We start from the raw sequence: 144,179 nt of genomic DNA, 5'->3' as shown, positions 1-144,179 counted from the left end.
GAACCCTCATAATAAGGGTTGAAGGTAACTGTTTTAGGGCTTGTTAACCCTGGGTATGGGAGGGAATGCGTGTTTTTACCACTAACCAACCACTTGCCCTTTCACACTGATCAGTTTTTGATGCCTTCCCCTTGACTTACAACAGAAGGTGCTTTAGAAAAATGACACCAGAGATGCAGCACTTTACGAAGCGCAGCGCAGCTGCAGTGTGAAGAGCTTCATAGGATTTATTTAGATACATTTTTCTTCCACTTTTAACCACTTAGGCCCCTTTCACATGGGGCAGATCCGCTAGCTCAGTGGGGATCGCTCCGTTGTGCGGACCTGTCAGATCCCCACTTTCCTCTATGAGAGAGCGAGCGAACGAGAAACAGGATAAAGTTATCCCAATTTTTTGTATATTGTGAAAGATGAGGTCACTCTGAGTAAATGGATACCCAACATGTTACAGTTTAGAATTGCGCACACTCGTGGAATGGTGACAAACTACAGTACTCAAAAATCTCCATAGGCGACGCTTTATAAAATGTGAACAGTTACCAGTTTAGAGTAAAGCCCCGTACACACGTACCGATTGTTGGCCGTGAATTTTCGGTCGCCGCCCGATCGGCCGATTATCAGCTTGTTAGTATGATGATTCCGACAACCGACTGCGACTTTTCGGCCGAACAAAATATGGTGTGCATGCTATAAAATTTTTGTTGGCCGTCACCAAAACGGCCGATTGTTCGTCAGTCAGATTTCGGCCGACAAAAGTCAGATGAGCAAGACTGGGCATGCTCAGAGAAGAAAAAAAACACACAAAAAGTAGACCAGAACATGACATCACTTCTGCAGTTGGTGGTTGTTGGCCGACAAAATTTGTGTGCAGTCTAGAGCACATTTCAACCAACACAACAACACTGGACAAAAGACGGCCGATCGGTCGGCCAACAATCGGTGCGTGTGTACGGGGCATTACAGAGGAGGTCTTTTGCTAGAATTATTGCTCTCACTCCGACAATCATAGCGATACCTTACATGTGTGATTGAAACAATGTTTACATTTGCGAGTGCGACTTGCGTATGCATTCTCTTTGGAGTGTGAGCATGCCAGGACCAGAGCGCTTTAAATTTTTTTTTTCTTTCTCACTGTCCCTTAAAAAAAAAAAAAAAAGTGATCACTTTTATTGCTGTCACAAGCTATGTGACCATAATAGACAGTGACAGGTACTCTTTATGGAGGATTCTGGGTTAAAAGCCCCAAAACCCCTCATTTAAATCAGCGCCATAGGAAGCTGAGTAAACCGGAAGTGACGTAGTTTCTGGGTTACTGCATAGGAGACCCAATCAAAGCAGAATCTGGCTTCATTCAGGACTCCAGACAGCCAATGGATGTGCTGGTTGGTGGCTTGGGTCTCCCCATAGGACGGCAGACCTGGGCAGAGTGGCGAAGGGAGGGGCCGCATTGGTTTTTATTACTAGAAAGCCAACCGCTGGATCTAAAAAACGGTACCGGGGTGATACCTCTAGCTATAGGCATCACCCCGGTACAACCACTTCTTCAAACCAACATACAGGGGGTTAAACCTCAAAAGCCCGTCAAAAACTGATCAGTCTGAAAGGGCCACACTAGAACGCGGTGTCAGAAAGGTGGATTTCCTGCACTGCCCTTGCTATACGTGTGCAGGTGCCATTAATTGTTAATAGCACTCCAAACACAGCATGTTTGCAGCCAACAAATCCCATGATACCGTAGTGCCATGCGGTTTGGTGTGGTGCAATCTTAAAAAGTACCACCTACAAACAATGGGTGCTACAAAGTGCAATGCACCCATTTGCGGCATGTTGGTTTAGCCTTGTTAGAATTAAAACAGGCAGTGAGGAGGCGATAGATCACCTCCTGATTGCCTGTCATACACTTTTTAAAAAGTGATACACAGCTTTTCAGCAAGTTAGCAAGGAATTAGGGATCGACCGATTATCGGCACCACCGATATATCGAGGGCTGATATGCACTTTCCCGGATATATCGGAATCGGCCCCTGAGGTTATCGATATTGCTGATATTTCGGGAAAGTGCTGTACCGGAGTGATGACTGCAGCTAGAGGCATCACCCAGGTACCGGCGTCCATAGCCGACGGTCGGCTGTCTTGTATTGACAACCAATGCGGCTGAGAAGCCGCTCGGCTGTCATTACAAGGAGCGGAAGGGGACGTCCGTCCCCCCCTTCACCGGGAGACCCGGGCATCCTACCTGCATGGCCGCCGAAGACCCAATCAAAGCCGCATTCAGCTCGGATTAGGTCTCCATGTAAAAAACTCGGGAGTGATGTCATAACATCACTTCCGGGTACTCTGCGCCACATTCAAAAAACTAACAGCATTTAAAACAGCCAAATTTGGCGTTTTGAATGCTTTTCAGTGTGGAGGAGGGGACCCCCAGATCCCTCCACAAAGAGTACCTGGTAAAAAAAAAAAAAAAAAAAAAAAGAAGTTTTACGTGTCCGAAAATACCGTCCGATACCGATATCAGATGACCAAAATATCGGTATTAAAAAAAATATCGGTTGATCACTACAAGGAATGCTGCACATGAGATTGGCCCCTAATTGAGTGTGGGTATTGCCTTTCCTTTTTTCTAAGTTTCTCTTTATTTTGTTTGTTTTTTTGTTATAATATATATAAAACAGTTCTATAAATAACATTTCAAAACTATAATAAACATACAAACGATAACAGTTGCCATAAACAATCTCTCAGCTGATACTTTTATACATACATTTAGAAGTTCTCCATTCATTCATCATTTTGGTGGAGCTGATTAATAATAAATATCCATCCACACTCACCTGGGGGGGGCAGAGCCAATACACTTCATTGATATTTCCATGGGGGGATCAGGACATGGACTCCATCAGAGCACTGCACTGACTGATGGGACAGTTGTAATTTCAGCTTTCTAGGAAGGTCAGTAAATGTGGGGTGTGGGAGGTTTCATTGGTGGTGAAGAGGAGGAGGATCTCTCATTGGGTTCCTGTGAGGGATTTAAATCTCTTAAAGGGCAACTGTCCACTAGGTGCAGGTCTATGGGCAGGAGGAGGTAAATGGACTTCTGTCTGTTTACAGCCGCATACCTCCAAGTCTGTACAGGTCCAGAAAAAATAGCAAAACAGAAAAGGACTATGCCCTGTCCTAGATTTCTGAACCTAAACATGACAGGTCGGAGGTAGCCTGATGTAAACAGACTCATAGATCCATCACAGGTCTGCCAGAGTCCCCTGTCTAAATGTGGACAATAAATGTGACATACACTCACCGGCCACTTTATTAGGTACACCCTGCTAGTACCGGGTTGGACCCCCTTTTTGCCTTCAGAACTGCCTTAATTCTTCGTGGCATAGATTCAACAAGGTGCTGGAAACATTCCTCAGAGATTTTGGTCCATAGTGACATAAATGCATCACACAGTTGCTGCAGATTTGTTGGCTGCACATCCATGATGCGAAACTTCCATCCCACTACATTGCAAAGGTTCACAGATCTGGTGAGTGTGGAGGCCATTGGAGTACAGTGACCTCATTGCCATGTTGAAGAAACCAGTGGTGAGATGATTTGAGCTTTGTGACACGGTGCATTATCCTGCTGGAAGGAGTCATCAGAAGATGGGGACTGGAGGATTTGGCTGCTAAAAGACCAGGGGGTTTTTTGCGATTTTTTACTGCGTGACTTTAACGGACAATTGCGCGGTCGTGCAACGCTGTACCTAAACAAATTTGACGTCCTTTTTTTCCCACAAACAGAGATTTCTTTTGGTGGTATTTGATCACCTGTGCGATTTTTTGATCATGCGCTATAAACAAAAAAAGAGCGTCAATTTTGCAAAAATAACAATATTTTTCACATTTTTTTGTATGAAATTCCACCCCAAAAAAATGTAAAAATCTAAATTTTTTAACATTTTCGGCCAATTTGTTTTATGCTACATATCTTTGGTAAAAAAAAAAAAAAAAAAAAAAAAAATCGCAAAAAGTGTATTTTGATTGGTTTGCACAAAAGTTATCGCGTTTACTAACAAAGGGAAAGATTTTTGTCATTTTTGGTGTTTTTTTTTAACGCGTAATGGCGGCGATCTGCGATTTTTTTTGCGGTACTGCGACATTGCGGCGGACAGATCGGACCCTTGACTGACATTTTTGACACTTTTGGGGTTACCAGTGACATTACTGCAGTAATCAGTGCTATACATATGCACTGTTACTGTAAAAATCACACTGGCAGGGAAGGGGTTAACTGTATTGGAGAGGGAGGGGTTAAGTGTGTCCTAGGGGCGTGTTTCTAACTGTAAAGGGACATGGCTATTGGTGTAAAAACAAAGATCAACGGTCCTACATAGTAGAACCGTCTGATCTTCATTTTTACACAGGGGAGAATGACAGGCGGCTTGTTTACATAAGCCATCCGCCTTTCTCCCTTCACCGGAGCGATCGTGAGTGACCGGTGACTTGTCAGTGAAGGAGCCGGGGCGGGCGCAGCTGATGGGATTGGCACCCACTGTGGTCTTCTGCTGCTGTAGCCCATCTGCTTCAAGGTTTGATGTGTTGTGTGTTCAGAGATGGTATTCTGCATACCTTGGTTGTAAAAAATGGTTATTTGGGTTACTGTTACCTTTTTATCATCTGCCCGTTCCCCTCTGACATCAACAAGGCATTTTCCTCCACACAACTGCCGCTCACTGGATATCTTCTCTAATTCTGACCATTCTCTGTAAACCTGAGAGATGGTTGTGTGTGAAAATCCCAGTAGATCAGCAGTTTTGGAAATACTCAGACCAGCCTGTCTGGCACCAACAACCATGCCACATTCAAAGTCACTTAAATCGTCTTTATTCCCCATTCTGATGCTCAGTTTGAGCTTTAACAAGTTGTCTTCACCACGTCTAGATGCATTGAGTTGCTGCCATGTGATTGGGTGATTAGCAATTTGTGTTACCAAGCAATTAAACAGGTGTACCTAATAAAGTTGCTGCTGAGTGTAAACCATGGGTGGCCAACCTTTTGGCTTCTCTGGGCCACATTGAGTGTAGAGAAATTTTCTCGGGCCGCATATAAAATATATACTATAGTTAAGGTATATAAGTAATAAAACACTGTTGCGCCCTTCCCGCCCTCCCCACCACACTAATTTAACACAACTAGAGGATGATGAAATAAAATGGAATCAGTATACAGAGGTTCTGAGAGATATTAAAGGAACACTCTAACCACCATGACCAGTTCAGTGATTTGAAGTGGTCATGGTGGTAGGAGTCAGAAACACTGCGCATTCTGGGATATTTACAGTTTTATGTGCCGGGGGATAGTTGCACCCCTAGCACATGTGACTAAGGCTGGCCATACACTATACAATTTTCTTATTCAATTTCCTTTAGATTTACCTTAAACTATGTAGTGCAAGGGCCTGCCTGACTGCATACAAATTGAAAGTGTTTAGGTTTGACCCTATATTAAATGGTTTTGGTAAATCTAAAGGAAAGTTGAACAAGAAAATTGTATAGTGTATGGCCAGCCTTAGGCAGCCAGAAAATGTCATGTCCTTATTCATAGATGTATGAACAAGGACATGACATATTATGACAAAACACAACTAGTTATTAAAAAACATATTGCAACAATTTACACACGCTAATGCACAGACCTTTTCTACTTATTTTGCAGACTTCTGGCGGTTACCTCTGGTCGTGCGGGTACTGCTGGTCATGACATTGGGTACTGCTGGAGGAAGCAGTGGCTGCAGTTGAGAGCAGAGCCACTGCTTCCTTTATGGCTCCTGTCACAGGCGGGGGTGGGGTGCATTTCATATCACTCCACCTGTGACAGAGCTGGAACTATACAGAAAGCAGCGGCTCTGTTACTGACTGCAGATGGGAGATCGCACAGCACTTGCAGCCTAGTGCATGCCCATCCAATGCAGCTTCACCAGTGCGTGCCCATCCAATGCAGCCTGATCAGTGCCCATCCAGTGCAGCCTCACCAGTGCATGCCCATCCAATGCAGCCTGATCAGTGCCCATCCAATGCAGCCTCACCAGTGCATGCCCATCCAATGCAGCCTGATCAGTGCCAATCCAATACAGCCCCACCAGTGCATGTCCATACAATGCAGCCTCATTAGTGCCCATCCAATGCAGCCTCACCAGTGCCTATCCAATGCAGCCTCACCAGTGCATGCCTATCCAATGCAGCCTCACTAGTGCATGCCTATCCAATGCAGCCTCACTAGTGCGTGCCTATCCAATGCAGCCTCACTAGTGCGTGCCTATCCAATGCAGCTTTACCAGTGCGTGCCCATCCAATGCAGCCTGATCAGTGCCCATCCAATGCAGCCTCACAGGTGCATGCCCATCCAATACAGCCTGATCAGTGCCCATCCAATGCAGCCTCACAATTGAATGCCCATCCAATGCAGCCTGATCAGTGCCCAACCCATGTAGTCTCACCAGTGCGTGCCCATCCAATCCAGTCTGCAATGAAGAGAGAGGAGAGCCACTGAATTACACAGAGCAGGGATCTCCCGCTTACCTGGCGACCACTGTTATACAAAGTCCTGCCTCCTGGATTGGCTCCTATGATAGATGTCACCAATGTGCTGTCTATCATTGACAGAGGCTCTGAGGCAGCCTCTGCCTACAGTTAGTTGGAAGCCACTGTGGCCATGCCCCCGACTCCGTTTCCTTCCTCCCCAGCAAAAAATAAATAAATTGTCAGGGGGCAGTGGGCCGCATTGCTGGTGGTTCTGGGCCGCATGCGGCCCTCGGGCCGCAGGTTGGACATGCCTGGTGTAGATCCATTGCAGGTCTCCCAGAGTCCCCTGTCAAAATGCGGACAAGAAAAGTGACATAAATCCCATTCTGCTCTGATTCTGCATTGGATCTGTGAGTAGATTCCCTACTGAATAATGGAGCTGGGCACACTGTTATGAAAGGATCATGGGGCATGTGATTATTTGCAGTAATATGTTGTTACAGGGCATTTCTAAATGCACATAAATGCAATGATTTTAAATGGTATAATGTACACTGTGAGGTCAGATTCAGTTTAGCTGCATTTAGAAAAAATAGAAATGTGTGCGTCCAGGGGCGGAGTTTAGATATCCTGAACACAACTAAATGGAAGTACATGTTAAGAAGAAATTGATCTGGGAAGTATAAAGTTTGCTTACACTCCCCACCTTTTGCAAAAAATTACGAAATGCACCCGCAATGATTAAAGTGATTGTAAATCCTCTGTGTGTGTAATACACTCTGTATTCTCCCCTGCATTCTATACATTACATGCTCCTGTTCCCTGCATTCTGTAAATTACACACTCCTGTCCCCTGCATTCTGGCAATCACACACTCCTGTCCCTTGCATTCTGGCAATCACACACTCCTGTCCCCTGCATTCTGTAAATTACACACTCCTGTCCCCTGCATTCTGGCAATCACACACTCCTGTCCCCTGCATTCTGTACATTACACACTCCTGCATTCTGTACATTACACACTCCTGTCCCCTGCATTCTGTAGATTACACACTCATGTCCCCTGCATTCTGGCAATTACACACTCCTGTCCCCTGCATTCTGTACATTACACACTCATGTCCCCTGCATTCCATACATTACACACTCCTGTCCCTCACGTTCTATACATTACACACTCCTGTCCCCTGCATTCTGTACATTACACACTCCTGTCCCCTGCATTCTATACATTACACACTCCTGTCCACTGCATTCTGTACATTACACACTCCTGTCCCCTGCATTCTGTACATTACACACTCCTGTCCCCTGCATTCTATACATTACACACTCCTGTCCCCTGCATTCTGTACATTACACACTCCTGTCCCCTGCATTCTGGCAATTACACACTCCTGTCCCCTGCATTCTGTACATTACACACTCCTGTCCCCTGCATTCTGTACATTACACACTCCTGTCCCCTGCATTCTGTACATTACACACTCCTGTCCCCTGCATTCTGGCATTTACACACTCCTGTCCCCTGCATTCTGTACATTACACACTCCTGTCCCCTGCATTCTATACATTACACACTCCTGTCCACTGCATTCTGTACATTACACACTCCTGTCCCCTGCATTCTGTACATTACACACTCCTGTCCCCTGCATTCTATACATTACACACTCCTGTCCCCTGCATTCTGTACATTACACACTCCTGTCCCCTGCATTCTGGCAATTACACACTCCTGTCCCCTGCATTCTGTACATTACACACTCCTGTCCCCTGCATTCTGTACATTACACACTCCTGTCCCCTGCATTCTGTACATTACACACTCCTGTCCCCTGCATTCTGGCATTTACACACTCCTGTCCCCTGCATTCTGGCATTTACACACTCCTGTCCCCTGCGTTCTGTACATTACATACTCCTGTCCCCTGCATTCTATACATTACACACTCCTGTCCCCTGCGTTCTGTACATTACACACTCCTGTTGTCTGCATTCTATACATTACACACTCCTGTTCCCTGCGTTCTGTACATTACACACTCCTGTCCCCTGCGTTCTGTACATTACATACTCCTGTCCCCTGCATTCTATACATTACACACTCCTGTCCCCTGCGTTCTGTACATTACACACTCCTGTTGTCTGCATTCTATACATTACACACTCCTGTCCCCTGCGTTCTGTACATTACACACTCCTGTCCCCTGCGTTCTGTACATTACATACTCCTGTCCCCTGCATTCTATACATTACACACTCCTGTCCCCTGCGTTCTGTACATTACACACTCCTGTCCCCTGCATTCTATACATTACACACTCCTGTCCCCTGCATTCTGTACATTACACACTCCTGTCCCCTGCATTCTGTACATTACACACTCCTGTCCCCTGCATTCTGTACATTACACACTCCTGTCCCCTGCATTCTGGCATTTACACACTCCTGTCCCCTGCGTTCTGTACATTACACACTCCTGTCCCCTGCATTCTGTACATTACACACTCCTGTCCCCTGCATTCTGGCAATTACACTCCTGTCCCCTGTGTGCTGTTTTTCACGCTGCGTTCAATCACATTACAAGCACAACATAAAGGAGTTACCAGCGAGACTGTAGACAGAGGGGGTGGGAAAAGATTTGTACTGGGAAGGGGGATTTAGCGGAGAGAATTTGTGCTAGATATGGAGAATAGATTTAAACTGGGAGGAAGATCTGTGCTAGAAGAAGGATTGGGGGGGATTTTTTTTTTTTTTTTTTTGCTGAGAGGGATTTATTGTGCTGGTAAGGGGATTGGGGGAAAAGAGGAATTGTGCTAGGGGGATATGGAGAGGGAGTATTGGGTGGGAGAGGATTTATACTGGAATGGGGGGGGGGGGTTGTGCTGGAAGGGAGGATATGGGGGATGGAAAATGATTTATGCTAAGAGGGGTATTGGAAAGGAAAGAGAATTTGTACTGGGAAGGGGAGAGGATTGGTGTCGGGAGGGGGAGTTGAGAAGTGTGGGGATAAGTGCTAGGCTGAGGAATAAGGAGGGGGTTGTGCTGGGACTAGGGATTTGGGGAGGATGGATTTTTTTTTTTTTTTTGGAGGGAAGAGAGTGAGGATTTTTTCTGAAAAGGTGAAGTTGGAGGGGGGGGGGGGTGTAGAATTTTGTACTCTCCTTACCACCACACTCTGTATTACACACTCCTGTCCCTGCATTCTGTACATTACACACTCCTGTCCCCTGCATTATGTACATTACATACTCCTGTTCCCTGCATTCTGTACATTACACACTCCTGTCCCCTGCATTCTGTACATTACATACTCCTGTCCCCTGCATTCTGTACATTACATACTCCTGTTCCCTGCATTCTGTACATTACACACTCCTGTCCCCTGCATTCTGTACATTACATACTCCTGTCCCCTGCATTCTGTACATTACACACTCCTGTCCCCTGCATTCTGTACATTACATACTCCTGTCCCCTGCATTCTGTACATTACATACTCCTGTCCCCTGCATTCTGTACATTACACACTCCTGTCCCCTGCATTCTGTACATTACACACTCCTGTCCCCTGCATTATGTACATTACACACTCCTGTCCCCTGCATTCTGTACATTACACACTCCTGTCCCCTGCATTATGTACATTACACACTCCTGTCCCCTGCATTCTGTACATTACACACTCCTGTCCCCTGCATACTTGCCAACTATCCCCTTTTTCCTGGGACAGTCCCTGCAAATAGGAGCCTGTCTAAGGTAATTTATATTGTCCCTGGAAGCGCCTGTTAATCAGGCTGCCCATAAATGTTACGCAGAAGTAGTGCAGCTGAATGGGAGAATTATTCCAACTCTGCTACTGTGGCCTTAAGTTTAAAATTCCCTTTTTAATTTCCTGTAATTCTCTCTATATTGAGTAGACTCTATAATCTGATAAGTAGAGAGATTAATTATGCGGAGTGGGCGTGGCTTCAGGGAAGTGGGTGTGGTAATTGATAGCTGTGCTGCAAAGTGTCCCTGGAATTTTTTTTTAAATGTTGGCAACTATGCCCCTGCATTCTGTACATTACACACTCCTGTCCCCTGCACTCTGTACATTACACACTCCTGTCCCCTGCACTCTGTACATTACACACTACTGTCCCCTGCATTCTGGCAATTACACACTCCTGTCCCCTGCATTCTGGCAATTACACACTCCTGTCCCCTGCATTCTGTACATTACACACTCCTGTCCCCTGCACTCTGTACATTACACACTCCTGTCCCCTGCATTCTGGCAATTACACACTCCTGTCCGCTGCATTCTGTACATTACACACTCCTGTCCCCTGCACTCTGTACATTACAGTACACACTCCTGTCCCCTGCATTCTGTCCCCTGTGTGCTGTTTTTCACGCTGCGTTCAATCACATTACAATCACAACATAAAGGAGTTACCAGCGAGACTGTAGACAGAGGGGGTGAGGTGGGGGCACCAAAATGCACCTTTGCCTGTGTAGACAAAAATCCATGCACTGGGCCTGGTCACATTGGCACCAGTGGCTATTTTTGTGCAACTGCTGCATCTCAACTGACAGCAATGGGACTGCTTGCACAGAGATGCACAGGACACCTAAGCATTCCTGTGCAGGAAAGCACAGCCCTTACACAGAATTCATACCATGTGAACAAGGCCTAAATGACTGCATCTGTAACGGCCTAGTAATAAAGGTGACTACGGCTCTATTCACACTAATGCAACTCCAAAGTTGCAGGATTTTTAGTGAGACTTTGGAGCATGACTTTGATCCAGCAGTACACTCTCTGGATAAAAGTTGCATCAAAAGTCGCATCAAAGTAGTACAGGCACCTTTTTAAAGTCAATGCGACTTTTAAGTTGCACCGATTTAAATGGGTGTCATTGAAAAGAATGGGCTGCGACTTGTAATGCGACTTTATTGTCGCACAAGTGTGAATGGAGCCTTACAGAACACAGTTAAAATAATTCATGCAGCTTAGTAAAGAGATCTAATTTGTCTCAATATTCTCAGTATTACACAAGCGTAGAGAAAAAGGCTGTTTGGTGGTATTTTTATGAGTCATCAATGGAAATTCAGTTCCTTTCCAAGTTGCTGATGTTTGCTGCTGGTCAGTGATATTTCATGTGATTGAAGTGACTCATGAATTTCTGCTGTAACCAAAATGATTGAAAACCTCAAAACACTCAAATCTCAAAACAATGACTGGATCTGTACAAATACATAAAAATAACAGCTTAGCACTATTAAACTGATGGTTGGTAAAGGCAGCCATACGGAGGGGGTATACACATGACGTAGCTGCAATGCTTTGAAACATAGAATGAAAAAAATTACATCCATTGGGGGGGAGCAACAGAACGCCTCCTCAACACCTATCAAATGCCCTCAGAGTGCCAACACAAGTGCAAATGCGTTCTAAATCATGCTTCTGCTGATTGTAAAACCAATTGCAGCATATCGGACATGTAGGCAGTTGCAGTTTGTTTCCTCCACTGCAGGTGGCACTCAACTGCAGCTGCTCTGCAGCTGGAGAGGAAGTCAGAAGGAACCTGGTTCCTCTATGGTTTCTTGGGTCACTGGGGAAGTCATCCGGTTGGATGCTGTTACCCCATACAGCCATCTTGGGTCAGGCAGAGCCTTTTTAAGGCCCTGGCTCTCAGGTTTGGCATGCTTTATGCAAGTGGGTAGTGCAGAGAAAGGTACCCAGTTAGGGACAGTACTAGAGGTAGGGAAAGGTTCCTGATGAGGAGGGAAAGCATAGGGTTGCATCTATCTCTATCTCTGTACAGACTCTGTCTTTCTGGCTGGAACACGCTCTGTTCACGATGCCATAACTGTGAATGCACCTGGTTGGGCAATGTTCCCACTGGGATTGTTGAGAACTGTTGCTGCATTGCTTCAATATATGTTTATTATTGCACCTGACTGAGGTCCGACTCACGCTGGTGCGACATGCACTCCGACTTTGAGAGCAAATGTCGAATCAAAAGTCACACCCTATTAAGTGCAATGGAACCGTTCTAATAAGAGCAACTTGAGTCGCTCCGACTTAGAAAAAGGTTCCTGCACTACGTTTGGTCCGACTTCTTGCATTGACATCTGTTAAAGAAGTTGCATGCAAGTTGTGCCAAAGTTAGGCTGAGATGTCGGCTTCAACGTTGCATGAAAGTTGCGTGGGTTTAAGGCTATGTTTACATAGCGGATCACGGGCAGAATCATCACGATTCTGTCCGCGATCTGGAATCATTGCAAATCGCAAGATGTCTGTGCAATGCCCGTGATTTGCAATGGCACCCCAAACGCTGTGCGATGTTGCCGCGATTACCACCTCCCAAATCGCGGTAACATTGCGCAAACTGAATCGCGGGACGCATGACGCACAAAAGAAGCTCCTGTACCTTTTTGGGCGTCATGCGTCCCGTGATTCTGTTTGCGCGATATTACCGCGATTCGGCAGGCGGAAATCGCGGCAACATCGCACAGCGTTTGGGGTGCCATTGCAAATCACGGGCATCGCACAGGTGTCCCGCGATTTGCACTGATTCCGGATCGCGGGCAGAATCGCGGTGATTCTGCCCGTGATCCGCTACGCCCACATGTTAACGTAGCCTAAGTTGCGGCAGTGTAAACCGGGCCAGAATTAATTATTGCCACCGCACCACGCTGCACCCCACCTACAGACATCATCAGAAGAGAGCTGAAATTGTGCAACTACACAACATGGATATCGGATATTAATCATGGCCATCATCTATTTATTATTGGTCTCTGACTTATTTGTCCCCTAACCCTGTTATAATGTGCCCCAAACTATGAGAGCAATAGGTCAAATATAAATGTTATTTATTCATCTTTGAGCAGAAGGACCCACACACATCAACCATTCCAGGAGATTAAAGTGATACTAAAGCTTACATTTTCTATTAAAATTAAAAAGATGTTCTACACCCCTGCTCTGTGCAATAATATTGTACAGATTGGTCTCTTAGCTCCTGTTTTTCAGTTCCCCTGCTAGCGCTGTCTGCTCCTCCAGGTGCCTCCTTAGCAAGCTGATTTCTGAGGAAAAAGATAGTAGGAAGTTTTTTACCTTAATGCAGAGAATGCATTGAGGTAAAAAAAAACAATAATAAATTGTGTTTAGAACCTCCTTAAAGTGGAACTGTAACTGGTTCTGATCACCATAAACCAAAAATACTGTTTAATTAATTTGTGTTATTCAAATAAATAATGTGGGTTTAACTATTTCTTTTTTTTTTTTAGGTTAACCACTTTACCACCGGAGGATTTTCCTGCTAAAAGAGGGTTTTTTTGCGATTTTTTACTGCGTGACTTTAACGGACAATTGCGCGGTCGTGCGATGCTGTACCTAAACAAATTTCACGTCCTTTTTTTCCCACAAACAGAGCTTTCTTTTGGTGGTATTTGATCACCTGTGCGATTTTTTGATCACGCGCTATAAACAAAAAAAGAGCGTAATTTTTGCAAAAACAACAATATTTTTCACTTTTTTTTATATGAAATTCCCCCAAAAAAAAATGTAAAAATCAAAATTTTTTAACATTTTCGGCCAATTTGTTTTACGCTACCTATGTTTGGTAAAAAAAATCGCAAAAAGCGTATTTTGATTGGTTTGCGCAAAAGTTATCGCGTTTACTAACAAAGGGAAAGATTTTTGTCATTTTTGGTGTTTTTTTTTTAACGAGTAATGGCGGTACTCGAGTTTTTTGCGGTACTGCAACATTGCGGCGGACAGATCGGACCCTTGACTGAAATTTTCTGACACTTTTGGGGGTACCAGTGACATTACTGCAGTAATCAGTGCTATATATATGCACTGTTACTGCAAAAATGACACTGGCAGGGAAGGGGTTAACAGTATTGGACAGGGAGGGGTTAAGTGTGTCCTAGGGGCGTGATTCTAACTGTGCAGGGACAGGTCTACTAGTGTAAAAACGAAGATCAACAGTTCTACATAGTAGAACTGTCTGATCTTCACTTTTACACAGGGAGAACTGACAGGCGGCTTGTTTACATAAGCCGCTCTGTCTTTCTCCCGCTGTACCGGCGATCGTAGTGTGACCGGCGGACATCGGGTCCGCTAGTCACACTCCCGCACTCCTCCGTGAACGAGCCGAGGCGGGCGCGCGCCCGCCCGCTATTGGCTCTAGAAGGAGTGACAGGCGAGCGACGTAGACCTACGTCACTCTGCCTGGCCGGGGCCGACTGCCGCAGTAAATATACTGTGCGCAGTCGGCAACCGGTTAAAGGGTAACTCTACTTTCGTGGGGGAAAAAAACAGCAAATAAAGAAAAAACAATAAACAATATAGCGTATACCTGGGTTCCTCAATAGGCGGACTCCGGGCCGTGTCCGGACCCACACGCACTTAAATCTGGACCGCCGAAGGTCCCCTTCCCTCTGTCATCAGCAGGGGGCAGAATGAAGAAGATCAAGGTGGCTGTGTCTTACACTGGCAGCGCCGCCTTGATTACAAAAAGCCAAGTTCTTCTGCTTACCCTGCGGAGAGGCTGTCATACAAAGTCCTGCCTCCTGAGCCGGCTCCTACCTATGATAGACAGAACACTGGTGACGGTCCAGCAGGCGGGACTTTGTATGACAGCCTCTCCGCCGGGTAAGCAGAAGAACTTGGCTTTTTGTAATCATGTCATGCTGCCAGTGTAAGACACAGCCACCTCGATCTTCTCCATTCTGCCCCCCGCTGATGACTTGGCTTTTTGTAATCATGCAACGCTCTAATCCGCACTGGTCACTCTGCATTAATGGGGGCACGCACACTGGTCACTCTGCATTAATGGGGCACGCACACTGGTCACTCTGCATTAATGGGGGCACGCACACTGGTCACTCTGCATTAATGGGGGCACGCACACTGGTCACTCTGCATTAATGGGGGCACGCACACTGGTCACTCTGCATTAATGGGGCACGCACACTGGTCACTCTGCATTAATGGGGGCACGCACACTGGTCACTCTGCATTAATGGGGCACGCACACTGGTCACTCTGCATTAATGGGGGCACGCACACTGGTCACTCTGCATTAATGGGGGCACGCACACTGGTCACTCTGCATTAATGGGGGCATGCACACTGGTCACTCTGAATTAATGGGGGCACGCACACTGGTCACTTTGCATTAATGGGGGCACGCACACTGGTCACTCTGCATTAATGGGGGCACGCACACTGGTCACTCTGCATTAATAGGGGCATGCACACTGGTCACTCGGAATTAATGGGGGCACGCACACTGGTCACTTTGCATTAATGGGGGCATGCACACTGGTCACTCTGCATTAATGGGGGCACGCACACTGGTCACTCTGCATTAATGGGGGCACGCACACTGGTCACTCTGCATTAATGGGGGCACGCACACTGGTCACTCTGCATTAATGGGGGCACGCACACTGGTCACTCTGCATTAATGGGGGCACGCACACTGGTCACTCTGCATTAATGGGGGCACGCACACTGGTCGCTCTGCATTAATGGAGGCACACACACTGGTCGCTCTGCATTGGATGGGGGCAAGTTTTAGGGAATGCCTTTTTTTGTTGTTGGCGTTCTGTATTTGGAATTTGACGGTCACTTTTCCGGACCTCGGACTGAATGGAAAATTGGTAAGTGGACCTTTCAAGTTTACATTTGAGTACCCCTGGCGTATACAATTGTGACACAAATTATATTGTAATTGAATGTTATTAAAAATTACCTTTTCAATCTGCAGCTGTTGTAATTTTCTGAAAATGCAATGCAATATGGCTACCTGGAGCTGTTCTGTACACAGAATGTATACTGACCACACCCCAGAAACATAATTTCCTGCTTGTGTGATTGGCTCACCAATATCCCCAGAAGTCTGCCTAAGATACAAGTCAGATTTTTGGCATCCCCCTGCAACAAAAAGGTCATTTTTGGTGAGATACTCCCAAAAGGGATGCAGGCTCAGAAGATTTCCTCATTAGTGCTCTGCAGCTGCCACAGCTGATAGATAGTTATGAAACCACTCCCATTAGACCCACTCAGCACAGAGGCACAGAGGAACAAACAATGATTTCTTTAGAATAACAAAAGGTAGGAATCTGCAACAAAGTTTGTTAACATCCTTGTAATGTACAGAGGTCACCCAGGGGGAATGTTTTTTTTCTCAACAAAAGTGGAGTTATACTTTAATTCCCCTTTAAAGAGGGCATAGCCTGTCCTATGCCTACATACTTTTGCTAGTAGGTGTCCCTCATTCCCATCTCAAAAAGTTGGTAGGTATGCCAAATGAGGCATTGGACTCACTCAGGGGGTGTTGGTTGGGCTTGAGGAATCAAATACAAAACAGGGGCCCCCCTAAATAAGCAATGGCCTCCCAAATTGAGTAAACCAAATTAAATCAACAAGAAGAGTGCCAGAGGTTATTCTTGGGATTCTGTACTTACATATTGCTGGAAACCATATGAAAACAGGAAGATAGAAGACAATCCAATGCCTTTTGGGGGACAGACAGTCCCCCTTCATCTGTACTAGAACAAAGGTAGGAGGGGTGTTCAGGTCAAACTGGGAATTTTGCATTTATAAACTAAAAGAACAGGTTTCAAGTAGTGGAAACTGCATTTATTTGTGGACATACTCCCCTGCTACATTTATACACGTATCCCAGTGTTTAGCTAATGTCTGGAAAGCTTTGGCATAGAAAGATTTGTTAGAACTAGCCTAGGAAAGCCTGCTTCACTTTGTCATCAGTGCATCACTCAGGGGCGTAATTGCAGGGGTTGCAATTGCAACTGGGCCCCATGCTCCAGGGGGCCTGTGGGGCTCCCCTGTACACCTGGATAGGAGGGGCGGGGCGGGGGGGGGGGGGGTCAGCATGCAGAGAAATCACTGTCCTCCTTTTTCCTCCTGTAGCTGCAGGAGGAAAATGGAGGAGATTGGTTCCTCTGTATGCTGCCCCTCGCCACTCCTCCTATCCAGTTCACTTGTGTTCAGCTGTCTCTGGGCCCCTGTGTGCTCCCCTTGTCCCCCCCCCGCACCCCACTGTGCTGGCATTCCACCACTGTGGGGAGGCCCCACGATGGCAGGAAGGAGGCCCACTGAAGAACTTGTGAAAGGGTCCCGTTGCAGGACCGTAATAAAGGGCCCCGAAATGGGAGTAAAGGGCCCCAGGCTTGAAGGGAAGGGCCCCAGCCAGGGGTCTGGGGGGGCCCTTCATGGTTTCTTGCATCGGGGCCCTGAAGGTTCTAGTTACGCCTCTGGCATCACTTCAAATGCAGACGCAATTGTTCGTAATTTTTGTTGGTGGTGTGAGTCCCCATGCTTCCACTACTTTCATGCTTGTTTTGATTCCAGAGTGAAATTATGTGCCCAGGTTTTGTCACATACAGGGCCGATGCAAGGATTCTCCCTCCTCTATTTTAAAAATGATTCAGAAGATTACTTAAAACCCACAAAAAAGCATGATATATTCTATGAAACCTTGTAAAATAGAATGGTAGTTCCAATTTTTTTGTGTTACACAATATTAGCGCAATAGTTTTTGTAACTCCAAATTTCAGCAAAAAATACACTGTTAAGTTTTAGGCACAAAAATGCAATTTATTCCCCAATTTTCTGGTGAGTGAACAAAGATGGGGCTGCGCCAAGTAGATAGATACCCAGCATGTCAAACCTTATGTAGCACTGCCCCCTTAAGGGCTGCTGGATATTACACTTTAGGGATTCCCCTGGGTTACCCGTAGCAGCTGTTTGCAGAAAACTTAACACTTTAAGTTCTTGGCTCAGTCCAAGATCAGTTCAGGGGTTGTTGTTTTTATGGTTTTATTTAAATAGAGATGGGAGAAGGGATGAGTGGGATACTCCAACTGTTAACTATTCACAATGCTGAGGACTTCTAATTTGAGAATGCAGCAAGGCCGCTACTTCATTTTGCCACTTGAATAAAGATGAGGTAAGTATTCCTATAGTATTTCTCTTCAGGGCAGTCCCCTAGTACCCTCTTTCTCTCTGGGCTAGCTGACACCCGGCCACTGACTCTACACTCCGGAGTGGTCCCCTTCCTGGGCAGACCCCTGTGCAAGTTCCTCTGTACTCACAATACAGTTTTTCCAGATTCTCCAATGCCCCAACTCCTGTAGTCAGCACTCCTGGACCTCCAGGTTTAGCCTCACACCACCGGTACAGCAGAGCGACTCCCTGTGACCACTACCAACTGCTGCAGGAGAGATGGCAGCCGCCATCCTCCCTCTGGGACTCTGCTTCCTGCTAAAGACCTCTACCTCCCATGGCTTTTTATACCCTGTCCCATAATGCACCACTCTCTGTGCCACCCCCTGGGACAGTCATTGGTCAGGTTTCCTCCAGCATCCAACGTGCCTCCCCATTGGATCAGCTGGGGACACTACCTGTGACTGAGTAGACCTAACACTAAGTAGATCCAACTACCAATCCTGCTCCCTGATAAGCAGAGTGCACAAACATTTTACCTGCTGCTCTTCTGTTAAGCAGAGAGAGCTAAAACGACACTCTCTTACCTAGTACCTGATTAGGAGGGTGCTACACTTAAAATTCCGTGTGCCCATGAAACTGCAAAAACGTAATTGCCCTATATTTTTTCATAGGAAACACTTTAAAAGCCCTCTACAGGTCATTAGTTTAGAGTTACGCAGGAGCTTTGCTGCTAAAATTATTGCCCTCACTCAAACATGCACGGTGATATTTAATATGTGTAGGGCAATCGCCGTTTTCCTACATACAGTAGGTGACCTAACACTTGTGTCTTTGCATGTGTGTGTGGGAGGGATGGGGGCTCTGCATTTAAAAAAAAAAAAATGATGTGTCTATTTGAAAGTTTAAATCTTTTACTCTATTGGTTTTTTCTTTTTAACATGACTTTATTGCTATCACATACGGGACCAACAGCCCCCTATGTGATAGCATATCAATGACAGGTTCTCTTTATAAGACATCTTGGGTCTATTAAATATATGTTGTTTGTTGGTTGTATGTATGTGAAAAAAGGAAAACATTTTTTTCAATAACAATTATTTGAAACAACCTTTTTCTGTTACACTGTTACTTCCTTTTTTGGAAGTTGGGTAGGAGAGGAATTGGGTAATTATACTAACACTCTCTCTCTTTAACTCTTTCTCTCTCTCTCTCTATCTCTATCTCTATCTCTATCTCTATATATATATATAGTATCTCACAAAAGTGAGTACACCCCTCACATTTTTACATTTTTGTAAATATTATATTATATCTTTTCATGTGACAACACTGAAGAAATGACACTTTGCTACAATGTAAAGTAGTGAGTGTACAGCTTGTATAACAGTGTAAATTTGCTGTCCCCTCAAAATAACTCAACACACAGACATTAATGTCTAAACCACTGGCAACAAAAGTGAGTACACCCCCAAGTGAAAATGTTCAAATTGGGCCCAAAGTGTCAATATTTTGTGTGGCCACCATTATTTTCCAGCACTGCCTTAACCCTCTTGGTCATGGAGTTCACCAGAGCTTCACAGGTTGCCACTGGAGTCCTCTTCCACTCCTCCATGGCGTATCACGGAGCTGGTGGATGTTAGAGACCTTGCGCTCCTCCCCCTCCTGTTTGAGGATGCCCCACAGATGCTCAATAGGGTTTAGGTCTGGAGATACAGTATGCTTGGCCAGTCCATCACCTTTACCCTCAGCTTCTTTAGCAAGGCAGAGGTCATCTTGGAGGTGTGTTTGGGGTCGCTATCATGTTGGAAAACTGCCCTGCGGCCCAGGCTCCGAAGGGAGGGGATCATGCTCTGCTTCAGTATGCCACAGTACATGTTGGCATCCATGGTTCCCTCAATGAACTGTACAGTAGCTCCCCAGTGCTGGCAGCACTCATGCAGCCCCAGACCATGACACTCCCACCACCATGCATGACTGTAGGCAAGAAACACTTGTCTTTGTACTCCTCACCTGGTTGCCGCCACACACACTTGACACCATCTGAACACAATAAATTTATCTTGGTCGAATCAGACCACAGGACATGGTTCCAGTAATCCATGTCCTTAGTCTGCTTGTCTTCAGCTAACTGTTTGCGGGCTTTCTTGTGCATCATCTTTAGAAGAGGCTTCCTTCCGGGACAACAGCCATGCAGACCAATTTGATGCAGTGTACGGCGTATGGTCTGAGCACTGACAGGCTGACCCTCCACCCCTTCAACCTCTGCAGCAATGCTGGCAGCACTCATACGTCTATTTCCCAAAGACAACCTCTGGATATGACGCTGAGCAAGTGCACTCAACTTCCTTGGTCGACCATGGCGAGGCCTGTTCTGAGTGGAACCTGTCCTGTTAAACCGATGTATGGTCTTGGCCACCATGCTGCAGCTCAGTTTCAGGGTCTTCGCAATTTTATTATAGCCTAGGCCATCTTTATATAGAGCACCAATTCTTTTTTTCAGATCCTCAGAGAGTTTTTCTGCCATGAGGTGCCATGTTGAACTTCAAGTGACCAGTACGAGAGAGTGAGAGCGATAACACCAAATTTAACACACCTACTCCCCATTCACACCTGAGACCTTGTAACACTACTGAGTCACATGACACCGGGGAGGGAAAATGGCTAAATGGGCCCAATTTGGACATTTTCACCTAGGGATGTACTCACTTTGTTGCCAGCAAGACAGTCTGAAAAGAACAGAAAGTAAGTCTGCAGTGTCAGATAATGATGATCTGCTCCAGGCTACATCAATATTAGCCCGTTCATGGTTTAGTGCTCTAGATCCAAGTGGAGTATTTTTGTTGTACAGAGATACAGACAACTACAATCCTTTTCCAGAGATCTCAGATTAGATGAGTGGACTCATTAAAGGGATTTACTAAATCTATTGCAGCTGTGCATAGTAACCAATCAGCACCTAACTTTAGCTTGTTAAGTTATGCTTTGACGAAAAAAACTAGAAGCTGATTGGTTACTATGCACAGCTGCACCAGATTCTGCATGCACCAGCATTAGTAAATCTTCTTCTTCTAATTATACAGTATCTTAATGTACATTATATGTCATTATACAGTACCTTGATGTACATGGATGTACAGTGTGACAGGAGTCACTTTGGGTGGGGGGCTCGTGGAACCCAGATTACTTTAGAGAGGTTGGGAAACTCCTTGTCCAGCTTCCCCGGCCTCTCTTATGTGTAAGTCACCCTGTGTCTATTAGGGGCACATGGTGACCAAAAACCCCAGTTGGGTCTGCACTAATCAGACTCGCTGTACAACCATACTGCATTTCGTGTTACCCTGGTTATCCTGGGTTCTATATGTGTGCTTTGTGTTGAAAAAATGAAGGGCCTCTTTTACGTGGGACAATAATATTTCTGAACAATATCCCTCAAAAAAATATATAAAGATAAACAATCTGACATTTCAGATTGCTTGAATATTGTTGGAGTCTCTCATAGACCCTTGCTAGATAGTGAGGGTAGGGTTTGTTTTTGGTAAGTGCCTGTATCTCATTGCTCTATTGTTTCTGTCTGCCTTAAGATCAACCTATTATAGGATGTATATGTGCATGTGGATTGGCTGCTAAGGGGGAGGGGGGGGTTGTCCCACAGTGTATATCTCTTTGTGCCTGTGTTTGAATAAACAGTTCTTATAAGAGAAGGTTCCAAAACTTCTACAAGTTGTCGGCTAGCTTTGTATGGGGGCGGCTGGAAAATCTGATATCTATGTTCACGACTGGGAGGAAGCCGTATACTGACGGAAGTCCACAGGTACAGTGTGGGTTGCGGTTCCATTACATACAGTTCTTCCTGATTTCATACTGCCTGCTCTAGAGGAGTACACATAGAGAAGGTGTGTTAATTTGTGTACAAATGGATACAAAGGGGTGAATGAACCAAGAGTGGTGCAGACTTAAACACTGTGCTACTCTTTCAAACTGAGAAAACAAAGCTGATCCTAACTAACACGGGGGGGGGGGGGGGTGCAAGTCTCTACAGTAAGTAGGAGCACTCTGCACTCTTTTCTATACTGTGTCTGCACTAGGCACAGCACGGAGAGCTTGAGCTGCTTATCCGGGTTACCAACAGAAAGTTCACATCCTGTATGCCAAGTCCAATCTTGGGGGGATGGGGGGGACTATGGTAGTTTTCTATATTGAAAACTGCCTCCATCCCTTTGTTATTAGATGTGGAACCCACACCAGTTTTTGACTCTGAAATGGAAACTGGTGCAGGCAACACAGATCGACCTAAATCGGGCCTGTCTGCTTTGTTAATGTGGCACAGCCCACTCAGGCCATAATTTTGGGAAGCTTTGTTAATTAACCCAGTGACTCCTGACATTTTGCACTGCCTCTTCTGTTTTTTGTTTTTATGTAAAAGGTGAATTTGTATGTTGATGGGGGGGGGGGGGGGGGGGAGAGGACCAAGGAAGGCAAAACGAAGACAGATTAAACTTCACCTTTACAGTGATTGTAAATCCTTACATCCTAAACCCTTACATATACTCAGTGAAGTGACTATCCTCAGGTGATACACAGAGATTAAACAAATCCCCCTACATAAATTGTACCTGTTTATCTGCATTGTTCTGTTTTCTACATCCGTTCAAAGTACAGAATTTATATATAACCTTGTCTGAGCTGTCAGAAAAAAAATAAAGAGGGTGGAGAGCTGAAGTTATGCTCTGCAGAGCTCAGTGAAGAGAGCTGAGAGCTGGTTGGAGGGAAGGGACACACACCCCTTCACTCAGCACACAGGAACAGAGCTGAAGCTGTCAGCCAGCTAGAGATCCCTCCTGTCACCTTTTTATTTCTTGGTGTCAGGAAAAGTTGTCAGAAGTGATTTATTCACATAGCAGAGGAAGGTGGCAGCAGATAGAAATGCCACTTAGGAGTTGATTTAACTGGAGAGTGCAAAATCTGGTGCAGTGGTGCATAGTAGCTAATCATCTTCTAACTTCAGCTTGTTTAATTAAGCTTTGAAAAAAAGAAAAAAAAAAATGAAAGCGGATTGGCTACCATGCACAGCTGCACCAAATTTTGCACTTTTCAGTTTCATGCCTCGTACACACGTTCAGATAATAAGATGACTTATCATTTGCATTTTGTTGCATGATACTAATATCGAATTCAACAATGCATATAAACGTAGGATTTTCTCTTACGTCCTCTGACAGTCGCCGCCCACTCATACAGTCTTCACTACTGGGTATTGGTCTTATCCACAGGAGTAAGCTAGGCAGAAGATTTTGTTAGAAACAAACATTCACAAAAACTTTGCATAGACACACCTATAGGGGGCTGTCCCTCTGGTCCAATACCCCCCTGCTAGCAGCATTCCCAATTCAGTTTTTTTCCCTGGTTATTTTGCTTTCCTGGGTTTGTTCGCTCCTGTTGAGCTTTCCTGTTACCCAGTGTGCAACCTTTCTGGTTCAGATAAGGTTCTTTTCTCTGATTTGGGTGCTGCATTGCCTTTGAGACGGTTACGTTTCCCACCCCTCACATCTACACTGCTTTGGGACATCCCAGTAGTGAAGACTGTATAAGTGGGCGGCGACTGTCAGAGGACGTAAAAGAAAATATAATTTTTTGTAAGAACTTACCATAAAATTCTTTTTTCTGAGTCCTCTGACAGTCGCCGCCCCCGCCCCTCTTTTGAGGTTCATGGACTATCTACTGCTTGCTACCAAACTGAATTGGGAATGCTGCTAGCAGGGGGGTATTGGACCAGAGAGACAGCCCCCTATAGGTGTGTCTATGCAAAGTTTTTGTGAATGTTTCTAACAAAATTTTCTGCCTAGCTTACTCCTGTGAATAAGACCAATACCCAGTAGTGAAGACTGTATGAGTGGGCGGCGACTGTCAGAGGACTCAGGGAAAATAATTTTACGGTAAGTTCTTACAAAAATTCTATTTTTTTCGTACGATTCCAGAAAAGCTTCCTGGTTCCTTAGCTACGTATCAGATGGTGCAAAACAAAAACAATGGCAGCCAGGCTTTTTCCATGCTATTTTAGTGTTTCTGATCATGCGCGGTCTTTGTCGACTGATTTTTAGCGGACCCATACTGTACTGATTAAACGATTGTCGTTCTCTAGGCTATCGTACAACAGAAGTTTTCCTGTTTGTCCCTTTGGATTTTGTTGGACGAACTGTCGTGATCGGCTGTCAAAAGCGGTGTACTAACGATCAGATTATCATGCGATCAGGTCGAAAGCGAGTTTTATCGTACGATTATCTGAACGTGTGTACGAGGCATTAGTGAATCAACGCCTTAGTGTTCTTAACTGAGACAAGTACACACTATAGGAGGATATATCCAAAAAATGCTGCGCAATTAACAAAACAACCAATGAATAAATAAATGCGTATCATACAACTGTGTATAGCCAAAAGTGACAAAATTGTAAGTACCATAAATAGTAAATCATAAAATTTAATAAAATAAATAAACTAAATAAATAAATATATCGAAAATGTGAAAAAAATCCACGGTGTGCAAATAAATCACGATATATATATATATATAATATTCAAAAGTCCGTGCTGTGCAAATAAGTCCCAATATATGAAGTATTGCCAATAGATAGAGATTCTCCAAAAGGGGCTGACAGTGCTGTAAACATGCAAATATGAAGTCACATGAAAGTGACAAAAGTGCTTCCAAGGTGCCACAGTGAATAATCTCTCCTAAAAAGACTGTGCACCCCCTTGTGAGTGGGCGCTCACCTTAATAAATGTGACCTCGCAATTAAGCTCAGTCAAGCAACGCTTAGTGCCTCCCTGGGCTGGAGATAAGATCTGTTCAATCCCCCCAGGTGGGGATCCTCTATGGGATATCTCTCCCTCTGGTGCAACATTGGTATCATATGAAGGATAAAAACTAGATAGTGCTGAAATCTTTTTAAAATGTATTGAATAAAAAACAATGAGCTACTCACATTCATAAGGTGCTTCAGTGCACCAATCTGTGTAGAGCAACGATAAGCAGACAAATATCGTGGTGGTGTGGTGAAAACACACAGCCTGAAGTATGCTGCATATGCCGGCAGACACTCTCTCATTCAATCCCGGTCAGTGCAGCGATTTGTCCGTCCTTGCCCCTCCCCTACGCGCGACGACACGTATTTATTGTCTGTGTCCCCTTTGGGGCAATCTCCCCTTGCTTCCCTCAGCTAGTCACAGAGGTGTCACAAGACAGCAAGCGAAGGGAAAAAAATATCTAATCCTTCCCTGCTGTTTCCAAAAAGTTCTGTCTGGCATTCCATTCGAGGTGTTTTATTCACAGCAGCTTGCACATTAAAAGCATCTATGTTGCATAGCACCATTTTTTCTTTTTTTTTACTTTTTTTGAAGTGACACAAAATGTCATGCCGTGCATTGTGAAAAATTCAGTGTATCTGCATCTTACACAACACACCAGAACCCAACTCAGTGCAGCGTTATGCTGGGAACACGACAAAGAAAACAACTTTTTTATGTGTCCTGGTGCTGAGCTGCATTGAACTCAATTGGTATGGTGTGAACGAGCTGTTACTGACAATCTGGTAGTATTATTATTTGTTCTTATAGATGGATTTCATTCAAAACAAAAACTACTGATAATTTTAAAGGAATTCTGATGTCAGTTTATTTTCAGAATTTTTATTGAAGAACAAAAGACCCAAACATTGGTAACAGGACACATATACATGAGGAAAACAATGGAATGGAAATCATGAAATATAATAGTAGTTTGTGCTTGTCAGCCATGTTTTGTGCATGGGATGTGCTTCTTAGTCTGCAATCTCATAGAATAAGTATCATTGCCTTGCTCCTTACCTACCAACTTTCTGATTTCAAAGGTATTTTTGTGTGTAGTTTATAAACAAATAAAAACCTGGCTAAAAAACCCAATTCCACTTAGTGCCCATTCACACTACCGCGACTTGTCAGGTGACTGGTCAGCCTGACAAGTCGCGGTCCATGCACTGCTACGGGAACCGTTCTATTAGGAGCGACTCAAGTCCCTCCGACTTAGAAAGTAGTTCCTGTACTACTTCGGGGGTGACATCGGAGCGAATTGCATTGACATTCATTATATGAAGCCCGTGCAAGTCGCGGTGCACGCAACTTCACAGGTCGCCCCCGAAGTCGTGCCGTGCTAGTGTGAACCGGCACTTAGAGGTATTGAAGCACTAACCCCCAGGCTGATATTTTGCCTACATATGCTGGCCACAGATGAAGCAAATTTCTTTCCTGCAACCTGTTTTCTCAATTCCCCCATCAACACAGACAGTATTGACAGGGGAATCCCTCCCGCCGAGACATTACATTCTCCCGAAACGGGGGGCGGGGATGCCAGGAGAACACAGTGACTATTGCTAGCAGCAATAACAGCCACTTGCAATAACCTCATGTAAAATAAACTTGGGTACCTTCAGCCTGCCCATACATGGTTCGAATCATGGCAGGTTCCTGCTGAACCAGCCGACCGAGATTCAAACCGTCTATGGCCAGCCTTAGTGTAAGACGCCATTATAATGAACAGGACACTAATCTTTGGGTAGAAAATAATTGGTTGAGCCACCTTCTGGCACTGTATGTTAATTTCCACTACCAACAGCATGAGGTTTGAGTTCCCAGCACTGCCTGCCTGTAATGCCCATTACTTTGTTGGAATTTACATGCATTTTAAAAGATGGGTAACATAGTAGTGAAAGTCCAGGGTAAGCTGGCAACTCCTTCATGGCTGTCTTCTCTTAAACTCCCCTAGAGTGATAGTGGTCAACTGTCATGAATTAATAGGCTTCAAGTATGGCTGCTGATGTAACCAACGGGCAGCGTGTAAGATTCAGTGAGTGTAATGCCACAGAAAACTACCAGACTGTACACATGCAACATGACATGGCCACAGACTATGGGTATAGTACAAGAGATTGTTAGAGACTTCAAACTTGAGTAAGAGTTGTTGGAGACTAGGGACATTCTTTAGACCATGGCCATGTTTCAGAAGACAGTCGTTAATCAAATCACTGCTCCTTTATAAATCAATGCTTTTACATTTGTGCTCCCTTAAAATTGACTTGAGCTACATTTGATATATTTATCAGCAAGTTCTATCATAACGATTCAAGGAAAAATAAATAAAAATAGAAAAGAAATGAACACAGAAAAGGTAAGATTGTGTTAAATATATAAACCAAACCATTTAACTACTAGAAGTCAGTCTAAAGACTATTTTTCCTCCACTGGCCTGAGTAAGCACCGAGGTTTGGAAAGCACAGACTACTGTCTACAGGAGACCCAAGACCACACAATAAGTGCCAACGGACCGCAGGTTGGGCACCGGGGCTCTAGTGATACAAGGAAACAGTTGGCGATTGAACATCTTCACTTAAATTATTTCTGGGTGAACTAAGCCATCATATGATCCATTTAATTTCTTTCTTCTCTACATCTTTGTGCTGTAGATTGACAGTGAAGATTGGAAGGAACAACCATCGGGACTTGAGAGCACAGATCATGGTCAGTACAATCAGTTTTGGATAGGAATCTCCTTTACTAAAATCCATGCCATCCCTCTTTATATCCCATTTACCATATCTGTGCATTGAAGCGGTTATAAGTTCTCCTGTAACAGCTCTGTAGAAAATCCTAGCAGCTAAGAAACTCAGTATAAAAATCTATTTTACTTGCTTTCACTTAAGCTTTTTTGTAACTTCAATACAAAACGAAAAAAAATGTTCAGAAATTACACAGAAAAATAATTGTGCGCTTAGTGCAAAAGGGCGATGCTGTACTTATATTCCGGATACAAGGAAAATCTAAAAACAACTACTTAAAGTAGAAATTCACCTTTGGGAACATGTTCCACCCGTTTTTAGTAAAATGTAACATGTTCCCATTGCTGCAGCCTCTACCCGACCAGCCGTCTCTAGTGACAGCAAGCCGGGGATCTTTACCCTGAACTCGTTATCACAATTTTTTTTTAAAATGCGGCCCTGTGGAGCTCTGCCTACCCAGTTACAGAGTTCTGTGAATGGAAGAACTACAAGTACCGACATCCTTTGCGGCTCTCAGGTTGTAGTTCTCTGTTGAGCACTCTAGGTAGTTCAATGTTTCTTTCTGCCATTGTCTGTACAAGGTACAAGCAGACAGCTTGCAGACAGACAGTTGATCTTTCCTCCATTTATCTCCATTTAGAGGAGTGGTCTTTGGCTACCCAGAGGAGGACCCTGGAGACTCTAGAGTCTGTGGTATTTTGTTTGGTGGCCATTGATTGGATGGTTTCCGCGCTCTTGTTCTCTTATAATTTAGAGATCATTACCATTTGGTAAATGAAATGGCACATTTTAACCACTTGCCACCCTGGAAGATTTACCCCCCTTCATGACCAGGCCACTTTTTGAGATACGGCACTGCGTTACTTTAACTGACAATTGTACGGTTGTGCGACACTGCACCTAAATAAAATATATGTCCTTATTTTCCCACAAATCAAGCATTCTTTTGTGGTATTTGATCACCTCTGTGTTTTTTTTTATTAAACTATAAAACAAAAAACCGACAATTTTAAATAAAAACAATATTTTTTACTTTCTGCTATAAAACACATCCAATAAATCTAGATCCACTGAATCTAGATTATCTAGCCATCGCCCAGTCCAGCAGTTGATTGTCGATATCACAGGAAAAATCCAGGATAAAAAATTTCTATCTAAAAAGAAAAAAATCTGCCAGGACCAGAGATCCCAGCAAGGAACTAGGTCCTTACTCCTCACTAGGCAGGTGTAGCCAGATTATTTTTCTACCTAGTGTCCTACTCCTATAGGGGGCAGCATAACCCAATGGTCATGAAGATCAGGAGCTGTGTCCATCAATGAAAAAAGAGAAATAAAAATTACCTTCAAAAGTCTGATTTCCAGTCTAGCAATCTATAGATGGCAGCTGTGGAAAAATGTAAATAGATGTTGCACAAGAGAAGGAAATAAAAAGCTTACAACAGCCTCTATGCACAAGTACTTTTGGATGGTATAGCAAGGAGGATAATAGCACAGATCACCTTTACTAGTTTTCTACTGAGATTTCTTTCCTATGGTTTGTATAATTTTTACAATCAACACTGAGTTAGGTTACATAGATGATGCAAACAGACAAGGACTGCCCAACACACACAGGTAGTCATGAATGAGATACATTCTAAAATAATTAAAATAACTAAAGAGCCCAGCTCGACCTATAAATCTATGAAAAGCCTGCATATTCAGGCAAGGTCACAAGTCTTTGAACTGGAATGCAGTCTCTTCTAATTTCAAATAATATAGTTTAACAGGCTTTTCACTGCTGGCAGGAATGTGTCTGATCCATTCTAAATCTCCTTGTGATGCAGCTACATCTTTGACTTCAGCTTCATTCTACCTGTGAAAAAAGAAAAAAACTCCCATAAGAACAATATTAACATGTTTGGTCAGAAAGGAAACATTTTCTATAGCCAGGTAAATATAAAATATTACATATGAATATCGGTAAATTCATATTTCCAGTCTTAAGATGGAGCTCTATGTTTCTTTTCACATATTTAACAAGTGAAACTTATAGCTGAACTTCCACTAAACAGAATGGAGATTCAATATTTTCCAACCATCTCTTGAGCCGGCCATAGATGGTTTGAATCTTGGCTGGTTCAGCAGGGACTAGCCAAGATTCAAACCATATATGGGCAGGCTGATTGTACCCAAGTCGAGCCATCGTTTGACTTGGGTACAACCAGCATGTCAGGTTTTTGGCATGCAATTACTGCCAGCAGCTATAGCCAGTAACAATAATCACTGTGTTCTACTGGCAGGGTCAGCTCCCTGTGTATCCCCCGCCAAGGGTCCGTGTTGATGGGGAAACTCAGCAAGTTGCTGTCCCGAATACAGGTTAATGTCTAACTTAGGCGTTTCACTGGAGTGTAATATACAAGGAGAGTCAGTGTCAACTCTATAAAACTTGTATAGTGATATACAATGGGGAAGAAGCAGTAATCAGGCAGGCTTTCTGGCGTGAACCACTTAAAGGATTTGTTAAGTCCAGGACATATTGTCCTCTCCACCTCCCTGAAATAGGATACTGCGAGGCTATCCTTTCCTGCCTGGAGCTACCTGCATACCATAAATAGATTGTAACCACCGTATATATCTAAGAGTATATCAAACGATTACCTCACTGGGCTCGTCTAAAAGAAGAGGAAACTATAGGTGGACATATGAAGTGCAGCTATTAGTGCTGATCACCTATTATTTTATATATATATATATATATATATATATATATATATATATATTTATAATTTGAATATATTGGAGAACCCTGATAATCAAGCTAGAATAAAGTGCGTTTCTAGTATATAAAAAGCGCTGCTCTTGTTGGTGATGGCGAGGCTGGACATTTAGGCTTAGTGAAACAGGCGTTTATAAGTACACATATGGAGGCTGTATATTAATATTGAAGAAGCTATATCTATTATTCTGTGTGTCGCTACAACCTGCCACCTCCTGAGTCATTTAAAAAGGAAATACCGGTCTGTTTTGGTCTCTCAGGCCCTGAGGAAGCCTTGAGCGAAACGCGTCGGCTTGCTGGGGACCTACATTGACCGCATTCTTCCATTCTGAGACCTATTCTCCATCCTACACAGGCTTTTGGTTTTTCCCTAACGGGATATGTTTCTATATTTCCAATGACTCTTATTGATTTTATGAATTCTTTTCATGTTGTACGTGTGAACATGTGCATGTTCGCCCATGTTTTTTATCCTTGACTCAATAAAATGTTATTGTTTTATATAAACTGGTTTTGTGTATGATCCTTCTGCTCCCACTGGCCCGTAAAGCCCCATCTTTTTCTATCCCATTTTTTTGTTAGTGATATACGTTTTTTTTTTTTTTTTAAGTTGAACTCCAGGAAACCTGAAAATACTTCTTTGCAGTGGGGCTGTGCCTGAACTGAAAGATTAAACCTCTTTTTTTTTATCATTGCTGTCTGATGAAGCCATGACTGGGACAGTAAATTAGGGAAAATCTTTCTATAACCAGGTCTCTGATAGCGGTATAACCTGAAAGGGGAACCCTGCCTCTATCCCAAAAAAAAGTTTTGGTAGAACATTCAATTTAACCCTAACCTAACTTGCACCAATATAACCACTGACATAAGATCAAAATGTTACATAAAAAGCTCAATGACCTCCAATATCACTTTGATCAATAATGAAATTACCGTTCACAGCAGCACAGAAGAGATACAGTCATGTCACCTTCTTCCCTGTACCGGCCTGATGTTGGCAAGTCTTTACATTCTGAGATAAAGTTGTGAAGTTCTGACTCTGGAAAACCCTCTTTCTGGCAATTCTGCAAGGGTGGAGTGTAAAATCATATTCTTTTAGTTCTTCATATAATAAACATTGGTCATTGGTCAGGCACAAGAGCCCAACAAAAATATTCCTGTAAACTGAAAGTGGGTTACAGAACATAAACAATAAAGAATTTAATCATAATGCCCTATTTCCTAAATGCAAGTAAATGCTTGATCCCTAAATACTGGAAAGCCACCAAATTATTCCTTTTAGCCAAACAGTGGAAACAGTTTCAGACCTTATTCTCTAATAATTCTCTAATAACCTGATCATTAGTGATATGAACAAAACCCTGGGTTGATAACGCCAGCTTTAATAGAACAAAGACACTATTCCTCCTAGTAGGGATAGTCTTATTTAGTTTTCAAATCCATTTTAGGGAATAAAAAGAATATAAAAGTGCAGCGCAAAATGAGCCAATCACAGTTCAATAATAGCAAAATGCAAAAGTCAATGTATCCAGTTTGGTGAACCACAGAGTCCAGACAGCAGCAGCAGAGACCATCCTGCTGCAGTCTGGGCTCTGTGGTTCCCTAAACTGAATACATTGACTTTTGCATTTTGTTATTATTGAACTGTGATTGGCTCATTTTGCCCTGCACTTTTATAATCTTTTAATTATTATTTTGGTGTTGTGAATACCCTTGATTAGTGTTCAGGTGGCAAATCATTATTTTTTTGTCGACTTCACACTAGCGCGACTTGTCAGGCGCGGTGGGTCGCCTGCCATAGATTAGCACAGGACCCGTTCTAATAGGAGCGACACAAGTCGTTCCGACTTAGAAAAAGGGTCCTGTACTACTTTGGGGCGACCTGGAGGCGACCTGCATTGACTTCAAGTAGCAAGTAGCGGCGCCCCTATGTGAACAGGGTCTTAGGAAATGAAAGCTAAAAGTAAACTGGAAATGTACCCACCTTAATTGTATCATAAGTGTCAGTAATCAGAGCGATGAAAAGGCTGAGAACCATATAGATGAATAGGCTGATGAAGGAGTAGAGGTAGACACGGCTGAACAGCCACACTAAGTAGCTCTTCTGCTGCATGATGGAAAATGTAGTGAACATATCATCGCCATTTATAAGTGAGAACAGACACTCGGACACCATGTCCAGAGACCGGAACTGGGAAAGAAACAAGCATACCAGTCAGTACAACTACACTTGCTCTCAGGGACCATTACTATGGTGCCATGCTGGTACATTACCTTGGTGTGATAGGGTCCCAGAACAATCCAGCCACAGAAGCAGTAGCCTAGGTAGATCATAGCTGCACAGCAGCAAAAGCGCATCACGTTTGGAAGTGCCGCTCTCAGAGTAAGGATCAAGAGCTGTGTAAAGCAAATGCATATAAAAATAACTTTACATAACCTGCCATTCTATCAATATAATCAACATCACTTCCCAAGTTTTGCATAAAAATATACTACTGTATTTTTCGTTCTGGAGTTAATCACTTGGCACCACCCACTCCATGCTGCCTCAACACTAAAGCCGGCAGTACAGTAGCTTCAATTGGTTCTAAAGCCTAAACATGTAATGCATTCCTTGCATTACCCACTTCAGCTCCGGAAGATGTACCCCGCTTCATGACCAGGCCATTTTTTGCAATACGGCACTGCGTTACTTTAACCACTTCTGGACCGGAAGGATTTGCCCCCTTAATGACTAGGCCATTTTTTTGCGATTCTGGACTGCGTTACTTTAATGGACAATTGCGCGGTCGTGCTAAAAAAAAATTGATGTCCTTTTTTTCCCACAAATAGAGCTTTCTTTTGGTGGTATTTGATATTGAGATTTTTATTTTTTGCGCTATAAAAATAAAAGTGACAATTCTGAAATAAAAACAATATTTTTCACATTCTGCTATATAACATTCCCCCCAAAAAAAAATTAAAAATCTAATTTTTTTAACATTGTAGGCCAATTTGATTTCTGCTGCATATTTTTGGTAAAAAATTGCAATAAGCGTATTTTGATTGGTTTCGCGTCTACTAACTACGGGAAAGATTTATGTCATTTTTTTTTTTTTTTTTACTAGTAATGGCGGCGATCTGCAATTTTTAGCGGGATTGCGACATTGTGGCAGACAGATTGGACCCCTAACTGACATTTTTGACACTTTTGGGGGTACCAGTGACATTACTACAGTAATCAGTGCTAAAATTATGCACTATTACTGTAATAATGACACTGGCAGGGGAGGGGTTAACCCAGGGGTGATCAAGGGGTTAAATGTAAGCCTAGGGGAGTGTTTCTAACTGTGGGGGGGTTGGGCTTTTGAAATCATCACAGAGATCTGTGATCCTATATAGAAGGATCACAGGCGCTCTGTGATCATTCCAGAGAGAAGAACGGTCAGCTGTGTTTATAACAGCTGACCGTCCTTCTCTCTCAGCAGGGAGCAATCGCGGGTGGTTGGTGGCAATCGGAGCCCCCGGCCCCGTGCATTGGAGTCCCCGCTGCTGAGTGGGGGGCGGGAGTGCGCCGTCTGCAGCGCGCGCTTGCCCCCTAGCAGCAGGCGCGCGACTAACGTAGGGGTACGTCGGTTCGCACAGGAAGGCCAGCCTGCCGCAGTATATGTGCGGCGGGCGGTCTGGAAGAAGTTAACTGACAATTGCTTGGTCATGCAACGCTGTACCCAAATAAAATTGATTTCCTTTTTTCCCCACAAATAGAGCTTTCAATTGCTGGTATTTGATCACCTCTGCGGTTTTTATATTTTGTGCTATAAACAAGACAGACAATTTTGAAAAAAACTTTCAAGAAGAATGGTACTATCCTGTGCTACCTATTATGGCCTGTATATAAAGATCAAATATAACGGATAGCTGCAAGCAACCAAACTGTGTTCACACAATGTAAACTTAAAATAAACGAATCACTGTTGCTGCGCCTATCCCTTACACGTGTATCAAATAATAATAAATACATCACATTGTTTCAAAAAATCCCCATGATGAAAGTGTATCAATCATAAACATATGATTCATTTGTAGACTTAGTAACCAATTCTAATACAGTGATTCCTACTTTACAAGCGTGTCATTTTAATTACTAGTGCCTTCTCAGTTTTGTCCACAAGATGGTGCAATATGGATTTGAATATAGATATAAGAGCGAAGAAAGTAATCAATATAAGTTTCCAATGTTATATTTTGTTTTTATTTGATTGTTTGCCTGTGAAGTAGGAATCAATGTATTAGAATAGATTACTAAGATGGTGGGAGGATTGGCACATTATTGTGGAGAATATTTGATTTACTTTTTTGAACTGCATCACAACTTGGATTACTTTTGAAGGACACTTAAAAAGTTGCAATTTATTTATGTATTGTATATATATTCACTGTATTCATTATATATATATATATATATATATATATATATTCTTCACTGTGATTTATACACGTTCTATGATTGGAAGCGCCATATAGATTGTCATAGATGGAATATGTAGAGGAGTTTGATTATAATAGAGAAGTTTGATTATATCTGTTCATGATTGATGCACTTCATCATGGGGATTTTTTGATACGATGTGGTGCATTTATTATTATTTGATACAGATAAAAGGGATAAGCACAGCAACAGTTATTGGTTCATTTTGAAAACAAAACAATATTTTTTACTGTCTGCTGTAAAACATATCCAATAAAAAAATGTAAGAAATCAAATTTCTTCATAAATTTAGGCCAATATGTATTCTGCTACATATTTTTGGTAAAAAAAATCCCAATAAGCTTATATAGATTCGTTTGCACAAAAGCTATAGCGTCTACAAACTTTGGGATTTATTTATGGAATTTTTTTTTTTTTTTTTACTAGTAATGGTGGCGATTAGCGACTTGTAGCAGGACTGCAACAATGCGGTGGACAAATCTGACACTAAGTGACACTTTCTTGGAAACCAGTGACACTAATACAGTGATCAGAGCTAAAATTATGCACTATCACTGTACTAATGACACTGGCTGGGAAGGTGTTAACATCAGGGGATATCAAAGGGTTAACTGTGTGCCTAGCCAGTGCTTGATTACTGTGGGGAGGTGCTTGTACTAGGGGAAGGCATTGATTAATGTCCCTGCTTTGCAGAAACACAGAATCAATGCCTTCCCTATTGACAGAACTGCAATTTGCCATGTTTACATAGGCAGACTGCGGTTTTGCTTGTGTCCCGAACGATCGGCGGTTCCAGGCGGAAATCGAGCCCGCCGAACCAGCTGATTGGCTACCGCTGTGTCCAATCACTTTCTGCACAAATAGAGAAATGTGCATTGAATTTTCATTGGAATTATTAGGGAAAGCAACATGAAAGAGGTTGTTGGTGTCTTTTAAAGCAAAGTTTCACCCAAAAGTTGAAGCTCCGCTTATCCCTTTCCTCCACCCCCCCCCCTCCGGTTCACATTTGGCCCCTTTCAGGGGAAAGGAGGGGGGACAGGTACCTTTTTCTGACAGGTACCCGTCCCCACTTCTGTGAGACCCCGCCAAGGCAAGGTCCCTCGGAAGTTCGGCCTCCCTCATTCGCTGCAGGACCAGTTAGAAAGCGCATTGCGAAAGGCTACACTGCCGGTTTACCTTACCACGAATGGCAGCTGCAGCACCCGAGAGCCGATCTGAAAACTGGCTGGGGTGCTGACATCACGAGATCCCTGGACAGGTAAGTGAACTAATATTAAAAGTTCCTGGCTCCCAAACCCCCCCTGGCAGAGTGCTCCCATAGCAAGCCACAAAAGACACTAAAGAAAGGGTCTCAGCTCTGTTCACTGGTCCCTTCTCAATGGCTGTGATTGACCGCAGAAGGAGCCAACAGCTCCCGCTGCTGTGTCTCAGCAAATGAGGAGGCAGAGAGCCGGGACAGCAGTAGCTCTCGTGCACATTGCTGGATCAAGATCGGCTCAGGTATATATTTAGGGGAGCTGCGGAGTAAGCTGCAAACTGAAGGTTTTTTACCTTCCTGCATAGAATGCAAGAAGGTAAAAAGCCATTAGCCTTTACAACCAGGGAGCACAACTGAGAGTTAGTAAAAATTTGCCAGCAGCTAAATCTATTTAGATATAATTACTCCACTCTTCCCGATTTATTAGGATTCCGTAGCTGCAAATAAAAACAGAAATATCCGTACGGTAAATTTACATAAGGAAAACCAAATTAAAATGAAAACAGTCACATGGGGAGTACTTACATTGTATTTCTGAAAGAATCCTAAATAACGGATAACTCCCAGCCATACTAGCATGGTAGATGTCCCCAGGAGAATGCTGCACACATCATAACTTGCCAGGCTCTGCTTGAGAAGAAAACATGTAATTAGTGTACATTGTTTTAATTTTTTTTACCTTTCAGAAGCATTACAATTTCAAATGGTAAAAAGAAAGTCACGTGCTAGGACCATGATAGAAAATAACAGTAGGGGCTTGGGCATGCATTTTGTTTCTGGAAATGTAATCCCCATGATAAAGTGATATTAAACCTTTTTTTTTTTTTGGTACATTTCAGCACATGGTCTCAATACTTACAGAAGATGCCTAGTCTTACTTATGCCTTAGCTGGTCCTTAAACTGCCTCCCCCTCTGCTTTGTTTGTGAGTTTCTCCTTTACTTAATCAGCTGCTAACGAGACACGAGTGCATACGCAGTCCTGGGTGGGACAAAGCCCAGCTCCCTCCTCCCAGAATGACATCTGCAGCAGCCTACCCTCAATGCCTCAGTACTTGCCTCTATAACCCCGAAGTTTGCGGAAGCAGCAGGGACTGTCCCGGAGCCAGCGGTTGTGGCATGGTGCTTTGGCTTTTTTAGGGTTAAAACAGGCGGTATGCCGGTGACATATAATGGTAATTATGCAATCAGGCAAATAACCGCAATGAGCAGATTTGTAACAATTGTTTTGAGGAGGAGATACAGATATTAAAGCTGGGACCAGTTAGTGGAGCAAATCAAATGGCACAGGTATACAGGCACAGGGAGGTGCAGCACAATGTAGCAGCAATAAAAACTTAGAGTCCAGTTGTAGGAAACAGAACTTGTAGTAAAGTTAAAGTTAAGTAATTCACAACAAGCCTGGCGGGAGGACACCTGACTGGGAACACTCACAGGATGTAACAGCAGTGTGTAGCAGAACAGATCTCAGAAGTGCTGACAGTGTCTGTCTTGAGGGACAGAATGTTGCCTGGCTAGTCCATACCCAAGCGGGGAGGCTTCCAGGAAGGATGGCATCTTCCTATCCTTTCCCTATCCATCTGGGACCTCTCACTACCACTGTTTACTGTCCCTGACAGAAGGGTGACCTGTCCCTACACTAACCACGCTCGAAAAGCGCACCAAGCCCAGGAGCCAGGGTCTCAAGATGGCCACCAGAGTCACATGGGGTGGCAGCATCCAACTGGATAGCTTCCCCAGTGACCCAGGAAACCATAGAGGGACCATTTCCTCTTAACTCCCCCTCCAGCTGCAATGCCGATGTGGTCAAGCGCCACTTACAGTGGAGAAAATAGACTGCACCTGCCTACAAGTAGATTGCAGAAAAAAAACAGAGTACAGTGATATGAATGATGTTCAGTTTACAGATCCTATGGTATATACTACAGGTTCAGATTTTTGAACAGTATATATTTGAAGTGAATTGTGGAGAACAGGGCAGTTTAAAGCGGAGTTTCAGCCCCAAAATCGATTTAGGGCCATCCGCTTGCTTCTAGGTCACCTGAAAAGGAAATGGATAGTTAAGATTTTTTTTTTTTTTTTACTTACCTTGTAATTGCAGAAAAGTATACTCACCTCTCTTCCACTTCCTCAGCGGCCGCGGCCCGCGCCGTCACTTCCGCTTTGCAATGATTCCTGGGAGCTGAAATGTGTCAATGTGCCGACACCGGCCCGACGTCAGTTCCGGTGCAGGCGCATCATACCTTGCTAAACAGCTTCTGGGCATGCCCAGAAGCTGTGCAGGGATGACGCTGCAGCCCCGGAAGTGACGGCGGGGCCGGCGCAGTGCATCGTGGGACCGAAGAGGACGGAAGAGGACGCAGAAAGGATCGCACTGGCTTCAGCTGCCCACACCTGAGATGGCAGCGCTGGAGAAGAAATTTTCAAGGTAAGTGTTTCTTCTAAAAGGTAAGTGTGAACCGGGATAGATCAGAGGCTATCCATTGTGGAATGTACTAGCCCTGACTGTCCCGGGGGTATGTTCATTGACATTTTTTTTTGGTGCCCGGAACTCCGCTTTAAAGACCAGGGGGTTCACGGACATTATTGACAGTGCGATAGCCCCAGTTGATTGTGATGGTGTGTATGTACCACCCAGAGTCCTGCCCTTTATTAGGTAGATGGGATTAATATGGAGATACACCCTACCGCAACCTTTAGATAAGAGTGTTGTGGTGAGGAGCTAGAGGGACTTTACTTGCAAAGCTTCTTTTGCCTCTCAGCGAGCTCTTCGATTAAAGCTGAACCTTACAACAGGTAACATCAGTTAATGTCAGGTGAAACAGGGAATGAGGTAGAGCTGTGAGAAGTGATAAATAATAAATGATGGAACTGGAAATTACATACAGCAATCGAGAGCTACAAACAGTTTACTGATCAGCTGGTGCAGGGAATCAGGTGCAGCGATAGACATCTGAATATTCTTCATCTATGAATAGTTTATAGAAAAAGTGGCATACAGAATCAGAATTGTAGAGGAGCTGGTATAGCGATTAGAACTACAAACAGTTTACTGATCAAATCATACTGAGACTCTGGTCTGTTTTAGGAATATTATCAGTTTCTGTATACAAGGAGCTAGTATCTTTAGATCTGGGACCATGTAACAGATCAGCTTGAAGAGGGAATCAAGTGTTGCATAAATAATTAAGGTGTAACAGAATTTAGTGAACCCACAGTTTTTCCAGGGGTGGCAGCTCACTAAGACAGGCCATAGATGATGTGACTTTCTTTCCTGCAAAGAAAATTGCTTGATTCCCACATCAACACAATCAGTTTTGATGGGGGTAATCCCTTCTGTGGAGCTATTGTGTTCTCCTGGGGGGGATGCTGGGAAGAGCACAGTAATTATGGCTAGCGGCTAAAGCCACTGGCAATAATCACATGCTAGAAATCCAACTTGCTAGTGGTACCCAAGTCGACCGATGGATCAACTTGGGTACAATCAGCCTGCCCATACATAGATCAAATCTCAGCCGGTCCCTGCTGAACCAGCCGTGATTCAAACCATCTATAGCTGGCTTAACGGCACAATGAACAGGAGTGACATTCTCAGGAATTTGGTCTGACATGATAGACAAAAGCAGAAACAAGGCAAAGAGTCAGAGCAGCTACAAAACATAGTCCAAATCTCAGGAGTTATCCTGAATAGTGCAGACAGAAGTTAAGAAGAACCTGTTGATCAGGAATAGACATGTCCAGCAGTCTATGTAAGCATTCCTGATGGGGGCAGGTGTTCACTGCGGAGGGACTTAAGCTGCAGCGCTGAGTAATGACCAGCAGTTGGTGAAGGCTCAAGGCCAATCGTTACATACGAACAAAGAAGATGAAGTTAGGTGACTGAAAACAAACAGTAATAGGAAGCAGAAACACTGCAGGAGTGGAAAAGGGTTGTAGATTTTCTAACATGTGTAATGATAAATTTATACATGAAAGGAGTAGGCATATGGCAATGAACCTTATGAACACCCTACAAAGCAGGTCATATGTGGTAATGATAGCTAAGAATAATTATCAAACCAGTAAGTACTAGGAGGCATGTGCTGGAAGTTATGAAAAAGTAATAGCACAGGTGGTGCAGGGAATTGGCTACCATAATGGGAGCTCTAAACTGCTATTAGAACAAGCCATGTAAGGATCGGTAGCGATAATGCAAGTCATTAGCAAGGTATTAGCTTGCTCCATCACACTGCAATATGGCACCACCATGGTACTCGAGTGATACAGATTTTAAATATCAGCTTTTGGTTGAATGACCCCTTACTAAATTAATGGATTGCTTGTTTACATAACCCTTTTACCCTGAGGTCTGTCCATGATAAATATCAATCTGTGTCTGTACTGTCAGTGTGCTATTGACTACAAATGAGTTACAGACAAATATTACTTTCAGTCTCTATGCAAACATTCCAAAATGCTGGAAAATAACATTACATTTTCCAATCGCAGGTATCCTTTTATTTCCTTTTATCCCCTTCTTCTTTACCCCCCTACCTTTTATGTTATTTTTTATTTTTTTATAATTTTATATTTTTTTGTGACTTTATTATTTGATGGCAATACACACTTAGAGACCCCCTAGCGCTTAACATAATCCAAAAATTATGGAAGAATTGATGCATAAACTTGGTCATATATTCTTCAACCCAGCACCCACAAACCTGTATAATAATAATACTATTAATAATAAATAACAGACTAAACTAGAGATATCAGAATGCTATGTCTTGTTAATATATAGTAGATATTGTATTGCAGTGATCTTCAAACTGCCATCCATCCCACAGGACACTGTTCCTCCCACTGATATGAGGCAGTATCCCTCCCACTGACACCAACAATGAGACACCATTCTTTCCACTGACATCACCAGTGGGGAGCTATTCCTCCCACTGACACCAAAGATGTGGTACTATTCCTCCCACTGACACCAAAGATGTGGTACTATTCCTCCCACTGACACTAAAGATGTGGTACTATTCCTACCAATGACACCAACAATGGGGCAATTTCCTTCCACTGCCACCAATGACGTGATACTATTCCTTCCACTGACACCAACTATGGGGCATAATTCCTCTCCCTGATATCAACAATGGAACACTATTGCTGTCACTAATATCAATGATGGGTTACTGTTCCTCCAACGAATACCAATGATGGGGCACTACTTCTCCTCCTACTGACCACAGAAGCTATGTCATTTTACACCTCCCACTAGCCACCAAGTTTCCACTAAGCTTGCACTTGGAAGTGCAGTCACTGAAGATCAGAAGGGGCAAGCAGGGAAAATAAAAACCGCATTTTTGCTTTAACATGATTGGATGATAGAAATTAGCAGAGCTTCCCCTCAGATCTCCAGCAACTGCACTTCCAAGCGCCCTTGCAAAGCACTTGTAGTGCACAGTGGATTTGCCTTTAGTAAATAAACCTCATTGTCTACTTCCACTGACACTGGGGCATTTTCTACTCTCACTGGTCCTAGCCCAGCCCCCCTAATGTCTGAGAAACAGTAAACTGGCCCTGTGTTTAGGAAAGTTTGGAGAACCCTGCTATATTGCATATATACAGCTGTACAGGTTGAAATATAAATATGTCACAATTATGATGACACAACTTGTCAAGTAAACGTCGATGGGAATGCCCTGGGAAATGTTAAAAAGATCTGGGGCTTGTGGCTGGTTCCCCCCTGGCCTTATTTCCCTTGATCTTATTATGGATAGAATATTATTGTAAGGTTATGTGTCCCAAATTCTCCTTATTGTTGGAATGTCCTTTTCAGATTGCCATAGTACTGATGGTGACATTGTTTGTCTTGATTTGTGTAACGGGTCCAGAAGTGCATTATGTACAAGTGCAGGGTCCAGAAGTACATTATGCACAAGTGCAGGGTCCAGAAGTACATTATGCACAAGTGCAGGGTCCAGAAGTACATTATGTACAAGTGCAGGGTCCAGAAGTACATTATGCACAAGTGCAGGGTCCAGAAGTACATTATGCACAAGTGCAGGGTCCAGAAGTACATTATGCACAAGTGCAGGGTCCAGAAGTACATTATGCACAAGTGCAGGGTCCAGAAGTACATTATGTACAAGTGCAGGGTCCAGAAGTACATTATGCACAAGTGCAGGGTCCAGAAGTGCATTATGCAAAGGGTGCAGGATTTCAGAAGTGCATTATCTACAGAGTGCAGAGTTCAGTAGTGTGTTATGTACAAATGTACAAAGTTCAGGAGTGTGCTAGGCACACAGGCCAGTTTACAGCCAAAAAGGGCTTCCCCCAAATTCTCCCCAACCCACACCCCCACTCTTACTACAGAGCTCTCCTCCCACTCCCAAATCCCCCTCTCCCCCACCTAGAAAGTACCAAAGAAAGGGACTGCTGCAGAAGAGTAGCTACAACTTGCATCAGGTGAGTGCAGGCTGGGAGCATCAGGAGGAGCTACTGCTGCGAGACTAGAGAGGCTGTGTACATTCCCTGCCCCCTTCTCTGCGGTCTTAGGGATGTGCAGGGCAGAGAGGATTCTGTGTGAGCTGTCTAGAGAGGTGCACTGTCACTTGTAAATACAGAAGCTGGGCTTCTGTATTTACAAGTTAGTTATGAGCAGTGAACACAGGGCCAGTGCCGGAGGTGACAGAACACGTTCCAAAAAAAAAAAAGTCCTGCTTATGAGTACCTATTTTCATCTGTTAATCAACATCATAGTTTCCCTGCTGGGCTGTGGATGACCAGCAACAGAATATTAGTGAGCAATCTTAATTTTAAATACATGTATGAATAATCTTATTACATTTTTTTCCTTCAAATGAAGTAAAGAAAAATGAAGCCTTTTTTGTTATGCTTAGCAAAAAAATGTAATTGTAACTTTTTACAAGGGCATAATTAATTTTAGGAAGAGTTCACCATTGAGGCCTTGATGTTTCTTGCCTACTAACCTTTGCCTGGATCTCCATCTTCAGAATGGAACCTACGATGGATAAAATATCACTCACAATAATCAGAATGTACCAGCCATTGACAAACTCCATTTGATCTGACCAGGGCACAGCCTTTGACAATCGTTGTTGGACATACATTACATATTCCTGAAAAGTGAATAAATATATGGTTTATTGACCAGGCAAGTATGGGCATTTATAGGTTGGCATAACTCATGTACTTAGAACTTTACCAGAGTAAACAATTTCTATGAACTGAGCTTCCAAGCATACACCCAATGATCATCCACAAAACTTTAGTCCACATTTAAGCCTCTCCATGACTAAGCCAATAAGTATGAAACACGTCTGATAGGGAAGGTCTACTGGCAGGGATGAACATGTTGCTTTATTGCTGAATACAAATTGTCTAAGCTGAATGACGTCATTGATGTGCGACTTTTCCTTTTCCACATTTAAACCTAGTTGTCACTGCCAAACCTGTTTCCAGGTCAGTGAATTCTTTTATGGGTGCATTATTTTAAGTACACCTATGCTCTGCCCCTTTTCGACAATGTCATGAACTGCGTGAGCCCCGATTCGCGAGTATTTATTTTTAAAGGGGAAAAGGCAGAATTTATTTTTAAACGTTTGTTAACCTAAAAAAAAAAAAAAATATTGATCCTGTTCCCTTAAAGCAGTTTATACAGCATAGTGCTTGTGCTGTGTAATTTGGCCCCTTCTATCACCAGAAATACCTGGCTGATCCTGCCTGGCTATGTCCTTCCCTCTGTAAACTGACCACGGAGAGAGCTGGCGGGTCACGTGAGGGGCGATCAGCTCTCTATAAACTGATAAAGAAACGGCTTATTTTTTTTTAAAACGCATACACAGACACAGGGGCACAGGCACACAGGATTAATAAACAGACCAGACAGGCTGGTATAAAGTGGCTTAACAACCACTTTAAAGGGGAAGTTTAGATTCCAGGGGGACGCCTATGAATTATTTTTTTTTCGTGGTTTTACTTCTTGTACATACAACTTAGAGCAGGTACTGGGCAGAGGGCAGTCAATGACCATAGAGAATGGCATCTGCACAATAGTTGTGGGAGAGACAGCCATGATTCTCTATGGATGTTTCCCATCCTGAGCCTTTAGGTTTATCACCAGAAATATCTTATTCACCTGTAACAGGCCTTGCGGGACCATAAAAAGACAGTGCTCACCTTCCCAGTGCTTATCAGCCACTTAAATCACTGCCCTGGGAATTCTATTTCCTTTTGGAAACATGACACCCTCCCTATCTCTTTGCCATTTTGTGCTTGGCACCTGAGCAGCCAGTCATTGAAATTACATTTAAAGCATCAGGGATCATCCATAGCCCAATGTCTATTTAAGCAAGTCACAACTTACTAAGGCATTTTAATCAGTCTGTAGGCAGGAGAGCATGAAGGCGGTAAGTACAATCTACCTATAATCATTCCTATAAAGTGAACCTGGTACTTTGCTCAATATAGACAACATACAGAATCACTGTGTAGAATAGAATGTAGAAACAATGTGCTGTTTTAAAGCTCTTCTAGTATACAGGCATACCCCACTTATAAGTACACAATGGGACCAGAGCATGTATGTAAAATGAAAATGTACTTAAAGTAAAGCAATACCTTTTTTCATTTCTCAATGCATGTAAATACACTAGCTCCATAGGAAATTTTGGTCAGCTTGACATGGCATTGCTCCCAAACCATGTGACAAGGACACCAAGCTTGGGGAGCATGTTAAGAGGATCCAGGACTATGACATAGTAGATTACCTAGGCAAGCTGGCCAGCCACAAGCAGGATATGTTGTAGTCCTGGGTCCCCTCTCTGTGCTCCCTAAGTTTGGTATCCCTGTCACTTATGGTTTGGGAGCAGTGCCATGTCAAGCTGACCAAGATTTCCTATAGACGCCAATGTTAAAAACCGGGAGTAGTGTCATGCCAAGCTGAACAAGCTGTCCTTACTCGCGAGTGTACTTAAAGTGAGTGTACTTAAAGCGGGGTATGCCTGTACTATTTTAATGATGAGATACATTCATATCTCAGTTGATCTACAGATACTGTTATAACTCCTCTAAGCAGTGCCCCTCTTTACTGTCCCACTGTCCATGCTAAATACAGCCTTACTTAAACTGGTTGTAAACCCTCTCTTGGAAGTTGTACCTATAGGTAAGCATTTAATAGGGCTTACCTATAGGTACTGTAAACATCTCCTAAACTTGCACCGTTTAGGAGATTTTTTTACTTTTAATGCAGCCGATGACGTCATAAGCGCATGCACTTTGAAGGAACGGCCTCCCGTGCCATTCCTTCAGAGCCCTGTGCCATGAACAATGAAAAGCAGGTCCCGCACGCATGCGTGGGAGTGATGTAATCGCGTCTCCAGACAATCAGATGGCCGGAGGACGCAAACCAGGAAGCAGGTCGGCCGAACATGTCGACCATCCTGTCGCTGTACGGGCGGCACTGCGGGGGCTTCAAAGGTAAGTATTTAATAATGAGCTAGTATGCGATGCATACTAGCTCATTATGCCTTTGTCTTACAGGTTTTTTTTTTTCTCATTTAATTTTGCAGGGTTTACTTCCTCTGTAAATAAACATTTTTAAAAATCTGTAAAATCATGGTTGATTCAAAGACATTAACCATTCTAAAGCCTGTATCCTTCTGGTAAATATTCACGTTGAACAGAACTGTAGTTATAGTTAATAAAAGCTGTACTTACTCTTTGAAGGTGAATTCCCTTAACTACAGAACGTATGCAGAGGGTTAAGGAGGAAATACAGGTGAGGATGATAACTGCATCAAATATCATCATGTAATGTGTATTCTTCTGTACTGCAAAGAATGACAAGATCAGTCCTTATTGGGAATGGATGAGGATTTATGAAGATATATTACAAAATAATAATATATAAAGTGCTAAAGAGGAAAACAAGTATGGAGTCTTATTTGCTTATATTTCTTAAAGTGGAACTAAACTTACTGATTTACCTGTTTCCCAAAACCTTTACATTCAGGGCATGCCTAGAATAAGAACTGTAACATTTACTAGTGTGCTTATATTAGCTCTTAACTAAACTGTCAAGCCATCACCAATGGGTGGTGTCATAGCTGATCACATTTTCAGTACAATGGCAACTGCAGTATAAACTGAGGCAAATATGGCGGCTTCCTTGGCTGTAAAGGCTAGAAGGTTTTTTTCCCCAGGAACCACAATGCACAGCAGAGAACCAGGCATCCAATACATACAGTAGTGTGTAGGTTAGTGGAGAGGCCAGGGAAGGGAAGTACAGAAGGACAAATCAAAGGAGTTTGCAGCAGAAAAGAGTAGGGGGTGACTTAAAGTGGTTGTAAACCTCAGACATAAAATACAAACAAAGCATATCCCTCTATAGTGTGTACTTGTCTCTATCCAAAACGCTAAGTGTCATTTCTCTCTGCTGCCTCCTTCCTCAGCTATCAGCATGAGTCACTTCTGACAAGTTTTCTTGACACCAAGAGAAAAATGGTGACAGGGGAGGGATCTCCAGCACATTGACAGCCTTAGCTTTGTTCCTGTGCGCTGTGTGCAGGGGGTGTGTCCCTTCCCTCCAATCAGCTCTCAGAGCTCCCCTCACTGATGTAACTTCTGCTCTACGCCCCCCTGCTTTTACAAGTTTGGAGATTCTGTGTAAATTCTGCACTTTGAATGAATTTAGGGGAATGATGCCTGTAGACAAACAGGTACAGTTGCTGTAGGAAGACTTGTTTCATCTCTGTGTGTCACCTGAGGCCAGTTACTTCACTGGGTATATGTGAGGGTTTACAAAAATATAGTTCACTAAGTCCTAAATAACACCTTGGAACCTAACCATACACTAAGTCTAGCACTACTGTTAACCCTAATGCCCAACCCTTGATACCTAAACAAAAAACTTAAACACCCACTATGGGGAAGACATATGAAAGGGTAGAACATGAATTAAATTAGCTGTCCCTTAAAGCCAATTAGAATATACAGTGGGTATAGAAAAGAATCACCACCCTTTAAAATAATCACACATTGTTGCTTTGCAGCCTGAAATGAAGACAGGCACATTTTTGTTGTATCCAGCTGATTTTACTCAGTGCAACTTATACCATCCAATTGAAAGATATAACACCAACATTCAAAAAAATAAAAAAAAAACAGAATTACAGAGTTGGAAAAAGGATCACACCCTCCTAAAAATGACTTACATTAGGTGTAACTTAATGACTTAAAACTCACATCAGATGTAACTTAACACCTTCTCAATGGCATGCTTTCAACTGTGATCAGCTGTGGTCATTTGGATTAGCTCGGCATGAAAAGAGCTTTCCTGGAGCATTTCAATCCCTGGTAGTACAACTGAAGCAAAAAATCAACTATGGGTGGCAAGGCACTGTCACCGGGATCTCCAGGATAAAGCTGTGGACAGGCAACGGATAGAAAAAAAAAATGCAAAGTCTTTATCCATGCCTAGAAGCACAGTGAAGTCTATTACTAAGAAGCAGAAGGTATTTGGTAAAACACAGACCATCCCTGGATCAGGACATGACTCAGGATGAAAGAGCCATGAGGAAATTGGTCAGAGAGGCTCCCAAGAGGCCTACAGCAACTGAAGCAGTTGCAGGAATTTATGACAAAAAGTGGTAATTGTGTGCATAAGACAACAATATCACAAATTCTCCACAAATGTGGCTTATACGGGAGGGTTGCAAGAAAAAAAGCCACTCCTCAAGCAAGACCACATGCAGTCACCACTGAGCTTTGCCAAAACATACCTTGAAGATTCTGAGGCCGCATTGAAAAAGGTGTTATGGTTAGATGAGACTAAACTTGAAATATTTGGCTTCAACACCAAACGAAATCCAATACAGCTCACCATCCAAATAACACCATTCCTACAGTAAAGCATGAAGGTGGTAATATCCTGTTATGGGGGTGTTTCTCTGCAGTTAAGACTGGAACACTTGTCAGGATTGAAGAAAAAATAGATGGGACAAAATACCATCCCGATTCTTTAGGAAAATCTGCTGTAGTTTGCCTGGAAGTTGGCAATAGTAAGGTTTACCTTCCAACATGACAATGACCCAAAGCACACAGCAAAAATGACCACACAGTGGTTGAAGGAGAAAAAGGTGAACGTCCTTGCATGGCCTAGTCAGAGCCCAGACTTAAACCCCATTGAAAATCTGTGGAATGGCTTGAACACTGCAGTCCACTAAGGGTCACCATCAAATTTAACTGAACTTGAGCAGTTCTGCAAAGAAGAGTGGGCAAATATTGCAAAGTCCACATGTGCAAAGTTAGTACAGACATATGCCAACAGACTAAAGGCTGGAATTAAAGCAAAAGGTGGTTCAACAAAAAAATGACACAAGGGGGTGATCCTTTTTGCAACTCAGTGATTCTGTTTTTGAATTTTTTTTTATGTTTTCTGACATGCTGATGTTCTGTCTTTCACTTAGATCTTAGAAGTAAATAATGCTGGATAAAACAAAAACTGTGTCTGTCTTCATTTCAGGCTGCACATCAACAAAATTTGATTATTTAAAGGGGGTGATTGTTTTCTATACCCACTGTAACTCATGCTCCGTAAAACAGGGAAGACAAGTACATCCCATAGGCCAAACGATTGATAACTGTTCTTCAAATAACTGCACATCCCAAAGTACCTGATAAATCCATAAATTGTCAAAACCTTTAAATGCCTCCTCGCATTCTAAAGTCTACAGATGTTCTGCTTATCAAAGTCCACACAGATAAATCCCATATGATGATTGTTTGCAGATAATAAGTTATCAAAGCAATACTTACTGGATCCAGACACGTGCCAGTCTTTGCATTCCTGGATGCTAATATCATTATCCAAAGTTATTTTAATCCGTCCACTGTGTGCTTTATTATCAAACGTTATCTGGAAATAATTAATGCAATGCACAGGTCATCATACAGGAGATATCTAAGGGTTACAGTGTATTCACTCTTTTTATATTCCTGGTGTTCATACCGAATATACACTCCTCAAAAAAATTAAAGAAACACTTTTTAATCAGAGTATTGCATCAAATCAATTAAACTGCTGGGATATTGATCTGGTCACTTAAGTAGCAAAGGAAGTAGGGTGGGGCCTACCACGGTGATGTCATCACATGAATACATCTCTGATTGGTCAGCAGCAGATGGGGCTGCTAATCAGTTTCACAGGTGCACTAGATGGGCAACAATGAGACAACCTCTAAAACAGAATGGTTTTACAGGTGGAGGTCACAGACATTTTTTTCCCTACTCATCTTTTCTGACTGTTTTTTTCACTAGTTTTGCATTTGGCTAGGGTCAGTGTCACTCCTGGTATCATAAGGCGATACCTGGACCCTATAGAGGTTGCACAGGCAGTCCAACTCCTCCAGGATGGCACATCAATACGTGCCAATGCCAGAAGGTTTACTTGTGGCTGAGGACTTTCTCTACATACTTCATTGTGTGGTTTCCAACCATATGCATTGCAGCTGAGATTTGCTGCATGGGATTTACTGTTAGTCCTTAGCCATTTCCATTGCACCTGGGGAATTTTCCCTGAAGTACTCATTCTGTTAATCCACAACCATTTCCATTGTACCTGGGGACTTTTCCCTGAAGTACTCATTATGTACTGGGAGATCATGCACTGCAGGTGCTCAGATACAGATTTCCCTCCAGCAAACAGAGCAGTGATGCGGTTTAGTAGTAACATCACCAAATCTCAATCAAAAATCTGGTGAAACTAGCAGTCACAGCCACAATGCTATTTTCTAGGAGGAATTTATGAAAAAAAGGCAGAATTTTCAGAGTTTTGCTTAGGTGCAATTAAACATTTGTAGAGGTTTCCTATAGAATAGCATATCTTCACTTTTTGGGTCTGTTTTATTTTGTCTTTTAAATTCGCTTAGGTTTTCTGTATCAACTGTATATCATTGTGATCATTTTAATTTAGGTAATTGTATTAGTGTCTTTTACATTTTTTAAGTGTACAATTTTAAAATTTTTCTGTAAAATATGCACACAGGGCAGCCATATTTGCCTTGTTACATCAACTGGTTGTATTATGCCTAGTATTACATGCACAGTTGTGTAGCCTTACTTTCTGCCTCTCTCACTGCAAGTATACTAGTCTTCTCAGATTAATTGAAAAGAATAATTAAGTGGTTCATTTTGCAATAGGTTTTAGAGAAGGGCCATTGCTCTCTGTGGGCAGGGAGCATGAGCTTTTGCTGATTGCAGGGCTTTAGGTCTCACCCAGAAGGGAGCATTAAAGAGAGACCACTGCTTCCACATAAGAAGGGGTCCTTCCATGTAGTATGCTGTCACAGGACAGGTTTTTCCACTCAAGTTGTGGCTGTTTTCTAAAGAAAATTAACTGTTAAGCTTTGTATAGATTTTGTTTTGATGACCTCGGAATATATTTGGCTGATTCAAATAGGAGGTTCAGGAAGGTTAGGCTAATATATAGCAATCATTCAGCGAAGCTGTGTGTATATGCATGACATACATCAATTCCCTTAAAGGAATTGTAAAGTTCGAAGTTTTTTATCTTAATACATTCTATGCATTAAGATAAAAAAAACCTTACCTGAACCCGAACTCTGTCCAGCAATGTTCACGAATCCTTTGGCCGTTCGGGACTCTCCCTCCTGATTGGCTGAGACACAGCCGCGACGCTATCGGCTCCCGCGGCTGTCAATCAAAGTCAGTTAGCAAGCCAATCGGAAGAGAGAGGGGGCGGGGCCGAATGACAGCTCTGTGTCTGGACAGATGGAGCCGCAGCTCGGTTCGGGTGCCCCCCATACCAAGCTGATTGCTGTGGGGGCATTTGACTGAAGAGAGGAGCCAAGAGCAGCAAAGAGGGACCCTAGAAGAGGAGGATCCGGGCTGCTATGTACAAATCCACTGCAACAGAGCAGGTAAGTATAACATGTTTGTTATTGAAAAAAAAAATGTGACTTTACAATCACTATAAGAATATCTAGAACAAATGAGTAAAAATCGTTTAAAATATTTTCTGGGTACACTTTAGAATACTATTTAAAAATGGCTTTGCTGAACACTTTTTAATTTCTTTAATCTGTTTTTGTTTTACTAGCTCTATACATGTGACTCAAAAAAGTGTAGAACAATATAGGGAGCTATTATATGTACACTAGTGACCAGATAGCAATAATGATGAATTTATAGGTGGAGGTAATCAGATGGTGCATCACACGTACTCACTGTCACTGTAAAGTCGTAGCAGTCTGGCAGCTCATGATGACGGATGGTCTGCAAGTTGATAGCTTTTAGCTTAAACATGATCTCCACTGTTAAAAGTCTAGAGAAGTAAATAATTCACATGTTAAAAATTTTCTGGAAAAAAGAAACGGGGCTAGCTCTGAGAGATTACTCACCGACAAAAGTCCAGAGTCAAGTTCCAGAACTTCTCATGAAGAGTGAGATCATTTATCGGGGTCAGTGGTTCCACAAGAAAGCACTCTACAAGCAAGAAAGAAGGGAATGCCTATTAACATTCAAATATAAGTCACTTAAAGCTGAACTCCTGGCAAACTGCTAAATACACAGAATAAATAAACATATGGGAGCCCACTTACCTGCTAAAGGATATGTATTTCTTTCTACCCAGTCTTATGATATACATAGCACTACCAGGCAGCATATCCAGGTGGGGGGGGGGGGGGCTCACATCTCACTGCTAAAGTTAAAGTGTTACTAAACCCAGGACCCTGCATGCTCTATATCTGGTCTCCCACAGTACACAGAACATGGAAATACAATTTTTTTTTGTAAATATAAACTGCTAAATACCTTTTCTCATCTGCAGTATATAGCAGTCTTGTGGTTTCTATCAGTTCCTGGTAAAGCCTGTAGGAGGGGTTTTCATACTGTACTGAGCTGTCGTATAAAGCTGCAGGGGCTCCTGACCCTCTGTCTGGACAGTGCTGATTGGCCCTTTGCTGATCATATGCACTCTCCCAAGAAAAAAAAACGTTCTAGCAATACACATTAAACTGAACATGTGCAGCCTGACTCCAAAGGCTTTGTCTTATCCGGACGTTTTGGAGTCAGTGGAAGAAGAGGAGGATCTGTGCATACAGGATCAAGAAGCCTTTTTACACAATGCAGAGGATTAACCTTTTCCACAGTGAGTATAGCAAGCATGCTTTACTGCATATACACACTGATTTTAATGTTGTGGGTTTAGTAACACTTCAAGCCACAAATCTAGGGCATCTACGTGCCCCCCCAACTTTTGAATGGATATTGAAGGAGCAGCAACAGCCTATTGAGGTCATATGTCTGCTCTTTCCACTTCCCTGTCAGTACATGTAAATGTATGACACTAATTTGGTCTGAATGCTTCTGTAGCAGGGATTGCTAAAGACTGATTGATACTAATGGTGCAAATTTCTTTCCTGCAACTACGGGCTGTAGAAAAAGAAATTTGCATGACTCCCCCCCTCAGGACAGACAGTGCTGAGAGGGGAATCAGTAACTGTCTTCTCCCTGCAGGAGAAGATAGTGATTATTTCTAGCAGCTATAGCAGCCGCTTGCGATAATCAGAAGTCTGGTTGTACCCATGTTGATCGATTGATCAACTTGGTACATTCAGCCTGTCCATTAACAGTTCGAATCTCGGCCGGTTCCTGCCGTATATGGCCGGCCTTAGTCACATTCTGTTATTTACACTAGTTGCATTAAAAACACATTTGAGGTTTCTTTTTTATATAAATACATAACTGCATTTCATGGTGTTTTTAAAAACCTGCCTAGAGTTCACCTTTAATTGATAAGAGCAGGGTTTTTAGGAATCCATATAAAATGTGTAAAATAAATAAATAAATAGACGTAACATGGTGTATTTCTGAAAATTAAACATATTCAGTGAATTCAGACTGCTTACTCAGTGGTTCTAATCTTTATTCTGCCATTTAAAACTTGATCATCCACAAGGCGACTTAGGCCGGAGCCTAGGGTCTGAGGAGTCTCTAAGGGACCCAGCATTACCCTTCATACTCCTGCAATAAACCTGGGAAATAGCACAATTGGTAAAAGCTGTGCATCGGCCTGTCACTTTACAAGAAAAGATACTTTTATAATTGGGGTCTTATGAGGAGGTACCACGCCAATAAAAACCATGCAAAGTGAGTTTTTCAATCTTCATCAAAATCAATAGAACGGATGGGGACCAAGGCTGATACCTTGCCAGGGCCCTATTCTGCCTTAATCCCCACATAGGCATACCAAATACTTGGCATAGGCTTGTGGCATGTCTACGCATACGCACGAAACCCAGTAATCAACTAAAAAAGAACTTGCAATGGTAACGCAGAAGCAGAGCACTGCAAGCAAGACAACTTTTTTTTACCATAATAGAGGAAAAAGTAAACAATTTTTAAATATTTAAGTTATGAATAGGAATAAGTAAAGAAGGTCAAAACCAACCCTTAGTTTAAACACAGGATACAGCTATAGTCTGCGCCCATTGGCTACGCCCCTCCGACGCATTTTTTTTTTTATAATCATTTTTATTCGATTTCAACAAATATTGAACCATAATACAATAGTACAGAAATGCTTGTGTACCAAATAACAATGCGTGGTACATTACCATGCAAAACAATTTAGGTTGAGGACAATTACAATCAACATCCATAGAGAAAGAGGAAAAGGGGAAGAGAAAGAAAAAAAAAAAAAAATAGTGGGAAAGGAGAAAAAGGATGGAATAAGAACAAGGAGGATAACAGAAGGAAAGTGAGAGAAAGAAATTCTCAAGTCCCATCTGACCTGGTCTAATCAGCCCTGATTTCTTGGGTCTCTGACCCATATTTCTAATACACGGTTATATGAGACTAATACATTGCCATCGGTAGGCCTACATTCCTCAGGGGAGGCTCTTTCACCGATCCCCCGATCGAGGGGTCTCAGCATACCAGTATGTGTTGTAGGGCACCGGTCTGACTCTGCGGTATCCTATGTTTTTGTGTATTAGCAATCAACTCTTTTCGCATAAAGATGTCCTTTTCGAAGATCTCGACATAGGGGGGGGGGGGGGGGTTGAAGAAATAAACTAGGGCAAAACTGCACTAAACTAAGTGGATCCACTTTGTTCTGTAGAGAGTTGTGGGCTCCTGGCATTTCTTATACATGCTTGGGCATTGAGGAAGTGTCATACCTTCTGTTCTCTACCATTAACGTAATCCTTTCCAAAACTGCCACCCCACCCCAGGGCCGCAAAGCTCAGAGCTGCTCAAGTGTGGCATCAACAGGTTTGTCAATTTCCAGCGAGTAGCACATCCAACCGGACCAGGCGTCCAAGAATTGTTTTGCTCTATCTTGGCCAGTGTATACCCATCATTCTGCCTCCATAATCCTGTCCACTTCCCTCCTCCATTCCTCCAAGGTGGGGCACGGAGCTTGTCTCCAATATCGAAAAATTAGGCTTTAGGCTGCATTTAATAAGTGTGGCGTCACACTCCGTTTGTAGGATGTCATGGAGGAGGGTGTGTCGTTGGAAAAGGTACCGGAGGGGCTTGAACTCCAGAGCGTAGGGTTAATTTTTGTATCCAGGGGGATATATCCTCCCAGAATTTTTTATCTTAGGGCAGGTCCACCATAGGTGAAGGTAGGAACCCTCCTGTGGGCAGCCCCTCCAACACCTGGAGTCCACCTCAGGAAACATTTTGGCTAAGCAGGGAGGGGTACGGTACCATCTAGCAAGAAATTTATAGCAAGTTTCCTGCATTTTCGTATTTATGGAGGAGACATGAATCAACCTAATTATCCTTTGGATTTGGGGCAGCGTGAGGGTGACTCCTAGTTCAGATTCAAATTCCCTAATAAAGTAGGGAATGGTTTGGGATTGTAGTCCCAAGAGTAGTCTGTATGTGCAGTACAAAAGGTGGCTATTGTCCGATCCCTGGGCACACATGTCCTCGAACTCCGTCAAGAAATCCCAGGAGCGTAGTTTGGGTCGTAATTTAGTCAGGAAGTCTTGTAACTCTCTGTGACACCAAAAGTCCATGGGGAACTGGCAATATTTCTGTCTCATATCAGTCAAGGTGTCAATACGTCCTGTAGGGGCAAATTTCATGCATCTTGAGTCGCCATCCAAATTCCACCGGCCAAAAAAGGCTGTCTCTTCCCTTGGGGTGAACCATTGGAATCCCCCTAGTGGGGCTAGAGGTGAAGTGGAGGGGGCTAAGTCTCCATTCCTATTACATGTGTCCCAGATTTTTAAAGTCCTGAGAGTTAGAGGTGATACTCAAGAAGAGAGGCTCCTCTCTGATGCAGGTATCCATGGCGCTTCAGCCAAATTGTGGCCCGCCATGGTCTTTTCTAGGCGCACCCATAATTTATCCGTGTAGTTATGATGCCAATTAAGGATGCGCACCAAGGCCATGGTTTTTTGATAAATATTAACATCAGGCAAGCCCAGTCCCCCATCTTCCTTGCGTCTACTTAATATGGAGTAGGCTATTCTCGGGTGCGAATTTTGCCATACAAAGCTCGTGAAAATTTTCCTTATTTGGCGAAAGAATGACTGCGGTAGGTCTATAGGTACCGTGTATAGTAAGTAAAAAAGACAAGGTAAAACATTCATCTTTAGGGCATTGACACGGCCTAACCAGGTGATAGCTGTGTTTCCCCATTTTCTGAGGTCAGACTCCAGTGATCTTAAAAGCTTGCCATAGTTCTCCGAATACAATAATCGAAGATCCGGGGGGATATTGGTGCCCAGATAAGGCAGAGACTTCGTTTGCCACTTGAATGAGAAATTTAGTTGCAGGATGGACGCCTGGTCCAGACCGACCCCACCGGTAAGATTTCAGAATAGGTATAGTTAACCTTAAAATTGGACAGTTGTTCATATCTTTGAATCTCCGATAGCAGCACCGGAAAGGGTGGTGTGGGGCTGGGTGACATAAAAGAGTATGTCATCGGCATTCGCTCACAGTTTGTGTTCAGTAACTCCTATATGGACTCCCTGTATGTCCGTGTTGTTTCTAACTTTGTGTAGCAGTGACTCAAGGACTAGCGTGAACAATAAAGGGGAGAGGGGGCACCCCTGTCTCGTCCCATTGTGTATAGGAAACGAGGGTGAGAGGGCTCCATTCACCCTCACTCTAGCCTCTGGCTGATCGTATAACGCCATAATCCAGTCCAACATTCTCCAGCCAATGCCCAGCCTTGACAGGGTTCCCTCCAAATATAACCAGTCTACCCTGTCAAAGGCCTTCTCTGCGTTAGTTGATATAAGGAGTGCTGGAGATGGGAAAAGATTTTTGTGTCTGAGTTCAATAAAGAAATCAGTCTATAATTTTGGCATAGAGTGGGGTCTTTCCCCAGTTTGGGGAGTACATACTATATGTGCCAGCAGAGCCTCCCTAGGAAGAGGGCTTGAGGCACTAATGGCATTAATTTAAGGTAGTCACAAAGGGGAGTCAGCAAGAGCGTGGATAATTTGTTATAGTATGCGTTTGAGAACCCATCAGGGCCGGGGCTTTTCCCATTAGGGAGAGAAGCCACCACTGATGCAAGTTCTCCGGTAGTAATCAGACGCTCTAGGTCCTGTAGGGTCTCCTCAGGTAAGCATGGGTAGTCCACCTCCTGTAGATATTCCCTTATCAGGTCCTGCTTGTTTTGGATCATTTGGGGTGACAACGGAGGATTAATGTTGTACAAGCTTTCGTAGTAGTTTTTAAATTCGGTTGCTATGCGTCGAGTGTAAATCGGTCACCCGTCCCCAGGTTATGTACATGGGCTGACCCCGGTTTGTTCCTAAGAGTTTGTGCCAAAAGGTGTCCACACTTATTTCCAAACTCGTAGAATCTGTGGGCATAGAATCGTAACTTGTTCCTAGCATTGTGTTTCAAGCACTCTGTCAGCCTAGCTCTCAGGGCCTTCAGGTTTATTGCATCTGTAGGTTAGATTTGTGTTTTTGTTCTCTGACACATTTTACTGGGCCTAACTGTACCTCTACAGATACAAACTGGTCAAAGGGGCATAGCCAATTGGTAGGGACTGCTGAAGCAAAGTCAATCAAACCTCAGCGCTCACTCCAATACTTTATGGAACATCTTAAATCCCATGGATTGCAAGATGAAAAACAACATGGGTTTACTTCAGGGAGATCATGTCAAACAAATCTTATAGATTTTTTTGACTGGGTGAGTAAAATAATAGACGGTGGAGGTGCAGTAGACATTGCATATCTAGATTTTAGTAAGGCTTTTGACACTGTCCCACATAGAAGACTTATCAATAAACTGCAGTCATTGAGCATGGACTCCCATATTGTTGAGTGGATTAGGCAGTGGCTGAGTGACAGACAACAGAGGGTTGTAGTCAATGGAGAACATTCAGAACAAGGTCATGTTACCAGTGGGGTACCTCAGGGATCTGTACTGGGACCAATTTTGTTTAATATCTTCATAAGTGATATTGCAAAAGGCCTCGATGGTAAGGTTTGTCTTTTTGCTGATGACACAAAGATATGTAACAGGGTTGATGTTCCTGGAGGGAAACGCCAAATGGAAAAGGATTTAGGAAAACTAGAAGAATGGTCAGAACTCTGGCAACTGAAATTTAATGTGGATAAGTGCAAGATAATGCACCTGGGGCGTAAAAACCCAAGGGCAGAATATAGAATATTTGACACAGTCCTGACCTCAGTATCTGAGGAAAGGGATTTAGGAGTAATTATTTCAGAAGACTTAAAGGTGGGAAGACAATGTAATAGAGCAGCACGAAATGCCAGCAGAATGCTTGGATGTATAGGGAGAGGTATAAGCAGTAGAAAGAGAGAAGTGCTTATGCCGCTGTACAGAACACTGGTGAGACCTCACTTGGAGTATTGTGCGCAGTACTGGAGGCCATATCTCCAGAAGGATATAGATACTCTAGAGAGAGTTCAGAGAAGAGCTACTAAACTAGTACATGGATTGCAGGAAAAAACTTACCAGGAAAGGTTAAAGGACCTTAACATGTATAGCTTGGAAGAAAGAAGAGACAGAGGGGATATGATAGAAACTTTTAAATACATAAAGGGAATCAACTCGGTAAAGGAGGAGAGCATATTTAAAAGAAGAAAAACTACCACAAGAGGACACAGTTTTAAATTAGAGGGGCAAAGGTTTAAAAGTAATATGAGGAAGTATTACTTTACTGAGAGAGTAGTGGATGCATGGAATAACCTTCCTGCAGAAGTGGTAGCTGCAAATACAGTGAAGGAGTTTAAGCATGCATGGGATAGGCATAAGGCTATCCTTCATATAAGATAGGGCCAGGGACTATTCATAGGATTCAGATATATTGGGCAGACTAGATGGGCCAAATGGTTCTTATCTGCCGACACATTCTATGTTTCTATGTTTCTAGTGATTCTGCTCTCCTTGAACAGGGAAACTTCAAATCACTCAAAAGAAAAAAGGAGGGGGGGGGGGGGGGAACGCCTGGTGCATTACCTTCGACACCAATTAATATTAATTGAAAAACCGCCAAAGACATACTCACAAACATTAGCAGATAAAACGCATGTCATACACAACTCTGGTGTCAGGGATGACAAATTTGGAGTCATTCCTGACACTGGAGTTGTGTATGACATATGTTTTATCTTCTCATGTTTGTATGTCTTTGGAGTTTTTTCAATAAATATTCATTGGTGCCGAAGGTAATGCACCAGGCGTTTCCCCCCTCCTTTTTTCTTTATAGGGACTGTAGCTGAAGCCTGTGGTTCCACATTCAGACCTTGCATAGCGGGAATAAATGTTCCCGCTTGTGATCTTTACTGGGCGATATACACGCAGAAATGGGTGTTGCATATAGGGCTGCTGATTTAATTCAATGGGTAGCCCTATGCACGTTTGTCACCCAAAAGAAGCTCCTGCTCCTTTGTGGGTGGCAAACTTAGCATGCTTTATAATCTCATGTTTTGTCGTGCGATCCTGTTGTGTGACAGTCGCTGAAGAATCGCACTGTGCTTGGTGTGCCATTAAGAATAATGCCACTCAAATGCGCGTCACACTATTTGCTGATTTGGAAACATGGGCAGAATCACAGCGATTCTGCCCGCAATTTATTTCAAGTCTCCTTATGTGAACAAAGTCTAAGGGGTGTGGTCAACATACACGGAGTGCGGGCCTGGGCTTTATAGTACTGAGGAAAGAAGAAGCAGGATGTGCTCTTGAAGGGACCAGCCTGTGGAGGGGGAGCCAAAGGGATAACAGGGAGATGGCTTGGTGGGTGCTACTTTCTATACAATAGAAAACTATAAAGTAGGTGTTATTCACATTTCGCTGAAAACGTGGAAATACACTTCAGACTCCAGCATAGGGAGAATGCCTGGTGCCTAATGACTACAGATTCTTACAGGTTTTGTGCTGCATATGAGTAGGTATTACATTCATTCTGGACAGCGAGTGGGAAAAGAAATCTACTTTAAATCAAAAAATTGCTAGCAAGAAATGTTAGTTAACAAGGAATGGCAGGGAGAGTATGTGAATCCTCTTAGATAGAACTGAGTTTGTGGCTTGCGATTACCTTCCTCAATCTTAGGGTCAATATCAAAGGTTTCATTTCCAGGAAAGATGCTGCCCTGCTTATAGAAATACTGGCAGACAGACATTCCATGTCTTCCTTCTTCTCCTATATCATAGGCATGATTGCCAACTGAGATATTTCTGAGCTCCAGGTACTAGGAAGAAAGAGTTTAACAATGATTATGATAGGAGACAACAACATATAAGATTTCTGCCTTGGACATCTAGGCATTTGGTTAAAGGGATAGAGCACACCTGTCATGAGCTTAAAAAAATAAAAATAAAATTAGCTACATAGCAGGCACCTTCAGGTTCCACATCTTACTTTTAGGGACCAAGCCCATGTCTCCAAGCTACTGCTGTAGCTGCCTTTTTGATATGGGGCAAATACAATATGTACATTTCCTTGGTCACCCCACAATGCAGCACTCAGCGCCTGAGTGACCTTTAATGAGCTTACAGACTTTCCTATGGGAGCATGCCTGGATCTAATACAAATTTTCAGAGCCTGGTGTCTACCATGGCAGAACAGGGAGGTAAGACATGTAAAGAGAAGATGTGCCATTGGATTGTGCCTGCTTTGAAGCCACGGGATTACTTATTTTGTGTGCACATGAAAGGCAGGCTTTAAATGAGTATTCAATGCAGTGCAAACAGGTGCAGCCTCACCAATATACCAAGTGACATGCATCTTGACCGGTCCTTTCCTCTGTGGCTTTTGCCGCGACACTTCTGTTAGCCGTGTGGTCTTGACCCTGTTTGAAGAAGTCGGTAGACAAAACACGTTAAGAGTCGGACTGCACGTCAACCGGAAGTGATGGGGCAAGACACCGATTACTCGGGATACCGGCGAGGTTTCACCTGACTGTTTGCACTGTATTGTATACTTTGATGGGCGTTGTGATTTTTATGCTTGTGAGTAGTATTTTAACTAAAAAGCTGAATAAAGTGAGTGTGTCAACAGTACTACCACACACACAAGTATCCCCTTCTTTAATGTGAGCTGCTTGAATGACCCCTTAAAGGGGAGAGAGGACTCGACATCTGGAGCCCTGAAAGTGTGGAGTGAATATATTTTTTAAAGCCTGTGGTGTGTGAACACACTTGAACTATCACCAGGTGCATAAAAAAGTGCACACACTCAAATGTGGAGACACAAAAAGTGCACAGGGTGTGCGAAAGTCCACCTCCGAAGAGGACGGAACATTACCTTGATCCCCTGGGGCGCAAGACTCCTGACGGGGACTAGGGTACTCACTATGGCCTGCCCAGCTGAAACCAGGCAGACCCCGTTCTCCACTGGGACTGCCGAAACAGCCCACCCTAAGTACTAGGTGGGGCTCCCCCGAAGGGAGACCCCATGAGAGAGGGCGAACTAAGCCAGAAGGCCATATCCGCCCCCTCCCAAAACTTTCAAGGTAGGCCCGAGGACCCACGCCCTACTCATCGTGGAAAAAGTGAGAAAGCAAAGGTGACAAACCACAAAGAAAATAAACACACAAACACACAGTGGGGAAGTGGAGAAAGTGCTTGTGTCAAGGTGCGAAACCTTTACAGGCCCTTCGGCAAGGAATAAAAAATTCCCTCTGGTCCTAGCCAAAAGGCCCGTCCCAAGGGGCAGGTGAGAAAAAAGTGTGTGTGGTGCAGTGACCAAGGTGCCAAAAACTCAAGGTGTGGAGTGAATATATGCTGAATGCACTATTGCCCATAAGTAATATGACAGGCATTGTGAGTCAGTGAGTTTAATGGAGTGTTGGAAAGTGGTGTGCACTTAACACAAGGTGAAGAGAATTGCATCATGAAGAGGAAAAAATTTATGAACTGAGTTTACATTAAGTTTAATGGGACTTTAACACTGCTTTATCGGTGGAGTGCATTGAGCTTATAGTCTTGGAGTATATGAAATTATTTGTATGTATCACTATATTTGTACTATTTGTATGTGAATTATCACGGCGCTATTTCCTATCTTGGTGCTTACAGTATCAGATGTGTTGGATGGAATTTGTATTTGTAACAGCAGTGAATATATAGACACACTTTTTTATATTTCATTTTTTCAACACCATTATTTCACAATAATGTTTTGGTGTTTGAGTTTTTATCACTATAGAAGGGAAGGATATTGCTTATTGTCAAGCCCCCCTAATCGTTCCTTTATGATTATTTTGAGGCTTTAAATAAGCCAATTTGCATTGGACATCATGGCATTGTAGCAAATTAAAAGGGCTGCATGCTATCTCAGACCAAAGAATACTTGCCCCTCTATAGGTGACCGACACACTTTGAGGAAAATTATAGGAAAACTATAATTATTATTTTTGGACATGCCTTTATATTTACACTTCCCCTGATGCCCTTTTGTACCATCACTTGACCAAAGCTGGGTTCATTAAATACAATATTTCATAGCCTTACTCTTTTAATAGTAAAAGTGATGTGATTATAAACATCTTCCTGTTGATAGACTGCATAGGTGTCATCTCTGGCATCCTTGTAATCTTTCAGAAACAAGTGCTTGAATGCTATTGTGTTCTCCTCCTTGAACGTAACGACCAACTGATTGCTGAGTCCAAACAGCACCAGCTAAAGGAAAGACAACGAACGTCAGATGGTCAATTTGTTCAGCAGGCGTAGAGTACAATTTGATCAAAACCTAGTATGTCTAAATATAACATGCACTTTGTTTAATGCCCTCAGCCTTTCATAACAAATATAATCACAAGAATCAAAGTTATCAAAGTAGCAATTTAGATTTTTATAAAGATAAAAACATTTTTCTTATTTTTGTACAGAAACAAGATGCTTTTGTTAATTTCCAGAAATATTAGAATGCAGCCGAAAGGCTATTTTGCATGTTATCAATAGAAGCTTGTCCTTGTATTCAAACAGACTTTGTTCAGCAGACGTACATTACAATGCGGTTAATTCCTTGTAAGTCTAAATATAATATGCACTTTGTTTAATGCCGCCTAAGAGCCGACTGCCTTTCAAAAAAAATATATTCCCGTAAAGCGGAACTAAACTCTTAATCAACAATACCTGTTTTTATTCCTTATGCTGCTCGAATTAGTTAATAGATAGGAAGGTTTATTATATTTACTTGTTTTAGACTTTTTTTTTTTTTACATTTCTTCAGTTGCTTCCTGGTTTCTGACCTAGGCCAAACTGATGTCCCACAACCCAGGAGTCTTCATGAGCATTTTTTCCTTTCATTTGGAGGAGGGGCTTTCTCAGCTAAGCACACCCTCCTGCCTGCATTCCTGAGCTAAGGAGAGTTGGATTCCATGAAGTAAATGCTACATGAATCATCTGCCCTTACTCATGGTGGCCATGGCTAGAAATGCTAGTGAGGGGTTTCTAAAAGTTGTTTCTTAACAAAATAATGCACAGACCCATGGATGGATGGGGGAGTTTGTTTTGAATATTCAAAATAATTAAATAACCTTTTTCATTTGTGGTGCTCAGTAACAGTTTAGTTCCACTTTAAGCAAAAGAATCAAAGTAGCCTTTTAAATTTATATGAAACATCATCCCATTATCTTGCAGTAACAGAGTTGAGCCCATTGATGATATCTTTGACAGTTAAAGTGCAGAGTGTGAGTGTGGTAACCCTAAAATACTCTGAACTGACAATGACATGGAACAGGCCAAATAAATAGAAGCAGAGCACAGCTATTTATTTTTATGTCTGCGTCATTTAAAGTGGAACCCCATGCAAAAATCCTAATCTCAGCATTTCTTTTACAACCCCAATTCCAAAAAGTTGGGAAGCAGTGTAAAATCTACATAAAAACTGAATGCAATGATTTATAAATCTCAAAAAACCCATATTTTATTCACAAGAGAAAAGAGAAAATATATAGTGAGGATAGTGGAGATAGGGAGGACAGTGGAGATAGTGGGGATAGTGGAGATAGTGGAGATAGTGGAGATAGTGGGGATAGTGGAGATAGTGGGGATAGTGGGGATAGGGAGGACAGTGGAGATAGTGAGGATAGTGGGGATAGTAAGGATAGTGGGGATAGTAAGGATAGTGGGGATCCTGTCCTCACTATCTCCACTATCCTCGCCATCTCAACTATCTCTGCTATCCTCACTATCTCCACAATCTATCGCTATCGTCACTATCTCTGCTATCCCCACTATAGTGAGGATAGTGAGGATAGTAGATATAGTTAAAATAGTGGGGATAGTGAGGATAAAGTAGATAGTGAAGATAGTGGAAATAGTGTAGATAGTGAGGATAGTGGAGATAGTGATGATAGTGGAGATAGTGAGGATAGTGGGGATAGTGAAAATAGTGGGGATAGTGAGGATAGTGGAGATAGTGAGGATAGTGGAGATAGTGAGGATAGTGGAGATAGTGAGGATAGTGGAGATAGTGAGGATAGTGGAGATAGTGAGGATAGTGGAGATAGTGAGGATAGTGGGGATAGTGAGGATAGTGGGGATAGTGGAGATAGTGGAGATAGTGGGGATAGTGGAGATAGTGGAGATAGTGGAGATAGTGAAGATAGTGGGGATAGTGAAGATAGTGGGGATAGTGAAGATAGTGGGGATAGTGGAGATAGTGGAGATAAAGGAGATAGAGGACATAGTGGAGATAGTGGGGATAGTGAGGATAGTGGGGATAAAGTAGATAGTGGGGATAGTGAGGATAGTGGGGATAGTGGAAATAGTGTAGATAGTGGGGGTAGTGGAGATAGTGAGGATAGAGTAGATAGTGGGGATAGTGGAGATAGTGGAGATAGTGAGGATAGTGGAGATGGTGGAGATAGTGAGGATAGTGGAGATGGTGGAGATAGTGAGGATAGTGGAGATGGTGGAGATAGTGAGGATAGTGGAGATAGTGAGGATAGTGGAGATAGTGCGGAAAGTGGAGATAGTGCGGAAAGTGGAGATAGTGCGGAAAGTGGAGATAGTGCGGAAAGTGGAGATAGTGGGGATAAAGTAGATAGTGAGGATAGTGGAGATGGTGGGGATAGTGGGGATAGTGAGGATAGTGGAGATAGTGAGGATAGTGGAGATAGTGAGGATAGTGGGGATAGTGAGGATAGTGGAGATAGTGAGGATAGTGGAGATAGTGAGGATAGTGGAGATAGTGAGGATAGTGGAGATAGTGAGGATAGTGGAGATAGTGAGGATAGTGGAGATAGTGAGGATAGTGGAGATAGTGAGCATAGTGGAGATAGTGAGCATAGTGGAGATAGTGAGCATAGTGGAGATAGTGAGCATAGTGGAGATAGTGAGCATAGTGGAGATAGTGAGCATAGTGGAGATAGTGAGCATAGTGGAGATAGTGAGCATAGTGGAGATAGTGAGCATAGTGGAGATAGTGAGCATAGTGGAGATAGTTGAAATAGTGAGGATAGTGGAGATAGTGAAGGTATTGAGGGATGTGGAGATATTGAGGGAAGTGGATATAGTGGAGATACTTAGTGAGGATAGTGGAGAAAGTGAGGATAGTTGAAATAGTGAGGATAGTGGAGATATTGAGGGACGTGGAGATAGTGAGGATAGTGGAGATACTGAGGGAAGTGTATATATTCGAGATAGTGAGAACACTGGGGATAGCGAGGATAGTAAGGATAGTGGAAATAGTGGGGATCGCTTTCTCCACTATCTCCGCTATCCTCACCGTCTCCAACATCCTCACCGTCTCCAACATCCTCACCGTCTCCAACATCCTCACCGTCTCCAACATCCTCACCGTCTCCAACATCCTCATTTTGTGCAGTTGTAACTGCCTATTACTTTGTGGGGACTGAGGAACTGTATGAACACAGCCGCAAGTCTTAGGGCTCGTTTTAAATTTGCTTCAAAATGTGGCATTGGACACATTGGCCAATCAAAGCGAATTATTAGTTAATTAATAAAATGGTTAGCGCACAGTGCTGTTTACACATTGTGCTTGCTTTTCATGAAAAAGGCCTATGAATAACTCTGAATATATATATATGGCAACCTTGGATTCCGAATGTTAACACACCAGATATTTGTGCAGTTATCAGCACACTTGTAGTTTACAAATGCAGTCACTCTTCCATTTTTTCCTCTGTATGCTTTAAATCCCATCTACATGTCTTTTACTAGAATACCCCTGGTATTAGAGATTTAGGCTGTTACGGTTTTATACATTTTGTCTTAAAAGATGAATAAAAACATTTCTAACTACCAACAAATGTCTCTCTACCTTTGGGTAAGGACACTGTTGTAAATCATGATACACTTAAGCCCCGTACACACGTACCGATGGTCGGCTTACAAATGTTCCTCTTTTCTCCCCGGGATGTCGGTGTCTGCTGAAAAGTGCAAAGACAGCACAAGGACAGCACAAGAATTTTGTCCGCCGACTGCAGAAGTGATGTCATGTAATGGTTAACTTTCCCTGTGTTTTCTATTTTCTGAGCATGCCCAGTCTTGCAAATCTGCGGTCTGTCGGCCGAATTGTGTACTGACAGGCGAACAATCGTCCGTTCTGGTGTCGGCATACAAATATTTTCATGTTTGCACGAAAGACTTTTGTCCGCGGATTGTGCGCAGACATCTGTCGGAGGCACCATACTAACACGCGTACAATCGGCAGATCCTTCGTCCACCGACGTTTGTATGCCGACGATCGGTACGTGTGTACGGGCCTTAACACAAACACATTTCTGGCTATAGAACATACCTGAATGGTTACCAGTGCTATTTTTAATATCTGAATACATAGCTTCCATGGCTTGCGGCCCCGGGCACGGAATTTTTCACAGGGGTTCATGAAAAAGAATTTGAGCTTTCTCCTCAGTTGGTCTTCCATGAGGAGCTCTTCAGACATGGAGCAGGTCTTGCTCATGTATGGATTCTCATGTTCTTCCACTGAAGCAGAAGCCTTCACTGTTCGGTCTGGGCTCTCCATTGCTGCAAGATGGATCATAAATTTAGAAATGCACAAACTATAGAAAGTTATTTGTGTATATGTTGAAATAAGGGTGGTTATAAGCAGATTTGGACTTACAAATAATTATAAAATAATAATTTTGTTTGTATAAACCTTATGTAAAGGAGTTAGCTTAAAGTATATGTGAACCCTCCCTTTGTAAAACAAGCCCTTCAGTTAAAAAAAAAAAAAAAAAAAAAGGCAAAACATTTGTGTATAGATATAAAAAAAACATTATAAATACAAAGAGGAGCCCCACCCAAAAATGGAAGCTCTGCGGGGAGCAGGCACCTGAGTTTGACAGGTACCAGCTCTGACTTCCTGCTTAGTTCCCCCCCCCCCTCCTTCCCCCGCAGCCTTCTAGGACACTTCACAGGTCCCATTTACAAAGCGCAGCTCGCTTTGTGCTTGGGCAGTAGGAAAACAGCTGTGAAGCTGCAAGGCGTCATTGCTGGCTTCCCTTAAGTGAGGTGCACACTATAAGAAAATGGGGCGAACGATCTTTCGATTTTTCTTTTTGTTGCTTTGGAAATCGAAACAAATGAACGAAAATTCGTACGAAAATTCTCACATGACAAAGGCTTTTTTTTGTTGTTTATTGGTTCTGAGCATGCGCCGTCTTTCTTTTTTGATTTTTCGCATACAAAAATCATACGAAAACGGTACACATGAATTTGTTAGTTATGCTCCAATATGAGAAATATTTTGGAGTTTATCCCTTCGGGAATTTTAGTACGAAAAATCATAAACGGCTGTCGAAACTTTTGTACACACTATACAAAAATTGTAAGAAAGTTCTTTGAATGAAAATTCTCGCCCAATTTTCTTATGGTGTGTGTGTGAGCCTTTAGTCAAGAAGGTGACGCCAGCAGCCAAAAGCCGATTATAGAGTCAGCTGGACACCGCGGAATCCCTGGACAGGTAAGTGCCCTAATAATAAAAGTCAGCAGCTACAGTATTTGTAGATGCCGACTTTTAATTTTTTCTGAAGGAGCCTGGAGCTCTGCTTTAAAGTAGAGCTATAGACAAAACTTTTTTTTTCCCCATTTCATTTCCTGGTTTTGACAGGTACCCACTCCCAGGGCTGGGACAAGGGGTGGGCAGGGGGGATTGCTGCCCTGGGCACTTTGGTATCATGTGAGGTAGGAGGGCGCCCATAAGGAGATTGGGGGGAGGGTATTTGTGTTGGAAGAGGGAATTTGGGGGGTGGCAAGGGGTAAGTATTGTTTAATAAGGGAACGTTTTTGGGGGGGGGGGGTGGAGTGCAAAGAGTGGTGATTTAGGAGGATGTGTTTGGAGGAAGGAAGTTTGTGCTAGGATTAGGGGGGGGGGGGGATATGTACTAGGATTTTAGGGATTTTAATGAGAATTCTAATTTTAAGGGTAGAGTATTTGGGGTGAATTTGATTTTTTTTGGAGGGGGCATTTGAGCTGAGGGGGGGATTTTGGGTATGGGGGGGGCAAAGATTTGTGCTGAGAGAGGGGGGTTTAGGCAGGGGGTGGATTTGTACTGGGAGGAGGGGAATGTTGTGCTTAGACGGTAAGCATGAAGATTACTGCTCAGTGTTTTTTGTGAGGGGGGGGGGGGGTTTAGGCTGACACATAATGCTCATAAAACTTGGAGGGGGGGGGGGCACAGTTTGGCATGTTTGACCTGGGCTCTAGATGACCTTGTCCTGGCACAGCCCACTCCCACTCCCACGTTACTTTGCCGCAGCAAAGTCACCCAGAAGTTTGGCCCCCTCCTTCTTCCCCCCGCGGCCAGGCCTTTCATAAAGCGCAGCGCACTTCATGGATGCGCAGTAGGGAGCCGGCTGTGAAGCCAAAAGGCTTCACTGACGGTTTCCCTTACAAGAAATGGCAGCAGCAGCACCCTAGAGCCGAATAAAAAATTGGCTGGGGTGAAGACACTGCTGGATTCGTGGACAGGTAAGGCTCCTTTCACACTTGTGCGACTTAAAAGTCGTGCAATTTTAACTGCGATTTTGACTGGGCTTGAAGCAATGCCTATGTCTATGGACCTCAAAACGCATTAAAATCGGGCCAAAGTAGTAGTGCAGGAACTACTTTGAAGTCAGTGCGACTTCAAGTCGCACAGATATGAATGGTACTCATTGGAAATAATGGAGAATGACTTGTCATGTGATTTTGCAGTCCCAAATCGCAGGACAAGTCACACAAGTGTGAAAGGGGCCTAGGTGTCCTACTATTAAAAGTCATCAGCTACAGTATTTTTTCAGAAGGAGCCTGGAGCTCCGCTTTAAAGCATTCTCCACTAATTTCGGTTCTCAATCTATATTTCTCCTTCAGTCTAATCTAGAATCTCTGATGCGAGACGATCCATTAGATAAACCCGCGTCTAAAATCTATAAAGCACTTCTGCCCTCAGTTCATTTTGGTTTGGAAGGCCTGTATGTTAAGTGTCAGGAAGACATCCCAAACTTTGATACAGAGGACTGGGGGATATCTAGGAATACCCATTTCTCAATTGGTAGCAGTTAGAGATCACCTTATTCAATTTGAAATCATCCATCAGGTATATCTGACACCACAAGGACTGAATAAAATGTATTCAGGGGCCTACCCCCACTATTGGAAGTGTGGCTAAGGCGATGCCCAATTTCGCCATATGTTCCATGTTTATATGGTCCTTTCCCAAGTTGTAGGCTTTTTTGGAAAGCGGTTACCCAATTCATAACTTCCTTAAAGCGGAGTTCCACCCTGTGATTTTTTTTTTTTTTTTTAAATACCCCCGGGACAGTCAGGGCTAGTGCATTCCACAATGGCTAGCCTCTGATCTGTTCCGGGTTGCACTTACCTGTTAGGACAAATACTTACCTTGAAAACGTCTTGTCCAGCGCTGCCATCTCAGATGTGGGCAGCTTGAAGCCAGCGAGATCCTCTTCTGCGTCCTCTTCCGCCTTCTTCGGTCCCACGATGCCCTGCGCCGGCCCCGACGTCACTTCCGGTGCGCGCGCGTCATCCCTCCACAGCTTCTGGGCATGCCCAGAAGCTGTTTAGAAGGGGATGACGCGCGCGCCCCGGAACTGACGTCGGGGCCGGTGCAAGCGCAATGATTCCTGGGAGCGATGACGTTCAGCTCCCAGGAATCATTGCAGAGCCAGGAAGTGACGACGGGCCGCGGCCGAGGAAGGAGGAAGAAGGAAGTAAGGTAAGTATATATTCTTCGCTATGAGGTAAGTAAAAAAAAAAAAATATGTGATTATCCATTTCTTTTTCAGGTGACCCGGAGCGAGAAGATGGAGATAAGTATAAAAATAGGGTGGAACTCCACTTTAACTACAATTCTAATCCCCTTGACCATGTCGGTCTGCTTGTAGGGCCTCTGTAAGCACCCTGGCTCACCCTGAGCGACCAAGACCCTCATAGGCTTGCTTATTTTACACAAGAAAAACTATACAGTAGTTTTAAAATAGAAAAACTGAGGAGCTCTCTTTAACCGCTTGCCGACTGCTCACAGTATATTTACTGCGGCAGTCGGCCCCTCACAGGCAGAGTGACGTAGGTCTACGTTGCTCGCTTGTGAGGCTCTGGGGAGCGAGCGCGCGCCCGCGGAGGCGCGCGCCCGCTCCCGCGCGGTCACGGACCCCCCCGCGCGTGTGACCAGTGGACCCGATGTCCGTCGGTCACTCGGCGATCGGCGGGGGAGAGGGAGAATGTCAGGCAGCTTGTGTAAACAAGCCACCTGTCATTCTCCTCGCTGTAAAGACACTGATCACTCGGATCTAGTATGTAGATCCGTTGATCTGTGTCCTTACAGCTCAAGCCACAGCCAATCACAGTAGAAAGCACGCCCCTAGGGACACACACAGCCCCTCCCTCCCAAATAAAGTTAACCCCTTCACTACCAGTGTATTTTTACAGTAACAGTGCATATGTATAGCACTGATTACTGTAGAAATGTCACTGGTAACCCCAAAAGTGTCAAAAATGTCAGTCAAGGGTCCGATCTGTCCACCCCAATGTCGCAGTACCGCAAAAAAAAAAATCGCAGATCGCCGCCATTACACGTTAAAAAAAAAAAAACACCAAAAATGACAGAAATCTTTCCCTTTGTTAGTAAACGCGATAACTTTTGCGCAAACCAATCAAAATACGCTTTTTGCGATTTTTTTTACCAAACATAGGTAGCATAAAACAAATTGGCCGAAAATTTTAAAAAATTTTGATTTTTACATTTTTTTTTTGGGGAATTTCATATAAAAAAATGTGAAAAATATTGTTATTTTTGCAAAATGTACGCTCTTTTTTTGTTTATAGCGCAAAAAGTAAAAATCGCACGGGTGATCAAATACCACCAAAAGAAAGCTCTGTTTGTGGGAAAAAAAGGACGCCAAATTTGTTTAGATACAGCGTCGCACGACCGCGCAATTGTCTGTTAAAGTCACGCAGTGCCGAATCGCAAAATACCCCCTGGTCGTTTAGCAGGAAAATCCTCTGGGGCTTAAGTGGTTAAACTTTTGGAAGGCCTATATCATTGTTAATTTGGTCGACTGAAACATTTTCATTGACTAAATTAATACTATTTTAGTTGACTAAAATACAACTAAAACTAAAAGAATTGAGAGGACTAAAATACGACTAAAACTAAAATGGCATTTTAGTCAAAAGTCTATGACTAAACTAAATTGAAATTTGACGTCAAAATTAACACTGCACTACCACATAAGAATATGTAAGGGGCATCTACTAAGCTGCTAAAAAAAAAGAAAATTAGGAAAAAGGCTTTCCTTATTTTTTTTGTTAATATTTAATGTTCGTAATATATTTGAGTAATATGTGCAATGGCATTACAGTCAATAGTTTTTGTTTTTTTGTGTTTTTTATATTTTTAAGTTGTACTTCTGCTTGTCAAAAAGCAATATATTTGTTTATGAAAATTGGTTTTACTTATAAAGATGTTATATATCACAACGGCTAAATCTGTGTCTGTAGTGCATGTTCAACCCTTAATGCCATAAAAAAGAATAGGTTACAGTATTAGAGTTTTACTCCAAGTGTATATAATGAGTTTGGCAATTCTAAAGAAATGCTTAAATATTGCATTAAAATGTAACTAAACCCATTACATTTTAGACGACTAAAATGTACTGGAGATTTTAGTCGACTAAAATACAACTAAAACAATTCAGATGACTAAAACTAAAATGGCATTTTAGTCAAAAGACTAGAACTAAAACTAAATTGAAATTTGATATCAAAATGAACACTGCCTAAGCCATGTACCACTCCTGTGGATGCTTAGTCAAATTCGACAAAGTATGGAATATCTGGCTGGAATCTCTCACAACTAATGCCACCCAATATCTGAAATAAATCAAATGGCTCCTGACTGCTGTTCTTTGGGCCGCGATAAATAAGCCCTATATTGTTCCTCCCCATTCCTTGAACTAAGAACCTTAGGCCTAGTACATATATCTCCCTTTTATTTTTTTATCCTAGGATGGGTATTTGTTGTCTATGATGTGCCTTATTGATGTAACACTTCATCTGTGGAACCGAGCAGTGCAAAGGTTTTAAGATCCAGGGTTTGTACACATTTTTACCAATAAAATTCCATGACATCAAGTAAATATTCATGACCTAATGTTTCATGAAATGTCTATGTATACATGTTAAATAAGAAGAAAATCCATGTTACACCCATTTCCCTGGCATTGCTACACACCAATGTTAGCTGAAACTGCGTTACCCCCATAGACTGAAGGAGCGGTTCACACATGCTCCGAGACAGGTTAACGCCCCCCCCCCCCCCGCGTCATCACGCTCGTGCAGCCCTCCAGTGAGTTATGCGCTTCACCTTTGCCTCAATCTGACTGAGTCCCCTGATTGGTTCTCCCCTAGTGCCATCTCCCGGCTGCTGGCCAGCCTCAGGGACGGAAACACCGTGGACCCGGAAGGATGCCGAGCTATGAAGATAGACGCTTACCTCCATGTAAGTTTTTAATATGTGTCAATAAAATTATTTACATCTGCTACACTGAGTGGCGCCTTTCTCTCAAATTTCCATTACTTTTCCAAAACTTTGTGGATTAAATTATTTTCCAAAACTTATCCAGGCCTGGAAATTGCCATTTTAAAATTCCATAACTCTTCCAGGTTTTTTATGACCGTACGAACCACAAGGATCGGTTTTCTATAAGTTGATAACCTGAAGTTAGGTTTTTGTTGTATGCAATTGTATTTTCCAAACTAGGGAATGCCCAAAGGCTCCGTATTGTAAACCATCTTTTACCTCTAGAAATACCAATAAAAAGAATTTACAAAAAAAAAAAAAAAAAAAAAAAACACTGACATCATGAGTAAGTCTTTCCATGTCACTTTCAGCCCCATATTTTACTGATCGAATGTTACATATGTTTTGGTGCAGCATGCTGCACCCCACACGGGGGGTGGGGGGGGGCGGAGTTTGGTATTTTTGCCCTGGGTGCCGCATAACCTTGCCCTGGGACAAGTGGCCAGTGATAATTGAATGTACCTACCAAATCCAGCATCTTAGCTCCACCTTTGCTTTTACAGGCAACTGCGGCACTCTGAAATGGCAGCTAGCAGGGTTTGCAGAGAAGTTATGGTAAAGTCATACCTGAATACAAAGTGAAACTAAATCTTAAGGGCACAGGAAAAGTTACCCTGGCTAGCAAAAGGTAAAAGAATGCATCTCAAAGGGTTTGCTATTAAAGAGCCCATAGATTATGTAATTATGGTGGAAAGAAAATCACTCTATTCCCCAATTCAACACAGTCAGTGTTGATGGGGGGAATCCCCATTCTGCCAGCAGAGAGCCTTCGCAACACAATGATCCCTGCTAGCGGTTTTAGCCACCAGCAGTAATCGCATGTAAATAATTAGACAGGCTGGTTGACTTGGATTCATCCTTCTTTATATGGATAGTGTATGACCCAGTCAAAATGGGGTACTTTGACGTAGTGGTGGGCTTGAGCACGATATGGCCATATGGTGGGACCAAATCCCCATTTTTATTCATTTATTGATTGCCTTTATATTTGATAGTCATTTCTTTTGCATGTGTGCGCTTTTTTGTAAATATGTATGACTCGGGTACAACCATAGATGGTTGCCCATAGATGGATAAAATCTTGGCCGGTCACTGCCGAACTAGCTGAGATACGATCCATCTATGGCCGTTTAAAGTGGTTGCAAAGGTTCTCTTTTCTTTTTTTCTGGTATTACCAAACATGTTATACTTACCTGCTCTGAGCACAGAGCATCCTCAATCCTCCTCTTCTCGGGTCCCCCTACAGGTGTTCCTGTCTCTACCCCCCCCCCCCCCGCCAGGCTGAGTGCTCCCACAGCAAGCCACTAGCTATTGGGGGAATCGTGAGTGCTCCCTCCTGAGCCCTGCTCTGTGTGTCCATAAGACACACAGAGCAGGGCTTGACCCTGTCCCCTGCTCCCTCGTCACTGGCTTTGATTGGCAGCAGCGGATGGCTCCCGCTTAGGGTTGCCACCTCATCCTGAACACATATTAAATTACACAGGTTCTGTGGCTGATTAAGGTCGTAAATAAACTCACTTAGCACCTTATCTGCAATAAATTAGCCTCAGAACCTGTGTAATTCATAAGTGTTCAGGTTTAAAGAGATGAGGAGGCAACCCACTGCTGTATCTGAGCCAATAAGGAGCAAGAGAGCCTCGGCTCTCATGCACATCACTGGCTTGAGATCAGGCTCCAGTATGTATTTAGGGCGGTGGGGGTCTGTGACGGAGAGTTCACACCTGACAGGTAACGGGTAGATTTTTTTACCTTTAATGCATAGAATGCAGTAAGGTAAAAAAAAATAAAAATAAAAAAAAGTTCTGCCTTTACAACCACTTTAAGTCAGGAATCTTAGTTTTAAAAGTTTAGGTTCATGTTTATGCGTGGAAGAAGCATGGGAACTTTGATGTAACACCTGGTCAACCTTTGCAAGAGCTCCAGATAGATTCATGCCACAACACAGTAAGTTCAAAGGTCTTCATTGCACCACCCTGACCCGTATTTCTGCCCACCATCCAATATTTGCACAACTATGTACATAACTTTTAGGATTGTATGCTGCTTTCTAAAATTTTCCAACATCTACTCTGTATTTCAGGTTTACTACATAGCATGGCTGTGATCAAACCTAATGAAAAAAAAAAAAACTGGGCAGTCAGCTCAGTCATCAGACTGAAAAGACTATAATCATGTTCTAATTAAAGGTGGGGGCAGAAACAATCAAGCCATTGTTTAATAATGAAATGACCCAGCTATTCAACTGACAGGACAGAAATAATGAAAGGAAAAAAATAAGACTTGTTTATAATTAAAATGTCCCGCAAAATGAAGAATAGCAGCAGACCCTGAATCCGGAATAAACAAGGTGTGATTGCCCTAGATGTGCATTTCTCAATCAGGGTCCCTCCAGAGGTTTCTAGGGGTCCCCCCCTCAGCAGCGGCAGATTCATCCCCCGTCTACAATGACCTCAAATGTCATTTTCTACAGACAGGAAAATTAGGTGACACTTCTCCTCTGCATGAAGAAAGTATCGACCTACAGTCATCTATCTTCCAAATACTTTGGTCCCATCTCATGGTGTCTTTAGAGGACACCCCATGCCTACATTTTTCTTATCTTATTGCTCCAAACGGAACACAGTTCTTCTTGATGCCCTATAATTTTCACGTTATATTAGTTTGTATGTTGATTTTCTTACTGCATGCTCTCCCTCCGTGCCACAGTTTGATCCCTTTTGGGGTGTCCTGGAGGAGATCATGACCTTGCTCCCTCTTTCCTTTACCCCGAGTGATATCCACCTTTGCAACATAGTTCTATACTTCAAACTTGATAGATACCGTATGTTATGTTCCTGTTTGGACCCTGTGCTATGCAGTTTTCTTGTATTTGGGAAATGACTTCCATATCCTTATCTATTTGTTATATGCTCTTAACCACATAACGACCGCCCACCGCAGTTTTACTGCGGCAGGCAGCCGCTCCTGGGCAAAGCGACGTAATATAATGTCGCTCGTGAGACTCTAGGGGGCGAGCGCGCGCCGCAGCCGGTGCGCTCCTGCCCCCCGCTCGTCAGCTGAGGAGCCAGTGCGTGTAACCGGTGGCCACTCGCGATCTCCCACAGCTGAGAGAGAAAGACAGACGGCTGATGTAAACACAGCCGTCTGTCATTCTCCCTTACATGATCACAGAGGCTATGTGATCCTCCTGCTATATAGGATCGCATGTCTCTGTGATGATCTAACAAGCCACGCCCCCTGACAGTTAGAATCACGCCCCTAGGGTCACATTTAATCCCTTGATCACCAATACAGTTAACCCCTTCCCTGCCAGTGTCATTTTTACAGTAACAGTGCATATTTATAGCACTAATTACTGTAGTAATGTCAGTGGTACCCCCAAAAGTGTCATAAATGTCAGTTAGGGGTCAGATCTGTCCGCCGCAATGTCGCAGTCCCGCAAAAAAAAAAAAAAAAAAAAAAAAAAAAAAAAAAAATCGCAGATCGCCGCCATTACTAGTTAAAAAATAAAACAATAAAAATGACATAAATCTTTCCCGTAGTTAGTAAACGCAATAACTTTTGCGCAACCCAATCAAAATACGCTTATTGCTTTTTTACATTTTTTTTTTGAGAATTTCATATAAAAGAATGTGAAAAATATTATTTTTTCAAAATTGTCGCTCTTTTTTTTGTTTATAGTGCAAAAAAAAAAAAAAAAAAAAAAAAAAATCGCACAGGTGATCAAACACCACCAAAAGAAAGCTCTATTTGCGGGGGAAAAAGGGCGTAAAAATGGATTTTTGTAAGAACTTACCGTAAAATCCTTTTCTCTTAAGCTCATTGACAGACGTAGTCTTCTTGATTCTCAAGAGCTGGGTTATGTTGTCTCCGCAGGAGTAGGACTAGGCAGAATGACAAAACGTTCTGGCTCCACCCTAGGGGCAGTCCCTGAGGGTATATCCTCCCTCTCTCTGCTACAGGGAATCAGTTCTGTTTAAAGCAGTACAGAGAATTTAATCCAACCCAACTCAATGATAGAGGGGCGGGTACTACGTCTGTCAATGAGCTTAAGAGAAAAGGATTTTACGGTAAGTTCTTACAAAAATCCATTTTTCTCTATCGCTCATTGACAGACGTAGTCTTCTTGATTCTCAAGAGCTGGGACATCCAGAAGCAGTGCCACAAATGAGGGGTGGGATTGACAAAATCAAATCCAATCTAGAAGGCCCAACCGGTGCCAAACTAGAAGTTTTAAAGGCTCATTATAAACAAAGAATGAGGCTAAAGAAAAAATTTTCCAACGGAAAAAAACCCTCGAGGTAGACCACTGGTCTCCTCAAATTGCGGCCTACAAAACCTTGCGGCCAAATGAGGCATCAGACGATGCCATTACATCAACTTTATAATGTTTAGAGAAGGTATGCACCGACGACCAGGTAGCCGCCTTGCACACCTGGACCACTGACGCCTGATGGCGAAAGGCCCATGACGCACTAAGTGCCCGAGTGGAGTGCGCCTTAACAGGGAACGGGGGCTCCCGACCCTTAATAGAATAAGCCTGCACTACCGTCTGTCTGATCCATCTGGAAATGGTCGCGGCAGATGCAGGCAACCCCTTTTTGGGTCCATCTGGGATCACAAAAAGTGAATCCGTCTTGCGAAACGAGTCTGTCGTTTTCAAGTATACCCTGATCGCCCGGACCACATCCAAGGAGTGCAAAGCAAATTCCCGAGGATGACTGGGCTTAGGACACAGGGAAGGTAATACAATTTCTTCATTCAGATGAAATTCTGAAACCACTTTTGGTAGGAAGGATGGATTCGGACGAAGAACCACCTTATCTCTATGAACCACCAGATATGGTGAACGACAAGATAATGCGGCCAGTTCTGACACCCTGCGTGCAGAAGTAATAGCCACCAAGAAGGCCACCTTCTGGGACAACGTGGGTAGAGGAATCTCCCTAATATCTTCAAAGGGAGGTTTCTGAAGAACCGACAACACTAAATTAAGATCCCAGGGGGGTAACAGCGCGTGCACTGGCGGAGCCAGATGTCGCACCCCCTGGATGAAATTCCGCACCAAGGAATGAGTAGCCAAAGGCTTCTGAAAGAAGATGGCTAATGCTGAGACCTGACCCTTGATAGTACTCAAGGCCAGTTTCTGCTCAACCCCTTGTTGCAGAAAAGCCAATATTCGACTAATCGAATAAGACCGAGGACGGAACCCCAAAGGTTCACACCATGCAATGTAGGACTTCCATGTGCGATGATAAATCTTTCTGGAAGTCGCTTTCCTTGCTTCAACTAGAGTAGGAATAACTGAAGCTGACAAACCTTTGTCCTTCAGCACCTGGGTCTCAATAGCCAGGCCGTTAAAGCCAGCGATCGTAAAGCAGGATGGAAGATCGGTCCCTGAGACAGTAGATCCTCCCTGAGAGGAAGTCTCCATGGGACGTCCGCCACCAGTCTGACCATGTCGGCGTACCAAGCTCGACGAGGCCAGTCCGGAGCTACCAGGATTACTGGGATTCCTTCCTCCTCTACCCTGCGAAGAAGTCTTGGCAGTAACGCGAGAGGAGGGAAGGCATATATTAGCTGGTATTGCCCCCACGGGGCGATCAGTGCGTCTGCGGTTTCTGCTAGAGGATCGCGGGAGCGAGCCACGAATCTCTGAACTTTCCTGTTGAATCGTGATGCCAACAGATCCACATCCGGGGTGCCCCACCGTAGGCACAACTGGTGGAAAAACGTCTGGATGGAGGGACCATTCCCCCTGATCCAGGGTCTGACGGCTGAGATAATCTGCCTGCCAATTCTCCACCCCCGGAATGAACACCGCAGAGATTGCTGGAACAAATCGTTCCGCCCAGCGAAGAATGCAAGCCACTTCTTTGGCCGCTCGGACACTCTTGGTGCCCCCCTGATGATTGACATAAGCTACGGCCGTGGCATTGTCCGACTGGATCCGAACCGGGCTGCCCTGGAGCTGCTCGGTCCAGTGAATCAGACAAAGTCTGATCGCTCTCAGTTCCAATACATTTATCGGTAACCTGGATTCTTCCGGGGACCAAAGTCCCTGGACAGATAACTGACCAAGAATTCCTCCCCATCCGGATAGACTGGCATCCGTGGTCACTATCGTCCAATATATTGGCAGAAATGACTTTCCCTGGCTGAGCATTGGAGACCGAAGCCACCAAACCAGAGACTCTCTGGTCTGTTTGCTCAATCGTATCTGATTGTCCAGGGATTCCGGATTCCGATTCCATCTGAGAAGAATCTCTTGCTGAAGAATTCGGGTATGGGACTGGGCAAATGGGACTGCTTCGAATGAAGCCACCATCAACCCCAGAACCCTCATGCACGTCCGAAGGGAAGACCAGCTGTTGGACAGTAACAACTGGACTGCTGATTGAATCTTTCGAAGTTTCCCTACCGGAAGGAAAACTCTCGTCCTGACTGTGTCTAGAATTAGACCCAGATATTCGAGCCTCTGGGTGGGAACCAGAAATGACTTTTGCTGGTTCACCAGCCACCCGAATTCCTGTAAAGAAATCATAGTAATTTCTATGTTTTGTAGCAAGGTCTGAGGAGACTCTGCATGAAGCAGAAGATCGTCTAGGTAACCTAGAATCGATATACCTCTTTGGCGCAGAAGTGCCAACATTGGGGCCAACACCTTTGTGAAGACCCGCGGAGCCGTGGCGAGACCGAAAGGTAACGCCACAAACTGATAGTGGTTCTCCTCTACGGAAAAGCGTAGAAAACGCTGATGTCCTGCGAAAATGGGAATGTGAAGATAGGCGTCCTTGATGTCTATGGACGCTAGGACATCCCCTGGATGCAGGAAGGCTGCTACCGTGCGAATGGACTCCATTCTGAATCTTCTTATGTTGACGAAAGAATTGAGTGCTCTTAAGTCCAGAATTGGACGCACTTTGCCCTCTTTCCTGGGTATTGTAAACAGGTTTGAATAAAAACCTTGAAACCGTTCTGTCCAAGGAACGTGGACTACCACTCCTTGTTGTAGTAAATCTGTGACTGCTCTCCGCAGATCTTCTAAACGATCTGCGGATAGACGGATATTGGAAGGGAAGAATCGCGCCGGTGGGAGAGATCGAAACTCGATCTTGTACCCTGACCTTATGACTTCGCAAACCCATTTGTCCGGGATTCTGGAAAGCCATGGATCCGGGAACCGGCGAAGACGTCCCCCCACCCCAGTTATGGGTGGGGGCGCACCTTCAGGCTTTGGATGGTTTATCTTCAGGTCTGGAGGGGGCGGGCTTTTGCTTGCCCGACCAACGACCCCTGACGCCTCCTGCAGGAGCTTTGGAGGACTTAGTTTTTTCACCCGCTGGACAAAAAAACCTCTTGTGAGCAGAAAAAGAAGGCCCTCGTCTTTGACGAGTTCCTCTACCTTTAAAATTTTGCGGTAAAAAGGTGCTTTTTCCACCGGTGAGATCCTTAATGATCTCATCTAAGTTGGCTCCAAATAGACGCTCTCCTGAAAAGGGGATATTAGCCAATGCTTTTTTGGAACCTTGGTCGGCTAACCAACCTTTTAGCCACAGTGTACGCCTGAGAACCACTGCTGAGACTGATGCTCGCGCCATTAATGGAGTGGCGTCTAACGCCGCATCACATACAAACTGTAACCCCTGTATCATTTGTTCCAACAAATCTGATACCGCCTGAGGGACTTCTTCTAAGTCCCGGCGTAACCACTTGGTCCATTCAGTTACAGCCTGCGAAACCAGACCAATAGCAATTATTGGTCTGAAAGCTGATCCAATCAAGGAAAACATGGTGCGAGACATAGCTTCTATCTTGCGATCCACTGGATCTTTAAAAGACGGAGCGTCTTCTAAAGGAATAACCGTGGCTTTATTCAATCTAGCAATAGGTGAATCCACCACAGGTGGTTCTGTCCATTTCTTAATAAGGGTTTCCTCAAACGGATAACGCCTGTCAATGCGTTTAGAAATATTAAAAGTGCGTTTTGGCAGACGCCATTCTTCTTCGATTGGATTGCCAAAACATTTGGGCAATGGAAAAACCTTCGCCACTTTGATGCGCTTTTTAGTCCCAAAAGGGATCTCAGTTTCAGCTATTTCTGATGGAATACCCTGTAACCTTAAAGTCTCTTGAACAGATACAATGAGTGCGTTTACCAACGCTTCCTCTCGGGCTATGGCGGATGCCGAAACATCCTCCTCACTGTCTGAAGAGACAGGACCCGAGACACCAATACCAGATGAAGTACCTGCAACTGCAGAAATAGGCTCAGAGTCTGAATCCGAAGTTTCAGATAATAAGGGGTTAGGCGGGGGTCGCTTTCTTGCGCCCTGTCCCTGACAAGCCACTTCCACCCGGGACACAAAAGTTTCCATAATGGCTGACAAAGATTCAATTGTCAATGGGGTGCTGGAGGATCCCGCAGACCCCTCGAGGGGATCCGGAGGAGATACATGAGTGGCAGGGTCCATGTTAATACAGGACACCTTTGCCAGCAAAAACAAAAAAACTTTTTCCTTTTTTTTTTTTTTTTGTGTGTCTCCCCCTAGCGCAATAGCGCCCCTCAGAGTACCTGCTTCTCGATCCCAGAGACAGAGAGAGGGACCCCCAAGGCTCACCAACCGATGCAGTGCAGTTTCCAACAAACTGCAGTCAGCGTCTGTCTTACACAGACTGGAAGGAGCTGTTTGCTTTTTCCCGGGCAGAAGGCGTGGCTCCGCCCCCTGTGTACGCCCTCCGGCGTTCCCAGCCCTCCACGAGGTAGCTGGGCTCACAAAACATGGCCGCCCCCATAGAAGAGACATAAGACTCCAAAAACATGGCGGCCGGCGTGACCTGAGGACATACATGCATTCGGTCTACGGCAAAATGACGGCGGACCGCCGATATCGTCTTCCCAGCACATCCACCTGCACTCTGCTAAGAGGTGACATATGGATCTACAGAGATACACTGCACATAAGGTAGGATTATACCTCCTATGTCTGCTGTAATGTTACAGTCTGCTGGGTAGAGTGTTAGCTCTTGAACCAAGTCCACTTCCCACAAACACATGCTGTATTACAAGGGGGACTTGTAAGTATCAGATATATACTGACCATATATGGAGGGGCCCATAATATATACTGCCTCATAATGAGGAAAAAAGGGAACGTTTACTCACCATACCGAACCGACAGGCACCCTCTCTTCACAATACCCTCTCCACCGGGGTGGGGGTTTGTGGACGCCTCGACTCTCTGGTACCTGGCGTCCAAGCGAGCTTTTAACTCGCAAAGTCAGTCCCTTTACTGGGACTCCGTCGCGGCCGACTCAGCGCACTGGTCTGCACGCGCTCTTAGGCAGAAACCGGGGTGACCACTGGATCTTAACATCCAGCCCGTCGCCCGGCCCCGCATACTAACTTGAATATGTCGCGGCCGACCAAGCGCAATGCCATGGTCTGCGCGCGCTCGTAGGCCGGCTGGGGTGACCACAAGTGTCGCCCAGTCCGGCATTTTTGCTTGAAGATCTCACAGGAAAAAAACACTGGAGAAAACTACCTAAAAAATGTCTTTTTCTTAAGAAAAAAAGTCTTGCCAGGACCAAAAGATCCCAGCAAGGAACTTAGGTCCTTACTCCTGACTAGACAGAAAAAAACTGATTCCCTGTAGCAGAGAGAGGGAGGATATACCCTCAGGGACTGCCCCTAGGGTGGAGCCAGAACGTTTTGTCATTCTGCCTAGTCCTACTCCTGCGGAGACAACATAACCCAGCTCTTGAGAATCAAGAAGACTACGTCTGTCAATGAGCGATAGAGAAATTTTGTTTGGGTACAGCGTTGCGTGGCTGCGCAATTGTCAGTTAAAGTCGCGCAGTGCCAAGTTGCAAAAGTGGCCTGGACGTTAGGCAGGAAAATCCTCTGGGGCTAAAGTGGTTAAAGTAGAACTATTTTTTTTTTGCGTAGCGCAAGTGAGGGTTATAACCCCTGTCAGATTTTTTACTTCCTGTCCCATAGGCAAACAGGAAGTGAGAGGAAATCCCTGAAAATTAGGGGAATGCCTTGGGGATCCCCAGCTCACCAGAACTAGTGTCCCCATTTTACACTATTACATTTCCAGGGACAACCCAAAACGTGGGATTTTGCACAGAGTCCTGTCCGTAACCCGATAGAACACCTTTGGGATGAATTAGAGCGGAGACTGTGAGCCAGGCCTTCTCATCCAACATCAGTGCCCGACCTCACAAATGCGATTATGGAAGAATGGTCAGACATTCCCATAGACACAATCCTAAACCTTGTGGACAGCCTTCCCAGAAGAGTTGAAGCTGTTATAGCTGCAAAGGGTGGTCCAACTCAATACTGAACCCTACGGACTAAAGGGCCATACACACTATAAGGTTTTCCGAAGACTTTTTCCTTCAGATTTACCTTTTCTATGTAGTGAAAGGGCCTGCCAGATTGCATACAAATTGAAAGTGTTTAGGTTTGACCTCATATTATATGGTTTTGGTAAATCTAAAGGAAAAAGTCTTCAGAAAATCTTATAGTGTGTATGGCCCATAAGACTGGGATGCGATAAAGTTCATGTGAGTGTAAAGGCAGGCGTCCCAATACTTTTGGTAATATAGTGTATGTGCCTAGCTATGTGTAAATGTGTGTAAAGTGAGCAGCTTTTATTAACTGATCTCTACGTTTCTCAGCCCCTTGTGTACAGAGCTCCGTTTTGAATTTCAACACAGAGCACGGGGCTGTGATTGTACACAGCTGATCAGCAGGTCCCATCTGTAAATCATTAGCTGGGACTTGCTGATAGGCTTTTGCTATGCACAATCACAGTGGGAGCCTGCTGGGGGGCACACATGCACATGCCTGATAGCCAGAAGTAGGCAGCGAAGTACGGGTACTTTGGGTGGGAGAGCGTTAAGTGGTTAAAGTGGTTGTAAACTCATCCATACACCCAGTGAAGTGACTGGCGTCAGGTGATACAAACGAATCCTCCTACATAAGTTGTACCCGTGCAGTCTTCTCTACTCTATTCTGTTAAAAGTACTGAATGTTAAAGCTTTTTTTTAGAGTTAAAAAAAAGGGGACAGAGTGCTGAAATTACACTCTGCAGAGCTCAGTGAGGAGAGCTCTGGCAGCTGATTGGAGGGAAGGGACACACCCCCTTCACATAGCACACATGAAGAGAGCTGAGGTTGTCAATCAGCTGGAGCGCCCTTCTCTGTCACCATTTTCTCTTGTCAGGAAAACTTGGCAGAAGGGTCTCATGCTGATAGTAGAGGAATGAAACAGCAGACAATAGAGAGATATGCTTTGTTCATATTTCATGTCTGAGGTTTTGCAACCAGTTTAAAGAGTAACTCCACTTTTGTGGGGAAAAAAATAGCAAATAAAGAAAAAACAATATAGCGTATACAGTTGTGACACAAATCATATTGTAATTGAATGTTATTAAGAATTACCTTTCCTTTTCAATCGCGCATCACCAACGACCCGCTGTGATTAGACACAGAGGGAGCAGAGCTATGGGTACCACAGACTCCATGCCTGCCGGCACCCGCCGATCATTAGGCAGAGAGCCAGAACGGCCATCTGCCTATGTAAACAAGGCAGATCGCCGTTCTGTCAGTAGGGAAAGCATTGATCCTGTGTTTCTGCAAAGCAGGAACATGGATCAATTCCTACCCCTAGTAAAAGCACCTCCCCCACAGTAGTAAAACACTGGTCAGACACACAGTTAACCCTTTGATCACTCCTGATATTTAACCCCTTCCCAGTAAGTGTCATAAGTACACTGTGTATATTTTTAGCACTGATCACTGTATTAGTGTCACTGGTTCCCAAAAAAGTGTCAGTTAGGTTTCTGATTTGTCCGCTGCAATATCGCAGTCCCGCTATAAGTTGCTGATCGCCGCCATTACTATTAAAAATAAATAAATAAATATTCCATATATATCCCATAGTTTGTAGATGCGATAACTTTTGCGCAAACCAATCAATATACACTTACTGGGATTTTTTAACAAAAACATGTAACAATACATATTGGTCTAAACTGATGAAAAAATTTGAGGTTTTCATTTTTTTTTTTATTGGATATGTTTTATAGCAGAAAGTAAAAAATATTGGTTTCAAAATTGACAGCCATTTTTTCTTTATAGCGCAAAAAAAAAAAAAAAAAAAACACAGAGGTGATCAAATACCACCAAAAGAAAGCTCTATTGGTGGGGGAAAAAAATGACATATATTTTGTTTGGGTACAGTGTTGCACGACTGCGCAATTGTCAGTTAGTAAAAAGCAGTGCTGTATCGAAGAAAATAGCCTGGTCATGAAGGGGGGGTAAAACTTCCCGGAGGTCAAGTGGTTAAATCTGATTGTACATCTAACACTCCTCCCCCCCATCCCGACTGACAAGGCAGCTGTCCAAAGGTGTCCCCTTTGCTCCTTCATCCAGAGTGAAGGCACTCTAACACAGAAGGTGTGTTACTGGCCAGATCACCAGGTGAAAAAAAGAGGGGAGTAAAAAGCCTAAAAGCCTAAAAAAATAAAACAAATGCAGCCACTACATCTAATGATTGGTAAACTGTAATATACAATGTATTCTATTTTTGGTTTTGGGTTTAATACTGGTTTAACCACTTGCCGACCGCCGCAAGTACATATACTGTGGCGGTCACCCCCGACCAGGCAAAGCGACGTACCGGTACATCACTAGCCTGTCAAGAGCGCGCCTGCCCCGGCTCGTTCCCCAACAAGTCAGTGCATGTGACCGGCGGACCCGATGTCCGCCGGTCACTCGCGATCGTTCGCCGGGAAGGGAGAAAGGCAGGCGGCTAATGTAAACAAGTCGCCTGTCATTCTCTCCTGTGTAAAAATGGAGATCAGACGGTTCTACTATGTAGGACCATTGATCTCTGTTCTTACACCAGTAGCCATGTCCCATCACAGTTAGAAACACGCCCCTAGGACACACTTAACCCCTTCCCTGCCAGTGTCATTTTGACAGTAACAGTGCATATGTATAGCACTGATTACTGTAGTAATGTCACTGGTAACCCCAAAAGTGTCAAAAATGTCAGTCAAGGGTCCGATCTGTCTGCCCCAATGTTGCAGTCCCGCAAAAAAAAAAAAAAAAAAAAAAAAAATCGCAGATCGCCGCCATTACTCGTTAAAAAAAAAAAAAAAAAAATGACAAAAATCTTTCCCTTTGTTAGTAAACGCGATAACTTTTGCGCAAAGCAATCAAAATACGCTTATTGCGGATTTTTTTTACCAAACATATGTAGCATAAAACAAATTGGCCGAAAATGTTAAACAATTTAGATTTTTACATTTTTTTGGGGGGAATTTCATATAAAAAAATGTGAAAAATATTGTTATTTTTGCACAATTGTCGCTCTTTTTGTTTATAGCGCATGATCAAAAAATCGCACAGGTGATCAAATACCACCAAAAGAAAGCTCTGTTTGTGGGAAAAAAAGTGACGACAAATTCGTTTAGGTACAGCGTCGCACGACCGTGCAATTGTCCGTTAAATCACGCAGTAAAAAAATAAATAAATAAATAAAATCGCAAAAAAAACCCTGGTCAGGAAGGGGGTAAAATCTTCCGGGGCTTACGTGGTTAAACACAAACACAATAAGCTCATAACATGGATCATGATGCCATAAAACAGTTTAACAACCCTTAAGCAGGCTAATGCTGTGATACCGCTCTCATACTTGGTGAAATGAATAATAAAGTCTTTAATCACTTGAGTACAAGCCTGCATATACTGTACCTCTGTCTTTATTACCAGGTCATTTTACAGTTTTCAGTTTGACAATTACTGGGACATGCAACACTGTACCCACATTCATTTATACATTTTTTTTTTTAGAGTTTTTTTGGTGGTGATAAATGGTAATAATGGTGATTCTATTGTTTATGAAGAATATCATGTATATACCAATTATGATCATGTATTTTAGATATCTACATCCGTTATTTGTAATACAATCCAGCTACAACAATTTATGTCTGCCACCCACCCGAATGGAAACACACACACACACTTTTGTATGTTTTGGTGGTACCGGGCACTTTTACCCTCTTCCTGCCCAGGCCAATTTTCAAGATTTCAGCACTGTTGCAATTTGAATGACAATGGTCATGCAACACTGTACCCAAATTCAATTTTCATAATTATTTTCACACAAATAAGCTTTTTTTGGTGGTATTTAAATCACCACTGGGTTTTTTATTCTTTGCTAAATAAACAAAACAAAGACCAAAATATTTGGGGAAAAAAAGCAGAAACGTAGTCATAGTGGGTGGCACAGTGGTGTAGTGGTTAGCACTTTCACCTAGCATCAAGAGGGTTGCTGGTTCGAATCCCAACCACGACACTACCTGCCTGGAGTTTGCATGTTCTCCCTGTGCCTGCGTGGGTTTCCTCCGGGTACTCCGGTTTCCTCCTACACTCCAAAGACATGCTGGTAGGTTAATTGGATCCTGTATAAAAAAAAATTGGCCCTACTGTGTATGTATGTGAGTTAAGGACCTTAGATTGTAAGCTTCTTGAGGGCAAGGACTGATGTGAATGTGTAATGTATATGTAAAGCGCTGTGTAAATTGACAGCGCTATATAAGTACCTGAAATAAATAAAATAAAATAGTTAAAGATTTTGGAGATAGGTAATTTTTCTCCTTCACTGATGTGCACTGATAAGGGTTCCACCGAGGGGCATTGATAGGCTGCACTGATGGGCATTGATGGGGCGGTACTGGTAGGTACTAATGAGGAGGCACTGGTGGGCACTGATCGTCTGCTGCATCCACCTAGGTAAGTAGGATTCTAAAAAAAAAAACCCATATATCTCTTTTAAAGCCTATTACTGTAATGCAGTCAGGCACTGTGCAGTAGGCATGTCGGACCCCTGAAGATACGGATCGCTGCATTCTTTCTTTAGCCACCACAGAGTATTTCCACCCTTCCTACAGCACACTAGTTCAGTTAAAAAACAGATCCCCACACTTATTAGTGTGTATGCAAGTTTCAAACACCATTTGTATGTATACAGTTTTTTTTTTCCAGGGAGGATGCAGTTTTACCTCCAGCACTCTACTATTATTCTATTGATGCTGGTTGCTGAGGGATTTGTTGTTGTTGGACAGGTGTGGTGTTGCTGGGGGGGGGGGGGGGGGGGACTATTTTTGCTGTTAAGCAATTTATTTTTGCTATGGGGGAGGGGGGGTCTATTGTTTCTGGTGGATCTACTGTTGGCTGGTAGGGGATCTTTTGTTGCAGGGTCTATTGTTGGGGTAGTCTATTGTTGTTGGCTGCTGAGGGATCTATTGTTACTGTGGTGATCTACTGTTGCATGGGGGATCTATTGTTGCTGGCTGGATGCTGGGGAATCTATCCTTGCTGGGGTGGTCTATTGCTGCTGGCTGCAGAGGGACCTATTGTTACTGGGGAGATCTAGTGTTGAATGGATGGGGTCTATTGTTGCTGAGGAATCCATTGTTGCTGGGGTAGGGGGTCTATTGTTTCTGGCTTCAGTGGGATGTGTTGTTGCTGGCTTACTGCTAGGGGGGGTCGGTCTTGCTTGGCTGGCTGCTGTGGGATCTATTCTTGCTGGTGGGAGGTCTTTTATTGTTGACGATGGGGTCTACTGTTGGGGGGAGATTCTATTATTGCTGGCTGCTGTGGGGATCTATTGTTGTAGGGGGGCGGGGGCTATTGTTACCAATCAGGTTTGTTCTGCCAAATCAGCAAAAAGGGCCAGGGGACAGAGAGGGCCCGGTTTACTTTGGGGCACAGTGGCCTGCAGTAACTACAAAAGCCTCCCCCGAGCCCCACTTATTCAGCCAAGGCCGGTGACAGGAACCAGAACTCAACGGCTTGACAGTTTGGCTGAGAGCCCAACCAAATGTGACTGTTACATTTCTGGCATGTTGAGAATGTAACGTTTTTTTTGTAACCGTTAATCCATGGGTTTACCTCCGCTTTAAACTGGAAATTTACCCAAAACAACTTAAAGCGAAACTTTATTCATAACAACTTGATAAAAAAAAATTGTTCTTTAGCAAATAGCAGACATTCCACTTTAATAAATATGCCAGCAAAATGAGTGTGTGCTGTAAATTGATTCCAGCATTGTTCTTGCTTATTCTTGCTGGAGGCTGCCATTTTGCTGAAGCCCAAAGCCCCTGAACAGCAGTAAATCATAAAGCGGAACTAAACCCATCGATTTAACGGTTTCAAAAAACAGTTACATTCCTAGAATGTCGGGAATGTGAACTGTTCCATTTGCTTGTGTCTTCAACCAAACTTTCAAACCATCCCGACTGGTATCATAACTGATTACATGTGCAGCACCATGGCAGTTGCAGATCAAACAGAAGCAGCTTCCTTGGCTGAAAAGGATAGGAGGGCTTACTTCCGCTTTAAGGCTGTCAGTGAATTTTCCTCTACAATTTTAGCAGGGCCTAAAAATAGAGAGCAACTGAGCATGTGCAGAGCAGGATGAGATAGCGTATTACTGAATTTAAAATATAGGTACTTATTTTTAATGTTTTAGACAGCTATGCCTGCAAAAGGGGCCGGGCTGAAGTGATCTAGCAGGGCTTTATTTTATGACTAAAGTTCCACTTTAATAAGCACAGGGGTTTTTTTTTTTTTTCTATAGAAATGAAAAAAAAAAAAAAAAAAAAAACTTTTTGCTTGCTTTCTGTTATAAATCATATCAAATAAAAATGTCAGGATGGTGTAAAAATCCCAAAATGACCCCTTCTGGAAAGTAGATAGTAGCAAAATTATCTAGGTTTTTGTCACAAATGTTTGCAATGAAAAACAATGCTGGTACTGAAGTGATTTAACCATGGAGCTTAGTATTGGTGCACTAGATAAAACGCATTCATTAGGTACAGGTCATACACTAATCATGAAGAGGAGGTGAAGGGTTTCATGTAGTGATCGACCAGTATTGTTTTATTGCCGATACCGATATTTTGGTCATCGCATATCAGTATCGGCCGATATTTTCGTACATTAATTTTTTTTTTTTTTTTGACAGGTACTCTAGTGGAGGGATCTGGGGGTCTAAAAGTCCCCAAACCCCTCCTCTGCACTTAAGCATTCAAAACGCCAAGTTTGGCTGTTTTGAATGCTGTAAATTGTTTTGAATTTGGTGCTGAGTACCCGGAAGTGATGTCATGACATCACTTCCGGGTGTTTACATGGAGACCCAATCAGAGCCAAATTCGGCTTTAATTGGGTCTTCTCTTTGGCAGCCATGCAGGCTGATTGCCCAGGTCTCCCGGTGGGATGGGAGATCCAGACGAGCAGCGGAAGGCGGCGGGAGGGGGGGGGGGGGACGCATCGGTTGTCATTACAAGACAATAGAAGAAAAAGGAATTGGCAGCACTCCAGATGAGGTCAAAATCCAGATTTATTGACTGGACATCCAAACAATAGTGACAAGGTAGACGCGTTTCACACACTATACTGTGTGCTTAATCATTACTTTCTTCAATGTCATTACAAGACAGCCGACCGCTGGCTAAGGACGCTGATACCGGGGTGATGCCTCTAGCTGCAGGCATCACTCCGGTACAAGCACTTTACCAAAATAATAACCTCAGGGGTGGATTCCCATTTATTGGGGAAAGTGGATATCGGCCCCCGATTTATTGGCTTTGCAGATAATCGGTCAATCCCTAGTTTCATGTATAAGTTACATAAGGTGGGAGGAAGGAGATGAGGAGGATAGTATGCAGGATAAGGGAGGCAAAAGCGTTAAAGCAGAGCTCCACCCATAAGGGAAAGGAAAGTTCTGCTTTAAGCATGCCTCCTTCCCTCCTATGCCACATTTGATATGTATTTTTATTTATTTTTTTTGTGGGGGGGGGGATTGAGTACCTAGGTTTGACAGATACCTGCTCCCACTTTCGCTTGGCCGGCTTAGGCAATCCGAGCGGAAGTTCCCCCTTCCTCCCTTTAATTATTCCATCATTCAGGGGGCACAGAGCAACTAGCGCATGCACATGTAAACAGCCAGGTGCCCACAGTTGTAATGCTGGTGCCAGGGAGAGGAGAGGAAGAGAATCAGCCGGCCACTTTGCTGGATCGCGGGACAGGAGAGTGTGTGTTTATTATAAGTCAGCAGATACACAGCTGCTGACTCAAACACAAAAATGACTGGAACTCCGCTTTAACATACAGGTCACAAAAAGTTAGTATAAAGATAAGATGTACAAGGGAGGTGGGCAGGAGATGGAAGCCGGGGCACGGAGACGATCGGGAGGAAGAACCGCCGCTAGACACAGCCGGGCACATCGCTGGATCCCGGTGACAAGGTAAGTAACCCTGCTTACAGGATCCAGAGATGCTTCTGGCGGTACCCCGAGTGTGGATCGGGGTTACCGCTTTTGGCTCTGAAATTTAACCCCGAGCCACACTCAGGAATACCGCTAGGAAGGTTAAGGAAAGTCGCCCTCAAGTCGAATCCTCATCTACTGTATATTGATGTGATTTGGATCTGACATTACAGGAAGATTACCTAGGTAGTGCATGGCATCTTCATGTATGCTGTTATCTCTGCATACCTGCACAAGACAAAGTCACTTCAAAGTCGCATAAAAGTAATACTCGTGTCACCAGCGAATTGCCAGGAAGTCACACCATAAGTCGGGTGACTTTCAATTAGCAGTAGTGTGAAAGAAGCCTAAGGGAGTCTCTTCAGGATAAGCGCTAAGGCAATGCCATCAGCTCTGGACCTGAAAAATTCCACACATCAAACTTTTACCAGAATGGGGTCTTGAGAGTGCCTTTTTATCTAACAAAACCACCAAGCTACTCATTAACTCCCTTGTTATCTCTTGCCTTGGCTATTGCAACTTCTCATAGGCCTACCTCTCCACAGGCTATCCCCTCTTCAGTCTATCATGAATGCTGCTGCCAGACTCAGCTACCTTACCAACTGTTCAGTGTCTGCCACCCCTCTCTGCCAATCCCTCCATTGGCTTCTGAACGGCCAGCCAATTAAATTGAAATTTAAAATACCAACCAACAGCAACATACAAAGCCATCCACAGCTCTGCCCTGAGCTACATCCTCAATTTTGTCTTCAAATATCATCCAAACCGTCCTCTATGCTCCTCCCAAGACCTTCCGCTCTCAAGCTTTCTTGTCTCCTCCACCCATGCTTGTCTCCAGGACTTCGCCAGAGCCTCTCCCATCCTCAAACTCTCTACCTTAATCTATCTAGCTATCGCCTACTCTGTCCACCTTTAGACGATCCCTATCACGCCTGCAACTAACAACTAAACTTTTATCACTTTCATCAGCTCCTCCCCCACAGTTATAACTTTTTGTACCACTTGTCCCATCCTATTAGATTGTAAACCCTTATGAGAGGGGCCCACTTAAAGCCAGGTACACATGGGCCGAATGTCAGGATACATTTGCTGGTTCCAAGAAAAAAAAAACGGCATTTGTATATGTCGGCATAAGCAGCGTGCAGTAAGAGCAAAAGCTCAGTCAAAAGATGAAGACACGCAAAACATCCTACCACCGATGAACGGTGGCCGGAGGTTTTGCGTGTCTTCATCTTTTGCTCTTACTGCACGCTGCTTATGCCGCTGGGGCGTTCTGTCAGGTCTTGTTGGGCTCCACGGTTGGGATATCTGTATGCGCAATCTTGGCTGCTGCTCCTTCTTTATATAAAATGCTGGCGATTTTGTGACTCTTTGCATCATAAATGTTGTCTTGGACTACACCATTCATACATCCCTGAAGAAGGAATAAAATCCAAAAAAGCATCGGGTGTGCAGCCATGTTGCTCTATGAGTAATCCGTTTGTACATTTATACACTAGTGTCTGTATATACATTGACAATCTATGATAGAGTCTTTTTAGGGCTAGCCACCCTTTGCTGTATGCTTTATTTTTTGTACTTTTTGTAATAATAAATATGCAATTATTTTTATCCTTTGTACTATATTTAACTTATTGGGTTATAATCTAAAGTCTAAAAAATCATTAGGAGAAAGACCATTAAAATCCCATTTAGGGGGGTCCCTCCTCTCTTTTTCCTTCTGTATCAGGGATGTGGGTCTTATTCGGTATCTCATCCACTCACTAGCTGTTCCTTTTTCTCAGCCAATGGTAGAGAGCGCTGATCGAAGTGTTATTGCGGCGGGGGGGCGTCCCCCTGTCAGAACACAACAGCTCAGCGCAGGAGATCGCCGTACTTACTTTGCATTGTGAGTTTAGAAGTTTGGACCGGATCAGACAGTTTTTTTCCTTAACCAAAAACTAGTGTGTACCAGGCTTTACCTTCTTTTATTTTGTTGTACTGTAACTGTACTGTCTCGCTTTACATTGTAAAGCACTGTGCAAACTGTTGGCGCTATATAAATCCTGTATTATAATAATAATACTACACTGAGTCCATAGCCCCAGGTAACTTCCAGGCTATCCCTAAACAGCCAGTGCAGCAGGGCCCAGAAACAGCAGTTCAAAAGCCAGGCTGAGGATACCTGCACCAGAGAAATGCAAGGAGACAAACTCCTAGCACCAATGCAATCATTGAAAAAAAAAAATTGCTAGCCTAAAAAAATGTCTTAATGCAGCAGAGCTGTAAATAGAGATACCCATCCTCCAAGGACACCCGCAAGTGCAGGGTGACGTAATTTACACTCTTTGGAGAGCACACCGTGTACAGACAAAGCAGCACTTCCAGGTTTACAGGTGATCTATGTCAAGTATAATGTTAGTGCTCTGGCTTTTATATTTTGTACACAATAAACTATATTTTACTAAGGAAGGCTTTCCTCTTTTTTTTTTTTCTTGTATCTGCTATATTACCCTTTGCTTTAGATAAGAGTGACTGAAACCATTTCTTGGTCAGCGTTGGAACACACGAGGGGTCTTTAAAAAGTTTCTGCACTTTTTTATATTAATAGAGTTTATAAAAAAGTGCGGAAACTTTCTGAAGAACCCTCGTATTCTGAGCACAGAGACCTTCCATTATTGGAATTTATTAAGCCCATCTTGACTCACTTGGTAATACAAGGGGTCAGCGTGGGTTTCCTCCGGGTACTCCGGATCCTGTTAATTGGATCCTGTATAAAATTGGCCCTACTATGTATGTATGAATGTGAGTTAGGGACCTTAGATTGTAAGCTCCTTGAGGGCAGGGACTGATGTGAATGTACAATGTATATGTAAAGCGCTGCGTAAATTGACAGCGCTATAAAAGTACCTGAAATAAAATAAATAAAAATATCTCTGGTGAGTGCAGGTGAAGCTAAGGGTCAGGTGATGTGTGCACTGGAGCCCAAACAGGGAATATATCACAAGGAGTTTATTAACTATTTGCTTTTGAATGGCATGCAGCACTGAGCTTGTATTAGGGTTGATTTACTAAAACTGGAGAGTGGAAAATCTGATGCAGCTCTGCTTTTTCAATTAGGCTTTGACAAAAGCAGATTGGTTTCTATGCAGAGCTGCAGAAGATTTTGTATTCTCCAGGTATAGTAAATCAACCCTAATATATTTTGCCTAAGAGCAGAAACCACAATGAGGGACACTTTGAAACAAATTAGGGTACAAACAAAGAAGCGCTTCCAGGTTTACAGGTGATCTATGTCAAGTATAATGTTAGTGCTCTGGTTTTACATTTTGTATACAATAAACTATATTTCACTAAGGAAGGCTTTCCTCTTTTTTTTTTCTTGTATCTGCTATATTACCCTTTGCTTTAGATAAAAGAGACTGAAGCCATTTCTTGATCAGCGTTGGAACACACGAGGGGTCTTTAAATGTTTCCGCACTTTTTTATATTAATAGAGTTTTTAAAAAGTGCGGACATGTTTTGAAAAACCTTTGTATTTTGAGCACAGAGACCGTCCATTGTTGGAATTTATTAATCGCATCTTGACTCACTTGGTAATACAAGGAGTCATATATCTCTGGTGAGTGCAGGAGAAGCTGAGGGTCACCTGATGTGTGCACTGGAGCCCAAACGGGGAATATATCACAAGGATTTTGATAAATAATACATGTTGCACTATTTGCTTTTGAATGGCGTGCAGCACTGAGCTTGTATTAGTGCCGGTTCACATTTGTGCGATCACAGAGATCTCATGTAATTCAGAGCACACTGCTCCTAAAATTACATGCGATCTCTGTGCGGTGCAAAGTCAGCCATACAGTTTGTATGGCTGAATTCGCACCGCAATCGCACTCAACTCGCACAGGACCCTTTTTTTGGTCTGCAGCAGAATCGGATCACATGGCGGTTCACACTAGTGAGATCCGATTCTGTGCGAACTTTCAGATCGCACTGCGATATGCGATTTGATCTGCGGGTGTCGTTAACTTTTAATTGACACCCCCAGCGTATCGCATATGGCAGTGTGAACTGCCAGGGGTGCGGATGCGATTCCTGAAACTCGCTGTATATTCGCAGCGTTCCCGCATCTCACAAATGTGAACCGGCACTTAGGGTTGATTTACTGAAACTGGAGAGTGGAAAATCTGATGCAGCTCTGCTTTTTCAAATAGGCTTTGACATGCAATGGTTTTTATGCAGAGCTGCAGCAGATTTTGTATTCTCCAGGTATAGTAAGAGCCGGTTCACATTAGAGCGATCCGACTTGCCGGGGCGACCTCACAAGTCGCGGTGCGCAGCTCGCACCACGACCTCGGAGCGGCCAGAACGGACTTCATAACATTGAAGTCAATGCAGGTCGCTCCTGGTCACCCCAAAGAAGCTCCGGACCCTTTTTCTAAGTCGGAGCGACTTGTGTCGCTCCTATTAGAACGGGTCCACAGCTTCTCTATGGCAGGCGACCTACGGCGACCTGTCAGGCGACCAGGTCGCCTGACAGGTCGCCCCAGTGTGAACCGGCTCTTAATCAACCCTAATATGTTTTGCCTAGGAGGAAACCACAATAAGGGACATTTATGAAACAAATTAGTGACACAATTAGTCACAAATCATACTTGGTCTCCTTCAGTCTCTGACAGGTGTTCTGTATTCCAGAATAGGAATGAGTTCAGTGTTCGGTCTAAACGTAAGTTCGGATGTTCAGACATTTGTCCCAATGTTTAGGGAATTTGATGCAGATGAATATGACAACTTCCAGCTGTCAATGGCTACTAAGGAAGGATGTAGATTAGTAAATCCACCCCATTTATGTTGGACTTTATTACATGATCACTGTCATTTATGATTTTTATTAGTGCATGCATTTTTTAAGAAAATGATTGCTTGGCCAGTATTATTATTGCTTGAATACCTGTAAAGGTTATTTTTTATAGTTAAGGTGCTTCAGCACCATGTGACAGCAGCTGCCACAGTATTAATATTTATTTAGGTAGCACGGATGTTTTCCCTGTTTTCACAACTTAGAATCCGGCACAGAATGTTTACTAAACGTAGACAGATATACATACACTTACATATGATATATCTGTATATAAGCTCCCTTAAAATGCCAAGATAACATGAATAAGTAGTAAATATTAAATATAACACTCTTTTAGAAAGGGTTTATTAAGGATTAAATTATGGTCACAAAAAATCAATAGATACACAGAGGAACTGACCACAACTCCACCCAAAAATTGAATAAAGTCAGAGCATTGTACGTAATTACTGTACATCCAATATGTAGACCATAGCGAATACAGCATAAAGACAATTTAAAAGTATTATCCATGAGTATACAATGTATATACACTGCAAAGTCTTTCTATCTATTGTACCTGTACCTTGGTGATGGCAGGATAAACATATACCATAGATATATACATACACTTATAGAAGGTCCACTCCTCTAGAGTCCATGGCCATGTGTCTCCACACAGGTACACAGCAGGATGATGGGGATTGTACTCACCGACAAGCACTTTTCAGCGGATGGATGCTCCTCTCCTCTGCGTGGTATTCAGTTATCCCAGGCGGAGATCGCACTTGGATTTATCATGCCAGGATGTCATGAACTATTATTTCTACATCCTCAGCTCAGCGGGTAACTGTGAGGATCCCTCTAATGTCCTACGCTCCTTTAAAAGACAAAGGATCAAAATCGTGTTGGGTCAAATGACAGTTTGATCTTACAGCCCCCTCCCTCCACACATTATACCAGCAACCTCAGTAACAGTCTCTGTCACTCAATGGCAGTCTCTCTTCTTGGTAGCAGTCTCTTTTTCTCAGTGGCAGTTGTCTATCTCTCAGTGACAGGATTCTATGCCCCCACCCCCTCTCAGTCTCTCTCTGACAAACTTTATTTCAATGTCAGTTTCTTCAGTACTGGCAGTCTATATCTGCCAATGAAAATCTCATTGTGTCCTTGGTAAAAACTGTCATCCACGTCTTCTATATGTCAGACAGGGAGTATCGGCAGCTCACTACTCCGGTCTGTCTGTAGGAGTTGTCTCTGGGTGACAGTGTTCATCCAGAATCTCCATCTCTCACTGTCACTCTGTGAACTCAAATCCCCTCCCCCGCAGGTGTTCCTGCCCCTAAGCCTAATTCAGATTGATGCCAGACCCCGCCTCTCTCTGTACCTCCACCTGTTCTCTCCCTGACCCTCCTACCAATTATCCTCCCACATGATCAGTGTGTATACTGGCCTGTCTCTTCCCCCACTTCTCTACTGTCAGTCTATAGATCCTGGCCTGTCTCTTCCCCTCACTGCTCTACTGTCAGTCTATAGATCCTGGCCTGTCTCTTCCCCCACTTCTCTACCGTCAGTCTATAGATCCTGGCCTGTCTCTTCCCCCACTTCTCTACTGTCAGTCTATAGATCCTGGCCTGTCTCTTCCCCCACTTCTCTACCGTCAGTCTATAGATCCTGGCCTGTCTCTTCCCCCACTTCTCTACTGTCAGTCTATAGATTCTGGCCTGTCTCTTCCCCCACTTCTCTACTGTCAGTCTATAGATCCTGGCCTGTCTCTTCCCCCACTTCTCTACTATAAGTCTATAGATTCTGGCCTGTCTCTTCCCCTCACTGCTCTACTGTCAGTCTATAGATCCTGGCCTGTCTCTTCCCCCACTTCTCTACCGTCAGTCTATAGATCCTGGCCTCTCTCTTCCCCTCACTGCTCTACTGTCAGTCTATAGATCCTGGCCTGTCTCTTCCCCCACTTCTCTACCGTCAGTCTATAGATCCTGGCCTGTCTCTTCCCCCACTTCTCTACCGTCAGTCTATAGATCCTGGCCTGTCTCTTCCCTCACTTCTCTACCGTCAGTCTATAGATCCTGGCCTGTCTCTTCCTCCACTTCTCTACCGTCAGTCTATAGATCCTGGCCTCTCTCTTCCCCCACTTCTCTACTGTCAGTCTATAGATCCTGGCCTGTCTCTTCCCCCACTTCTCTACTGTCAGTCTATAGATCCTGGCCTGTCTCTTCCCCCACTTCTCTACTGTCAGTCTATAGATCCTGGCCTCTCTCTTCCCCCACTTCTCTACTGTCAGTCTAAAGATCCTGGCCTCTCTCTTCCCCTCACTGCTCTACTGTCAGTCTATAGATCCTGGCCTGTCTCTTCCCCCACTTCTCTACTGTCAGTCTATAGATCCTGGCCTGTCTCTTCCCCAACTTCTCTACTGTCAGTCTAAAGATCCTGGCCTCTCTCTTCCCCTCACTGCTCTACTGTCAGTCTATAGATCCTGGCCTGTCTCTTCCCCCACTTCTCTACTGTCAGTCTATAGATCCTGGCCTGTCTCTTCCCCAACTTCTCTACTGTCAGTCTATAGATCCTGGCCTGTCTCTTCCCCCACTTCTCTACTGTCAGTCTATAGATCCTGGCCTGTCTCTTCCCCAACTTCTCTACTGTCAGTCTATAGATTCTGGCCTGTCTCTTCCTCCACTTCTCTACTGTCAGTCTAAAGATCCTGGCCTCTCTCTTCCCCTCACTGCTCTACTGTCAGTCTATAGATCCTGGCCTGTCTCTTCCCCCACTTCTCTACTGTCAGTCTATAGATCCTGGCCTGTCTCTTCCCCCACTTCTCTACTGTCAGTCTATAGATCCTGGCCTGTCTCTTCCCCAACTTCTCTACTGTCAGTCTATAGATCCTGGCCTGTCTCTTCCCCAACTTCTCTACTGTCAGTCTATAGATCCTGGCCTGTCTCTTCCCCAACTTCTCTACTGTCAGTCTATAGATCCTGGCCTGTCTCTTCCCCCACTTCTCTACTGTCAGTCTATAGATTCTGGCCTGTCTCTTCCCCTCACTGCTCTACTGTCAGTCTATAGATCCTGGCCTGTCTCTTCCCCCACTTCTCTACCGTCAGTCTATAGATCCTGGCCTGTCTCTTCCCCCACTTCTCTACCGTCAGTCTATAGATCCTGGCCTGTCTCTTCCCTCACTTCTCTACCGTCAGTCTATAGATCCTGGCCTGTCTCTTCCTCCACTTCTCTACCGTCAGTCTATAGATCCTGGCCTCTCTCTTCCCCCACTTCTCTACTGTCAGTCTATAGATCCTGGCCTGTCTCTTCCCCCACTTCTCTACTGTCAGTCTATAGATCCTGGCCTCTCTCTTCCCCCCACTTCTCTACTGTCAGTCTATAGATCCTGGCCTCTCTCTTCCCCCACTTCTCTACTGTCAGTCTATAGATCCTGGCCTCTCTCTTCCCCTCACTTCTCTACTGTCAGTCTATAGATCCTGGCCTGTCTCTTCCCCCACTTCTCTACTGTCAGTCTATAGATCCTGGCCTCTCTCTTCCCCCACTTCTCTACTGTCAGTCTAAAGATCCTGGCCTCTCTCTTCCCCTCACTGCTCTACTGTCAGTCTATAGATCCTGGCCTGTCTCTTCCCCCACTTCTCTACTGTCAGTCTATAGATCCTGGCCTGTCTCTTCCCCAACTTCTCTACTGTCAGTCTAAAGATCCTGGCCTCTCTCTTCCCCTCACTGCTCTACTGTCAGTCTATAGATCCTGGCCTGTCTCTTCCCCCACTTCTCTACTGTCAGTCTATAGATCCTGGCCTGTCTCTTCCCCAACTTCTCTACTGTCAGTCTATAGATCCTGGCCTGTCTCTTCCCCCACTTCTCTACTGTCAGTCTATAGATCCTGGCCTGTCTCTTCCCCAACTTCTCTACTGTCAGTCTATAGATTCTGGCCTGTCTCTTCCTCCACTTCTCTACTGTCAGTCTAAAGATCCTGGCCTCTCTCTTCCCCTCACTGCTCTACTGTCAGTCTATAGATCCTGGCCTGTCTCTTCCCCCACTTCTCTACTGTCAGTCTATAGATCCTGGCCTGTCTCTTCCCCCACTTCTCTACTGTCAGTCTATAGATCCTGGCCTGTCTCTTCCCCAACTTCTCTACTGTCAGTCTATAGATCCTGGCCTGTCTCTTCCCCAACTTCTCTACTGTCAGTCTATAGATCCTGGCCTGTCTCTTCCCCAACTTCTCTACTGTCAGTCTATAGATCCTGGCCTGTCTCTTCCCCAACTTCTCTACTGTCAGTCTATAGATCCTGGCCTGTCTCTTCCTCCACTTCTCTAATGTCAGTCTATAGATCCTGGCCTGTCTCTTCCCCCACTTCTCTACTGTCAGTCTATAGATCCTGGCCTGTCTCTTCCCCAACTTCTCTACTGTCAGTCTATAGATCCTGGCCTGTCTCTTCCTCCACTTCTCTACTGTCAGTCTATAGATCCTGGCCTGTCTCTTCCCTCACTTCTCTACCATCAGTCTATAGATCCTGGCCTGTCTCTTCCCCAACTTCTCTACTGTCAGTCTATAGATCCTGGCCTGTCTCTTCCCCAACTTCTCTACTGTCAGTCTATAGATCCTGGCCTGTCTCTTCCCCCACTTCTCTACTGTCAGTCTATAGATCCTGGCCTGTCTCTTCCCCCACTTCTCTACTGTCAGTCTATAGATCCTGGCCTGTCTCTTCCCCCACTTCTCTACTGTCAGTCTATAGATCCTGGCCTGTCTCTTCCCCCACTTCTCTACTGTCAGTCTATAGATCCTGGCCTGTCTCTTCCTTCACTTCTCTAATGTCAGTCTATAGATCCTGGCCTGTCTCTTCCCCCACTTCTCTACTGTCAGTCTATAGATCCTGGCCTGTCTCTTCCCCAACTTCTCTACTGTCAGTCTATAGATCCTGGCCTGTCTCTTCCCCCACTTCTCTACTGTCAGTCTATAGATCCTGGCCTGTCTCTTCCCCCACTTCTCTACTGTCAGTCTATAGATCCTGGCCTGTCTCTTCCCCCACTTCTCTACTGTCAGTCTATAGATCCTGGCCTGTCTCTTCCCCAACTTCTCTACTGTCAGTCTATAGATCCTGGCCTGTCTCTTCCCCCACTTCTCTAATGTCAGTCTATAGATTCTGGCCTGTCTCTTCCCCTCACTTCTCTACTGTCAGTCTATAGATCCTGGCCTGTCTCTTCTCCCACTTCTCTACTGTCAGTCAATAGATTCTGGCCTGTCTCTTCCCCCACTTCTCTACCGTCAGTCTATAGATCCTGGCCTGTCTCTTCCCCCACTTCTCTACTGTCAGTCTATAGATCCTGGCCTGTCTCTTCCCCCACTTCTCTAATGTCAGTCTATAGATCCTGGCCTGTCTCTTCCCCAACTTCTCTACGGTCAGTCTATAGATCCTGGCCTGTCTCTTCCTCCACTTCTCTACTGTCAGTCTATAGATCCTGGCCTGTCTCTTCCCCCACTTCTCTACTGTCAGTCTATAGATCCTGGCCTGTCTCTTCCCCAACTTCTCTACTGTCAGTCTATAGATCCTGGCCTGTCTCTTCCCCCAACTTCTCTGTCAGTCTATAGATCCTGGCCTGTCTCTTCCCCCACTTCTCTACTGTCAGTCTATAGATCCTGGCCTGTCTCTTCCCCAACTTCTCTACTGTCAGTCTATAGATCCTGGCCTGTCTCTTCCCCCACTTCTCTACTGTCAGTCTATAGATTCTGGCCTGTCTCTTCCCCTCACTTCTCTACTGTCAGTCTATAGATCCTGGCCTGTCTCTTCTCCCACTTCTCTACTGTCAGTCAATAGATTCTGGCCTGTCTCTTCCCCCACTTCTCTACCGTCAGTCTATAGATCCTGGCCTGTCTCTTCCCCCACTTCTCTACTGTCAGTCTATAGATCCTGGCCTCTCTCTTCCCCCACTTCTCTACTGTCAGTCTAAAGATCCTGGCCTCTCTCTTCCCCTCACTGCTCTACTGTCAGTCTATAGATCCTGGCCTGTCTCTTCCCCCACTTCTCTACTGTCAGTCTATACATTCTGGCCTGTCTCTTCCTCCACTTCTCTACTGTCAGTCTAAAGATCCTGGCCTCTCTCTTCCCCTCACTGCTCTACTGTCAGTCTATAGATCCTGGCCTGTCTCTTCCCCCACTTCTCTACAGTCAGTCTATAGATTCTGGCCTGTCTCTTCCCCCACTTCTCTACCGTCAGTCTATAGATCCTGGCCTGTCTCTTCCTCCACTTCTCTACTGTCAGTCTATAGATCCTGGCCAGTCTCTTCCCCTCACTGCTCTACTGTCAGTCTATAGATCCTGGCCTGTCTCTTCACTCACTTCTCTACTGTCAGTCTATAGATCCTGGCCTGTCTCTTCCCCCACTTCTCTACCGTCAGTCTATAGATCCTGGCCTGTCTCTTCCCCCACTTCTCTACTGTCAGTCTATAGATCCTGGCCTGTCTCTTCCCCCACTTCTCTACCGTCAGTCTATAGATCCTGGCCTGTCTCTTCCCCCACTTCTCTACTGTCAGTCTATAGATCCTGGCCTCTCTCTTCCCCCACTTCTCTACCGTCAGTCTATAGATCCTGGCCTGTCTCTTCCCCCACTTCTCTACCGTCAGTCTATAGATCCTGGCCTGTCTCTTCCCTCACTTCTCTACCGTCAGTCTATAGATCCTGGCCTGTCTCTTCCTCCACTTCTCTACCGTCAGTCTATAGATCCTGGCCTCTCTCTTCCCCCACTTCTCTACTGTCAGTCTATAGATCCTGGCCTGTCTCTTCCCCCACTTCTCTACTGTCAGTCTATAGATCCTGGCCTCTCTCTTCCCCCACTTCTCTACTGTCAGTCTATAGATCCTGGCCTCTCTCTTCCCCCACTTCTCTACTGTCAGTCTATAGATCCTGGCCTCTCTCTTCCCCTCACTTCTCTACTGTCAGTCTATAGATCCTGGCCTGTCTCTTCCCCCACTTCTCTACTGTCAGTCTATAGATCCTGGCCTCTCTCTTCCCCCACTTCTCTACTGTCAGTCTAAAGATCCTGGCCTCTCTCTTCCCCTCACTGCTCTACTGTCAGTCTATAGATCCTGGCCTGTCTCTTCCCCCACTTCTCTACTGTCAGTCTATAGATCCTGGCCTGTCTCTTCCCCAACTTCTCTACTGTCAGTCTAAAGATCCTGGCCTCTCTCTTCCCCTCACTGCTCTACTGTCAGTCTATAGATCCTGGCCTGTCTCTTCCCCCACTTCTCTACTGTCAGTCTATAGATCCTGGCCTGTCTCTTCCCCAACTTCTCTACTGTCAGTCTATAGATCCTGGCCTGTCTCTTCCCCCACTTCTCTACTGTCAGTCTATAGATCCTGGCCTGTCTCTTCCCCAACTTCTCTACTGTCAGTCTATAGATTCTGGCCTGTCTCTTCCTCCACTTCTCTACTGTCAGTCTAAAGATCCTGGCCTCTCTCTTCCCCTCACTGCTCTACTGTCAGTCTATAGATCCTGGCCTGTCTCTTCCCCCACTTCTCTACTGTCAGTCTATAGATCCTGGCCTGTCTCTTCCCCCACTTCTCTACTGTCAGTCTATAGATCCTGGCCTGTCTCTTCCCCAACTTCTCTACTGTCAGTCTATAGATCCTGGCCTGTCTCTTCCCCAACTTCTCTACTGTCAGTCTATAGATCCTGGCCTGTCTCTTCCCCAACTTCTCTACTGTCAGTCTATAGATCCTGGCCTGTCTCTTCCCCCACTTCTCTACTGTCAGTCTATAGATTCTGGCCTGTCTCTTCCCCTCACTGCTCTACTGTCAGTCTATAGATCCTGGCCTGTCTCTTCCCCCACTTCTCTACCGTCAGTCTATAGATCCTGGCCTGTCTCTTCCCCCACTTCTCTACCGTCAGTCTATAGATCCTGGCCTGTCTCTTCCCTCACTTCTCTACCGTCAGTCTATAGATCCTGGCCTGTCTCTTCCTCCACTTCTCTACCGTCAGTCTATAGATCCTGGCCTCTCTCTTCCCCCACTTCTCTACTGTCAGTCTATAGATCCTGGCCTGTCTCTTCCCCCACTTCTCTACTGTCAGTCTATAGATCCTGGCCTCTCTCTTCCCCCACTTCTCTACTGTCAGTCTATAGATCCTGGCCTCTCTCTTCCCCCACTTCTCTACTGTCAGTCTATAGATCCTGGCCTCTCTCTTCCCCTCACTTCTCTACTGTCAGTCTATAGATCCTGGCCTGTCTCTTCCCCCACTTCTCTACTGTCAGTCTATAGATCCTGGCCTCTCTCTTCCCCCACTTCTCTACTGTCAGTCTAAAGATCCTGGCCTCTCTCTTCCCCTCACTGCTCTACTGTCAGTCTATAGATCCTGGCCTGTCTCTTCCCCCACTTCTCTACTGTCAGTCTATAGATCCTGGCCTGTCTCTTCCCCAACTTCTCTACTGTCAGTCTAAAGATCCTGGCCTCTCTCTTCCCCTCACTGCTCTACTGTCAGTCTATAGATCCTGGCCTGTCTCTTCCCCCACTTCTCTACTGTCAGTCTATAGATCCTGGCCTGTCTCTTCCCCAACTTCTCTACTGTCAGTCTATAGATCCTGGCCTGTCTCTTCCCCCACTTCTCTACTGTCAGTCTATAGATCCTGGCCTGTCTCTTCCCCAACTTCTCTACTGTCAGTCTATAGATTCTGGCCTGTCTCTTCCTCCACTTCTCTACTGTCAGTCTAAAGATCCTGGCCTCTCTCTTCCCCTCACTGCTCTACTGTCAGTCTATAGATCCTGGCCTGTCTCTTCCCCCACTTCTCTACTGTCAGTCTATAGATCCTGGCCTGTCTCTTCCCCCACTTCTCTACTGTCAGTCTATAGATCCTGGCCTGTCTCTTCCCCAACTTCTCTACTGTCAGTCTATAGATCCTGGCCTGTCTCTTCCCCAACTTCTCTACTGTCAGTCTATAGATCCTGGCCTGTCTCTTCCCCAACTTCTCTACTGTCAGTCTATAGATCCTGGCCTGTCTCTTCCCCAACTTCTCTACTGTCAGTCTATAGATCCTGGCCTGTCTCTTCCTCCACTTCTCTAATGTCAGTCTATAGATCCTGGCCTGTCTCTTCCCCCACTTCTCTACTGTCAGTCTATAGATCCTGGCCTGTCTCTTCCCCAACTTCTCTACTGTCAGTCTATAGATCCTGGCCTGTCTCTTCCCCCACTTCTCTACTGTCAGTCTATAGATCCTGGCCTGTCTCTTCCCCCACTTCTCTACTGTCAGTCTATAGATCCTGGCCTGTCTCTTCCCCCACTTCTCTACTGTCAGTCTATAGATCCTGGCCTGTCTCTTCCCCCACTTCTCTACTGTCAGTCTATAGATCCTGGCCTGTCTCTTCCTTCACTTCTCTAATGTCAGTCTATAGATCCTGGCCTGTCTCTTCCCCCACTTCTCTACTGTCAGTCTATAGATCCTGGCCTGTCTCTTCCCCAACTTCTCTACTGTCAGTCTATAGATCCTGGCCTGTCTCTTCCCCCACTTCTCTACTGTCAGTCTATAGATCCTGGCCTGTCTCTTCCCCCACTTCTCTACTGTCAGTCTATAGATCCTGGCCTGTCTCTTCCCCCACTTCTCTACTGTCAGTCTATAGATCCTGGCCTGTCTCCTCCCCCACTTCTGTACTGTCAGTCTATAGATCCTGGCCTGTCTCTTCCCCAACTTCTCTAATGTCAGTCTATAGATCCTGGCCTGTCTCTTCCCCCAACTTCTCTACTGTCAGTCTATAGATCCTGGCATGTCTCTTCCCCAACTTCTCTAATGTCAGTCTATAGATCCTGGCCTGTCTCTTCCCCCACTTCTCTAATGTCAGTCTATAGATCCTGGCCTGTCTCTTCCCCAACTTCTCTACTGTCAGTCTATAGATCCTGGCCTGTCTCTTCCTCCACTTCTCTACTGTCAGTCTATAGATCCTGGCCTGTCTCTTCCTCCACTTCTCTACTGTCAGTCTATAGATCCTGGCCTGTCTCTTCCCTCACTTCTCTACCATCAGTCTATAGATCCTGGCCTGTCTCTTCCCCCACTTCTCTACTGTCAGTCTATAGATCCTGGCCTGTCTCCTCCCCCACTTCTGTACTGTCAGTCTATAGATCCTGGCCTGTCTCTTCCCCCAACTTCTCTACTGTCAGTCTATAGATCCTGGCCTGTCTCTTCCTCCACTTCTCTACTGTCAGTCTATAGATCCTGGCCTGTCTCTTCCTCCACTTCTCTACTGTCAGTCTATAGATCCTGGCCTGTCTCTTCCCTCACTTCTCTACCATCAGTCTATAGATCCTGGCCTGTCTCTTCCCCCACTTCTCTACTGTCAGTCTATAGATCCTGGCCTGTCTCCTCCCCCACTTCTGTACTGTCAGTCTATAGATCCTGGCCTGTCTCTTCCCCAACTTCTCTACTGTCAGTCTATAGATCCTGGCCTGTCTCTTCCTCCACTTCTCTACTGTCAGTCTATAGATCCTGGCCTGTCTCTTCCCCCACTTCTCTACTGTCAGTCTATAGATCCTGGCCTGTCTCTTCCCCCACTTCTCTAATGTCAGTCTATAGATCCTGGCCTGTCTCTTCCCCAACTTCTCTACTGTCAGTCTATAGATCCTGGCCTGTCTCTTCCCCCACTTCTCTAATGTCAGTCTATAGATCCTGGCCTGTCTCTTCCCCAACTTCTCTACTGTCAGTCTATAGATCCTGGCCTGTCTCTTCCTCCACTTCTCTACTGTCAGTCTATAGATCCTGGCCTGTCTCTTCCCCCACTTCTCTACTGTCAGTCTATAGATCCTGGCCTGTCTCTTCCCCAACTTCTCTACTGTCAGTCTATAGATCCTGGCCTGTCTCTTCCCCCAACTTCTCTGTCAGTCTATAGATCCTGGCCTGTCTCTTCCCCCACTTCTCTACTGTCAGTCTATAGATCCTGGCCTGTCTCTTCCCCAACTTCTCTACTGTCAGTCTATAGATCCTGGCCTGTCTCTTCCCCCACTTCTCTACTGTCAGTCTATAGATTCTGGCCTGTCTCTTCCCCTCACTTCTCTACTGTCAGTCTATAGATCCTGGCCTGTCTCTTCCCCCACTTCTCTACCGTCAGTCTATAGATCCTGGCCTGTCTCTTCCCCCACTTCTCTACTGTCAGTCTATAGATCCTGGCCTGTCTCTTCCCCCACTTCTCTAATGTCAATCTATAGATCCTGGCCTGTCTCTTCCCCAACTTCTCTACTGTCAGTCTATAGATCCTGGCCTGTCTCTTCCTCCACTTCTCTACTGTCAGTCTATAGATCCTGGCCTGTCTCTTCCCCCACTTCTCTACTGTCAGTCTATAGATCCTGGCCTGTCTCTTCCCCAACTTCTCTACTGTCAGTCTATAGATCCTGGCCTGTCTCTTCCCCCAACTTCTCTGTCAGTCTATAGATCCTGGCCTGTCTCTTCCCCCACTTCTCTACTGTCAGTCTATAGATCCTGGCCTGTCTCTTCCCCAACTTCTCTACTGTCAGTCTATAGATCCTGGCCTGTCTCTTCCCCCACTTCTCTACTGTCAGTCTATAGATTCTGGCCTGTCTCTTCCCCTCACTTCTCTACTGTCAGTCTATAGATCCTGGCCTGTCTCTTCTCCCACTTCTCTACTGTCAGTCAATAGATTCTGGCCTGTCTCTTCCCCCACTTCTCTACCGTCAGTCTATAGATCCTGGCCTGTCTCTTCCCCCACTTCTCTACTGTCAGTCTATAGATCCTGGCCTCTCTCTTCCCCCACTTCTCTACTGTCAGTCTAAAGATCCTGGCCTCTCTCTTCCCCTCACTGCTCTACTGTCAGTCTATAGATCCTGGCCTGTCTCTTCCCCCACTTCTCTACTGTCAGTCTATACATTCTGGCCTGTCTCTTCCTCCACTTCTCTACTGTCAGTCTAAAGATCCTGGCCTCTCTCTTCCCCTCACTGCTCTACTGTCAGTCTATAGATCCTGGCCTGTCTCTTCCCCCACTTCTCTACAGTCAGTCTATAGATTCTGGCCTGTCTCTTCCCCCACTTCTCTACCGTCAGTCTATAGATCCTGGCCTGTCTCTTCCTCCACTTCTCTACTGTCAGTCTATAGATCCTGGCCAGTCTCTTCCCCTCACTGCTCTACTGTCAGTCTATAGATCCTGGCCTGTCTCTTCACTCACTTCTCTACTGTCAGTCTATAGATCCTGGCCTGTCTCTTCCCCCACTTCTCTACCGTCAGTCTATAGATCCTGGCCTGTCTCTTCCCCCACTTCTCTACTGTCAGTCTATAGATCCTGGCCTGTCTCTTCCCCCACTTCTCTACCGTCAGTCTATAGATCCTGGCCTGTCTCTTCCCCCACTTCTCTACTGTCAGTCTATAGATCCTGGCCTCTCTCTTCCCCCACTTCTCTACTGTCAGTCTATAGATCCTGGCCTCTCTCTTCCCCCACTTCTCTACTGTCAGTCTATAGATCCTGGCCTCTCTCTTCCCCCACTTCTCTACTGTCAGTCTATAGATCCTGGCCTCTCTCTTCCCCCACTTCTCTACTGTCAGTCTATAGATTCTGGCCTGTCTCTTCCCCTCACTGCTCTACTGTCAGTCTATAGATCCTGGCCTGTCTCTTCCCCCACTTCTCTACTGTCAGTCTATAGATCCTGGCCTGTCTCTTCCCCCACTTCTCTATCGTCAGTCTATAGATCCTGGCCTGTCTCTTCCCCTCACTTCTCTACTGTCAGTCTATAGATCCTGGCCTGTCTCTTCTCCCACTTCTCTACTGTCAGTCTATAGATCCTGGCCTGTCTCTTCCCTCACTTCTCTACTGTCAGTCTATAGATCCTGGCCTGTCTCTTCCCCCACTTCTCTACCGTCAGTCTATAGATCCTGGCCTGTCTCTTCTCCCACTTCTCTACCTGGCCACTATGTCAGTCTATATCTACATCTTTTACTTCTCCCCCCTCCACATCTCTCACTTCTCCCTCCTCCACATCTCTCACTTCTCCCCTCCACATCTCTCACTTCTCCCCTCCACATCTCTCACTTCTCCCCTCCACATCTCTCACTCTCTCCCCACATCCTCACTTCTCCCCTCCACATCTCTCACTTCTCCCCTCCACATCTCTCACTTCTCCCCTCCACATCTCTCACTTCTCCCCCCTCCACATCTCTCACTTCTCCCCTTCCACATCTCACTTCTCCCCCCTCCACATCTCTCACTTCTCCCCTCCATCTCTCACTTCTCCCCCCTCCACATCTCTCACTTCTCCCCTCCATCTCTCACTTCTCCCCTCCACATCTCTCACTTCTCCCCTCCACATCTCTCACTTCTCCCCTCCACATCTCTCACTTCTCCCCTCCACATCTCTCACTTCTCCCCCCTCCACATCTCTCACTTCTCCCCTTCCACATCTCACTTCTCCCCCCTCCACATCTCTCACTTCTCCCCTCCATCTCTCACTTCTCCCCCCTCCACATCTCTCACTTCTCCCCTTCATCTCTCACTTCTCCCCTCCATCTCTCACTTCTCCCCCTCCATATCTCTCACTTCTCCCTCCTCCACATCTCTCACTTCTCCCTCCTCCACATCTCTCACTTCTCCCCTCCATCTCTCACTTCTCCCCTCCATCTCTCACTTCTCCCTCCTCCACATCTCTCACTTCTTCCCCCTCCACATCTCTCACTTCTCCCCCTCCATATCTCACTTCTCCCCCTCCATATCTCACTTCTCCCCCTCCATATCTCTCACTTCTCCCCCTCCATATCTCTCACTTCTCCCCCTCCATCTCTCACTTCTCCCCTCCATCTCTCACTTCTCCCCTCCATCTCTCACTTCTCCCCCCTCCACATCTCTCACTTCTCCCCTCAATCTCTCACTTCTCCCCTCCATCTCTCACTTCTCCCCTCCATCTCTCACTTCTCCCCCTCCATATCTCTCACTTCTCCCCCTCCATCTCTCACTTCTCCCCCTCCATCTCTCACTTCTCCCCTCTCCATCTCTCACTTCTCCCCTCCATCTCTCACTTCTCCCCCCTCCACATCTCTCACTTCTCCCCTCCATCTCTCACTTCTCCCCTCCACATCTCTCACTTCTCCCCCCTCCACATCTCTCACTTCTCCCCCCTCCACATCTCTCACTTCTCCCCCCTCCACATCTCTCACTTCTCCCCCCTCCACATCTCTCACTTCTCCCCCCTCCACATCTCTCACTTCTCCCCCTCCACATCTCTCACTTCTCCCCCCTCCACATCTCTCACTTCTCCCCCCTCCACATCTCTCACTTCTCCCCCCTCCACATCTCACTTCTCCCCTCCACATCTCACTTCTCCCCCCTCCACATCTCTCACTTCTCCCCCCTCCACATCTCTCACTTCTCCCCCCTCCACATCTCTCACTTCTCCCCCCTCCACATCTCTCACTTCTCCCCCCTCCACATCTCTCACTTCTCCCCCCTCCACATCTCTCACTTCTCCCCCCTCCACATCTCTCTCACTTCTCCCCCCTCCACATCTCTCACTTCTCCCCCCTCCATGTATTATACCCCCTTCTTTTATTATACCACCCCCCCCCCTATTATACCCCTCTCATGTATTTTACCCCCTATGCATTACACTGCCTCTCATGTATTAATCCCCCCCATGTATTATATCCCCATGCATTACACCCCCCCATGTATTATATACCCCATGTATTATACCCCCACGTATACCCCCCTATGTATTATATACCCCATGTATTATACCCCCATGTATTCTCCCCCTCCACATCTCTCACTTCTCCCCCTCCACATCTCTCACTTCTCCCCCCTCCACATCTCTCACTTCTCCCCCCTCCACATCTCTCACTTCTCCCCCCTCCACATCTCTCACTTCTCCCCCCTCCACATCTCTCACTTCTCCCCCCTCCACATCTCTCACTTCTCCCCCCTCCACATCTCTCACTTCTCCCCCCTCCACATCTCTCACTTCTCCCCCCTCCACATCTCTCACTTCTCCCCCCTCCACATCTCTCACTTCTCCCTCCTCCACATCTCTCACTTCTCCCTCCTCCACATCTCTCACTTCTCCCTCCTCCACATCTCTCACTTCTCCCCTCCATCTCTCACTTTCTCCCCTCCATCTCTCACTTCTCCCTCCTCCACATCTCTCACTTCTCCCCCCTCCACATCTCTCACTTCTCCCTCCTCCACATCTCTCACTTCTCCCTCCTCCACATCTCTCACTTCTCCCTCCTCCACATCTCTCACTTCTCCCCTCCATCTCTCACTTCTCCCCCCTCCACATCTCTCACTTCTCCCCCTCCACATCTCTCACTTCTACCCCCCCCCCTCCACATCTCTCATTTCTCCCCCCTCCACATCTCTCACTTCTCCCCCCTCCACATCTCTCACTTCTCCCCCCTCCACATCTCTCACTTCTCCCCCCTCCACATCTCTCACTTCTCCCCTCCACATCTCTCACTTCTCCCCTCCACATCTCTCACTTCTCCCCCTCCACATCTCTCACTTCTCCCCCCTCCAGGTATTATACCCCCTTCTTTTATTATACCACCCCCCCCCTATTATACCCCTCTCATGTATTTTACCCCCTAGCATTACACTGTCTCTCATGTATTAATCCCCCCCCCCCATGTATTTTATCCCCATGCATTACACCCCCCCATGTATTATATACCCCATGTATTATACCCCCATGTATACCCCCCTATGGTATTATATACCCCATGTATTATACCCCCATGTATTCTCCCCCTCCACATCTCTCACTTCTCCCCCTCCACAACTCTCACATCTCCCCCCTCCACATCTCTCACTTCTCCCCCCTCCACATCTCTCACTTCTCCCCCCTCCACATCTCTCACTTCTCCCCCCTCCACATCTCTCACTTCTCCCCCCTCCACATCTCTCACTTCCCCCCCCCCCTCCACATCTCTCACTTCCCCCCCCCTCCACATCTCTCACTTCCCCCCCCCTCCACATCTCTCAACTCTTCCCCTCCACATCTCTCACTTCTCCCCCTCCACATCTCTCACTTCTCCCCCCTCCACATCTCTCACTTCTTCCCCCTCCACATCTCTCACTTCTTCCCCCTCCACATCTCTCACTTCTCCCCCCTCCACATCTCTCACTTCTCCTCCTCCACATCTCTCACTTCTTCCCCCTCCACATCTCTCACTTCTTCCCCCTCCACATCTCTCACTTCTTCCCCCTCCACATCTCTCACTTCTTCCCCTCCACATCTCTCACTTCTCCTCCTCCACATCTCTCACTTCTCCCCCTCCACATCTCTCACTTCTCCCCCTCCACATCTCTCACTTCTCCCCCCTCCACATCTCTCACTTCTCCTCCCCCTCCACATCTCTCATTCTCCTCCCCCTCCACATCTCTCACTTCTCCTCCCCCTCCACATCTCTCACTTCTCCCCCCTCCACATCTCTCACTTCTCCCCTCCACATCTCTCACTTCTCCCCCCTCCACATCTCTCACTTCTCCCCCCTCCACATCTCTCACTTCTCCCCTCCACATCTCTCACTTCTCCCCCCTCCACATCTCTCACTTCTCCCCCCCCCCTCCACATCTCTCACTTCTCCCCTCCACATCTCTCACTTCTCCCCTCCACATCTCTCACTTCTCCCCCTCCACATCTCTCACTTCTCCCCCCCCTCCTCATCTCTCACTTCTCCCCCCCCTCCACATCTCTCACTTCTCCCCCCTCCATGTATTATACCCCCTTCTTGTATTATACCACCCCCCCCATTATACCCTCCATGTATTATAACCCCCGCATGTATTTTACCCCCTATGCATTACACTCCCTCTCATGTATTAATCCCCCCCCCCCATGTATTATATCCCCATGCATTACGCCCCCCCCCCCCCATGTATTATATACCCCATGTATTATACCTCCATATGTATTATATACCCCATGTATTACACTCCCCCCAACCCGGTACCCCCATGTATTATACCCCCTATGTATTATATACTGCATGTATTATACCCCCATGTATATGTATTATACCCTCATGTATTATATACCCCCCTATGTATTATATACCCCCCTATCTATTATATACCCCATATATACCCCCCTATGTATTATACCCCATGTATTATATACCCCTATGTATTATACCCCATGTATTATATACCCCTATGTATTATATACCCCATGTATACCCCCCCTATGTATTATACCCTATGTATTATACTCCCATGTATATGTGTTATATACCCCCTATGTATATGTGTTATATACCCCCTATGTATATGTGTTATACCCCCTATGTATATGTGTTATACCCCCTATGTATATGTGTTATACCCCCATGTATATGTGTTATACCCCCATGTATATGTGTTATACCCCCATGTATATGTGTTATATACCCCCTATGTATATGTGTTATATACCCCCTATGTATATGTGTTATATACCCCCCATGTATATGTGTTATACCCCCATGTATATGTGTTATACCCCCTATGTATATGTGTTATACCCCTATGTATATGTGTTATACCCCCTATGTATATGTGTTATATACCCCCTATGTATATGTGTTATATACCCCCTATGTATATGTGTTATATACCCCCTATGTATATGTGTTATACCCCCTATGTATATGTGTTATACCCCCTATGTATATGTGTTATACCCCCTATGTATATGTGTTATACCCCCATGTATATGTGTTATACCCCCATGTATATGTGTTATACCCCCTATGTATATGTGTTATACCCCCTATGTATATGTGTTATACCCCTATGTATATGTGTTATACCCCTATGTATATGTGTTATACCCCCTATGTATATGTGTTATACCCCCTATGTATATGTGTTATACACCCCCTATGTATATGTGTTATACCCCCCCTATGTATATGTGTTAAACCCCCTATGTATATGTGTTATACCCCCTATGTATATGTGTTATACCCCCTATGTATATGTGTTATACCCCCTATGTATATGTGTTATACCCCCTATGTATATGTGTTATACCCCCTATGTATATGTGTTATACCCCCTATGTATATGTGTTATACCCCCTATGTATATGTGTTATACCCCCTATGTATATGTGTTATACCCCCTATGTATATGTGTTATACCCCCTATGTATATGTGTTATACCCCTATGTATATGTGTTATACCCCTATGTATATGTGTTATACCCCCCATGTATATGTGTTATACCCCCTATGTATATGTGTTATACCCCCCATGTATATGTGTTATACCCCCTATGTATATGTGTTATACCCCCCATGTATATGTGTTATACCCCCTATGTATATGTGTTATACCCCCCATGTATATGTGTTATACCCCCTATGTATATGTGTTATACCCCCTATGTATATGTGTTATACCCCCCATGTATATGTGTTATACCCCCCATGTATATGTGTTATACCCCCTATGTATATGTGTTATACCCCCTATGTATATGTGTTATACCCCCCATGTATATGTGTTATACCCCCTATGTATATGTGTTATACCCCCCATGTATATGTGTTATACCCCCTATGTATATGTGTTATACCCCCCATGTATATGTGTTATACCCCCTATGTATATGTGTTATACCCCCCATGTATATGTGTTATACCCCCTATGTATATGTGTTATACCCCTGCTCCAGTGACGCTCCGGTCTGTCTGTCTCTTTCTCAGGTTGGCGCATCTCTGTCAGATTCTCCATCACGTGACCGGCTTGCTAGCTCTGCTGCATCCATGGAGACGCATGAGGGCGGAGCTTTAGATCGGCCCGCTCTCCCCACGGCTTCTTCTATGGCCAATCAAAGTATGTCACCGCCCATTTTTCTGGGCAACCTGACGAAGTTGTCTATTGGCTGCCGGTCTGTCAGGTGGTTTCTGTGCAGCCTTAGCAACCAGCTGCTGCTAGGGACGCTTTGCGGGGAGAGCGGTACGGATCACCGGTGTGCACACCTCATCAGGTAAGTGTGTGCGCTAAGCACCCGATCTACTGCGGCCACGTGCGGCAAGTACGGTCCCCGTGTCCCAGTAGAACAGTGTGCTTCTGATGTTATATGATAAGATTTACATCTGGACGCATCTGGGGGGTCAGGAGAGGGCCAGGCATGCTGTCACCAGGTCTCTGAGAAAATGGCAGCTGGAGCCCACCATTGCAGACATTTTCCTGTACATAAGTATAACTTGCTGATCATTTTTTAAATGATGTTTAAAGTCGTTACAAAGTCACATTTGTATCCAAAATAGGAAACAAGCTTATACTTATGTGCTCTGTGCAGTGATATTGCACAGAGCGGCACCAATTCTCCTCCTCTGGAGTCTCCCATCCCCCTTCTCGGCTCCTCCCCTTCTCTGTGTGCTCCCATTGCAAGCCACTTGCTACTGTGTCGCACCTGTGCTCCTGAGCCGGGCTGTGTTCATCCATAGACACACACACACACCGTGGCTCTGCCCTGCCCCCTGCTCACAGGATTTGATTTACAGCAGCAGGAGCCAATGATTCAAGCTGCTGCCTCTGTGTCCTGTGAGGAGAGAGAGAGACCAGAGCCACTGCAGGGGGCACAGTGCTGGATCAGGAGATGGCTCAGGTAAATATAAGGGGGCAATACAAATGCTGGGACATTTTTTACTCATATGCATTAATATATAACATAAAAGTGTAGCGCTACAAAAAAATGATAACCATAAAACTAATAGTAAATAAGTGTCCAAATGAATGAGTTCCTAATAATCACGATAGTGTATGAAAAAATGTCCAACTGAATTAATCTTCAATAAAAGTGAAGAAGACATAAATCCACAAGTGCAATGGTCCAAAAGAAAAGGGAGGAATTCTTCCCAGGGCACCAGGAGTGTATGAAGGAAAGGGGACACCTCTGTGATGGGATATGATAAGCAGCTTACCAAATTTCCATGGCTGCTCAGATTAGTGAGCTAGCCTCTCCCAGCTGTTAAATCCAAACCACTGAAGGTTGAAAGGTACTTTTTTAGCTCCAAGGAATCGCCACTTGAGATGTAGTAGGATCGGTATGGGATTGGCACTCATCAATAAATATCGTCAATCATACATGAATATGTGAAGAGAGGAGAGAGGCAACACACATAGCGTAATCCCATTTAAAACTTGTAGTCTTGTTTATTTAAAAGTTATACTCACAGTGTATCTTAACAAACAGGCATATCAATAGCGTTATCAGGGATGAGGATGCGGCGTCCCGCAAAACAGTCCCAGATGGTAGGTGATGGAGGCCGGCTAGTTTCAAGGGGCGTGTGGACGTTGCGTGTGGACAAGCTTATACTTATGTGCTCTGTGCAGTGATATTGCACAGAGCGGCACCAATTCTCCTCCTCTGGAGTCTCCCATCCCCCTTCTCGGCTCCTCCCCTTCTCTGTGTGCTCCCATTGCAAGCCACTTGCTACTGTGTCGCACCTGTGCTCCTGAGCCGGGCTGTGTTCATCCATAGACACACACACACACCGTGGCTCTGCCCTGCCCCCTGCTCACAGGATTTGATTTACAGCAGCAGGAGCCAATGATTCAAGCTGCTGCCTCTGTGTCCTGTGAGGAGAGAGAGAGACCAGAGCCACTGCAGGGGGCACAGTGCTGGATCAGGAGATGGCTCAGGTAAATATAAGGGGGGAAGGGGGCAATACAAATGCTGGGACATTTTTTACTCATATGCATTAATGTAAGAATTAAAGAAGTTGTAAAGTCAGAAGGTTTTTTTTTATCTTAATACATTCTATGCATTAAGATAAAAAGCTTTCTGTGTGCAGCAGCCCCCCCTAAGACATATCCGAGCCCCATCTTTATCCAGCAATGTTGCAGGAGAGTGTCGGCTGTCTGAGACTCTCCCTTCCTCATTGGCTGAGACGGCAGCGGGGTGGCATTCGCTCTCGCTGTTGTCAATCAAATTCAGTGAGTCAATGGGGAGAGAGAGAGAAGGTGGGGTCGGGCCACTGCTCCATGTCTGAATGCACACAGGGAGGTGTGACTCGGCTCAGGTGTCCCATAGCAAGCTGCTTGCTGTGGGGGCACTCAGCAGGAGGGAGGGGCCAGGAGTGTCGAAGAGGAGGATCCGGGCTGCTCTGTGCAAGCTAGGTGGAAGCTGCATCTGTCCCCCCGGCGCCTCTACACTGAGAATCAAGTGATCTTTTACCGTTGATCTCCCTTGCCTGCTCCTTGCTGACTGGGTGGGCTTTGTACCCTTTTTGGCCCTGGATATTCATGGGCCTTTAACCACGTAAGCCCCGGAGGATTTGGCTGCTAAACGACCAGGGGGTATTTTGCGATTCGGCACTGCGTGATTTTAACGGACAATTGCGCGGTCGTGCAAAGCTGTACCTAAACGAATTTGGCGTCCTTTTTTTCCCACAAACAGAGCTTTCTTTTGGCGGTATTTGATCACCTGTGCGATTTTTTGATCACGTGCTATAAACAAAAAAAGAGCGTAAATTTTGCAAAAATAGCAATATTTTTCCCCTTTTTTTTATATGAAATTCCCCCAAAAAAAATGTAAAAATCAAAATTTTTTAACATTTTCGGCCAATTTGTTTTATGCTACCTATGTTTGGTAAAAAAAATCGCAAAAAGCGTATTTTGATTGGTTTGCGCAAAAGTTATTGCGTTTACTAACAAAGGGAAAGATTTTTGTCATTTTTGTTGTTTTTTTTTTAACGCGTAATGGCGGCGATCTGCGATTTTTTTTGCGGTACTGCGACATTGCGGCGGACAGATCGGACCCTTGACTGACATTTTTGACACTTTTGGGGGTACCAGTGACATTTCTACAGTAATCAGTGCTATATATATGCACTGTTACTGTAAAAATACACTGGTAGTGAAGGGGTTAACTTTATTTGAGAGGGAGGGGCTGTGTGTGTCCCTAGGGGCGTGATTCTAACTGTGATTGGCTGTGGCTTCAGCTGTATGCAGAGTGATCAACGGATCTACATAGTAGATCCATAGGATCATCTCTCATACAGAGGGGAGAATGACAGGCAGCTTGTTTACACAAGCTGCTTGACTTTCTCCCTCTCCCCCGCCGATCGCAGATCGTCACACGCGCGGGGGGGGTCCGTGACCACGCGGGAGTGCGCCTCCGGTGGCGCGCGCTCGCTCCCTAGACCCTCACAAGCTAGTGACGTAGCCCTACGTCACTTTGCCTGTGAGGGGCTGACCGCCGCCGTAGATAGTCGTGCGGCGGTCGGCAAGTGGTTAATACCATGTCAGCCCTCTTGGTATAAGATACATGTTAATCACTACCATCCATTGATAGGAATCCATATTGTGAGATTCCCAGCTTTCTTTTCTTCTGGCTCCCTTGTTGTCCTTTCATTTGTACCTACTGTGCTATTTTTTGCCATTTTATTTTTATATCATTTGTGAGGTTGTAGACTGCAGTGTGACCTCTACATTTACACTCCATTCTCACTCTGCAATTTGGAATTGTGGACAGAATACCCCCCCCCAATCCAACACTATGGTCCATAGCTCCACGCTCTGCTATCCAGTGCTACAGTCCCCCCTCTCCACCCCCAATCCAACACTATGGTCCCTAGGTCCTCACCCTTCTATCTAATACAGCAGTCCTCCATTCTTCACCCCCAACCCAACACTATGGTCCCTAGGCCCTCACCCTCCTATCTAATGCAGCAGTCCTCCATTCTTCACCCCCAACCCAACACTATGGTCTCTAGGTCCTCACCCTTCTATCTAATGCAGCAGTCCTCCATTCTTCACCCCCAACCCAACACTATGGTCCCTAGGTCCTCACCCTTCTATCTAATGCAGCAGTCCTCCATTCTTCACCCCCAACCCAACACTATGGTCCCTAGGCCCTCACCCTCCTATCTAATACAGCAGTCCTCCATTCTTCACCCCCAATCCAACACTATGGTCCCTAGGCCCTCACCCTCCTATCTAATGCAGCAGTCCTCCATTCTTCACCCCCAACCGAACACTATGGTCTCTAGGTCCTCACCCTTCTATCTAATACAGCAGTCCTCCATTCTTCACCCTCAGTCCAACACTATGGTCCCTAGGTCCTCACCCTTCTATCTAATGCAGCAGTCCTCCATTCCCCCCCCCAAAAAAAAAAATCCAACACTATGGTCCCTAGGTCCTCACTCCCTAGGTCCTCACACTTCTATCCAGTGCTATAGTCTCCCACCCCCCAATCCAACACTATGGTCCCCAGGTCCTCACCCTTCTATCTAATGCTGCAGTCCCCCATTCCTCACCCCCCAATCCAACACTTAGGGCCCAAGGTCCTCACCCTTTTATCCAGTGCTACAGTCCCCCACTCCCTACTCCCAGTCCAATACTATGGTCCCTAGGTCCTCACCCTTCTATCTAATGCTGCAGTCCCCCACTCTTCACCCCCAAGCATTATGGTCCCTAGGTCTTTACCCTTCAATCCAGTGCTACAGACCCCCACTCCCTGCCCCCCAGACAAGCACTATGGTCCCTACGTCCTCAGCCTTCTCTCTAATGCTGCAGTCCCCTATTCCCCACCCCTAAACCAACACTACATTCCCTAGGTCATCACTCCCTAGATCCTCACACTTCTGTATTAGTTACTGGAAAATGAATAAAGAATGCGCAATTCAAATCTTACAAATCTTCCAGTGGGGATACCTGTTCTGGTGACAGCACAGAGAGTTTTCCTCCTTCTTCCTGTTTTTTCTCATGAACAGGAAGTGAAGATAAATCTCTACTATCAGAAACCGATGTGAAAAAAAAAAAAAAAATATATAGGTTTTAACATTTTTTTCCTTTTCTATCCAAAACTAGAAACAAAATTGTTTTAAATATGCTATAAACGTCATAATATTTTAGATGCATTGGCTATCTTATTCCTGGGAATTGTTGAAGCACAAATCCTGGATCATGCTCACTTCCCATATATATATATATATATATATATATATATATATATATATATATATATATATATATATATATATATATATATATATATATATATATATATAGATCCTTCCCACCCCATTTGAAAGTAAACCGCCAATATATATTATAAAATAATGCCTAATAATAATGATTTTTTGAGGCAATGATGTCACAAAATTGTTTGCATAATTTTTTTTTCTGTGCGTCGGAGGAAAACCCAAGCTATTATCACATCCACCCTGGGAAACAGCAGTACACTTCCTATAGGTCAATGGGAAATGTAGGAAATAGTATTTGTCTTTGAGGGCCAAGCTGGGGGGTTGGTTAGGCAGGTGTGTGGGCATAGCTGCCAATCAACTAATTTGAGCGGGTCCCAACCGAGTCCTGTATCGTACGTAACCGAGGGATAGATGCAGAGTTGTATAAAGTACTCGAAACCCATACTTGAGTAAAAGTACAAGTGCTCGATCAATAAGTGACTTGAGTAGAAGTGGAAGTGCTCGATCAAAAAGTGACTTGAGTAGAAGTACTAAAGTATTCAACATTTTTTGTACTTAAGCATTGCAAGTAGTTTTTTTAAAAAATGTTGCTACTCGAGTACTGAAAGTAAAAGTACCAGTAGTTTTTAAAAAAAAATTGCTACTCAAGTACTGAAAGTAAAAGTACAAGTACTGTGTTATGTAGTTATTAAAGAAAGAAGTCAAAAGTTTATTAAAGTTAAAGTTATTAAAGTTAAAGTTATTAAGGAAAGAAGTCAAAAGTACACATGACACACATTTTTTGAGCTTCATGAAACATGCCATCTACTGTTCTGGCAGTGGTAATTTTTATAATTGTAAAGAGTAACTATGCAGCACAAAAAATATCGGAGTAGAAGTATTGAAATCATCAAAAAAATTTAGTGAAGTAAAAGTGGAAGTAGGAGAAAAAATTCTACTCTAGGAAAGTACAGATACCGCCTTACGGTACTTAAGTACAGTAGTGAAGTAGTTCTACTTAGTTACTATACATCTCTGGATAGATGTTATCATGATGCATGCTTTTTCTTCTCAGGACTACGAGAAGGAGGAAAAATGACCATGACCCATGTCTCCTTATGGAGAAAAACAGGAACGCCCAGTTGCATAAACCGGAAGAGGCACAAAAGAGTAGGAATAGGGGGACACTTTGAGGGTTCAAAAGTGCAGGAAAAATGGACCGTGGACAGGGCGCATGAACATGTACCCTGATGAATCAGAGCAGAACAGGACTTTTTTATATCTGTGTCTAGTGTTTAGCTCCTTCTAAAAATAAGAGCTTTCAGGACCCATTTTAGACCTAGGGGCGGTCAAGCGCCTTCTAAGTGCAGAATGTAAGAAAACTTTAATTGAGCACAGTAAAATAGCTACTCACAAAGGTAGGTATATAACGGGAATGTAGCACTGTATGGCTGGTCATTGAAATCACAGTCCTGGGGGTCCCCGGTGGTGGTGTTCGCATAGTTCCAGTGGTCAGGGGCTGCCTTGATGGCTTCCGCTGCTCCCCACGCCGTGGAACGCAAAGTTGCGTCGTCAGACTGGCCGTGACGTCACTTCCGAGTTGTGATGTCTAGACAGAAGGCGACATGTTTTTGGAGCATGCGCTCCTTCTACAGGTCTTCTCTTCAGGTCTTCTCTTGTCTATTACCATTGATTGTAGCCCATTAGAGACTTTTGGGTGAACACAGTGAACCGTTACTTGCGCCAATATTGTTTGTATCAGTCGTATAGAAACAGACTTCCGGTTTATATCAGCCTACTTTCGATTCCTCATGTTTATGTAGAAAAAAACCAGAATATGGCGCAGACCTCTTCCATTTTTTTCCTTTATATCTGGATGGAATTGGAGGTAAGTAGATGTAAACAGACGCATGTCTGTTTTCATCTGCCTTCACATAGACTTATATGGAGCTTTGGACCAGGGGCACCTGAAAAGCCAACAGGTGGACCTGATCTGACCAGTATTCATTTCACTAACGAGAATATTTCCATCATAGTTTTCATCAGCTGCATGTTTTCATTGACGAAAACTAAACAAAAATAAAATTAAGCTTAACCGGTTGCCGACTGCGCACAGTATATTTACTGCGGCAGTCGGCCCCGGCCAGGCAGAGTGACGTAGGTCTACGTCGCTCGCCTGTCACTCCTTCTAGAGCCAATAGCGGGCGGGCGCGCGCCCGCTGAGGCGCGCGCCCGCCTCGGCTCGTTCACGGAGGAGTGCGGGAGTGTGACTGGCGGACCCGATGTCCGCCGGTCACACTACGATCGCCGGTACAGCGGGAGAAAGACAGAGCGGCTTATGTAAACAAGCCGCCTGTCAGTTCTCCCTGTGTAAAAGTGAAGATCAGACGGTTCTATTATGTAGAACTGTTGATCTTTGTTTTTACACTAGTAGACCTGTCCCTGCACAGTTAGAATCACGCCCCTAGGACACACTTAACCCCTCCCTGTCCAATACTGTTAACCCCTTCCCTGCCAGTGTCATTTTTGCAGTAACAGTGCATATATATAGCACTGATTACTGCAGTAATGTCACTGGTACCCCCAAAAGTGTCAAAAATGTCAGTCAAGGGTCCGATCTGTCCGCCGCAATGTCGCAGTACCGCAAAAAAAATCGCAGATCGCCGCCATTACTCGTTAAAAAAAAAACACCAAAAATGACAAAAATCTTTCCCTTTGTTAGTAAACGCGATAACTTTTGCGCAAACCAATCAAAATACGCTTTTTGCGATTTTTTTTTTTACCAAACATAGGTAGGGTAAAACAAATTGGCCGAAAATGTTAAAAAATTTTGATTTTTACATTTTTTTGGGGGGGAATTTCATATAAAAAAAAGTGAAAAATATTGTTGTTTTTGCAAAAATTACGCTCTTTTTTTTGTTTATAGCGCGTGATCAAAAAATCGCACAGGTGATCAAATACCACCAAAAGAAAGCTCTTTTTGTGGGAAAAAAGGACGTGAAATTCGTTTAGGTACAGCGTCGCACGACCGCGCAATTGTCCGTTAAAGTCACGCAGTAAAAAATCACAAAAAAACCCCTGGTCTTTTAGCAGGAAAATCCTCCGGTGGTAAAGTGGTTAAGCCAGTTGACGAAAACTATGACAAAAATTGATTCCAATTTTTGTCCGTGATGAAAACAGAAAGAAAGGGAGGATCGTTTACCCAGCAGAACTTCCGCTTTCCTTAGAGCTCCGCCTGTCTGTTAAAGCCTCGGCCCCCTGACTATCCGCAAGCTGTTGGAGAGTTGCCGGCTCCCATCAGTCATTTCTCTTTCCTATGCAGTTCCACACATTTTACTCATTCACATTATCTCTTTGGCGCCCTCTGTTGGCCTTTTCTAAATTGGCGACACAATTCCATCCCCAGCCTATAATAATAGCACATTATGTATTCCACTACCACATAAGAATAAGTAATGGGCATTTACTAACCTGCTGAAAGAAAAACAAAAATTAAGAAAAAGGCTTTTTTTTATTTGTTTATTTAGTAATATATTCAGGTACTATGTGCAATGGCATTACAGCCAATAGAATTTACTGTTTTTTTTTATATTTTAAAGTTGCACTTCTGTTTGTCAAAAAGCAATATTTTTGTTTGTTTGTGAAGCTTTATAAACACGTTATATATATATATATATATATATATATATATATATATATATATATATATGACAACAGCTAAGGTTCATTTCATCATTTCACACTGATGCGACAATCGCTCAGACTTTGAAAGCATAATGCCCCGTACACACGTGCAGATTATCTTAAGACTTTTGTCTGCAGACTTACCAAAACCATATAATATATATATTTATTCCACATCAAAAATAGGCATCAAACTGCAAACTGTGAGACATAGGACAAAAAAGGTAGATGCGTTTCACGACTGAGAATGTCGCTTACTCATTACCTTGGTAATGAGTAAGCGACATTCTCAGTCGTGAAACGCGTCTACCTTTTTTGTCCTATGTCTCACAGTTTGATGCCTATTTTTGATGTGGAATAAATATACTACTGTTTGATTTCATTTCGGAGTGCGGTCATCTTCTTTTTGATCTAACAGTTTCTGGATTACGGATCCGACCAGCACCTAACATTACCTCGCCTGGAGCGGTCTTTTTTCAGTTTGGACTCAACATTTCTTGTGATAACAACCGATGTGGCTAAGCAGCTGCTCCATTGTTATCACAAGCAGCGGGAAAAGTATAAAAAAAAAAAAAAATATAGACCCCAGATCTCTCCAAAAAAATTTGTGACTATTACTGTCTCAAGGGATGTTTACATCCCTTGTGACAGCAATAAAAGTGATCCAAAAAAAAAAATGTATAGGGACAGTTTAAAAATAAATGAATAAATAAGAAAAGAAAAAGTAAAGCACCCCATCCCTCCGCGCTTGCGCACAGAAGGGAATGCATACGTAAGTCGCGCTCACAAATGTAAACAGTGTTCAAACCACACGTCAGTTATCGCCACGATCGTTAGAGCGAGAGCATGAATTCTAGCACAAGACCTCCTCTGTAGCTATCAACCTGTAACCAGTAAAAATAAAGTGTCGCCTATGGAGATTTTTAAGTACCGCAGTTTGTCGCCATTCCACGAGTGAGCACAACTTTAAAGCGTGACATGTTAGGTATCTATTTACTCAGTGTAACATCATCTTTCACATTATACAAACAAATTGGGCTAACTTTACTGTTTTTTTTTTTTTTTTAATTCATGAAAGTGTACTTTTTCCCGAAAAAAAAAAAAAAAGACCGCTGCGCAAATACAGTGTGACATAAAATATTGCAACGACTGCCATTTTATTCTCTAAGGTCTCTGCTAAAAAAAAAAAAATATATATATATATATATATATATATAATGTTTAGGCATTTTAAGTAATTTTCTAGTGAAAAATACTGATTTCCAGCGATGCGGCCGCCGGAAGCCTCGATCCTCTCCCTCGGCGCCGGCATCACTGCTGTGGGCACCCGGCTGTTACAGTTTGCGGCTTCACAGCCGGGTACCCACTGCGCATGCGCGAGTCACGCTGCGCGCCGTGATTGGCCGGCAATCTTCTGGGACCTCTGACATGTCCCAGAAGATTGCAGGGAGGGAGGGGGAGAGGAGAACTTCCGCTCAGGGCGCCGTGGCGCTCCGAGCGGAAGTGGGAGCGGGTACCTGTCAAAACTAGGTACCCGCTCCCCCCCCTCCCAAAAAATGACATGCCAAATGTGGCATGTCGGGGGGTCAGGACTCCCTAAAGCGGAAGTTCCACTTTTGGGTGGAACTCCGCTTTAATTGGTTAAATAATGCATTAAAATTTGACTAAACCCATTAGATTTTAGTTGACTAAAATTTTACTAAAATTAAAACAATTCAGATCACTAAAATACCTTGATGCTAAGATTTTTATCCTTCTGTCTGGAGTTGGGCTTGAAACCTAATGTGACCACAATTTGAGTTTTTTTTTTTTTTTCACTTTTCTGCAATGGAAAACTTTTAGCAGGAGGCACATTCTTAGGGGTGATAATTTTAAAGTTTATAGCTTTTTAAGAATAATGTCGCTTTTGCTCTTGGTTAAATCACATGTTAGAACTTCTTACATACAAGGCTAGTCTGTTATGGTTTGAAGAACAGAACATGCAGATATGCCCCAAAGTTTTCTATAAAAATCAAGAATGTGGTCTCCTCATTGCCCTTGTTTATGTCACTTGCTTAGACCTCTTTTGTTCTTTCTTTTTGAAAGTCCCTTTTTAGTAATATCCCAGATGAGGTGCAATACTCAGCGGCGGCTCTAGGCTTTGTGAGGCCTAAGGAAAAACTTGGACAGAAGGCCCCACTCACGCCCATAGAGAGAAAAATAATTGAAGTGATAAAAATGAACTGTAAAAATTGCATATATTAAAATCCTCAAATCACAGTTTCTGGAATTTTCTCTAGCCAATTCTTCTTTAATCAAAGATCATTAAATATAGGGTATGTGTGTGTGTGTGTGTGTCTGTGTATACCGTATTTATCGGCGTATAACACGCACTTTTTTCCCCTGAAAATATAGTGCAAACAGTGGGTGCGTGTTATACGCCGATATTTTTGGAGGGGTGTCAGGCCGGCCACCCCGCCTCTCCTGGCCCTGGGACAGCCCTGCCAGCGCACTCGGCAGTTAAGAAAAAATCACTGCCAGCCCCTTTTTATAGATCCTTCCTACGTTATATCACTGTCATTGAAAAACGCTGCCCCTAAATACCTTGTTAGCTTTGTTCTTGCTGGCTGCTCTCCTCCTCCCGCTCCTCTCCCTCTGAGTGTAGCTTCAGATTGGTGGAGGAGAGCGATCACATGACCGGCCATTAAACGTCAGAGGAGAGCAGTCACATGACCGGCAATGAAAGAACGTAGCTACTAAGGTATTTAGAGATTTTTAAGTACCACAGTTTGTCGCCATTCCACGAGCGTGCGCAACTTTAAAGCGTGACATGCTAGGTATCTATTTACTCAGTTTAACATCATCTTTCACATTATACAAACAAGTTGGGCTAACTTTACTGTTTTTTTTTAATTCATGAAAGTGTATTTTTTCCAAAAAGACCACTGCGCAAATACAGTGTGACATAAAATATTGCAACAACCGCCATTTTATTCTCTAGGGCAGGGATTCTCAAACTACGGCCCTCCAACTGTTGCAGAACTACATGTCCCATGAGGCATTGTAAAACCCTGAGATTCACAGACATGACTAGGCATGATGGGAATTGTAGTTCCTGTGCAAATGGAGGGCCATAGTTGGAAGACCCCTGCTTTAGGGTCTCTGCTAATAAATATATATATATACACAGTATCTCACGAAAGTGAGTACACCCCTTCCATTTTTGTAAATATGTTATTATATCTTTTCATGTGACAACACTGAAGAAATTACACTTTGCTACAATGTAAAGTAGTGATTGTACAGCTTGTATAACAGTGTAAATTTGCTGTCCCCTCAAAATAACTCAACACACAGCCAATAATGTCTAAACTGCTGGCAACAAAAGTGAGTACACCCCTAAGTGAAATATGTACAAATTGGGCCCAAAGTGTCAATATTTTTGTGGCGACCATTATTTCCAGCCCTGCCTTAACCCTCTTGGTCATGGAGTTCACCGGAGCATCACAGGTTGCCACTGGAGTCCTCTTCCACTCCTCCATGATGACATCACGGAGCTGGTGAATGTTAGAGACCTTGCGCTCCTCCACCTTCTGTTTGATGATGCCCCTCAGATGCTCAATAGGTTTTAGGTCTGGAGACATGCTTGGCCAGTCTATCACCTTTATCCGCATAAAAGTTTGCAAAAAAGGAGAAAAAGGGGGAAAACCCCAGCTAGATGGTAGCGCCTGGGGGCCTGGAGAGTTCCGGACCAGCCGGTATTCAGTGGGGACCACCCCCTGCCGATTGCAGAGCCAAGCGGAGAGGAGTTGCCCAGACCGGAAATTACAAACCGGGCGACTCCGTTTGGCTCGGCTGTTCCTTTTAATTATTAACACACATGTCTTTCTCAATAAACATTACTTTTTCTTATGGGCTGTTTTCCTAGTTTCCATTTTACTAACCATGGTTAGCGCTGCTTTTTCTCCTTTTTTGCAAACTTTTATGCTGGCATCAGTATTTCCCAAGCAGCAGCACCAATGGTCAGTTGTAACTTTGGAAGTGAGATTGCTACAGGGTCAACGCTGGAACTTTGGATTGGTTTTGTATATTACCTTTACCCTCAGCTTCTTTAGCAAAGCATTGGTCACCTTGGGGGTGTGTTTGGGGTCGTTAACATGTTGGAATACTGCCCTGCGGCCCCTTCTCCAAAGGGAGGGGATCATGCTCTGCTTCAGTATGTAACAGTACATGTTGGCATTCATGGTTCCCTCAATGAACTGTAACTCCCCTGTGCCGGCAGCACTCATGCAGCCCCAGACCATGACACTCCCACCACCATGCTTGACTGTAGGTAAGTCTCACTTGTTTTTGTACTCCTCATCTGGTTGCTGCCACACACACGTGAGACAACATCTGAACCAAATACCTTTATCTTGGTCTCATCAGACCACAGGACATGGTTCCAGTAATCCATGTCCTTAGTCTGCTTGTCTTCAGCAAACTGTTTGCAGGCTTTCTTGTGCATCATCTTCAGAAGAGGCTTCCTTCTGGGATGACAGTCATGCAGATCAATTTGATGCAGTGTGCAGCGTATGGTCTGAGCACTGACAGACTGACCCTCCCATCCCTTCAACCTCTGCGCCAATGCTGGCAGTACTCATACGTCTATTTCCCAAAGACAACCTCTCGATATGATGCTGAGCACGTGCACTCAACTTCTTTGGTTGAACATGGTGAGGCCTGTTCTGAGTGAAACCTGTCCTGTTAAACCACAGTATGGTCTTGGCCACCATGCTGAAGCTCAGTTTCAGGGTCTTGGCAATCTTCTTATGTCCTAGGCCATCATTACGTAGAGCAACAATTCTTTTTTTCAGATCCTCAGAGAGTTCTTTGCCATGAGATGCCATGTTGAACATCCAGTGACCAGTATGAGAGAGTGAGAGCGATAACACCAAATTTAACACACCTGCTCCCCATTCACATTTGAGACCTTGTAACACTAACGAGTCACATGACACCGGGGAGGAAAAATGGCTTATCGGGCCCAATTTGGACATTTTCAGTTAGGGTTGCACTCACTTTTGTTGCCAGCGGTTTAGACATTAATGGCTGTGTGTTGAGTTATTTTGAGGGGACAGCAAATTTACACTGTAAGGCCCCTTTCACACATCCGGTCCATTCAGTTCATCAGTTCAGTCACGTCAAAATGTATCACTTTTTCATCAGTTTTTGCATCCGTTTTTTGTCCGTTTTTCATCTGTTTTTTTTTATCCATGTTTTCATCCGTTTTACATCCACTACCAATGCAAAAACGGATGAAAAACGGACCGTTTGTCCGTTTACATCCATTTTTCGTCCGATCTGTTTTTTTGACGGATGAAATATAGGGCATTCATCTGTTCCAAAAAACGTACATTGACGGAAGCAGATGAAAACGGATATTAACGCATGAACGGTGAAAGGGGCCTTATACAAGCTGTACACTCACTACTTTACATTGTAGCAAAGTGTAATTTCTTCAGTGTTGTCACATGAAAAGATACAATAAAATATTTACAAAAATGTGAGGGGTGTACTCACTTTTCTGAGATACTATATATAATGTTTAGGGGGTTCTAAGTAATTTTCTAACAAAAAATACTAATTTTAACTTGTAAGCAACAAGTGTCAGAAAAAGGCTTAGTCCTTAAGTGGTTAAATAATACATTACAATTCCACCAAACCCATTTGCTTTTAGTTGACTAAAATGTACTGGAGATTAAGGCCGAATAAAATATTACTTTAATTAAAACAATTCAGATGACTAAAATACGACGAAAACTAAAATGCCATTTTATTTAAAAGAATATGACTTAAACTAAATCCAAAATTGACGTCAAAATGAATGCTGGATCGGACCACCCCAGTTAAATGGCACTTTTCCACTGCAAGTACCAGCTCAGCTCTCTCGGCCCTGCTTGGCCCGGTTTGCTTTTCCACTGCTGGTACCGCATGGTACGGTGTTGGAACGGTTCGGTACGGTACGGTATAGGTTTGCTTTTCCACTAAAGTAGTACTAAAGTTAAGTGGGTGGGATAACAACGATTCTCTGACCAATCAGTGGCTCGTAGTGACTGCATGCAAAGGATTGTGGGATATGGTACCGGTATGGTACCTCTTGGAACCCCAATCGAGGTGGTACTGTTTTAGAGAGCCGTACCGTTCGGTTCCATGCAGTGGAAAAGCGCCGCCGTACCGTACCGAACCGTTCCTACACCATACCATGCGGTACCAACAGTGGAAAAGCACAAAAGCGAGCCGAACCGTTCGGTTCTATGCAGTGGAAAAGCGCTGGCACCTGAGAAGAAAAGGCTGGCATCTTTACATGGGAAAGGTGATGCTTGATGCTAAGATTTTTATCCTTCTGTCTTGAGTTGGGCTTTAAACCTAATGTGACTGTAATTAGAGGTTTTTTTTCCACTGTTTGTAGCTTTTTTTTTTTTTAATATCAAGAATAATGTCTCTTTTGCTCTTGGTTAAATCACATGTTAGAACTTCTTACATACAAGGCTAGTCTGTTATGGGTTGAAGAACAGAACATGCAGATATGTTCCAAAGTTTTCTTTATATATCAAGAATGTGGTCTCCTCATTGCCCTTGGTTATGTCACATGCTTAGACCTCTTTTGTTCTTTCTTTTTGAAAGTCCCGTTTCAGTAATATCCCGTGGGTCAGATGAGGTTCCATACTAGCCTGTTATTCTGATCTTCAACCATCGTTCTGAGTTGAAGAACACAGTAAATGCCCCAACAAAAATATTTTGAGTCTTGTAAAGTTTTCTTTATGTGCCAAGAACGATGTCTCTTCTTTGCCCTTGGTTATATAATGTGGACATTTTTTACATACTTGCCAATATTATTCTGCTAATTATTCTGATGATCAGCCCACTATCTGGTTAGAAGAACACAACACACTTAAATGCCCCCATGAAAACAAATACACAAGCCTTGCTGATGAACAGCCGCCATGCTCCGGCCAGTGTTTGTGTTGGCTCAGGATAAATGGCGGCACCTCATCTGACCCATGGGATATTACTGAAAGGAGACTTTCAAAAAGAAAGTTCTCTGTATACTGATTCACATTGACAGGGCCTGCTAATAACTTTTGGAGGAGAGCTGTGTGTGCATTTATTACATAGAGCTGTGCGTGCATTTATTACATAGAGCTGTGTGTGCCTTTATTACATAGAGCTGTGCGTGCATTTATTACATAGAGCTGTGTGTGCCTTTATTACATAGAGCTGTGTGCGTGCCTTTATTACACAGAGCTGTGTGTGCCTTTATTACATAGAGCTGTGTGTGCATTTATTACATAGAGCTGTGTGTGCCTTTATTACACAGAGTTGTGCGTGCCTTTATTACATAGAGCTGTGTGTGCATTTATTACATAGAGCTGTGTGTGCCTTTATTACACAGAGCTGTGTGTGCATTTATTACATAGAGCTGTGTGTGCCTTTATTACATAGAGCTGTGTGTGCCTTTATTACATAGAGCTGTGTGTGCATTTATTACATAGAGCTGTGTGTGCATTTATTACATAGAGCTGTGTGTGCATTTATTACACAGAGCTGTGTGTGCATTTATTACATAGAGCTGTGTGTGCCTTTATTACACAGAGCTGTGCGTGCCTTTATTACATAGAGCTGTGTGTGCATTTATTACATAGAGCTGTGTGTGCCTTTATTACACAGAGCTGTGCGTGCCTTTATTACATAGAGCTGTGTGTGCATTTATTACATAGAGCTGTGTGTGTGCCTTTATTACACAGAGCTGTGTGTGCATTTATTACATAGAGCTGTGTGTGCCTTTATTACACAGAGCTGTGCGTGCCTTTATTACATAGAGCTGTGTGCGTGCCTTTATTACACAGAGCTGTGTGTGCCTTTATTACATAGAGCTGTGTGCGTGCCTTTATTACATAGAGCTGTGTGTGCCTTTATTACATAGAGCTGTGTGTGCCTTTATTACATAGAGCTGTGTGTGCCTTTATTACATAGAGCTGTGTGCCTTTATTACACAGAGCCGTGTGTGCCTTTATTACACAGAGCTGTGTGTGCATTTATTACATAGAGCTGTGTGTGCATTTATTACATAGAGCTGTGTGTGCATTTATTACATAGAGCTGTGTGTGCCTTTATTACATAGAGCTGTGTGCGTGCCTTTATTACATAGAGCTGTGTGTGCATTTATTACATAGAGCTGTGTGTGCCTTTATTACATAGAGCTGTGTGTGCCTTTATTACATAGAGCTGTGTGCGTGCCTTTATTACATAGAGCTGTGTGTGCCTTTATTACATAGAGCTGTGTGTGCATTTATTACATAGAGCTGTGTGTGCATTTATTACATAGAGCTGTGTGTGCATTTATTACATAGAGCTGTGTGTGCCTTTATTACATAGAGCTGTGTGTGCATTTATTACATAGAGCTGTGTGTGCCTTTATTACATAGAGCTGTGTGTGCCTTTATTACATAGAGCTGTGTGCGTGCCTTTATTACATAGAGCTGTGTGTGCCTTTATTACATAGAGCTGTGTGTGCATTTATTACATAGAGCTGTGTGTGCATTTATTACATAGAGCTGTGTGTGCATTTATTACATAGAGCTGTGTGTGCCTTTATTACATAGAGCTGTGTGCGTGCCTTTATTACATAGTTAGGTTGAAAAAAGACACAAGTCCATCTAGTTCAACCAATAAAAAAAAACACAACTATACAATCTTATATACACAATCCTATACCCGCAGTTGGTCCAGAGTAATGCAAAAAACTTCAGCAAAGCATGATCCAATTTGCTCTATCGGGAAAAACGTCATTCCTGATCCACCGAGAGGCAATCTGATATTCCCTGGATCAACTCTACCTAAACCTATTAGTACCCAGTTATATTATGTATACCTAGGAAATAATCCAGGTCTTTTTTAAAGCAATCTACTGAGCTGGCCAGAACCACCTCTGGAGGGAGTCTATTCCACATTTTCACAGCTCTTACTGTGAAGAAATCTTTCCGTAGTTGGAGATGAAACCTCTTTTCCTCTAGACCAGGGATTCCCAGACTACGGCCCTCCAGCTGTTGCGGAACTACACATCCCATGAGGCATTGTAAAACTCTGACACTCACAGACATGACGAGGCATGATGGGAATTGTAGGTCCTAAACAACTTGAGGGCCATAGTTTGAAGACCCCTGCTCTAGACATAAAGAGTGCCCCCTTGTCCTCTGTGATGACCTTAAACTCAGTGTGCTGCTGCTTCCCCCCCCCCCCCCCTCTTACGCAATTGAGAACATAATGTTTTTTAGAATAATAATAATTGTTATTATAATAATTATTATTATTTTTTTTTTTTAGAAAATGTTTTGTCTTTTCTATTTTAAACTTAATTGGTGCTGATGCTGCTAAATTTCATCTGGGCATCTAGGTTTTAGACAGAGACAGGAAGGAGTTAATTATACCAATCATGCCATCTATCGCATTTCATCTTTCACTGAATCTAATACACTAAAAACGGTTTGGTTGCTAGGTGCAAGGTGATCGTTTACAATCACTTTAAAGTAGAACTGAAGGCAAAACTTTTTATTTTAGATAGGGTAAAGGAAGGTTATAACCCCTTTTTCTGCCCCATTGGGGAGATTTCCCTTCACTTCCTGTCTCATAGCCAAACAGGAAGTGTGAGGGAATCCCTCCAACATAAGGGAATCCCGGATTGTCACCAGAAATGGTGTCTCCACTGGAAGATTTCCCCTCTATTCCTGTTCTGGTGTCATCCCAAAATTTTGGATTTTTGTTTACTTTCACTCTCAGTGAAAACAGGACAAATAGACACGGTGACTCTCCTTAACGGGGACACAGACCGCAATAAAAACCTGACAGGTTCTAATCTAATCCATCTCCACTCTATCCAAAACTTAAAAAAAGTTTGCTTTTAGTTAGACTTTAAAGCCCAAGACCCAAGCAAAAAAATACACTGATGAATGCCAAGCATGCGTAAGAAAAAAAGCTTTTAAAAAAAAAAACATTCTTAGGCCTCTTTCACTGGGGCTTCAGCTTGTCTAAGAGTAGTGTGAACAGCAAGCTTTGGCAAAGCATTTCCGGAGCTTTCAGCGAGCTTTGATGAAGCTTTTAACGCGCCTTTCAACTCCAGTTGGTAAGGCAACGTTCACATGTGGGCGTAGCGGATCACGGGCAGAATCGCCGCGATTCTGCCCGTGATCTGTAATCATTGCAAATCGCGGGACGCCTGTGTGATGCCCGTGATTTACAATGGCACCCCAAATGCTGTGCGATGTTGCCGCGATTTCCGCCTGCCGAATCGCGGTAACATCGCGCAAACAGAATCGCGGGACGCCTGTCGCCCAAAAAATGTACAAGAGCTTCTTTTGGGCGTCAGGCGTCCCGCGGTTCTGTTTGCGCGATGTTACCGCGATTCGGAGCAACATCGCACAGCGTTTGGGGTGCCATTGCAAATCACGGGCATCGCACAGGCATCCCGTGATTTGCAATGATTCTGGATCGCGGGCAGAATTGCGGCGATTCTGCCCGTGATCCGCTACGCCCACATGTGAACGTAGCCTAAATGTTGAATACAGACCTACTTCACACTGAGGGCGAGTCTGAAATCATGTAATGGCAGCTGAATTCGCACGATTTCAAGCCCGCATGTCAGTGTGAGTTCGGGGGGCGATTTGAAAGACACCTTTGCGGGTTCCTGTACAGATGTCTATTGAAATCACCCCCAAGTCGCCAAAAGTAGTGGAGAAACTACTTTTGGGAATTGGTGTGGCGCCGTAAAATTGGTGTCACACTGATTCAGACGTTGCCAGTGCGAGTAATAGGCTCCGATTGGGCGTGCGATTTGACATGTCAAATCAGCCCGATGTGAACGGGGGCTTAGACCCCTTTCACACTGAGGGGCTTTTCAAGCACCTCGGTGCTAAAAAAAAGTGCCCTTAAAAGCTCACCAAAACCTATTCCCATTAAAATCAATGAATGCTTTCACACTGGGGCAGTGTGCTGGCAGGGTGGTGAAAAAAGTCCTGCAAGCAGCATCTTTGGAGCGCTAAAAAAAAAAAAAAAAGCGCCTAAAAAGCTCACAAAAACATACAGTAAAACCTTGGTTTGAGAGTAACTTGGTTTAAGAGCGCTTTGCAAGACAAGCAAAATTTTCAAATAAATTTTGACTTGGTTTACAAGCGATGTCTTGATATACAAGTAGCCTCAAGTCACAGCTGAGTATAAAAGAGAAGAGAGGCGCCTCTAAGTGTAGCAATATGGTTACATTTAATGAAGGTTCAACATTTAGCAACTCACATGGTTGATGATTGGAACAGGCACATCTAAGTATGCAGGCATCCAGGCTAAAGCTGTCCACATAGACTATCCTCCTCACCGCCATCTACGTCATCCCTTCCATGCTGCCCCTCGCTTTCAGATCCCTTTACTGCAGGGTGGTCTTCCCGGTCAGGATTACAGACTGGCAGCCGGCGGTGCAGAAGATAGTCCATGTGGACAGCTTTACCCCGGATGCCTGCATACTTAGATGTGCCTGTTTTATTCATCAACCATGTGAGTTGCTAAATGTTGTACCTTCATTAAATGGAACCATATTGCTACACTTAGAGGCGCCTTTCTTCTCTTTGATACTCTGTAGCTCCTACTGGATTTTGCTTCTAATCCCCTTGTGGAAGCGGCTATTTGTGGATGGACATTTTATGGTTATATAACCTATCGCAATGCTATAATCTTTTTATATGGACTATAAACTGAAGGATTTATGAATAAATGGTTGTGGAACGAATCATCTGAGTTTCCATTATTTCTTATGGGGAAATTCGCTTTGATATAAGAGTGCTTTGGATTACAAGCATGCTTCCGGAACGAATTATGCTCGCAATCCAAGGTTTTACTGTATTTCCATTAAAATCAATGAATGCTTTCACACGATGAAAGACTTTACAATGACTTTAAAGTGGAGTTCCGGCCTATTTTGCAACTTTAGTGATTCCTGGAGTGCTCGCTATGCTGATCAACAATTGGGCATTTTCAATTTTTTTCGGGGTCCCTTACCTAATTTTCAGGGTATTTTTGATTGTACTTCCTCCTTCTCCCCCCTCTGTGGACGCAGCCACCGACATCACTTCCGCCTTTGCATTGCATCCTGGGAGCTGTTTGTCATCACTCCCAGGAGGCTGGAATCAGGAAGAAGTCCCTGGAATCAGGAAGAAGGACACAGCAGATTACACTGCGGCTTCAGATGCCCACATCTAAGATGGCCGCGCCCCCAGACAGCGTTTTTAAAAGTAAGATTTTGACTAAAATCCAATACCGTACACCTTGTAAGTATGAGAATAGCGGTTCTGTAAAGGGCGATGGATTAGCACAGGCATGTCCAATCTGTGGCCCTGGGGCCGCATGCGGCCCGGAACCGCAGGCAATGTGGCCCACTGCCTCCTGACAATTATTTTTTTTGCTGGGGAGGAAAGAAGGCGGGTCGGGGGCACGGCCACAGCTGCTTCCAACTAACTGTAGGCAGAGGCTACCTCGGAGGGGATCATCCACTAATTGTGTTAAATTAGTTCTGGGGGGGTGCAGCAGCGAGGGAAGGACGCGGCAGCATTTTATTACTTATATACCTTAACTATAGTATATATTTTATATGCGGCCCGAGAAAATTTCTCTACACTCAATGTGGCCCAGAGAAGCCAAAAGGTTGGACACCCATGGATTAGTATTATAGGGGTATTTTTAGTGAAAAAAGGTATTTGAGGCCCGAACTCCGCTTTAACCTTTCCCTGCTGGTTGGGTTTAAAGTATTGCATTGGATGCTTGCACCTGCAATAATGTGCAGTGTACCAAAATAAATGTATTTCTAATAAATGGTGTCCTTCGCATACATTATAGGTTAACTTTAAGTGGAATAACATTTTTGAAACATTCTACTATGCTATGATTTTATAATGAACGGTAAAGAATACACAATCCTCTCTAACAATAATATGTCCCTGTGGTTGAGTAGTTTCTGATGGCTCAGGGTCATACACATCAAAGCATGTAGTTTGAGTCATGGAAATCTCTCTCCATTCAGTACTATTGCACAATGTTTTCTGGAGAGCACATGATGATCAGTTCAAAGTCTCGCTGCAGATTTTGATGCTTATAATTAACCTATTTGTTGGCAGCGGTCACTGCATTGTGTTCACTGGGTTACATCCCAGCCTTGGTAATCCACAAGAAAAACCTCATAAAAAAAAAACAAACTGATTTTGATTATCCCAATTTTGATTATTTCTTGCCATAATCTAAGGGAAGCTCTCAGGATACCATTGATACAACCTATTTGCTTAGTTAGTAGTTTTAGGGTCCATTTAGATTGGTGCCCTATGGTGAAGTGCGGTAGTGTGCGGTCTGAACCGGATAAATTTTGATCAATGTATGGGCAAGGAACAAATTTTGATCAATTTATGGGCAAGGGGCAGGGTGGTTGTACAGACAGAGCTTTCTTTTGGTGGTATTTTATTACCTCTGCGGTTTTTAGATTTTGCGCTATAAACAAAAATAGACCAACAATTTTGAAATAAAACACAATTTTTTTACTTTCTTCATAAAACATTCCCAATAAAAAAAATTTAAAAAATAAATTTTTTTCATCAGTTTAGGCCAATTTGTATTCTGCTACATATTTTTGGTGAAAAAAAAAAATCCCAAAAAGCGTATTTTAATTGGTTTGCATAAAAGTTATAGCGTTTACAAACAATGGGATCGATTTTTGGACTTTTTATTTATATTTTATTAGTAATGGCTGAAAAAATTAAAATCGCACAGGTGATCAAATACCACCAAAAGAAAGCTCTATTTCGGTACAGCGTCGCACGACTGCGCAATTGTCAGTTAAAGTAACGCAGTGCCGAATCGCAAAATATGGCCTGGTCATTAAGGGGGAAAATCCTTCCGGTCCAGAAGTGGTTAAAGCGGAGTTCCACCCAAAAGTGGAACTTCCGCTTTAAATAGTCCTAACCCCCTGACATGCCACATTTGGCATGTCATTTTTTTTGGAGGGGGAGCGGGTACCTAGTATTGACAGGTACCCGCTCCCACTTCCGCTCGGAGCGCCGCGGCGCCCTGAGCGGAAGTTCTCTCTCCCTCCCTCCCTGCAATCTTCTGGAACATGTCAGAGGTCCCAGAAGATTGCCGGTGTTGTAAAATTTTGTCGGACCCGTGAAAAAATCGGACCTCGTCACTTCCGGTGACAGAGCATCACAAAACAGCTGATAGGAGTCGTCCGTGCGCATGCGCAGAAGACATTTTTCGAGGTTTGGAAAAATTATAACAGAGAGCGGACAGCTGATTGAGAGGAGGCGGGGCTGAGGTGCGATGGAGGACGGAGGACACCGCCGCGTCATCGAGACATTAGGGAGGGAGGCACATATGCAGAGCTGGCGGAGGAGGCGGGACGGAGGTGCGGCTGTGTAATATATGCAGGGCTTAAGCGACTCCTTGTTTTATTATCTTTAGTAATTATCGTATTATTTATCCTTCGGATTTCATTACATTTAGTATTTCTATAATACAAAATAAGAAATAGTAAATGTAATGAAATCCTAAGGATAAATAATATGATAATTACTAAAGATAATAAAACAAGGAGTCGCTAAAGTCCTGCATATATTACACGGCCGCACCTCCGTCCCGCCTCCTCCGCCAGCTCTGCAGATGGCGCGGCGGTGTCTTCCGTTCCACCTCAGCCCCGCCTCCTCTCATTCAACTGCCCGCTCTGTGTTATAAGTTTACCAAACCAAGATAATGTCTGGTGCGCATGCGCACTTGAGACTCCCATAACCGGAAGTGACGAGGTCCGATTTTTTCACGGGTCCGAGAAAATTTTAGAACACCGGCCAATCACGACGCATAGCGCAACTCGCGCATGCGCAGTGCGTACCCGGCTGTGAAGCTTAATTCACCTGCCGGCTTGTATACAATTTCGCACATTTTGGGCCATTTTTTAGGTATTTTGCCAAGGCACTCCTGAAGACACCCCGGGTTTTCATCATGGCACCCCAGTTTAAAAAAAAAAACTGCTCTTGGAGTCCCTCAAGTTGTATAATTTTATCAAATGAAAAACTAAAATGAAGACTTTCTTTTGTTGAAGTTTATCTCTGGCCATTTAAAAAAAATACCGTCTCCTCCCACTCCACCTGCCCTTAGGTAGGCAGTTATAGGTAGTTATTAAAAAAGGTCAGGTCTGATTCTTCGTTGTCCTCCTCTACAATGTGGGAGGATCGTTCTTACAATGCCCAGTTGTCTTTTTGATGATGTAAGCACTGCCTATTCCTTGTGGACTTGTCCATCATCTGGGTCCTTATATCTTAAAGTGGAACCAAATTTCACTTGCAAGCGGGTGGGCTTTCGACACAATGTGCAACTATGCACTGCATACTTGCACATTATGAAACACTTACCATCCAAAGGGACCCCCCTGGTCCCCCTGCCACTCTGTCATTTTCACTCAGTCTTCTTCTGGGTTCACCATCTAATCTATACCCATCTCAGTTTGCTAGCCCGGGATGTCATTGCTCATGTACGTGCACACAGGAGTTAACTAATTCCTGTACCAAGTCATGCATTGTATTGTATACCAAGGTGTGCATGTGCTGCTCATTGTAAAATACGAAGAAGGTTGCTGCCAGGCAGAAAAGAAGCTTTAAAGGACCACTGTCATGACATCACAAGAGGGTGGCAACAAGACTGGGATAGGAGTAATGCACTACCTGAAATATCGGGCAAACTAATTTTCGAAAAATCGGCTGTAAGAGCAGACGATCGTGCCATCATGTAATGACCGAATTTCAAATGATAAATTGTTCAAAGGACATAAATGAATCAATTTTTCGTTCAGTTTGTCACATATGCCTAGTGCAAACAGGTCGGCCGAGAAACACATTAACCTTTCAATTTATCGTTCGTTTATCGTTTGGTCGGCGGATTTTCAAAACTGTTCCGGTTCTGAAAAATTAAAAAACATTTTCTATTTGTGCCCATTAGCTGGACGAAAATTGAACAATCTGACCAAATGACAGATTTTCGAACGATCTTTTGGCTACTGTATGGCCAGCAAAAGTTGGAGGCAAGCAGAAGTCACTATTCACCACCACTGGAAGAGGCCTGGTGTCACATGACCTCGGATTGAAATACGTTCTTTATGGACTTGGAAGCAATTTTTAAAAAAGTCTGACTAGTTAGGTGGGAGAGGGTACGTGGAAAAAAGGATGGACTCATTTTTATTTGGTTTCTGTCTTCTATTTTCATAGCAAGTGAATAAAGTGATGCTGCCATTGAAGGGCATTTCATTGACCTCCAGCATAATCCTGGAATAACTCCTACTACAGTAGAACTCTCTAGTACTTTTTTAACCTTTTTTTATGATACATGGATTCATAATTTTAAACGACTTGGACTCATTTTAGGCTGTACACCAGCCATTCTTAACCAGGGTTCCTCCAGAGGTTGCTAGGGGTTTTCTTGAGTTGGGGCTGGTTGCAGAGATGTATAGTAACTAAGTAGAACTACTTTACTACTGTACTTAAAGTGGAGTTCCACCCAAAAGTGGAACTTCCGCTTTAGGTATTCTAACCCCCCGACATGCCACATTTGGCATGTCATTTTTTTTGGGGGGGGGGGGGAAACCTAGTTTTGACAGGTACCCGCTCCCACTTCCGCTCGGAGCGCCACGGCGCCCTGAACGGAAGTTCTCCTCTCCCCCTCCCTCCCTGCAATCTTCTGGGACATGTCAGAGGTCCCAGAAGATTGCCGGCCAATCAAAATGCGCAGCGCGACTCACGCATGCGCAGTGGGTACCCGGCTGTGAAGCCGCAAACTGTCACAGCCGGGTGCCCACAGCAGTGATGCCGAGGGAGAGGATCAAGGCTTCGGGCGGCCGCATCGCTGGACCGTTGGACAGGTGAGTGAAATGGCTGGAACTCCGCTTTAAGTACCGAAAGGCGGTATCTGTACTTTCCTAGAGTAGAATTTTTTTCTTCTACTTCCACTTTTACTTCACTACATTTTTTCAATGATTTCAATACTTCTACTCCAATATATTTTTTTCGTGCTGCATAGTTACTCGTTACAATTATAAAAATTACCACTGCCAGAACAGTAGATGGCAGGTTTCATGAAGTTCAAAACGTGTATTATCAGCGCATACGAAAATAAATGCTACTGTATGTATAAATAAAAGCTGCATTTGAAATAATAAAAAACAATATGATGTTCAAACTTTTGACTTCTTTAACTACATAACACAGTACTTGTACTTTTACTTTCAGTACTTGAGTAGCAATTTTGTTTTCAAAACTACTGGTACTTTTACTTTCAGTACTTGAGTAGCAATTTTGTTTTCAAAACTACTGGTACTTTTACTTTCAGTACTTGAGTAGCAAAATTAAAAAAAAGACTGCTTGCAATACTTAAGTACAAAAAATGTTGAATACTTTAGTACTTCTACTCAAGTCACTTTTTGATCGAGCACTTGTACTTTTACTCAAGTATGGGTTTCGAGTACTTTATACAACTCTGGCTGGTTGACCTTCCATTTGATAGGGCCTGGATAGTTCCATGGCCAAAACCACTGGTCTGTAAGGGTGATATTCCAAACACCAAAGTAAGAAGCATTTTTGCCATTGTACCCAGTTGAATTTGTTTTAGTAAGGGTTCCCCAAGACCTGAAAATAATTCTAGAGGTTCCTCTGGGGTAAAAAGTTTGAGGAAGACTACTGTACACAGTCATGGCCTCCATACACTTAATATCAATCTATTTTATTAAAAGATAATCAAATTAAACTGCCCTGCTTGGGTCCTTGGCTCTAGCATGTTTCACCCTAAAGAGGGAATAATCACAATAGCTTCACCCAAAGCTATGTGGGAAAGTTGAAGGTACTTTTGATGTGTCAGTCGGCTATTGGGTTCATTTTAGAGTTGAAGTCGGCTTTACCGTACCAATACCAGCATGTCAATAAGAATATTCAGCTGTAGTTCTGGCAGGAATTTTCCATCTCCTAAAGGCCAGTGTATTCTCATGACTCACGTCAAAGTCATAGTCTCGTGAGTGTTTAGCCTCATCATTTCTGTGATCACCATATGTTCTACTTCTCCCTAGGGACAAATACCCAGCAAGTAATATCTTATAAAGAAGAAATCCTGGCAACAAGCAAAACCACTGACATGCTAATGCTATTCAAGACATACAGTATAACCCCTATGCTAAATCAGAAAATCTCTTTAGCTACCTTTAAGTATGTGTACATGTTTATCAAAATGATAACTGGATGTATCGCTGCTCCTCAATAGTATACCAGTATTATAACCCAGTTATAATCCCTCAATAGTAAATCATAGAAATGTGATTACTCCATATTGAAAATAGCAAACCAGATAGTATAGTGTTTTGCTATAGCTGAGATTACTGGTAGCGCATGAGTCTTTTTCACACCATTTATATGTATATGTTTGCTCAGCCCTCCTTCCTAGCCTCTCTCAATTCATAAATTTGCCCCCCCCCCCTCCCCCTCCAGTATGTCCGCTTGACCTTCTATGATAGCTGCTAAAAATGTATTGCTGGACTGTTGACGCCTGTGCTCTAATGTCCCATAGATTTAAATGGGATACTGCTACTGCTATACAGGTGCGCAGTGCTGGGACAAGGTCATCTAGAGCCCAGGGCGAACATGCCAAACTGCCCCCCCCCAGATATATGAGCATTATGTGTCAGCATAAAAATTCCCCCAGAAAAACAATGAGCACTAATCTAAAGGCTTACCCCCCAAGCATACACTCCCCCTCCTCTCAGTACAAATCATCCCCCCTGCGGAAATCCCCCCTCTCTTACCCCCATCCCCCAAATCCCCCTCAGCTCAAATACCCCCCTCCAAAAAAAAAAATGTCCCCCTCTTAGCACAAATCCTCTAACTCTTAGTACACATCTCCCCCCCCCCATATTTAATCCCCCCTGCCAGCACAAATTCCCCCCAAATCCTCCTTCCTATCACAAATCTTCTTCCCCCCTCCAAACACAAATCCCCACTATTACCACCTCCCCAAATTCCCCTCCTAAAACAATACTTGCCCCCTTCCAACACAAATCCCCTCCCTCCTGATCTCTTTGTGGCCCCCTCCCTTCTTCACCTGATACCACAGTGCCCAGGGCAGTTGCCCTTCCTGCCCACCCCTTGTCCTGCAGGTGCATTCCATTCAAGTCCATGGGGCAAGAGTGTGGAGGCGCCAACAGCCAGAATTTTTCTACACATTGCTGGAGGAGGGCATACTAGAGGCCTCAAGTCTTCCATATTGTGCAAATATGCTCTGAAGACCTAATTTAAAGTTCAGCTCCAGAAATTATTCAAAATCTACACTTGAAGTGGGGCAAGGGATTTTGTCTAATAACTGGAGTTGGGTGTAAGGCTAGACCCACATTCTACAAAATAATTGTATAATCTCTGTACAATGTGCTTTAAATTATCCATCAGCTATGTACTGTGGGGGTTGATATAAACCAGGCATGTCCAACCTGCGGCCCGAGGGCCGCATGCGGCCCGAGACTGCAGGCAATGCGGCCCACTGCCCCCTGACAATTTTTTTTTTTGCTGGGGAGGAAGGAAGTTGGGTCGGGGGCACGGCCACAGCAGCTTCCAACTAACGGTAGGCAGAGGCTGAGGGGAGGGGGGGGGGAGGAGGCGAGCAAGTGCAGTGCTTCTGACTCCTCCCACCATGACCACTTCAAATCACTGAATTGGTCATAGTGGTTAGAGTGTTCCTTTATTATCTCTCAGAAGAAGTAAACCCCTGTATACTGATTCCATTTCATTTGATCATCTTCTAGTTGTGTTAAATTAGTGCAGGGGCGCAGCGGCATTTTATTACTTATATACCTTAACTATAGTATTTATTTTATATGCGGCCCGAGAAAATTTCTCTACACTCAATGTGGCCCAAATAAGCCAAAAGGTTGGACACCCATGATATAAACAATTCATATCATTTGGATCTATGCAAGTCTATTGTTTGCAAATAAAAGAAAAGTATACAATCAGATCGAAACATTTATGGACTATTTAAAGCAGACCTTCTGTGAAATTGCAAGTCTTTTTTTTTTTTTTTTTTTTATCAAATTACTTGTAGTTTTGATTTGCTGCTTTTGTCATATACATAGTTCTATTATACCCACCTCTGCCACACTACGCAGTCAGGAAGACCTCTCTTTCTGGTTCATCTTTACTGATTCCTATGTTCTCTTACTGCTTATTGTACAGAGGAAGCGATTCTGATTCATTGTTCAGTGCACAGGCAGAAAGTAGAAAAAGTGACACGGGA

The 144,179-nt window shown here is 44.1% G+C and overlaps 1 protein-coding gene across 1 annotated transcript; it reads right to left on the bottom strand.

Moving 5' to 3' along the window:
* Positions 1–29,479: 29,479 nt before the first annotated feature.
* MCOLN3 (mucolipin TRP cation channel 3) lies at positions 29,480–114,984 on the bottom strand. The gene is made up of 15 exons (XM_082265821.1): positions 114,888–114,984; positions 96,983–97,144; positions 66,807–67,036; positions 62,549–62,716; positions 60,132–60,285; positions 51,979–52,063; positions 51,806–51,902; positions 49,376–49,475; positions 46,277–46,389; positions 43,528–43,677; positions 37,081–37,182; positions 33,104–33,226; positions 32,814–33,020; positions 31,763–31,893; positions 29,480–29,926 (listed from the first exon to the last, which is right to left on the bottom strand). The coding sequence occupies exons 3-15, from the start codon at positions 67,032–67,034 to the stop codon at positions 29,923–29,925; spliced, it is 1,662 nt and encodes a 553-aa protein (XP_082121947.1). The 5' UTR covers positions 67,035–67,036; positions 96,983–97,144; positions 114,888–114,984; the 3' UTR covers positions 29,480–29,922.
* Between the last annotated feature and the right edge of the window lie 29,195 nt (positions 114,985–144,179).

This window comes from Pelophylax lessonae, assembly GCF_965119305.1.
Source record: "Pelophylax lessonae genome assembly, chromosome: 8".
Taxonomy (NCBI): domain Eukaryota; kingdom Metazoa; phylum Chordata; class Amphibia; order Anura; family Ranidae; genus Pelophylax; species Pelophylax lessonae.
The sequence above is the reverse complement of the archived record's forward strand: the minus strand, read 5'-3'. Positions and strand labels throughout refer to the sequence as shown.

What these genes read in the sequence shown, in the direction of transcription:
- MCOLN3 (XM_082265821.1), bottom strand. Translation starts at nt 67,034, where the DNA reads ATGGAGAGCCCAGACCGAACAGTGAAGGCTTCTGCTTCAGTGGAAGAA. An exon ending in AGGGAATTCACCTTCAAAGA is followed by an intron (nt 43,678 to 46,276) that starts GTAAGTACAGCT and finishes TTCACTTTTCAG; the next exon opens with GAATATGTAATGTATGTCCA. An exon ending in GATTCTTTCAGAAATACAAT is followed by an intron (nt 33,227 to 37,080) that starts GTAAGTACTCCC and finishes TGCTTTACACAG; the next exon opens with CTCTTGATCCTTACTCTGAG.